The sequence below is a fragment of the Alnus glutinosa genome, chromosome 10 (genome assembly GCF_958979055.1).
Source record: "Alnus glutinosa chromosome 10, dhAlnGlut1.1, whole genome shotgun sequence".
Taxonomy (NCBI): Eukaryota; Viridiplantae; Streptophyta; class Magnoliopsida; order Fagales; family Betulaceae; genus Alnus; species Alnus glutinosa.
In genome coordinates, this window is record NC_084895.1 from 26,615,338 (window position 1) to 26,724,635 (window position 109,298).

Here is a 109,298-nt window from a genome sequence, read left to right on the forward strand (position 1 = left end):
TGTAAGGGGTTGTTGTGTGGTTGTTGTGTTGGTGTTGTAAATTTAACATTTTCCTATCATATATGTCTATGTGTGATTGTATTAATAGGGGCTGTACCTAATACCGCACTGTCTCGAACGGTGGATCTTCTATTTATGACATGTGATGCAATGAAGGCTATGATAAAGCCGAAAAACAGTATTGGATATTAAGAAAAAAGCTTATCATGGTAGGCCACTGGTGCATGACAGGAGCTTGGACTCTTCTATGAGCTAAGAGGATAATTTATGATTTTTTTTGGCCAATTTAAATGATTTTTTAAGAACATTATTTTGTTTCTTTCATTTTATTATAATATGAGTAATGGGTCTATTCTTCACTCCTATTATCATATTGTTTTAATAAATTTTTCTTTTACTTTTTTAAAACATGGGCAATATTTACCATACTGTGTGCATTGCACGGGTGTGTTTTAAGTTAAAAAATAAAAAAGGGGACAGTTTACCCCTTTGGCCGTAAGTCCTAACAAAAAAACATGCAACTTTGTTTAAAAAAATTCATTCAAAAAAACTAGTCAACATTATGACGTGAAGGATCGAAAAAAAAAAAAAAAAAACAGTTTGACAATTATTATGTAAACAGACGCGGAGGATGTGACTGTACACACTTAAGCAAAAATCACCTCAACGGAAATGATTTGGTGAACAAAAAATCAAGCTGGAATACTACTGGTATGAGATATTTTTTGGCTAAAAAATAGGATGTCCATTACAAAAATAATAGATCAGTTTTAATGCCAGACCATTATTGGAAAAAATAATTTTACGTAAAAGAAAAAAACCAAAAAAACACAGATCTACCAAATTATGCAGGAACTCGACTTGTATAAATGATCTAAAAAATCCAAACCAACAAATGGGAACAACATTGTAACAATAACAACAGAATATACAAAAAATAATAAAATCATAATAAATCTCTTTAACAGTCCATGAAATACAAAGTTCTTGTGCAAATTACATATAAAAAATGAAACAATAATCAACAACAACAAAGTATGAAATTGAAACTAACCCTCCAAGACCGTGTTCTTGGACCGACCACGTGGACTGTCTTCACTGGAGGAGCTGAGTATCGTTGGGTGTTGGAAGCTGTTGAGGAAGAATACTCATCCGAAGAAGAAGGCTTCTCTGAAGACATTGAGGTTCTACCTTCCAATGCACGAACTTATAGCCAGTTTCTGTCCACTGTGCGAGGCCAACACTCACAACACAAAGCCCAAAAATTTTAGGTTCAAGTCTAATAAATAGATTTAAAGCAAATAACACAAAAATCACCTACCTCTCTGATGGGTGAAAGACCCCAATCTATACAAATGCCAGCGAATATTGCTACAACGGGCAGAAGGAGGTGATGGAAGCCTGAAAAGCTCCCTGACACGCTTCTTTTCAGGCAATAGTAACACGATGGTCTCACGGGTTTCTTGCTCGGCAGAGGAAGAAAATGAGAGAAAATGAGAGAAAGGTGAGGTTTTGGGGAACACATATGGCCGTTGAACAGAAATTGAAGATAAAAAAATTACAGATAATATTGAGAGACACGCGTTGACAATGCAAGGTACATGTCATATAATCCGGTGCAAGCAGTTTATGATAGAATCGGTCTTAAAATTGTTGTTGTCCTTTTTTTAACCGTTGGATGGGAAGACCCTTTCATCGTGTGATAATTAACGGTTGATATTAATTAAAACCATCTAAGCAAATGCATTATTCGAAAATAAACCCCAGCTGCCCCCATTATGGTGCATCGGTTAGATAAAAAGGCAAAGACACGCCTCTCATAACGGGCAGTTATTGGGTGTGGTCACTCGCACCTTATAGAACTGAATGGAAGGTCAAAATAATAGGAACTCTACTGGTCTTATAATCTAACGGCTGTTATCACATAAATTCTGGAAAACAGTGTAAACGTTTTACACCCAGCCGAATTCCAATGAACTGACTCCGTCTGACTGCGTATGAGCAGATCTCCTAACAAGACAAAAGCTTGATATTTTGTTTAAACAAAAAAAACAGAAACAAGGTCGAATTACGTTACAATGTGGGAGTAGTTGGCTGCACTCGGATACGTACAAAAAATCTGACGGACAAGATTTAATATAGTGACTTCATGTTTTAGTCAATGGTCCTTACAAGCTCACATTAATGCTGAATGTTAAAGTGAAATACACCCAATTGTCTCCTGTATTATGAGTCTGAAGACGCGGGTCCCACAACATTAAACAAATGCAGCTGGATTGGATTGTAGCAATAAATGCTTTCACACCAAAATATTCACGCTTCTGATATCTCATACCTCGAAATACAAACCGATTTCAATAAAGCATTCGGGTTTTATTCAACATGATGCGGGTGTCGGGTTTTTGAATAAAAACCCGATTCGAATACATCAAAATATTCGAACCAAACACACCAGTAGAGAGGAATGCTCTTGAGACAATAGCAGTAAAACAGAATTACCGAACCTACTGCAAAGTGTAGTTGCAAACAAAATGATCTCAACACTTTGAATTGTTCCGCTAGTGATGGAAACAAAGAGTAGTTTTATTGAAATCATGGAATGATATATATATATATATATGACCGAAGTTTGGGCCCAATCATCTCAACCAACTCGAGGAGGCTTGGTCGGTCATCAGGGTCTCGAATATTTATTACAGAAACTTATAAACATTTTCGGTTACCAGAATCGGGAAAATATTCCGGCTCGAAAAGTTCTGTGCTTGGGGAATATGAAAAGAACGTGCGGAATTCCCATATCCAGTTGGTCTAGTGAATGGATTTCTCGGGACTAAAATTAGGTGATATGGACAGAGCATGCTGGAATCTTTCTCCCGATATTTAAGCGAGATTCATAGTTTGATTGATAACTCCGTCAGAAAAATCCAGTATACTTAATCATCCTGAGAAAATCATGGATTCCGGAAGACCCAGGATACACAGAGCACTCTCTCCCTGAGGAAATCATGGATCCCGAAAGATCAACACTCTCTCCCTGAAGATATCGTGGATCTCGAAAGATTTGGGATCCTAAGAACACTCCAACCATATCTATATGCTTATAAATAGACTGCTACCCCATATATCAAAGGACTACAAATTCTCTGATATTACGTACTCTCAATACTCTTTAAAATTGTATATTACTAACTTAGGCATCGGAGTGAGACTTTGTTGGCACACCCAACAAGCCTTTATTATTTTGCAGATCTCAAAGGAAGCGAATCAAAAGTTAGCACGTCACCAAAACGGAAATTGTACCAACCATAACAATTTTTTGGTTGTATCCATCATCCTCTTTTTTTCTCGGCTCTACTTATTTTTGGTGTTGTGTTATATTTTCAAAACAAGTCCAAAAGACTAAAAAATGGTCAAAATTATTTTTAAAACCATTTAAAATAGGCTCATTACCTATTTACGGATAACAGATAATAACCGCACTTAACAAACGTAATAACCGTGCAGATGTGGGTGCAGATATCGCAAATAACCGTACTGATATCCACATATACTCCCCTAGCCACTCCTAAGGGGGTGACTGACCACTTTTGGCAGGGAACCCTTTAGAAATTTTTGCTTTTCTTTTTTCTTTTATTTTTTTTGAAAAAAGGCTTATGTAGTTAAATCTAAGACCGTTCAATCTTAAAGGTTACAGGTAATGTTAGAAGTTCCTCTTGTATCCCTAAAAAAATAAGGTGACTTTTAAAATCACCATTGGACTTGTGATTGATTACTATTAAATTTTGATTAAATTGTAATTTTAAAAATCATCTCATTTTTGGAGAGACACAAGAGTAACACATGAGAAACTTCTAGAATTACTCAACCCTACTAGGTATAAGTTCCAAAGTCAGAGGCGGCAAAACAGAAAAAGGAAACAAAAGAACTAATTAAATTTCAATTTCCTTGTAGACAAGGATAACCTACAAATATATATTGGCATTAGTAGGAGGCAAAGAAAACGATGGACCATTTTGTTTACGAGAGAAGCCCCATTGACATTTCTTTGAATTTGTAAATTTGGTGAGAAAATTCTATGGGAAATTGATGATAATGAATGTTATAAGAAGTGATGAGGTAATTGTTGAAGTATGGATTAAATGATTAAATTTATCTCTTTATATCATCTTAAGCTTTTAGAAAAATTGGTGATTCAACTTAGTATCATAGCAAAGGTTTTGAGTTTAAATTTAACTCCATTATTTACTTTTCATTTTAATTAAATATTTCAGATATTGAGCCTCACTTATTAAATATCCTCCCTTTTATGAGTGATAAATGAACATTCTATCAATCTTAACGCAAGAGATGTGGACTACCTTGAACCACTCTTCTCCTCGATCTTTCATGCAGTGTTTTTGTACAAATATAATGAATTCAAACGATACATGATGACATTCAACAGAATAAAAATCCAAACTCATCGAAGGGATGTTTTTATGTTACATCTCAAAGAGTTCTTGCATCCAATTTTATCTACATGCAACTATGAAAGCTTAATTGGTTTGAAAAATGCTGTCCTTAATTTAGATGGTTAAACAAAATTAATCATGCAATCAATCTACAGTTGTAACATGGACTAATACAAATTGTACAGTAATCAAAGTGAACAAGTTCGATTGCCTTATGAAGTATGAACATGTCTTATCTGACCAATTCAATAAATAATGTGAAACAAAATCCAACCCTTGACTACTATACAGAACATTACTTGGGTTTTGTTTGTTTGGATGCAAAAATTTTTTTTTTGATGTTTGGTGCGATAAAAGTAATTAAACTGAAAAATATTTTTGATTAGGTTTTTTAGTTTCAAAAAATGGTTTCATTTTTTAGTTTCGTAAACCATTTTTAATGCTTCATTTGTTTCAATGTAAAATGTTTTTCGTCGTAAAATATTTTTAACGAAAATATATTTCAGAAAAAATAATTTTTCTGAAAATATTTTTTGACGTTTAACTCGTAAAATAAAAAATGGTGTAAAACGGAATTCGGCAACCGCTGTCGAAATCGAGCAACGTCCGGTTGCTGACGTCGGATTCTGACCAATACAGCTGAAATCCGTCAGAAATTTCCAGATTCTGACCAAACTATCTGGAATCCGGACAATGCAACCGGAATCTAGTTTGCCGAAATCTGGTGACGTTGCCGGATTCCGGCCGATCAAATTCTGGCACTGACTAGATTCCGACAATCAGATACTAAAATTCGAAAATTTTCTATGGTAGAGTCAGGTTACCAACAAACTCCAATGTCTGGCGATGGCGGATTCTCACAAACGCGCGTACAAGAATAAGAGCTTTAAATCCAGAAAATGATTTACGGTTTTAATCGTAAATCGTTTTTCAAAATTAAAGAGATTTTTACGGTTAAACTGAAAAATAATCGTCGTTAACTATTATTTTTGTCCCTACAAAATATTAAAAAATGTCAAAAATATTTTTTAAAATATATTTTACGTCAAAACAAACCGAGGACAGCGTATATTGATAATGTTGCCTCGGGCTAATTCAGCTCACATCTTACCTTTTTGATCTACAGAAGTTTTTATACTCCACTAGAATCGATTGAAATTGAAAAATACAAACCAAACTTTAACTACTAGAAGGGAAGATTTAAATAATGTACGGACTTTACAAAAATAAAACAGTGTACCCAAGATGGCGAGGCCGCTGTCCAGGACATTCCCATCTCTTAAAAGTCCAAACCCCACCCCAAAAAAGGCATCATCATCACCGCCGAAACCAAGAATTTCACTACCTAAATTGAGCCCCAGATCATGGTGCGTGTACCTCATTCTCTCCACTAATGTCCCCATCAAAACCTACGTTGGGGTCACCACCGATTTCCCTCGTCGGTACGTTTGATATGTTTTTGGCACGATTTGTTCTTTGTGAAGGGATATTTGATAAATTTGTTGAAAATTGTCATCTGGGTCAATCTTAATTTGGTTTAGTTTATTGCACAAATGGTTTGATTTTTTTTTTTCTTTTTTGTATGTAATTGGTTCGAAGAGTTTGCATATTTTTTCAAGCTTTGTAATTTGATTAAGAGCCTATGTCTAAGCTAATATTTACTTCACTCATTAGACACGGTGCATACATATGCCATCTAATTAATGCTATCTGTAATTGATCCTCAATAGTTCAAAAACCTGAAGTAATTTATATTTTGTGTTAGCATGTTGATTAGGCCTAAGAAATAGTCAAATCTGAGTTTGGATTAAAAAAAAAAAAATGCTGCTTCCTAAGCTGGAATTTTGTCTCTCTATATATATTTTCTTTTATTTCTTATTTCTACTTTGAAAGTGTTAATATTGTTTGAGATGTTCTACCCAAAAGTATTATCTAAGGCTTATCTCACTGTTTTTATGCTTCCCTGTTGGGTTCTGTTTCCGTTCCCACAGTAGAAAGAACTGGTATTCTTCATAATTGGACAAGTCCCATTAATATTCACTTTAACAAAGTGGAACTTTCTGTGTAGTCTGAAACAACATAATGGTGAACTTAAAGGTGGTGCAAAAGCCTCTCGTGCAGGAAGGCCATGGGTATGTGCATGTATTATCCGAGGTTTTAAGGACCAAAGTGAAGGTATTTTTCTAATCTGTGAGATTTAAAGACTTATCTTTTCTTACTTTGCAGACACCAAGTAGCTAACATCCTGCGAGCTTATGCTGTCTCATAGTTATAGAATTTGACAAGAATGTCGCAAAACATTCAATGTTTTTGGGGGACAATATCTTAGTTCTCTCTCACGCCTGTTCTCACATCGGACATGTGACAATGAGCCTTATTCTGATATGGAAGTGGTTCTATCGATAGCTCAAAATACCCTGCTTCTATCGATAGCTCAATTTTTTTTGTCATCTGATATGGAAGTGGTGCCTTATTCTGTAGAGGATTTGAAGGAAAGTGAGCCTTTGATGGTCCATCCCCTTGCTGTAATTAAAGAATATGGGTTGCCGGAATTGATGTCTTCAGATTAGGTGTCATGTGAGGGGTTTGAGGATAAGATGTTGGCCCTATTTATTACCATTGAAGCTAGTCAAAACCGAATGATTCAGGTTGTTCTTCAAGCTTAGTTCCTAAACAGAGGAAACCATGAATTAAAGAGATTGGCCTGTTCCATTAACTATGATTTGAAGGGAGGTCACTCTAGTAGAGGTTAAGGGGGAGCAGAGGAGTAATATTTGTTATTTATGAAGCCTAAGATTCTTTTCTGGATTGTGAAAAAGATGATAGATATAGGGATAAAAGGTTGAGGATTAAAGGTCTCTAGGGTTGTGGTGCTAGTTTATGGGGATATCATCATGTGAACCGGTGTTATTTGGGATCGATAGGGGCTTTCAGAGGGATTTTGTTATTGTGGGATAGGAGGGTGGTGGAAAAGATTGAGAAGTTTGTGGGGACCAATACAGTTGCCTTTTTTTTTGAAGTGTCGGTGATAATTTTAAGTGGGTTTTTGTTGGTGTTTATGGTCCAAATGATGATAATGATAGGAAACAGCTATGGGATGAATTGGTTGAACTAATTAGTTGGTGGGAGATGCCATGGTGTATTGGTGGTGATTTTAATGTTACCTGATATCCGTGTTAAGAGATTAGGCGACAATCAATAGTCCCTAGCTATGCTGGATTTTTCTGAATTCATTTTTTATTAGGGTCTAGTGGATATCCCTCTTGTTGGTGAGAATTTCACATGGTCCAATAATTGAGATTTGCCGTCTTAGTCCATAATTGATAGGTTTCTCCTACTGCCTAGTTGAGAAGCTTAGTTTCCTAATGTTACTTGGAGGAGATTCCTAGAATCTTTTTGGACCGCCTCCTTGTGGTGCTTGATTGTGGCGTTGCAGTTAGGAGTAGATGATATTTTAAGTTTGAGAACATTTGGTTGAAGTCAGAGGGATTTGTGGAACATGTGAAAAAGGGGTGGATGTCATACAATTTTCAGGGTTACCCTAGTTTTATTCTGGTGTTCATGTTGGGAGCCATGAAAATGGATCTGAAAAAATGGAATGAAGAGGTTTTTGGTAACATTGGAAAGCAAAAAAAAGGATCTTTTGGTTGGAATCCGTGACCTTAATATTATTGCAGAGGAAGACCCTTATTTGATGCTAAAATGTGGAGAAAAAAATTCTAGGGATTTAGAGGTTTATTCTGCTCAAAGGAAATATGTTGGAGGAAAAAGTTAAGGGCTTTGTGGTTGAGAGAGGGAGATAAGAACACTAAAATTTTCCATCTTGTGGCAAATTCCAATAGAAGAAACAATACCGTGGATTCTTTAGTTGTTAATGGATCATTGTCCTCAGATTTTACAGAAATAAGGGAGCATATTGTCCAATTTTACAATCAGCTTTATTTAGAACAATTCAGTTGGAGGCCAAACTTGGATGGTCTCGCTTTTACATCAATCGGAGATGATGAGGGTTGTTGGTTGCAAAGAGATTTTGAGAAGAGTGAGGTTCTTGGTTTAAGGTAGGGAGTGATTTGTTATTTTTGCTTAGCACAAGGAGTTTTAAGTCGCTTTTTAAATCCTATGGAGCTAATTGAAATTGGTGCAACCATGGACTAATTTTGCACTTCTACCTAAAATTAATCCGCTCTTATTTGTCGGACAACATTGTTTCCATAACATTTGCTACACAAAATAACATTTGAGGCCCTTTATGAATTTCATATTGGTTGAATATCGTCATTTAGTTAGTAGGATATCTTTGATTTTCTATTTTCTAATTATCTTCATGTACTCATACTTGAGTGTTGTTTAAATATGATCCTCTTTGTGTGTTACTATTGTACGTTAACATATATTCCCTGCTGGTAAACGATTGGAAGTATCATATTTGTCTATAAGAGCCTGTGAATAAACTTTTGTACTTTTGCTATCTTATCATGTTTCTACTTGAGATTTTGCTAAAAAAAATTTATCGATAATACATATTGGTTGGAGGTTGTTGAGATTGATTATTATTTTTTTAATTGTATTTGTAGCTTGTAAGTTTGAATCAAAATGGAAAAGTTTTTCAAGAAAATCGCCCCGAAAAAGAGAAAATGAAGACGTGCCAAAGCATTTAGATGAGACCTCACTTCTGTTATTGCAACATAGGGAAGCAGCACTAAAGAGAGTTAAAGGTTTGTTTGGTTGCTGCCACCTAGAAATTGACTGGCCATTGAACCCTTACTGATCAGTAAATGCCATTCTTATTAATTTATAAATTTAGATAATTTGAGCTAATTAAATATGTTGTATACATTGGAAAAGGCATACTTGGACATATGAATGACAGTCAGTAGCCCAAAATTATTGTATATTTATTTGATGTCATTGGTATCAAAACAGAGAAATGGCCATGTTTAAATGAGGACCATTGAAATGTACCAATTCCTTTATACATAATGAGAATGAAGGAAAAAATAACTTTTGTATGCAGAAACAACACAATGTTTAATGGTTATCTGTTATGTGTACCTCACATTAACTTTAAACTTGTATGTGTAACCTGAATAATTTTATGGACTTCTGTGCACCTCAGATTTCTGCTTGACACTTTTTTTTTTTCTTTTTTTTTTTTTATAATAATAATAAAAAATTAATAATTAAGTTTTTGTGCCCTAAGAAGAGGAGGAATAAGAGATTTGAACTAGTAACTTCCATTTTATGAGGCTTCCCCTTTATGAGGCATGGTCTCCAACTAATTTAGCAATATCCCTTGGCATGGCATGTTTTAATGGGTACGTCATATTGACTGTATCTTATTTGATTCACTTTAGTCCAACATTAGATGCAAGGTTTAAGCTGCAAGTATGATTTAACATTTTCACTATGAGATATTGCGAGATCAACATCCAATGACAAAGTGCCAATTGAAATGTGCTCTCTACCCCCACCCCTCACTAAAAAAAAAAACAGCATTACATTTTCCTTGGGAACTAAGGAAATGGTAATAAGTGGATTCAACTGCAATTAGCCGATTTCAAACCTTTATTAAGTTGAGATCATGAAGATTAATATTTTTGGCTGTTACTTTTAGATCTCATTTTGTCAATTTTGTCTCATTTTTCTCTATAGATTATCAGGTTACTTTTGAATATAGTTACGTACTAGGATTATTTGTTCTATATAATGCATACATGAGATCTTCCCATGAGTTAGAAATCGACTGTAAAATGCTTTTTGATTGAGATTCTATAAACCAATTGAGTTGGTGCTACAGTTACTACAAATTTCCTTCCTGACATTGTAGTTTGATGTAGCCTCTGTTCCATTTTAATAAAACAATCAAATTTAGTCATCACAATGAGAGATCATAATCCCCTAAAATTAGGTTGTCCGAATTTCTCAAAAATTCAGAAAGCCTAAGAGAAAGAGACTGCGCGGCGCAGCCCACCTGCCCCAACATGTGGCTTCCGCATTTTGAGCTGTCCGGAACAGGTGAATCTTGCAGTTACCCTCTCTTTGACTGCCCAAATATTTGTGTTTACCACATATTCTACTATGATCCCAAATTTTTTTAGATCGTGAAATGTCCACATTAATCAAGTTCTTCTAAAGTTTTTTTTTTTTTTTTAAATAGTTTATTTTCAGGTCAAGTTTATCTCCTTAGTGTCACAAACTTAATAGTATTACCATATTAGTCCTAGATATTAAGCCATTTTAGTTTGTGTTCCATTAATGTTCAATAAAATTCCAGTTGGTCCTCCTATTGTTTTCCCCAATAAGAAATGCCTCACATATCAAAAGATCCATTGGATTGGTTGTTGGCTGAAAGGATCAAGGGTTGGATTATCGGTTCAAAAACAAGCTTAGGCTGCATGCATGCTTTTATGATAATAGCATTAGAGCACTCACAACGAGCCGTTTATGTTTAGTTTTTCTCTAAATTTTTAACAATATTCACAAAAACTATCATTTAACAACTCTTTATCAAATGTTGAGTTTAACATTTGTCAGTACATTAATTAGTAACTATAAATTCAAAGAGTCAAAAAAATGAATGTTATAATTTTTTTAATACTATTTTTCACAAGGCCGCGCCAAACACATTTTCTTCGCGTTGGCTTCCAAATTGCGTTGTCGATTGAATTGGATTCATTAGAATTTATTGCATTGAATGCTTTTGATCATCAATTCAATTCATCACACATAAAGATAGCGTGAATTGGCTTCATTAGAATTTAATGCATTGATTAATTGAATGTTGGGCTTCATTTAAAAGTTCACCACTAAAATTAAAGTGTGATTTTTAAGAGAATTAATTAAAATGCAATTAGTAAGGATAAAGTAGCAAATGTGATTCTTTAGTGACGATTGAGATATACATCCACTAAATTGATCTCCTCTGTAGGCAAAGTAGATAGAACTAAAAACAAGATCAAGTGGATGATTTACAACTAGAAGACTACAAATTAAGACGAAGCTATAATTAAGAGGAGCAGGATGAGGACAAAAGCACCCATTTATTCTCACGACGCTACTACATCTTGTAGATGAAAAGTGAAAACCACTGCTCCATCAACCTCACTGTATGCTGCAAACAAGGTACGTTCCAAGCAAAAGAAAACAGAAAAAGAGTTATAAATATTTCGTAAACACTAACGCTAGCCATAAATAGTAAAAAAAAAATGTGCACACACCCTCCCAGGTGGCTCTACCCCCAATCAGCACTCGGGATGGATGGATCGGGACTCCTAGATTTGGTGGTCACAATACCACCATATTTGATGGATCGGGAATGTCAAATTTTGTATTCATAATACCACCATATTAAAGAAATCTGGTGGTCATGACCACTAAATCAGACATTGGGAGTGGTCACGACCACCCTTATAGGTCCGGTTGGGGTAGCCTACCACTCTCAATGGAGCGGTCAGCCACCCATGGGAGAAGCTGGCCAACTTTTTTGAGCTGACATGGTAGCGGCACGGCACATTGCCACGTCAATAAACTTTTTTAAGAGGCTGACATGGCCATGCCATGTCGCACTACCACGTCAACACATAAGTAATCCATGTGTAAAAGTGTAGATATGGCTGGCATATTCCTCCCATAAAATATAAGATTTAGTACAGTTGTCGTATGATAATCGTCATGCATAAGAAAACGCTGCTAGAGAGAGAGAAAGCCAGTCATACTTGTTGCAATCTGCAGAGGGGTTGATCTTGAAAGGGAGGTTAACCCCGCACTTGTTAGGAAGTCCAGCTGCTAGACCAATATTATAATCAGTGTACGGAATCCCGCTAATAGCTTGCTTCACACACTTACAAACGCTCTGGCGGTCCGCCGTGGTCTTAGTCACATCTTTGAGGGACTTGATCCCGCTGCAGCAAGCGGCCGGCACAGACCCACCACTGACTACATAAGAAACACATGGGATCAGGTCACTCAGCACCTTGTTGCATGCAATATCTGCTTTGGTGGCCATGGGTGCGCTTGCCGCCATGCACGCCAGCACCAAGCAAGTCAGCTTGAGGACAACAGAGCCAGCCATGAAGACAATAATGAAGAATATATTCCTAGTTTTAAGGTTTTAGTCACTGACGTACTGAGTCTAAGAGGTCTTGCTGTTTATATAATGCAGATCGATGGTGGTATGGTGCAAGTCCAAAGATTTTGTTTGGTTGTTGGGCTTAATTACTGTGTTTTGGTGGAATTTGGTTGAGCGCGTTAAATGCTACTCTACAAATGCAAGAGAAAAAGTGAAATCTGATGAGTCTTTTGTAAAGGAAGCAAGAGTAAAAATTTAAGATTTAGCTCAAGTGCTGTAAAAATAAATTACAATAAATTTTTCATAATTTTTTATCAGTTCAAATTTAATTTTACTTTTTTTCTTCCTTTTTTTTCTTTTTTTTTTTCTTCTTTTTTGTGCTGGTAGATGGACTCCAATTAATTAATCCCACCCTACTTAGGAGAAAAAATAAAAGAAATAAGGGCTATTTTTGGTAGCTAGGGTGGGATAATTATTAATTGGAGTCCATCTACCTGTAAAAAGTGGAAATTTTACATAATTTTTATGTTTTCGTACCAGTTGAATTCAATGTCTTCCTTTCTAATTTTATTAACCAATTTATTAGAAAATTTTTAGATCGAGCATTTCATTGGCTTTCCGTCCAAAAAATAAATGATGCTTATGCCACATTGCAGGCTTCAACATCGAAGGTGGTAGAGGACATCATGGAGTGGCTTTTACAATAATTTTGACCTTTTTTTATTAATAATGATTGATGTAAAAGTTTGTTGAGATTGACAAGTTAATATTGTAAGATAATTACAAAATAAAAATATAATTTCTAACATTACTCATTTAGTTATATTAACACATCAGTGAGCTTTTATTTGTTTGGTTATCTCTATTTACATGGGCTGGACTTGATTCGATTTAGAAAAGCAGAGCTTTCATTCAAAGTAGATTAGTAAAAGTTCTTTTGAAGGAATTTCTTTAATCTAATTTAAAAGAAAACTTTGTGGCTTAGCAATTTCAATAACGTGTTAAAGTAAAAAGAAAATTACTGGATGTGGCTCATAATGTTTATTATCATTAGAAAGTTCCAATTTCATATGCCTATTCCATGGAAGTTAAAGGTGCTTTTTTCATGCATTTCTGCCATGCTGCCAATAAAATATAAGCCTTTTCAGTTCAACGTGATGTGTGGGAAATAATTCTGTTTAATAGTTTATATATATAAGTAGGGATTTAATTAGAAAAAGAAAAAGGAAAAAAAAGGAATAGGGATTCAATAGCAAAATATTGTAAGCATATACGCAAACATAGACACGAGAAAGAATATTTGTAGAAGAGAAATTATTATTGTTGAACAACTAATGACACAATTTTTGTTCAACTTTGTCTATGTGGCAGTTTTTTTTTTTTTCAAGAAAATGACCTAACGTTTTCCCCCACAATGGTTTCATTGTTTTTGGAAAGAAGAAAAAAAAAATTATCACGCAAAATTAGACAAAAATTATGTCAATGTAAGGAATATAATATAGTGGGCCTTTAATGGGTTAATTAGGTTAGTGGGCCTTTTAAGTTTTATCTAATAGGCTTTTGTTTGTAAATAAGTTAGTTTGACTGAAGTTTTTACCTTATAATTTTATTAAGGTATTGGGCTTATTGTAAGTAAGATAAAGAGTGAAGTAGAAAGTAGATAAGAATAAATAAGTAATGAGGTGGCAAAAGACTAATAAATAAGTAATGAGGTGGCAAAAGACTGTAGAAGATTAGCTGGCAACATTTTGTTATAAGAACCCAACGGGTAGAGAATGAAGGCAAGAAGAACTAGATATTGAAGATAATCGTTTCTTGGAGAGTTTTAGCCTCTCGAAGTGCCTTTATCCGGTAAAACCATTACAGTTAAGAATTGTACATCATTTCTCATTTGTAAAAAGAGGCCGAGCCATAAAGTCATTCTAAAATGTTTAAGAAAAGATACGAAGCCCCAAGTGTTTTTTAATAAACAAATGGTTTTAATTTGCACGACTCTTGAATATGACTCCTTAATTTATTTTATATTAAAATGGGTTAATTTGATAATTAGGTGTGATATTAACAATATATGTATCTATAGGCGTGATTTGATAGCATATATATATATATATATATATATATATATATATATATATATATATATATATATATATATATATATATATATATATAATAGGACTTGCACGCATGCACTATTCATAAGGGGACTAAACTATACCACAAAATAAAATAAGAACCTAAAAGAAAATATTCAATTTGCTCAATTGCAATGTTACCAATCTGAATATCTAATATAAAATAGTTAATATGTGGCTCACCTATCCAAGCAAATATTGGGTTATCCACCCATCTACTCGGGTATATAAGCCCTATAAAGACTGATTGCTACCAATTTAAACATTAAATTAATGTCGATTTGGGTCCTTGGGTGAACGCTAACTAAATAGAACAAACAAATCTTGGTGCTTGTTTTTGACAATATTTTGTGTGAGATGCCACAAATATAAAGATTTACTTGCTAGAAACTTTCTTAATACAACGGACCAATCTAGGTACTTGATTTTGACTAACTCCTAGGTTAGATGATGGTTAAAGAAATTTCTCTCCTTTTGTAACATTTTTATTATTATTATTTGTAATAATTCATTTACTATTACTTTTTAATTGCCTATTGTGCTAGCTCCTCACATCTCGATTGGAGTAATATAATTTGATGGTGCAATTATCGCATGGTTAATCCCAGGCCATGAATATCTGCGAAAGTGATGGAGAGTAAGATCAAAGACTTGTTAGGGACGGCGATGATACATTTGATGCTTAAGTTGAAAAGGAGTTTTTGTAAATCTCTTTGAGAGAGTGATTGCGGCAATAACAGATAATTAACATGATAGTGCCTTAACATTGGTCATCATAGAGCAATTATCCCAAAAAATGTAGAGAATTGATATGTTAATGTACGAGTCACATTCTTCACAAACTTGCCTAGAGCAGCATACTCCTCAAACGCCCTCTCATCAACCTTACACCGGAGGAACTGGGGAAAGAACAGCCAAAAGCAGGTGACCATCACGAATCCAAGGGTCAAGGGCCCCGAGATCAGCCGCGGCAACCGCCACCTGCCAGCTGCGAAAACCGCCTTCTTCAACACAATCTCGCCGGCCAAACACAAACCTTGGAGGAGGAAGAACCATGTGACCTCCCAAGTGGGCTTCATGCACCCCAAGTAGTAGAACATGAGCTCATGCATGAACCCCGACACCACGAAGGTGGCGAGGATGGCGGCAATTGACGCCCACTTGCGGCCGATGAAGCGTGTCGCGGCGTGGCGGGTGGGATTGTATACTGTGGGGCGTAGGATGCTGGTGACCATGAGGTTCCACCTCCTGCCCCAGAAGTCTTGGAGCGAGGTGGTGAGGTATGGCTCATTGAACTGCGGCTCTAGCTCCACTCCTAGCAGGGCTCGAGCCAGGGTTGCCACCATTGCTAGAATGATTTCAAGAAGAAAGTATATGTGAAAGCAATATAGAAGCAATATAATCTTTGGGTGGATATCCTCACTATAGTCATAGACACGTATCAAAATTGCCAGAAGGACACCAATTACTGCGTGCTTTAGAGGGAATAATAATTGACGTTCCTTAGACTTTTTGGGAGCAGGGTTTTCTTTGTTTTTCCCATTTAGATGTGATATTGGTGGAGATCGGTGGAAACTATTTGGTTTCTCTAGTGGGTTTTCTTTGTTTTGTCCATACGGGGCCTCGTCCTGAATAGGTTTTCGAGACACGGCACAAAGCGTCTCCTCCAAACGGGTCGAGATCTTGATGGGAGTGCAAGCAACGGCCACAAAGCGTCTGAGAGAGATTGAAGAGTCAGAACACAAAGGGCCTTTACCAAAAGCAAAAAGTAAGAGCTTGAAATTGCCGAGCCAAGCAATGAAAAATGCAGTAGTGCCTCGAAGATGAACGGAATTTAAATTGAGAGGGAGGAAGAGGAAAATGAAGACGACTGGGAGTACACAAAGGAGTCTTGTAAGACCTCTGGAGACTATCTTACTGATTGCATAGCAATAAGAGAGACATACAAAGACTGGGAGCCATACCTTTATTAAGCTGACTATCTCCCCCTCCATCTTTAACGTTTCAAAGCTTTCTTTGTGCTTGCTTAATGTTCTTGATCTTTTTGCAAGGTTGGAGGCTAAGATCTGATTGTGAGATCCATGTTCAAAAGTTACACAAGAAAACTGCCATGTACAGTGATGAAGAAGACGACAGTCAACAGGAAGGAGGATATCTTTAATGATAGAGAAATGTGGTGTACAGAAAGATCGACGTTGACCTTTCAAAACGCGTTTTTTCTTTTTGCTGTAGGATCAACTCAGCTGATTAGATTGGGAGAATGCAAATTAATATTTTTTTTGTTTTTTTTTAAGAAGAACTTCGTTTACTGGCGAAATGTCAATGGTTTTACAATTGCGTTCTCGAATTATCAAAATTTGTCAGGTTGAAATATCGGCATTACAAATTTTAAAATTAAGAATTTTAATAATTCGAAACTACGAATGCAAAACCCCTTGACATTTGTAAGTGAAGTTCTTCTTTTATATGTATATATATCACGTGAGAATGAAGGTGCAACTTTACAACAAAAATGGAATTTTCAAAGTATGACATAACGTAGATATCAAGAAGTATCTGGAGCCTACCGGTGCAAAATCCAGTCAAGATATTTTTTTGGAGTGCTTGTAATAATTTACTCCCTACCAGGTGCAATCTAGCTTTGAGAAAAATTGTGGAAGATAACATTTGTCCTTTCTGTAGAAGAGAGGTAGAAACTACTTTACATGCTATTTGGAACTGTCCGGCAGCCCAAGATGTTTGGGGAGGAGGTTCTATTCTGTTTCAAAAATCTTCTTTTATGGGGGACAATTTCTTGCAATTTATGGCATTTTGTATGGACAGGTTTTCTAAGGAGGATGTGGGGTTATTGGCCACTATTGCAAGACGTATTTGGCTGCGAATAAATAAATATTTTATTTTTGAAAATCTCTTTACCCATCTGCAAGTTGTTTATAAGGAAGCATCTGAAGCTTATAGTGATTATTGTAGTGTACACCTTCAAGAGGAACATGGGGGACATTTTCGAGAAGTTTCAGAGCCTCATGTTGTTTTAACCGATTGGAAACCACCTCCGAATGGTATCATAAAAGTTAACTGGGATGCTTCATTGAATATGAAAGATAGACTTGTTGGTATTGGGATTGTGGCCCGAGATCATAGTGAAAGTTTTTTGGGTGCAAGGGCAATCACCAAAAAGGTTGTAGGCTCTCCGAAACTAGCTGAAACTATGGCTACCCTTGCAGCGGTGTTGTTTTGTAAAGAAGCTGGTTTTTTTGAAGTAATTCTAGAAGGGGATGCCAAACAAGTGGTCAATGATGTTAATGCTAAGAAGACAGATTTATCGGTTGCCGATTTGTTTGTGGATGACATTCTTTTAGAGCTTAAAGGTCTAAGGTTTGTTAAGGTAACTCATGTAGGGAGGAATTCTAATAATGTAGCGCATGTTTTAGCAAAAGAGGCTTCGGCCAAATTTTTAGACATGGCGTGGCTAGAAGATCTTCCAGAATTTCTTGTATATGCTCTAAATAGGGATTGTTTGTATCCCTAGATTCCAATTTTGGGATCATTTTTATTATCAATGAAGGCACATCTACTTGGTTCAAAAAAAAAAGAAGAAGAAGAAGAAGAAGAAGAAGAAGAAGAAGAAGATGATGATTAGTGTGATGAACACATGAAAAATTATTTAAAAAACTAAAAAATTTGTATCAACGTGCTTCACGTGATGAACGCATGAAATATGTGCATTTGAGGGCACGTTTGGGTGTTCAATTTTTTGTTTTATACTCTATCATTTTTTACTATATTCAAAATTGTGAATACCCAAAAAAAAATTATTTTTTGAAAATATGTTTAGATGGTTTAAGAAACTAAAGACAAAATTGAAAAAATTTATAGAAAACTTGAGTAGAATTCAAATTTAACAAAATAACTCAAACATTTATTTCAAAAAAAAAAAATTGTATTACCTAAACATACCCTTAAATATGAAACTTCATCACAATTCCTGAAGACAAGGGCGATCATAAAAAGATATGCTAGGAGGATTCCTCATTGAAAGTAGTGTGAGCAAGCAACCCCTGTTTAAGACTAAAAAGTAAAAACATATCTTCTGGTAGATTTAGACTTGGTTTGGTTTGTCCTTCCAATTTTTCAAGCTAAAAGTGAGCTTTTAAATAAAATGGTAGAAAGTTTCTTGTTTGAAAGTACGGTTGAAAAAAATAACAATCTGTTTAAGTTAAAAATAAAATCATGTTTTCAAAATGCAAGCAAGTTAGAGCGTATTAAAGGATATACTCTTTTAAAAGTTAAAATGTGATTTTAAATGTTTGAATTGTAATTTTACTAAATGCTTAACTATATTTTTAAGAATTACACTTTCATTTTTGCATTTTAAAATCGATATTTTTTCAAGAGAGCGGTTACACATCATTCCCTTATCAATCTACTCACTTTTGCAAATTCACTATTAAATTTGTCCACCCAGGTTACGGATATGTACAGGAGAGGGGCAACCGGGCAAGTGAATAATTTCTATCATTTTTTTTTTTTTAAATAACATGTTTTGAAATCGAATAATGTTATTCATTATTATCCAATTCCTTTAAAGCTTACGTGGTGTGGCCCCTCATAGAATTTAGTGCATAGAAATTAATTTTTTATTTGAGATGATCACGACACCTTGGCTTTGGGAATGAAAAGCGATGAATATGATTACTTTTTGAAACAACTAAACCAAACACACGATTCCAAAATAAATGGTGATAGAATTGGAAGAAAATGTGGCTGAAAATGATTTGGCAACTTGTGTATTCCTCCAGGCCCATGAGCTATTGGGTAATATGTCTTGCTTTGTTACATTGGCCATAAGCCAGATGAAGGCATGAAGGCCTCCCCCAAACCAAACCCAAAACTCAAAAAAAAAAAAAAAAAAAAAATCAATGAAATTTATATTGGTTTGGTTGACCATTAAAGAAAGTTGTAAATCTGACTTGTTTTCCAATTTTAACAAGAGTGAAACATAATTCAAATTTTCTTCAAAAGCCCACGAATCAAAAATTGGTCAGATTTGGAGAGAAAATGACAAAAGAAGGTATAAGCTAACATGCAGACAACCATAAAAGAAACGAAAATATGTGGAGCAAAAGCAAGATGCCTTTCCTTGATGACTAATCAAACAAAAGGGGGTAGATATTGGAACAGAAGTCCACCTCCCAGAGAACACAGACCAACCAAGAAACAAAATGCTAATCAATTTTAAAAAAAATACACAGGCCTCTACCAGACCGATTCGGGTTTTCAGTAATTTGTTATCTGCCATTTTACTCGGACAGCAAAATTGTTAAAAATCACTATTTTTTGAGACAGTGTTAAAAATACCCAGAAAACTATGATTCATCTCAATCTATCTTATAAAGGTTACTCTGGCTAATTCCCACAAGATATGTCACTAATGCTGCAGAGAAAAGCACAAAATTGATTGTAAATTCCTTCATTGACTGTTTTTATGGCTAAATCAGTGTGGAAGTTAAGATGCATGTTTCAGTGATGGTGTGGTGCCCAGTAGAAAGGCACATTTAGCCCAATTTGGTTGGTGTGTGGCCAATTGGTAGACGTATGGTAATATGATAGTGACCATGTTGTTGGCAAAGGTACACGCAAGTAGAGAGTATTCATTAATTATTAACTGTTTTGGTCTATACTCTTGGTGCTTTTTGAGGGTGACCCAAAAAGGCTCACTTATAAACTTTTTCAAAAACCGTCATTTTTAACGACTCTCTTTTTGTGGTTAGATCAAAAGAAAATATTGGACCGAATCAATTTTTTGACGTATTTTCAATTTATGTTATAATTTTTTTGGCACCGTATTAATTATTTCGGGGCAATATAAATTGATTTCAAACGCAATCGTCTTTCATTTCAATTGAAGGTGAACCATTACATTATCCAAATTAAATTTTATAGCAATTTCGTAGCGTATATGTTGTGTATGTTGCAACGTCATTTAAAATTTTTAAATGACATGGCACTATGTATACTGGTAGAAGCTGTAAAATCTAATTTTCACCCTAAAGTAATGTTGGGACTCCCACCCCTTCTCTTTGTAATTAATATTTTTGCATTAGTGAAATTTTGTCTTACCAAAACAAAACAAAAATAAATAAATAAATAATAATAATAAATAGAGGATTCGTTATTGGAATTTTAAAGTAACAAAACCAACTATTTGTCTTGGGTCGTGTAACATTTGAGCTTTTCCTTTTGGCTTTTGTAAAAGATAGCACAAATTGAAAGTCTTCATCACATTGATTCACTCAATTCTAATATAATATAAATGTCTCCTTTTTCTAGAAGAAAAAAAAAAAAAAACTATTGTTTTGGTTTAAAAATAATGTTTTCAGATCATGCAGGTGGCATAAATGATGATTGTCATTTATGTACTCTACATTCTAGAGGAAAAAAAATAATAATAATAATAAGAGATGTAAGATCAAAGATAAAGACATCCCTTTATAGGTTTTATAAAGTATATTGAAAATTTCACCGAGTTCAATTTTTAATCCAAACTACCATTTGCATAATGTATAAGGTGTATCCAAGAATAATATTTTAATTTAGGTAATGGCTTAGGTGTGAGGTAGACCTAATAAGATCCATTTCACAAGCAATATTACAAACAAATCAGGCTCAATCAGGTCTTAGACAACGGGCGTACCAGTCCCGATAATACATCTGCATAAGGTAATTACTAGGCCAAGTGTACCCCCCAATTGCCATGCATACCTTAACGTCGCGATATTTTCATAGCATGAGAGAGCAAATGCCTAATGGCCGGAATAGAATCCAGAAAATCAAATTGGTTATTCTTGGACCCCTCCTCCTCCCAAACAACCATCGCACATGAAACACTACGCAAAAGGAAGGGAGAGGGTTCATTCATAGTGTACACATCATTCTTTCTCAAACACCCTCTAAGTTTCCTTTTCTTTTTTATTAAATAATACTGATTTAAGCATAAAAGTGTTTCTCACCGACACACCCGACAAAGTCATATAAGCTTGTTTTCCTCTCCGTTGCAAGTTTCGTTGGCCTGAAATACAGTGTCCGACCAATTGATTTTTCAGTTTGAAAAGTTTGGTTAAATTTAATTCCTGAGTCATCCATTTCTAATCGATTTTCTGCTCATTTGATTTATTAAAATGAGACAAATAGAAAACGTCAACCTTCATAACTAGCTGTCTAGCTTGATTGTTGTTCATCTTATAATTTTATAATTAAAAGAAAAATGATTTCCAACAATAAATAACATTTATACCTCCAAAAGATTTGACTTTGTGATTCACTAAGATCAGCAGCTGGCGTTGCAGACGATATAATAATGCACGTAAGCCTTCGTATGCGTGCATGATGCATGTCTTACGAATTGAAGGACCAAGTTTTCTTTTCAATTTCTTCTAATTCCATCAATTAAATTAATATGCATTTTAGATTATTTAATTTTTACGTCCCACTTTTAATAAAATTAATAGAGTAGGTGATATTTGCATATATTTTTTTAAAATATATGTAAGAATTACATGCTTTAAAAATAAATAACAATTTAATAAACTGAACTGAAAATTAAAATATGTTAAATTAATTTAAATTTTACCACCTCAATTTAATTAAAATAATAATTAATACTTTTATGACTTTTTATCTTAGATCGAAATCTATTAAGAATTATCTTAAAAAATCTAAAGAATTCTAATCCTAGTTTCTCAATTACAACGAAAAAAAAAAAATGATATCTTAATATACCTTTACGATGTAGGATGGCATTTATCCATATTTTTGATTAAATCAAAAAAAAAGAAAAATGTCAAAAATAATATTGGAACAATGCCGTTTGATTGTCAACCATATTTAGTTGACGCAAACAAAATCAATTTTATTAATTTTCTATTTTAGATTAGGGTTTTAACCGTTTATTTAAATTTTCTATTTTAGTTTTATTGCCTTTAAAAATTTTAGATTTTGAAATAGTTTCCTTTTAGGTAATTTAGTTGCTTATTAGTAGAATTGAAGACACCCGTTCTTCTTTTCTTTTATCCACGCTTCCCATGCCGCATCTCTCTTTTTGCAAAAAAAATAAAAAAAATAAAAATAAAAATTATCTTCTTAGTTAGGATGATTTTTTTTTTAATCCAGCCTATAAAATTGATATTTATTCAAACTACATGTCACATTTATACAGAATACATGTCACGTGTATTTTTGAATAAATATCAATTTAATAGATTAAATTGAAGAATTCTTCAATTTAATTTTTTTTTTTAAAAAAGACTAATATGAAAATTATATTCTAATCTTATAATTATTTCATAATATTAAGGTCACGGTTTGAATAATACAATAATATTATTCAACTTTAATAATATGGCAGTAAAAAGTTGACCTGTGGTAGAGTTTATCAGTATATTCTCCTCTCTCACATATCCATTATAAACATCCATAAATTCATAGCACATTCTATATAGGTAAGTCTATTTACAGAGATTGATTGCTTCACCATTGGGATTCCTGTCTGTGGGCTCCCAAGCCATTAACCCTTACAATCCGCCACTCATCTCTCTCTCTCAATCGAATCCAGAGAAAAACGCATAAACAGTTGTCCATTTCCCTAATCCCAACGACATGATCTGCAGAACCCAAAAACCTCTTCCTTCTTCCCTTTTCCTCATGTGTTAGAATATATCTTATTCAACATCATCACCTCCACCACCGCCTCCAAAAGAGTTACTGAAGAACCAAAAAAAAAATGGTTAATTCATATATATATCTTATCCAATATCACCACCTCTAAGTCCCAAACAAACCAAAAGAGTCGAGAAAAGAAAAAAAATAGGAGATTTTTTGATGGGATACCTCTCTTGCAAAGCTGAGTCGGCCATTTCCATCTCCAACTCGCAAACCCCATCATCAAATCCCAAATCCAAGCACAACCCACAACACAAAAAACCCATCAAGATCCAGCATTTCCACTACAGTGACCTTGAGGCCGCCACCAACAACTTCTCGGACCAAAAGCTCTTGGGCAAAGGCAGCCATGGCTACGTCTACAAGGCCATCCTCCATGGGCGCCACGTTGCCGTCAAGAAGCCGTCTCGAGCTCCCTCGGTCAAAGCCGATGTCTTAACCAGCGAGGTCGATAATGAGATCGAAATCCTGTCCAAAATCCAGAGCCCAAGACTGGTAAATTTAGTGGGTTTTACCAATGATTCTGATAATAGGCTTTTGGTGGTTGAGTTCATGAGCAATGGTACTTTGTATGACATTCTTCACTCCACTACTCGACCGCCCAATTGGGGTCGAAGAATTCGATTGGCTTTGCAGACTGCAAAAGCCATTGACACTTTGCATTCATCAAGCCCACCTGTAATTCATAGGGATATAAAGTCTGCTAATGTGCTAATAGATAGAAACTATAATGCCCGGTTGGGTGATTTTGGGTTAGCACTTAGGTGCCATGTTGATGATTATAGGCTGAGGTCAACACCTCCTGCTGGGACTATGGGATATTTAGACCCTTGCTATGTGACCCCAGATAACTTGAGCACAAAGACTGATGTGTTTAGTTTTGGGATTTTGTTGTTTGAGATTATTAGTGGGAGGAAGGCTATTGATATCGGGCATTCGCCGCCTTCGATAGTGGATTGGGCGATTCCACTTATAAAGAAAGGGAAGCTTGCTGCTGTTTATGATCCAAGGATTGCGCCTCCCAAGGATTTGGTTGTGTGGAAGCAATTGGCAGTGATTGCCTCCAAGTGTGTGAGGTCTTGTAGGGAGAGGAGGCCGGCGATGAAGGAGGTTGTCGAGTGGCTTAGTGGGTTGAGTAAATTGGTTCCGCTTCATTCATGGAATGGTTTTAACAATCCGTGTATGATGGTAGAGACTGTTGGAGGTCCAGTGGGATTGAGAAATGTGAATAATTCGAGAGTGGAGGGTGTGGAAGGAGGGGATTTAGATGCAATGGATGAGAAATTTGGTAGGCTGTCAATGAGGATATCACGGAGAGTGTACTCGGACTTGGGTTTCAAGAGCAACTTGATGGAGCTTATGGCTGGCAATGATGAGGAGGTTGATGGGGTTGAGCCTGGTTCTAAATCAGCGAATCGGAGTTCTAAATTTGGCAGTGGGAGATATTTCCACAGAGGGAGAAATCAATCACAGACTCGTGGTTATGATGACAATGGTTTCCATTGGAGGCGAAATCAATCAGCTGGGCAAATTTCAGAAATATTTTCGAGAGAAGATGTGGTTTCTCATTCGAACTTTAGTTCTCAGGCAGTGGAGAATATATCTAATTGATTTCCGAAAATTCAATTGGAGTGATTCAGTAGTGGAGGGAAGCACAGTCTTGTAAGGCTTTTCCTGGTTTGCAAATTTCATTGATGTAGATTTTTCGGTGGCTCATTGTTTGTTGATTTTGTAAAATTAAATTCCATGTTCATTCAAATTTTGATGTGTTGCAATTTTCACATTTGTGGATAAAGGGTACATTGCTGATGTCCCCCTTACAGGTTGTTAGCCCTTTGTTTAGAAAAGTTGATGTATGAAAAACAAATGCTGCTGAATACATGTCAGAATCCATCTTTTGGGTGGTAATCAGATTTTTGCACTGAAAATATGCTGTAATCTGATTCTTTTTTCATTTTTGTTTCATTTTATCCTTCTTTTGATGTAAACAAAAATGTTGAATAAAATGAATGTTGTTGACATTTTCTGTGTCAAAAGATCTCTGAATTTTAGCGGATAATCTTTTACTTTGTTCCAAACTCTAGAACCTGCAGATATTCTGTAACTTTTTAGACTTACTGATTATTGACGAGAAAAAACAATGGCAACTCTTATACTTCCAAATAAGTTGTCACGGTTCTAGCATAGACATAAATGCTTATATAGACCTGAGGCTTGACACAGTTAATGCAAACAACAGAGAGTATGATGTTGGAGTCCAAGCCTGAAAGAAAATTGTGTTGGCCATGGTGTGATCTTCAGAAAGTTTTGAAGGTGATTTTTATCAATCTGCTCAAATGATAAATATACAATAGATAACCAGAAGAAGATTAAGAGCAATATACTATAATTGATCTCTAATGACCATGTAGAGTCAGTGCCATTTTATGGTCAGTCTAGACATTCCTTCTTGTTGATATAGCTGTAAATCATTCACACTATTCACCTATTGCACCAATTTGGATTTGATCAGAAATGAAGACCTTTATTTGCTAGGAAAACCTATCCAAAGATTTATGCTTACTTCCATGTAGGCTTCTGTTTGTTTAACATGTAAATTTGAAGCAAAGTGAAGTTTTGATTCTCCCACAAGATTTCAAGTTCTTGTAAGATATGGGGTATAGACTTGGAGCCAGAGCAACAAGTTGAGACCAAATATCATTTTCATGTAAAATGAAAGTTTCCTACATGCCATCCATACACATACTCCTGTAATAAACCAGTGTGGTGGAGTTGTCATTTTCCTTTTACTCTCCAGCATTGTCCTTCTATCCTACCAGAACATGAATTTGTTCCTCAAATATATGTTAGCACCTTAGAACTATTGTTTTCTTATGGAGAACATCGAATCAGATGCTTATAAAATTTAGTAAATGACTAAATCAACCATTTTTAATACGCTTAAGCTTTTGGGATTAATGTTTAACGTGGTATCAGAGTAAAGGTTTTAAGTTCGAACTTTGTTTTTTGTTATTCACCTAAAAATATTTCACGTATTGAGCCTCACTTATTAAATTTTTGGGACAAGTAAAACTTTAATAATTATTATTTTCATTTTAATGGCCGAGTCAAAATCCATTAGAAGATCAAGTGAACCGGGGAAACCCTGATATGCAACCATATGGCATCATGAAAAGTCAATAGTGAGGTTGGTAACCATTGTTTGACCAAAAGAGTTCACCTTATTTGAAAGGATCCTCATTGGATGCTTAAAGCTCCGAATTTTCTAATTGGTGTGCTTTGTTGGCAAAACCATTGCACTCTCAAACTAAATTTAATTATAAAAATTTGCAATTACACAAATTGTGATGTGATCATTGATTTTCAATTTTCCAATTAGAACTCCACATATTGATAATAAGCTTGGAATAATGAGATCTCTTTCATGTCTATGTGTGCCCCTTTAATCGTGAATATTAGGATCTGGCTTGGATTCGGTTCCGGTTGGAATTAAAATCGTTGGGATTAGAACACGTGTCCCGTAACAGGAAAAGAGTGTGTTAAGAGTATATAAACTGGTTTTGCAATCTATGTTAATAATGTCATATTAGGTTTTGGTGATTAAGTAGTTGAGGTGGCACCACCATTAATCTTTGTTTAACATGAACACCTAACTGAGATCATTGCTGAGAGATTGGTGTTTCATCATTTCTTTATAGAACCATCATCTTATACAGATCAAATTCCTTGTCACCCCTACAAACCGATTTAATGTTGGTTTCTATTTGTTACCCCTTCATCTTTTTCTTTTATTGTATGTTTTTAGTCATTGGTTATGGAATCCCCCTCCCCACCACATTGGTCCCATTTTAACCAAAGTGAATTTGATTATTTTACTTCTTATTTTTTTTCCTAATAAGTAATTCAATCTTATAGAAGCGCAAATGGGAGCAACCCAAATACACATGGAAGTAAATTTGATAGTGTTTGTGTGCATTTAATTAAATAATGTAAAATTGAAGACCGTCTTTGTTTGTTTTGTTTTATTTTTGTTTTACGTTCTCAACAAAAAACATTGACAAACAATCTAAAACACAAATCACTCATCAAAATACAAAATTAGATTTTACTTTTATGTCACATTATTTTTAAAATAAAAAACAAAAAAAAGGCCCTCCAAAACGCATTAACTAACAAATCCTTCAAATTTTTTGAAGTCTTATGACCTCCATTTTTATTTAATTTTTCTAAGTCTTCTGACCTCTCCATTTCTCAGCAAACAAACATTCTTCAAGATTGGATGTTTAGGGCAACAGATAAGAACCTGTGAAGATATATAATATTGTTCCATGTAGTTTTTCAATCACAATTACCCTCTTTACACCAATCCACAATTTTGAAATGGGAACTCTCTTGGGATTCTCAAGTGATAAATAAACATGCCTTTTAGTTTCTACATTGAAATTAATTTATTTTTCCATACATTTTGAAGGCCCTAATCCATGTTTTAGTATATAGTCACCACTCACAAGTCAATATCAAAGAATAATCATAAAAAATAAAAAAGTCTCCAGTGATTTTGAGTCTCTCAAACGCCAAAACAATTAGAATAGACAAATTGGAATTCATTCGGTGGCCCAAAGATTGCTTCAAAGTCAAAAAAAACCTAGAAGAGATGCTTCTAGCTGTTAGCAGGTGGGAAGACCAATATCCCCTCACACATGTCAAGACTTTACAGCTCCCAAATTTTCCAACCTCTCCATTGGAAATTCTCGAAACTTCATGCCTTTATAATAAAGAAAAACTTATTTCTATACAAATTATATATATATATATATATATGGATATTTGACTTGAAGACCATTACTTAGAAACTTGTCAATCAACCTTTACTGGTTACCGTTATAGATCAAGATTCCCTTAAGAAATTGCAGGAGCATATAATTATTAAAATAATGGTTATTCATTTAAAATAAACGGCTATGATTTTGACTCTTAGGCCAATTATACAAATAGTGGCGACCACTACGGAAAAGTCTTAGAGGTGGTTTGGCCACCCTTTTAAGTCTTGAGAAGCAGGTTCATCTCCAAAAAGGCTTAGGGAGTGGTCTGAAAACTCCCAAAAGCCTTAGGAAGTGGTCGGTTACCGCTGTAAGGCTTAAGGTGTCGGGTATAGTAACTCGTAAGGCTTGATCTAAGAACATTTTAGGAAGCAAAAAAAAAGGATTTTGATACTTGACCTGGGCCCATCAATTATTCTTTTTTTCCCCTTTTTCGGGTCCAAATAATAGTGAGAAATGCCACTTTTTTCAGGGAAAGGGGCATCACCATGTAGAAGTGAAATGAATAGGTTTTGCAACACAGTGAAAAGTGTCAAAAGCACTCATTCCCCCAAGTGCTTGTTATATTATGTCACCAACTCTTTTTGGTTAATTGGTTCTCCTTTTAAGGCTCCTCCAGCAAAATCAAGTACTACTAGTTTAGCTATCTAGAAATTCACCTAGAAGGTGAGATCAATTAGACAACCCTTATCATGTAAAAATAGTAGCTAAGCTCATTATTTATGATTTTCCATGAATCAAAAGGATGTAATAAATATGAATTTAGAGGATGCTTCTAGGTATATGTAATGGTTCAATGCCTTTCAAATACCTCACCTTAAAAGAGCCAAAAAGAAGAGGGGGGCAAGAGAGGCTTTACTTGATGATCCACAGTAACTATGAAAGAACTGATCTCAACAAATCATATTATATTAATTCAAATTATAGCATTAATACTAATAATAAAGTCATTAGGGTGGTTAAACTTCATGGCCAAAATTAAGAAACATGATGACAGAAAACAGCTTGTAGGCTTGTAGCAGACAAAAAAAATAAGACACTGGTTCTCAATACCATAAAGTGTTGAATAAAAAAAAAAAATACAATCAACAACATTCCATTAATGCCATGAGAAGTATCCCACTAACAGCTTCCAAAAATAGCATTAATTGAAAGCCAGTGAAGCTATTATGCAGAACCGAATTCCTGCAGTTGCAATTTAGAGAAGCCATTCATGTGTACATTGAAGGGAACATCATTGCTCCAAAAGACGACCACTCATGTAAGAAGTTCTTGTTTGGGATTGTCGACACAATGAGATTTAGTGAATAGTAAAGAGAGAAGGGAGAGAAAATAATACAAGGAGAATTTACGTGGTTCGGCAATGTGCTTACGTCCACAAAAGCAACTAATTTTTCACTATGTCCCAAGAACAGGGTTACAACTTATATATACCGCCCACAGTTTAAACCGTAATCTGCTGCATTGATCCCTAATTTTAGGGATCACCAAAGAAGCAAAAAATTATAGAATAGAACATAACAACACAATCTCATGAGACACCAAGATTTAAGTGGTTCGGCTTAACAAGCCTACATCCACTAGCGGAAACGATCCACGAGAAATTCACTATCAAAAGGAGAGAGTACAAAGAGTAGTACAAATAAAACCACTCAAACCTAAAAGCCCCAATACACCCAAGCTCACAAACACACAAAAGAGAATTAAATACAAAAGAGAAATATTCTCTAAATTCTCTTAAAGCTTGTTGCACTCTTATTTTTTCCTCTAACAAACGCTGCAGCGTTTCTCACACAAGGGCTGCTGCTGTCTCTCACATATTTTTCCCTTAACGCGAGCTGCTGCTGCCTTTCTACTCTCTCTCACTTTTCTCACATTGCTTCATGAAGCAATGTCAAAATCCTTCTTCTTGAAGAAAGCTGCTTCCCTCTCATAAATTAATGCTACTCGGCCAAAGTTCTTCACAATTGAGGAAGCAAAATCCTTCCTCATGAAGAAAGCTGCATGTGAGACAAAAGAAGTGAGAAATTGATAACAATAATAAAAGGCTATAAGACTTGCAAAATACAAGTCATTTTCCTACATATACCAAGGGTACTTCATCCCCCCGCACCCCCAACCTATTATTCAATCCCAGCATAACAAATTTAAATTAAGCTGCAGTAGGCCTCATGGGCTCCGCTCCGTTCGCTTAGACTCCGCCATGAGGACTTTGTTCTAGAAATCAGTGTTACTTCCTCACTCAGAATATGACACCATGTAGTTTCCATTATGGGAATCATATAGTAAAAAAAATCGCTGTGTTCTTTAATTTAATCTCACATTCTGTCTTGTCTCTTGATCATTTGCTTTACTGTAACTAGCCAGAACTTGTACTTATCCCACTTACTTGTCATAAGTAGTACCTGAACTAGACAAAAACAAGAGAAAACAACTGAAACTTACTAGCTTGAGTTTTGCAACCTAAATCAAGTTTATGAATTGTGAAGAACTGCACCTGGATTTAAAGAGCAGTACGTACTGAAAATGCCATTGTCCAAAGTTGGTAAAGCTGAACAAGCTTATCAGCAGGCATTTTTTTATATGGCCCCAGGTTAAGTTTCGCAAACGAGGCACCTAATTCCAAAGAATTGTCTTCTATTTCATGCTTCTTAGCCAAATTTTATGTGAACTACCAAGTGCTTCTGATGCCTCATTGTCTTGTCAATGCTCTGATGACAAGTTTTTGATGAACTGGGGGAAACTAAGCACAAACAAGCACAACATTAGACAGCAAAGTGAATAATAATAACACAGGGTGAAAACCAAACAGTATCAAATTAAAATATTGAATGCCAGAAATCTCTCAAATGATAGGCTAGACCAACCTTACAGATTTAATACACAGATGACAGAGAAATCAAGTTTGATTCAGAAGAGTTATAAGTGAACTGCTTCTAGCTTTGAGGGTGTTAGTACAATTATTTCATATAACAGCATGGGCAGCAGATAGATACAGTACAAAACAAATACATATTTTCGCAGGTCTATAGTTACTAGGAAAGTCTATATACAAAACACCAAATAAAATTACAAGTACTAGATGAACCCTATAAAACGAAGTACCTGGGAAGGTGTCTGGGACTGAAGGAATATATTGGGTGCTGGAGCATCATATTTGCCTCCATTAGGAGAATTAGAAGAATGTTGATAACTTTCACTAGGCAGAGCGCTAGGAACAGTTGGCTGCAAATGTGGTGGCGCTGTTTCTAAACAGTAAACATCATTTGGAAGAACACATAAGTAGGAATCTGTTGGATCGGGCATTTGACCATCTTATCTGAAAACCAATTGATGTTCAGTGAAAGAAGTCAAAGCCTTTTATGACATTCAAAATCGCACTCTGCAAGACATGTTTTAAGAGCCATCCACGTCAGCAGAGCAACATTGTTGCACCCCAATAGAATCCATCAGAGTGGCGCACCAAAGTTGGCAATTAAACAGCAGCTGAAACCACTATATTATATAGAAAAGAGAAGGACAAATAAAGAACCTGATATTCTGATAATATGATTGAGAGGCATCAACCAAACCAAAATTGGATTGATCAGCACCATATACTGCTCCACCGTGTGTCTGAGAATTTTCAAAAGCCATAGCCTTGCTTCTTTCTCTGCAACAAACGGAAGCAAATATTGAGGCCGAAAAAAAAAAGGTAAAATACTCAGGCTTAACGATTTTGTATCACATAACACCCTCAATGAACACCTTTACCTTTTCTTTTCTTTTTTATTATTGTTATTGCAGCTTCATATTTAGATGACTGACTGACCAAACTGTCTTCAGGAAGTTAGTTGTGCACAAAAAGCTGGACAAAGGGGGGGAAATGAACAAACACATTGATCATAAGAGCACAAATGAAGTCAGTGACCAATAAAGGTACCTCTGGAACACCTACAGCAGAGGCCTAAGGTGAAGCTACACAAGCTTGCATCCAAAGCCAAAAGATGTCTCAACAGAACCTTTATACCATCTCGGAGATATCAGACTAGCTGCATAGAAGAGATAGTTATAAAAATAGTTACTAGAATATTGAATTTCACAGGCAACAGAATCAATCAACTACAGAAAAATAACAAGTGCTTTTTGCATGTGTCAGAAAAATACCTGATCGTAAAAGCTGATAAATTGAGACTTTTACTCATTCAAATCAAATTCATCATCAATCCATTTGCTGGGGACGTGAGCAATCTTGCACCATTCTTTTCCTTTTTTCGTTTTCCATTGTTTCTTCAACAAGGGACATCCTTCAATCTGTAGAAGTGAAAGGGAGGCAAGCAGCTTCTCTTCTGGCATGTACTTGAGATTCAGGCAGCGGTAGATGCACAGTTTTTCAAGAGAAGTGAGGTGTTGAAGCCCCTTGCCCAAAGATTCCAACTTTGGAAAATCAGAGATGCAAAGACGGGCCAAACTGTTGGGCAGCAACCCTTCTTCTGGAAAGGACTCTACATCTTCAGATTTGCTACCGACAAACAAATAATCAAGATAGGAGAGGTTTTGCAAATCCCATTCCATCCGACTGGCAATGAGTTTGTCACAACCTTCGATGCAAATTTCATTGAGATTGGAAGGCAAGCCCCCTTGGTGAAACGACTCAATTTCTGGACAATTTTCTATATTCAAAGTCTTAAGAGATGAAAGTTGGCTCCTTTTCTTAGGCAGTGAATATAGTTTCCCACAGTTTAGGACTGAAAACGATGTAAGGTTGGGGGCATGCAGTCCCTCTTCTGGAAAAGATTCGAACTTTGAGCAATTTTGGATAATTATCTTCAAGGCCACTAAATGATGTTGAGGTTGTTCTGTTGTAAGAGATTCTAGATTGCTACACCCGACTATTCTGATCTCATAAAGGTTTTGGAATAAGTCTAATGGAAAGGACTTGAGAGAACCACCACAATTTTCCAACCACAACATTTCAAGGGATGAAATGTCCCCCAGGTGTATTGGGAGTTCCCTACAGTTTTTAATGGCAAGCCTTTTTAATGTAGAGGGTAGGGACTCTAGTGCATCGAATTCTGCAAGTTTGAGCTTCTCCATTCCAGTTGGCAATTCCTTTAACAGGGCCTCATTACAATGTGTCAGCTTCATTTCACATATAGCAGGAGTACTTGGGAGTGAAGCTACCAGCTGAGGACATCTATAGATCACAAGTTTGGCCAAAGAAGGAAGATTGATGGGCAACCCTCCTGTTAACTTGGGGCAATTTTTAATATAAAGTTCTTGAAGATGAGGAAAAGCTCCACCTTCATTTTCAGAAACATAAGAAACCCATTCCTCCCAGTTCAACATGTGCTCGAACCTCAGAACTTTCAAGGCTTTAAATGGTTTCATTGAAGAAGAACCATTGCCATAAATCTCAGCACCCACTGTAACAACTCCATCGAACCCAACAACAGAGAGATCTTGCAGAGAGGGAAGTTGCCCAAGCGGTGGCATACTGCAGCAATGTCTACAATTTTTTAGATGAAGAGATGCTATTTTAGAGAACGAGGGATGCCCTACCCAGTTTGGAAAACTTTTACCATTGTAGCAGTTAATGGTGAGACTTTTCAAGTTTGTATGGGGCTGAAGACTGTCAAGTATGGTTTCTTGATTTTCTGAAATATTAGCATCTAAAGCATTCCATTCTAACTCCAACTCCTCAATGTACTTTTTATTCAAGCCTGCATCCAAAGCATCCTTAGGAAGTACAATATTTTGGAGCTCCAAAATAGAAAGCTTTCCTCGAAGATTTTTGAGTTTTCCCAATTCCCCGATGCAAGATGGATTCTCTTTGCTGATGACAAATTTATTCAACGCCTGCAAAAAAATTAGTCTACCAAGTTGCATAGGCATCTCCTTTATGCCAGTTCCAGCAATATCAAGATGTCGCAAGTTTATGAGTTTGTTCATATCTCTTGGCAATACAACAAGATCTTTACAACCTAATAGTTTCAGTGTTTGCAAATTGCATAACATACATATGGAATCAGGCAATCTTTTAACTGCTGTAAAAGAAATGTCTAAATATCGTAGAGGTTTAATTTCTCCAATTGATTCAGGCAACTCAGTAACATTGTCATAGTGAGATAAAGAGAGCACCCGTAAACATCTGTACATTGCCAATAAATCATGTGGTACTTTTTTGGTTAAGTACTGGTGCCCCAATAACAGTTCTAATGGCAGGAAAGTACGCAACTTCTTAACCTCAGATAGAGCCTCAAACATCTTGATGGTTTCAAATTCTGTTCGGAAATACGACAAATGACGAGTTTTGTTGACACTTTCGTGAGAATGGTCAACCTCTAGCCTGAAGCTAAACTGCCCTGATACAAATTTTGCCAAATCATTGACAAGATCATGCATTACAAAACGTGAATTATCACCACCTGTTTGTTGGAATAATGATCTTGAAACAAGAGAAAGGAAATAATCCTCACCAACTTCTTCCATTGTTTTAATTCTAGATGGTGGCAAGAAACCTTCTGCCATCCATAATAAGATCACTTGATCTTTTTCGAAAGCGTAATTTTTTGGAAAAACTGAACAATAAGCAAAGCATCGCTTTAGATCTATGGGGAGATATTTGTAGCTTAATCTTAGAGCAGGAGGAATCGTTGTCTCGCCAATTGACGAATTTCATAATTCACTCTCCAATACTTCCTTCCACTCATCAACGTCCAATCTAGACCTTAAGAGAGCCCCAATTACCTTGATTGCCAAAGGATTGCCATCACACTTTTCCACAATTTGTCTACCTAAGTCCTCTAGCTTTTCCACAATTTGTCTACCTAATTCCTCTAGCTGTGGATGTGCATTAGAGTTACCACCATAGAATGCATGGCTTACAAACAATGGCCATCCATCTTCTACTGGTATCTTCTTCAGATGACGAGTTGTACTAGGACGCATAGCTGATGCAACATCATCATCTCGTGTTATTACAATTATCCTACTTCCTGGTGCCCCGACTTTAAAGGAATTGCCTAAGACCTCCCAACCAGCATAATTCTTATTGCAAACATCATCTAAAACAAGTAGAAATTTCCTACCCACCAACTTCTTTTTTAGTGTAATTTGAAGATTTATATCCTCAGCATCACAAATTGATGAGGTTATTGCCTCAACAATTGTTTTTGTTAACTTGAACGAATCCAATTCTTCTGAAAGACAAACCCATGCTTGAAGGTTAAAATGCTCCTTCACCATGTTGTCATTGTATAATTGCTGAGCAAAGAAGGTCTTGCCAATTCCTCCAGTGACGACTATGGCAACAATATTGGCAAGCACATCTATCTCATTTCCATTTGCATGATCACCTGAGAGCAACAAGTTAATTATGGCTTCCTTATCATCATGCCTACCGGAAATAAGAGATTGATCTTCAACCAAAGAAGCCCTAGGCAATATCCCTTTAAATGGATTCTCTCCAACATCTCCTCTTAGACCCATAGGATTCGCTCTTTGTGCAAAAGAGTCTAGTATTTCTACTGCAAGTATTATCTGTTGTTTTATATTATTGGAAAAACGATCAGCGATGGAGCTTTTTACCTTAGATTTAGTATCAATCTCATCCAAGAGGTCGTCCACATCATAGACAGCATCTTTCAGCTCATGAAGCCAGCCTCTTACAGCTGCATCTGTAAATTGCTTTTCCTCCGCGTCTGTGAGCACATGATCCACAGACAGCAATGCTCTCTTCAGCTTCATTGAGTGCTCACCGGCGAGGTCCTGTCCCCGAAGAAAGTCGGCGACCCTCCTAGATGCGAGTCTATCAAATGACACTTGAAGAAAGGCAGAGAGAAATGCTCCTCCCACCAAGGCCATAGCCATGTTTTCTTGTTTGCGAAGGAATAAATCAGAAGGAAATGAAGGAAGGTGATTCCAAAGAGCTATATTTTGCTTTCACGCCAAAGAAGTGGGTTATATAGATCATGCAGGAAACAACCTCGTAGAGTAGAGATGGAAATAAAAAGACAAACTATTATAATTTATAACGTCATATGCAATGCTCCAAACCTAGCTAGTGATAAGGCATCTTCATGCTTTACAATATGATTCCTGGGACTCTAAGCTTTGTTTAGTCTCTTCTTGTGGTTGAAACCAAGGAATCAAAGAGAAAAGAAAGGGAAGGAATAATCAGCACAAACGCTTTGAGATACCGATTGAAGCAGCTTACTGGGGAGTAAAAATTGAGAAAATAAAAAAACTACCACCCCAAGGAGAACATGATTGGGAGATGATCACAATGCTCCCTAGTAAAAATTAGGAAAAGAAAAAACTAGCTCCCCAAGGAGATAATTGGGAGATGATCACAATGCACCTCCTCTTTTTGCATGAAATTTTTGAAAGCAAATACCTCTGCCCGGGGTGCAAACCTTTGAAATTATTCGCATTAAAAAAGTTTGACAAAAAAAAGGAGGTGCATTGTGTTGTAAAACTCAATGTTGACTTGTTAAAACTAATGCGTAGGTTAAGCATTCATTTATACAATCTCCTGAAGAGTTTTGGTCATCTAATGAATATAGATGAAAATGTAAAATTAGTTTTTACGGTTATGCCGATTTACCATAAGCTCCTGTAGTATAAAAGTGTTTTTCGGAGCTTCTTGTAGTATGCAAAAACAACAAATATGTCATTGCACCCAACTTCCGTTTAATTTTTGGACGTAAACTGTTCAATGTCACATCAGTACCAATTATATTATAAAAAAGTTTATAAATATATAAAAATTAAAAAACTAGAAAAATGAGTAGTTCCCCTCCGAGCATATCTTAGAGTGATCAAACCACTCACATAGCCATCGAGAGTGGTTTGAACGCCCCCTCAATTTAGCCACTCCAAATGGCCATAGGTGTGATTCAGTTCGAGAATTTTTAAGACTGGTTTCAGCCACCCTTTTTCTAAATTTTTTTTAAAAATAAAAAATAAAAAAAAATAAAAAAATAAAAAAATAAAAAAAAAGGAAAGAAAAGGGAAGAGGGGGATGGGTATATGGCCCAGGTATGCTCGAAAGGGGTGGTTCGACCACCCCATGTTCCAATTTTTTTATTTTTTATTTTTCATCAAATATATCAATGCAACCACAAAGACTAATTTCGCACTTTTCCAATGAATATAATAACCACCACCTTAGTTCTCATTTTAACAGATCTCTCCAGTATTAAAGTAGCAAAATCTCAAAATTTGAACCTCGATCATTTAATTATTTGATTCAAAATAAATTCGAATACAAAGATTGTAGTCAAAGTGATCTGAAAGAGATTTTAGGTTCAACCCATAAGGGCGAATGCTACCTATCAAAAACACATACCATGAAAGTGCAAAGAGTAACAATGAAATTAAAAATCTCAATGAATCTTTGTTATATTATTCAAATTTTTGCATTCATATTAATGATAAAATCACAAGGGTTGTACGTACAGATCAATTGCCAAAAAGAAAAAAATGACCCTGGGCAACAGAGAACTTTTAAGCAGCTCACTAGAAAACTTTGAACAGGCAAAAAGGAAAGGTAAAATATCTATAAAATTAAAACTCAAAAAAAAAAAAAAAAAAAAAAAAACTCCACTAATCAGCAAAAGTCCGTCAATGTCCTGAGAAGTAACTCCACTAAATGCTTCCAAAAATATCACCCAAAGAAGCCATTCTTGTGTACATTGAAGAAAGGATAGATCACTGGCCAAGGTAGTTTCACCTTCTTTAGCTCAATCTCACATTCTGCCTTGTCTTGATCATTCGCTTTAGTGTAGCTAGCCAGAAGTTGCACTCATCCCATTCACTAGTGGTAAGTAGTACCTGAACCACGCAGAACGAAAGAAAAAACAATAGAACTTACGATCACGAGTTTTGCAACCTAAATCAAGTCTTTGAATTTTCAAGAACCATACCTGGATTTGAAGGGCAGTACTGAAATCACCATTGTCCAAAGCCTGGCAGAGCTGAACAAGCTTTTCGGCAGCATTCTTTGATATGTCCCCACTATTGAGTTTTGCAAACAAGGCACCTAACTTCCTAGAATTGTCTTCTATTTCACGCTTTTTAGCTGGATTTGCACGTAAACCTCCCAGCGCTTCTGCCGTCTCATTGAAAAGCCTTGTCAATGTTGCGATGACAGGTTTTTGATGGACTGGGAAAATTAAGCAAAAACAAACACCAAATTGAATCATAATAGCACATAAGGGTAAAAACCCAATCTGAAACTAACACCAGCATGTTAAATGAAGCCAGAAAACAAAGATATACCAAACGAATGTCAGGAGGCATGAAAACACTTCAAAACAACATGCAAGATGCTTGTCGAACTTCCATTTATTTTTTTATTACTTTTTTCCTTTTGGCTTGATATAACAAAACTAATAACATGTATTATTCGCCACATTGTCTGGATTCATAAACAGAGAATGAACATCGTGGACAAGAAAAATTTGCAAAACCAAACTTTGTGATGGACAGAAGATCGCCAGCCCTACCAAACCATTCTTTACCTCAGACTTCCAATTGCTGACATCTAATGTCACCAGAATCTCCTTGATACAGTGTATAATGACTTCATTGCAGCCACAGCTATTCTTTTATATTTTCATTAGATAAGATTTGAGTAAGAAATGTCAAAGTAAACCTTAAATTGAGATTCAAAGAATCAATGGAATCATTGAAAGCCTAGGGACGTTAGATCTTGAGAACCCTTATTAGAAATAAATATAAATACATAAATATATAAATCTAGATATATGTGCGTGTCTAAGAATTTACCTGGTACATTTGAAGTATCAACTGTCTGTACTGTAGGTGGTGGAGCTGCAGGTGAGACAGCGGGTTGTGCTGATGCTGCCTGCGTAGGACTTGGCGGTTGCATTGGACCCGTCCCAGGTCTTTGAACCCCTGAATTAACTGCCATAAATCCCTTTTGGGGTGGGGTGGGAGCTACAACCTGTGGCATTGTATGACCAGGAACTGAGCCTGGTTGTGATGTAAGAGGGACAGCTGAACCAGTCCCAGTTGGCATAGGTTGATATGTAGGGTTAGTGGTTCCCTGAAATACATGCAAGGAATTTTTCAGATCACAAGTTGTTTATAATATAGGTTTGAAATCAAACTACCCATATATATCATGCAAACATGTGTGTGTGCGTGTGTAGAGAGAGAGAGAGAGAGAGAGAGAGAGATCAAAAGCAAATCTACATACAGGATACAACTGAGAGCCCAATGTTGGCTGCTGATATTGCACTGCATTTTTCAGTGCAGGAGGAGTTGCAGGAATAAAGGACCTTGCAATGGGTTGAGCGGTGACGGGAGGTGCGGGAAAATTCGCCTAGTAGAGAGGAAAAAATTACAAGACTCATATATAACAGTATTATTTATAGTCAATGATATGCAAAATCTTACAAAGAAAATCTATGCCAAAGTATGGTTAGAGTTTAATGACCCAACAGCATTAACATGTCAAATGCCAGAAAATTTCTTAAATGACAAACAAAGCTTTACAGATTATAATACACAGATGATAGAGAAGTCAAGTTTGATTCAGAAGATTTATAAGTAAACTACTTCTAGCTATAAGGGTGTGAAAATAATTGATTCATGTAAAACTCAGGCAGTGGATAAATACAGTACAAAATAAACAAATTCTAGCAGGGCTATAGAGTTACTAAGAAAATCTATATATCAAACACCAAAAAAACAAAAAAATAGTACTGGATGAACCCTATAAAACAAAATACCTGAATAGGTGCCTGGGATGGAAGGAATATATTTGGTGCCTGATACGGGGCCGGGGCACCATGTGCTCCGGCATAAGAACTAGATGGATATTGATAATTTCCACCATATGGACTGCTAGGAACACTTGGCTGCATATGTGATGGTGCTGTTTCCTGAGCCGCAAACATCATATGAAAAACCACACATAAGATGATAAGAATACCTTGAGAGTAATGCAACAAAGTCAGCAATTAAACAGCAGCTGAAACCACTATATCACATAGAAAAAGAGATGCACAAATAAAACACCTGATAATATGGTTGAGAGGCATCAACCAAGCCAAAATTGGATTGATCAACACCATATACTGCTCCAGTTTGTGTTTGAGAGTTATCAAAAGCCATTGCGCTAGCTTCTTTCTCTGAAACAAGCATAAAACAAATTCATCAACTGAAACAAATATTAAAGCAAACAGAGAAAAAGACCATCACAAAAATAGCATAATCAAGAGAAGCTTACCATCTGAATCTATGTTATTATTAAAATAACTAGAAAAATTATACATCCTTGAAAGATTTAATGGAAAATGAATTGTTCTAATTATCAAGCGAATCAGATTTCCTAGTTTAATAAATGAACCACATCAGATCTCTTAGATGACGTTTGCTCCCATGTCAATATCAATACAATGACATTCTACTGATTTCCAGATATCATTACACATGCTGATTGCAGACAGCAATACAAAATAAGAGCCCCAAACGGCTTAAAACAGTCTTATATGAGCAGAAACTAAATCACCTAAGGAGCCCAAGTTGATCATTGACATTAGAGCTGTTTACATAAAGAGAAAGGGGGCAACTTACACTATGCTGGGCAGTCATTTGATAAGTAAAAACGAAAGAAAAAAGAAAAGACACACTGAGCATTATGTTTCACTGTCACGCACCAATGACAGTACTGCCACCTACAGTCAAATTACTTAAAAGAATATTTCAAGCACACAATAAGTAGAATGCAATTTAAAACTCAAGGATAAACCCATGTTAAGTAATCTTGAGAAGAAATCAAAATCCTAGGTTCGCTTTAAAACATATCATGAAATATTGATTCAACAGAAGAAGATGGAAATGACAAATACCCTCGCAAGATACAACCGAACTCAGGTACAAATACCATTTGATTCTACCTTGTTAATTAATTCGACTAGAGGCGGTTATGGTTATATTGAAAAACTCCAAATGTATACCTATAACTTCACGTGGAACATCAGTAAAACAAGACAAAGAATAGGAGTGTGCTTAACAAATTAAAATGAAAAATAACACATGCCATATATATAACTGAAATGAAACAACAAAGAATTCATCCAGCAATCACCAGGCATCCAATAGTACATCAAAGATATTACCAAAAGCACATACCAGGTTCTGCAGAGAATGCAATATGATCCCTTAAGATCACAAGTTCAGGTGACAAATCATCAGAACCCAAAAGTTTAAGGTACTCCAATGCTGCTGTTAAAAGCCCTTGACTTGCTAAAATTTCAGCATATTTCTCAACAAGCTTACACAAAGATGCACTGAATCGTTTTTGCCCAGTTGCCAAGGCAAGCACAATAGTCTTTTCCATCAAATCCTAATAAAATAATTGAAAAAAGCATAAGCTGGCCAGACTTTACATTTCTAAATACACCTCTCAAAGTACAAAATTAACCTGAAGAAGATCAACATAGGATTTCCCATCATGCTCAGTTTGAAGACTCCTTGACCAAATTTCCACAGTTTTATCAATATTTCCAGCACAGATATAACAAAGAGTAGCAGCCAAAGTGTTACCCGCAGCCATGAGTTTAGCAGCAAGTATGTCACATAGTGTGGTCCATTCCTCTCTCTGTGCAAACTGTACATTGAAGATAATTAAAAAAAATCATAAATCAACCGTAGCAGTTGCAACAACTTCACGATCAATAAATATTAGCTCCACATGAAACTGTTTCATATAATAACTACTAGTGTCAGTCATCATTCCAGAGTAAAGAAACAAATGCGTTAAGTTTGGCTTGTCTGACTTTTGGGCCATGGCACAGAAGCCAGTATCAGGTCAAAAGGTTATATCATCCACAATAAATCTAGAACCAGAACTCATTATTTCATGGTTTCACAATCATGACTGTTGGTTTCTCATAATAATATCATCCGAAATTTAAGGATAATTTAGTCAAAAGATGCTGAAAGAAATACACCAGCAATTCTTGCAACTAAATACAGCCACAGGGTAGTGAGGTCGTTCATGCAGGGATATTTATACTATCAAATGCACATAACAACTCCAATGTAAATTGTAAACTACCTAGTAATATCACAAAAACAACACTTTTTTCATCAGGAGTTATAAAACTTACACTACAGAGAAGAGCAAGTGTTTCTTTCCAGGATTTCAGGGGTCTGGTATTTACAATGCTCAAGAGATCATTGTTCACCATAGCAGAAACAACCTGACAATGAAAACAACCAATGTTATAAGAGAGCCCTTCACAACACATTAGAAAGAATAAATTCAAAAGATAGAATAGCATATTTATCTCTGATCTGTTTACATGGATTCATATGTTCATTAAAGTTCAAGTTGAAGCTCTTCAAGAAGAATATTTGAACTACCTTGAGGTAAGGTGAACGGCTCATCCTAAAGTATTGATCACGTGTGCTCTCCCACAAGGATGCACCACCAACGTGAGCAATAACTAAAGCATCGGCCACTTTATTCGCAGATATGCACTGTGCAACTGCCCCCTTGTAATCTCCAACAATTAAAGCATGTTGGACACCATCATCAAATGCTGGGTCAGCACTCTGGTCAATTTCATCCGGTTCTTGCTGCAATGGTTCTGAACCATGCACAGCATCCCCAATAGCAAACTTATCATGAGAGGTTGACAAAGGTGTATCAGCCTTGGGGCTGGGAAGATTGTTAAAGAAATCTTCCCCATTATCTGTAGGGAAAATGGTGGCTTCTTTATCACCCCCATATCCAACTGTCTCAGCTACAGTATCCTCAAGCCCAAGTGCATTTACTTCCTGAGAAAGAGTATCTTCAACAATATCTTTTTCTTTCGTAGGTATACTGAAACCTAGGTGGGCAAGCAGCTTTGTCCTTGCTGTCCCATCATCCTCAAACATAACCTTCAAGAAGCTCCATGTTTCAGAGTCATCCTCAGATCTGTTAAAAGAAGTCAAAAGGAATCAAGAGATGCAGAGGTGATTGCGCAATTTCATATGGCAGAAGAACAAAATTGATGAAAATAATGGCCAGCAAAGAAAACATACTCAGACTCTTGTGATTTTTTATCACAAAGTACCCTCAACAAAGACCTTTCCCCATTTTGTATCGCAGCTTCAAATTCAGATGATCGACTAAACAAACTGTCTTCAGTAACTAAGTTATGCGCATAAACCTGGACAAGGAGGGAAAAATGAACAAACAAAACCATCTTAAAAGAACAAAGAGACTGACCGATAAAGATACCTCCGAACCACCAGCTGGGACACCTGCAGCAGAGGGCCTAGGGCGAAAACACATTAGCTTGCCACCAAAGCCAAAAGACGCCCCAACAGGACGTTTATACCATTTTGGAGCCCTCAGAGGAGCTGCATAGAAGAGATGGATATAAAATCAAAAATAATTTTTTTTTAAAAAAAGCTACTAGGATACTGAATTTCACAGGCAATAGAAATAAGTTACTGAAAAATAACAAAGGGCTTTTATTTCGGGTTTGAGGGGAGGGGGGTTACTGGCGGTATAAGTGTTTGTTTGCATATGTCAATTCTAAATTACTTTTTCGGAGGTATAATTTCTTTTCTTCCCTATACAAACTCACTACTCATTAACTCATAATACTTTTGTTGCAATTACCCAATGAAATTCAAAACTTGATTCCACAAACCGCTAGGCAAAACAAAAATAAAAGCAGAAAATTAAAACTAAAATACGAAGTTGTTAAAAAATTTAAAAATTCACATAAAATAAACATATTAGATTGAACTGAAGAAATGTTCTTCCAAGGAACTCTTGAAACAAAATAAAGACAACAAGTATCCTTGTGTAAGTGTCTGTTAGCTCAGAGCATTCCAACAATGCAAGTTCAAGATTTTTTTGATATTTTTCTTATCAAAAAAAAAAAAAAAAAGATTTTTTGGATTGGTAAATAGCTCTCTCCATGGGACTTAAACCACATAGCACAATCAACCACCCCAATCTTATGGAGCCTAAGAGTGTGCCATTTAATGGCATGTTTGGATGCAAATAGAATTTGAATTCTATTTGCAACAGTGTTTGGGTTTTTCAAAAACAAATCAGATTTTATCCAAACTTTTTCTAATTTATCTTAGAAAGTCAGACTATCCAAACATATTTTTCAACTTTATTTGCCTCGGAATTCGCGCACTAGATTTCAAAAAATCAAATACCCAAACGTGCCATAAGTCTGGATAAGATTTTGACATGATGGGTGGTATGTAGATCAGAATCTAAAGGTAGCTTTTTTAGAGTCATTTAGCATTATTCACTTTAAGGATGCTTCTGTGGCAAACCATTTAAAGTTTTCTAATGACTCTTCAATGGAACATTAATTTTATCAGAACAATGCATGACCGGGAGGTGGATTTCTTTATTTTGTTCTTCAACCTTTTGTATTGCATCAAACTAAGACGGGGTGGTCAATACAAGCTTTATTGGGCCCCTTCCAAGATAGGGATGTTTGAAGTCATATCATTCTGTAATGCCTTACTTCCTCATGATAGGAAAAGTACTTGGCGGAATAAAACTCTGATGAATGTGGATTTCTTTGCTAGGACGGCCACTTTAGAGGAGATTCTAACTATGGACAATTTAAGGAAGTTGTATATCATAGTGGTAGACTGGTGTGGAATGTGTAAAAAGAGCAGGAAAGCTGTTGATCATCCATTTCTTCATTGCAAGACAACTAGTGCCTTATGGAACTCTATTTTCGGTCTCTTGGTTTGTTGGAGAGGGAAATTCAGTAGACATCATAGTTAGGTAGGGTGGAAGATGATTACATCTTTCTTAATATAGTGTATTTGGAGAAACGCAATGATCAAAATTTTAAAGATTATTTTTTTTTGATAAGTAATAAACTGACTTTATTAAAAGCGTCAGGCGCCCCTTAGTACACCGGCAGTATACAAGACAACGCAATGCTTGAAAATAAAAAGAACCCTAAAAAAGGCCTTTTTTTTCAAAACCCTTTACCACTGGATGACTGCCTATAGTTGTCTTCATATTTCTAGTGTTCATGAATTTTTTTATCTTTTAACTTTTTCTTGATAGGTGTCTCTCTTCTAGTGTAATTAGGTTGCGCTCCTTTGCTTTTAATGAAATTTGGTTACTCATCAAAGGAAAAAAAACAAACACAGCCACACCCCCAACAAATATTAGTACTTCAATCCTTTGTTATCCATGTCAAGCCATTCATGTCTATCATATCCAATGGACTAACCTGCAAATCAAAACTAACCTCTATGTCCTAAAATATTAAGACTCCATTGCCTTCAACCTTTACCAACATAAACCATTCACAATAGGAAATAGAATAGACCATTTCAGCCTCCATTATCCAGTGCTCCATACAACCAACTCCTTTTAGATGTTTCTTACTGTATGTCTGTGTATAAAACTACTTTATCTATATCCTTCAAAATACACCAAAAATGGCTTCAGGATCCCAAATATGTCATATTCTTTTCTTGTCAACTTAAACCAACCATTATGAGAAGCAATCAATAATTGAGTTCAAGACAAAAATAAAAATCAAAGACAAAATCCACATCCTCTGATCTGACTTATTTCATAAACTTATCTAACATATATAAGGAAAAATTCCACTTCTTGTCCTCCACATTTTTTAAGAAACAAGCTGACAGGACCAAGACAGTTAGTGCATGTAATATATAGATAACAGTACACTTATCAACCACTGCAGACAATTTGATGATATAATTCACGACACCAAATAAATAAGAAATAGAATACCTGAACCAAACTCATTCTCTCCAACACTGTAGCGACTGCAACCCTGTAACAGAATACGTAAAATACATTATAAAAGATGGAAACAAAAGAAAATTCCAAGCTAGACCATTTCGCAAATATGTCAACCAGTTGTACCAGGGTAGGAAAACCAAAATGAGAACATGCATGGAAATAAAAAAGATATAAGCACAGAACCATTTTTTGTCATCTTCTCATAATGCCAAGATCAGGTTTTCAAAGAAACTTTGTTCCACATGCCCAAAGCAGCTTATACAAATTCCCTTGATCTTAACTCATTTAGCACCACCTCCACATTCATACCACTGCAGTCATTTCTCATTCTATTCTGGCTCATTTTGTCACTATCAATCTTTAGAATCCCAATATACCACAAAATTTGTACTCCCTGTGTTGCTCTACTCATCCAAATAGCGTCCCTTTTGTCCCATTCATCTAATTTAGCATTCATTTCACAGATAAATATGGCATATAACATGGATAAAAAAAAAATATTCATCACTTTCTCCACTCAATTGTTGCCAATTTACCATTACTTGTTATGACGCTCAAATAAAGCAAAACAGCCTGCACAACCATGAAAATAAAATAGGTAGATACCTCAATGTTATAAAAGCCAACTTTTCCATCAAATGAAGATGCTGATATGACCCCAGGTATCTTCGGATACCAGTGTACATCAAAATTCCAGTTGTTGCCAGCAGGCAATTCACAGACAATCTAAGTCAAAATCAAAACAAAGAAGCATCAACATAGCACCAAGTATTCTACACTTAAACCATAACCCAGCAGAAAAGTCATAAAAGGAAAAAGTTCATTAAAAAAAATTTGCAGAGGTACAGTAAGTTCATACCTCTCCAGAAACAGTGTCCCAGCAAATGGTTCGACTATCTTTGGCACAAGTAATCAAATAGGAACTGTCAATGGGACACCACGCCATCGCAATTACACCTGGTGTAATACATGCAGGCAAAAAGATGCAAAAAAAATGAACAGCAAGCACAACAAAACTAAAGAGATTATGATAGGAAACTAGAACAACTATTACAGCATTAAAAGTAAATCTAATGTTCCACTCAGTGGCAACCAGAAAATCATATAAGAGTACAAATCTTTACACACATAAGGAGTTACAAAACAAAATAAAAGCCTCTACAATCTAGTAATATGGTATCCATTACATAAATAATCAAGTAACATAAAGATTTAAACTTTGAACATTATTAAATCTTGGGTGTCATTTAAAGCTGAATTAGTGTGTAATCATAATTATCAAATTACACTAATCATAAGGATCACACTTCGGTTTAAGTTCACCTAAAGTAATTCTTTTCACGATATTACACCGCTTAAATAACTCTTTCAAATGTTACACCACTTAATAAATTCTCAAAATATCAATACCACCAAATCCATGGTTAGAAATATGACCTCTCACACTTGCTAAGTATCACGATAATCGAGGAATAAGAACCACCTCATCTAAAAATTGTTCAGAGTTATGGTCTTTTTATATTTTAAGAATTAACTAAGCCAATAATTTTGAATTTGTCAGTAAATGACAACAGATTGACATAAATTTTAACATGCACGATATGGATATGGAAGATATGGCATCCAACAGGAGACTTGACAAATGATTAATATAATAGAAAGTCATCTATGTATATATCAATGATCTACTACAAAACATGCCTAAAAGGAAAGGTAAAATAATTCCCAACAACTCCAAATAAATAAAAAGCAAATAGTTCCTATGACAACAATATTAACCAACAACTGATACACCTCATCGAGCAACTTCTGTAAATAGGGGTCTAATCAAATTGGATTATTTTAGACAATACCATTTTGACAAGTCCTGCGTGACTAATGGCAGCCCAAAACTGCACTAATCTAAAAGGAAACTGGTAAGACTGACGCATTCAAAATGGTATACCATGTTAACAAGCATGATTACCTTTAGTATGCCCAGTGAACTCCCTAACTGGTGACATTGTATTCCGCATATCCCATAACTGCTTGCATAAACATCACTATAAATTAATGAACAGAAAATTTTCATTTTCTAATAACATAACCTCAGACACATTTTAACCCCTAGTGAAGCAACATCAGTCGCATAGTCAATACCCTCACAGAAGGTGAACTATCTTCGTCCGACGCAACCACAAGCTGAGTTGCAACATCAGGATTCCACTGCAAAACAGAGCACCGCCTTCTAACTGAATCTGAAAAGCTGTAAGTTGACAGAGGCCAAGTGAGGTATTTAAAAATAAAATACAAGGAAATCATATCAGGCTGCAGCACAAGAAAAACATTAAAACGCAAAACCACCAAAAGACTTCGCATTAATATCAAAAGGTTTACCTAATTACTGGTTTTTGCTTCTTTAGGTCCCAAACCACTGGAAAAAAATATACATATAGAATACATTACAGACAAAAGTAAATAGAAAGTAAATGATGTAAAAACTCTATTTTCCTTCCTCACCAGTTGTCCCATTGTATGACGTAGACGCCAATATATGTTGAACCTTGCTATTCCAAGATAAGAACGAAATTTCTCCCTGAGAAGCAGAACCGCTACCCTGCATAAAGAACTCACAAAATGATTACATGTCCAGGAAAATATATAACTGTATGGCTAAAATATAATATGCAGGAGAAAAGAGACAAGGAGAGAGAGAGGAGGATAGTTGGGTTGAATTTGAGTTTTTCATCACCCAAATATGTCCAGAGCATGGTCCCAAAATAGATAACCAGGGCTAAGCAAGTCCCTGTACTTATAAATATATTTAGGGTAAAGTAACCCTTCCAATTTTTGTACCCAAGCTCCCCAAGATTAACTTTATTCACAATGCCGCAACCCCACCCTATGCAAGTGCCCGTATTTCCATACACATTTAAGTCTTTGTTCTTCAATACTCTCTATCTTTGGACAGCTGTGTTTGTCTTTCCTAATGTGCTTAGTTTTCATAATTTTCTTGTCCTTTTTTATCCTTCTAGTGCGGTGTTTCTCTTGTATACTTCATGTGTACCTGGATAGTGCTTTTCACTTTTTAATGATATTTTGAATACTTATAAAATAAAATTAACAAATAAATAAATCATACCTACCCCCCCCCCCCCCACCCAAAACCAACTTAATTGACAGGATGCATACAGGAGAACCCATAATCCATAGAGAAAGAACAGAAATCCAAAAATTCAAAAAAAGTAGAAACAAACAAAAAAAATTTCATGCCACTCTCCAACAAGGTTTGTAGCACCAACTTCTTTAAATTGAGCAAACCATTCTCACAATCGTCAAAGCTAGGTATATTCTGCTCCGACCATAGACACCACAACAAAGACTTTATCACAGCTAACTGCTTTATTTAGATGTCAGAACAAAAAAATACATGTTCATCTTATTAAAATCATTAAATGCTTCTTCAGAGCCTGCTTGCAATTGCATTAAGTAGTTTAAAAAGTGCTTTTAGTACTTAAAAAGTTGTGTGAAGCAAAAATTGGTCTGTTTGATAAAAAACTTAAAAGGCACTTCTTTGACTTAAAAAAGGGCCTACAACTACGTTTTGGAGGAAGCTTAAAAATGAGGCTTTTTTCTTCTTCTTTTTTTTATAAGTAAAAATGAGGCTTTTTTCTAAAAAACTTTTTCTATAGACAAAAGCTCTATTTCGCAACACAATCCCAAACAAGCTCTATGTCTTGGAAAATTTAGCACTTCCTTTATGCTCATTTCTTTTGAATGCATACTCAATCAAATAAGAAGCTACTTTTCCAGTTCTTTATTAATTTCTACTTGCAGTAAATTTTCTCATGCCCTGTAATGTTTTATGTTAACTATTAGTTATGCTGCCATTTGACAGAGATAATATACACAATCTTTCAAGATAAAGCACATTAAAAATTTAAAACAAAAAAAAAAAAAAAAAAATGGCAGCAGTGATTCCAGTGGTGATTAATGGTTGATGGTAAAGTACAAGCAGTCGAGCAAAATCTACTAACTTAGGAAAATACAAAAATCTAATTAGTAACAGAAATATTGCAGTTGTTAAACAACTCAAAAAAAAAAAAAATTGATGAATAAGTGAATGATATTATTACTAACAAACCATCACGTTACAAGCAAAGGTTGTCCAACCAAAACCAGAGAACACAAAACATAGCAAAACAGAGCTCACAACCACCAAAACAACCAAACAACAAGCAAATTTAAACCAGAACAGAAAGAGCAATGTTCCAGCTTAAACAAAGAGCAACATTCTCCCTAGTCTTTGTGAATTAAAACAACTCAAAAAAAAATTGATAATTAATCGAGGTATCATTAAAAACATAAAGTGCCCCCACGTACACAAGAAGATCAAGAACAAGAAATATTTAAATTGACACAATTAATTAGTTATCAAGAAAAACAAATACTGCAAGCATTAAAAAAATCATCTTGAGAGGTGTGTCCCCAGGTCAGTATGTAACACAATATAGCCTCTCCAATCGTGTATACCTTCACTTACCAAGCGCAAGAACAAGTGCGTAATTCACAAAGCACTATAAATATCGTATTTGTCGGTTGATAAATTTTGGCTCCTAGAAGATTTCTTTTTAATGAAATCCAGCGATCCGCTTATTCTCACCCTAAAAATTTCACGACCACCTTTTTTTTTTTACAAGTAATTAAAATATCATTAAAAACATAAAGTGCCCCCAGGTATATAGGAAGTATACAAGAGAAGCTACCTAACTAGTAACTAATCGCCAAAGGAAAAACAAAAGCAGCTGACCAAATATACAATGTGTTGAAAAACAAAGACTTAATCTCCTCCAAAGTCCTCTCAGTCCTCAAAATACAACCACTTATATAATTCAAGGGTCCAAAAGCAAATGACAAAATGAAAGATATGCTATTATAAGGAATAATGATGTTAAAAAGTTACATCATGGTAATGAATTTCTGAGTATAGCAAAATAGGAGCCGAGCTATATTATTCCTGGGGGTGCCATGCCCCCCCCCCCCCCCCCCTCCCCCCCAAAAAAAAAGACCTAGCTCCACCCCTTGTAGCATATAAAATCATGTGCATGCTCGCCACAAAGCATTTCGTAATGAAATTAAAGCATCTATTGGGGAAGGATAAGGCTTCAGATATTCGAGTGACAAGTAACGATACCTACCCTGAGGGGTGGAAAATGAGAAGGTTCAGCAGGATTTGCCATGTCCCATATGCAAATTTCACCATCATCAGCCCCAGATCCAAGCAGGTTTGGTGCAATGGCATTAAATTCAAGACCACGAACCTGAAATTTAAAAGACGTTTAACAAAGCATGACTTGCAATCATCAAAACTGTCCGAGTGATGAAAGAACGTCAACAAAGAGATGGCTAACATAATGGAGAAGTGGGAAACTTACCGGCCCTCTATGCCTTGAGAGATGGCTAACAAGAGCGTTTTCATTTGCTTCGGGACTGAAAAAAAGAAAGGGTAATAACCAAAATAAGGAAGTCATGAATAGAAAGAAGCCAAAAACTATCCAAAACAGCATAATTTTGTTATAGTTTATTCACACAATATATCATATAGATTAGCAGATACATAACAAAAGCCCCTAAGAAAGAAAAAAGTGCAAAATAAGACAACAACAAACGAATAATATCAACTACTCAGAGAACAAAACCAAAGAATGCCTGCAAATGAAAATTTTCTGTTTCAATTTTAAAATAATAAGAAAGTCCAGGAAACACGTCCCGATTCACTCAAAACCGAAATCCCCCCAACCAATTAAAGTCAAATCAAATTTCCACCGCAAATTCAATTCAATTCAATAATAAATCCTCTATCAATTGACTGTGTGCAATCAATTACAAATTTCACTGAAACAATGCATGCAAATCACAAATCTCTACTTCACTTTCAAACACAAACTCCCCCAACCCAATTCAATTCAATTCAAACTTCCGCCAAATCAAATCAAAGAGTACCAAACCAATTACCGGATCAGAGCGAGGGGGTTCCAGATATCGATGGTCCCGTCAACAAGTCCTCCGGCGACGAGGCCGAGCGAGAACTGCTCGGAGGCGGATCCTCCCGCGGCCCTCCCCCATGAAAGGCGGTTGAAGCGCTCGGAGCTCGGTGCCTCGCCAGCGAGCGGCAATTCCCGATCTTCGGACTGGAAATCGAGCTTGAAGATCTCGAGGCTCGCTGACGAGCTGAAAGACAGATCCACCGCCCCCGCCATCGTCCCCGCCGCCACGTACGGCGCATCCGGCGCAAGCGCCACGGACGCCGATCTACTTACCCCCTTTATACACGCCATTTGCCCGTACCCTCAAATCCAAATCCAAATACGCGTATTTATATCTCTATATATATATATGATTTGTATCAACACAGAGAGTGGATCTGAAGGAAACTGCAAATTCGAGCCAGAATTACGTAGTTAGGGTTTGGAGCTTCGGTCTTTCGCGATCTGATCTGAGGGAGATTAGTGTGTGCGTTTGTGTATTTTTTGTACGAGAGAGTGAGACACTCGCTTTCTCTCTCGCTCTACTTTCTCTATTTTTGGTTGTTTTTTTTTTTTTTTGTGCTTTTCTATAGTGTAAGCGTATGTTTAATTTTAGCGTTAAGGGTTTTTGACAGCGTGTTTGCGGGTTAATTGTTCTCGTATGTGGTGGTGCACACGCTTCCCATGCTCTCCGTGTGCATTCATTTGGATTTTAGGTAATTTTGTGGTAGTTTTGTAAATATTTTAAATAAAATTCTTAATTGCATTATTCACACTCAAATTTTATAGGATATTCCATGATATAGTTTTTCCAAGTAGAATCGGGTGCAAATTTTATTAAAATAAAAATTTAAGCACAATAATTATATTTATTGTGGAAGCCCCGTCAACTCAATGATTAGTAACCGTTTTTTCTCTCTAGAGCGAAGGAGTTTGAGTTTCACTTTTGAGGGGAAGGGAAGCACAATGCTCCCCTTCTCCCACGGTGTTTTCGGGTATTTGCATTAGCAATTGGTAGGATGTTTTCTCTTTAGGGCATTTGTCGTACCTTATAGGAGAATGTAGTTTTTTTTTTTTTGTCCTGTTCTTTAATGGAGTGACATGAAAAAGTAGATATATGTCCATCGCCTTCGGGCGACTATCCTGTTCAACACCTTTTTGGCCTCCTCCTTCCACAGTAGCTCTAATTTTCAGACTCTACAAGGCACTCCTAACCCGGATCCGAGATCTATTAAAGTTTTTGGATGTTGAATTTTTCAAACTTAGATCTGTTCACTTCAAGAAGTCTTTCCACCACACGCGTGGTTCAGCCACCCCATACCGGCTAAGCCACCCCTCTTCTTTCTTTATTTTTTTCAATTTTTTTTATAACAAAAATTTATTATTTTTAAATTTTTTTTTTTCATATAGTGTCACGCGGTTGACACTTAACAGGCCATTAATATTTGGACGGAAAATATAACAGATGTACCAAACGGGTTTTTACCCCTAACTCAAGTACCACCTATGAAACAAATGAAAATTCAAGTACTAAATTTAAAAAAGCCTAAAACTCAAGTACCAAACAGGGTATTTAACCCTAAGATTTATTTGCTCATAGTTTATTAGTTTTAACTTTTAAGTGATGTTTACTTTTTTTAATTAATTGCATCTCATATTGATAATATTAAATTAAAAAAAATGTGAAGTTGATGAATATATTGAATTAACAAAATGTGGAGCTTAATAATTTTATTACCAATATTACTCTAAATATTTAGGAAGTACTCATTTATAATGAGATAAATAAATTTAAAAAACATATTAAGGAATGCTTTAATAATTAATAAATTTCAGGATGACAACATTTAATTATTTAATTCAAAATAATAATTAAATTTTAAGAACTCAACAAACCAACATCATTTGAGCTGGGTAATTTTTGTGATTGTATTTTTTATTACTCTAAACATTTAGAGCATACTAGTTTTTTAATGAGATAAATAATTTTAAAAAATAAATTAGGAATTCTTTACTAGTTAATAAAATTTAAGATGACAAATTTTGATTTAAATGATGATTAGATTTTAAGAACTCCAACAGACTAAAAGGTCAAACGGGGTAGAATTGAGGGGTAAATTTGGTTGTTTGAGACGAGTGAAAGAAGCGGGAGTGTAGGGGATGTAGGGAAGGAGATTGTAGAGGAGCGTGGCTCTGGAAGGAGATCCTTGTGAACCAATCGTCAGAGAAACTAATCAGAGCGTGACATGTGTCATGATGGTTTGGTTTGTTCTTAAAATCCTTGTAATAAAACAATTCAGAGTTTATCTTTTTCCATTTAAAGATTTTATTCTTTTAGGGTGTCCTGAGATTCGTCGGATCATAACAATATATATTCACATTTTTTAAGATATTTTATACACATTTCGGATTCTCCTTGAAGATTGTTCTCAATAATAAAAAAAATTAAAACTATTTTTATTCTATTTTATATACATAAAAAAAAATCAATAATTGCACCGTTGGTCCTTGTGGTATACCATAATTATTTTTCACTCCCTATGGTTTAAAAAGTGCATGGGAAGTAATTGTGGTATGCAATGATTACAAATCGATCACTGGCGTCAAATTCTGTTAAAATTTTTAACAGATTCCGTCAAATGCCACGTGTCGCCATCTTATTGGTGACACGTGGCGCTGACGTGTCCATCTTAATAAAATAATATAAATTTGTTAAAAAATAAATAAATATACTTACTTTTTTAAAAAAAAAACAAAAAAAAAAAAGAACAAAAAGAAAAAATGGGGCAATGGGGTGGCCGCGCGCCACCCCCGGCGACCACTGGGGGTGGCTGGGCCACCCCCTTGCACCCTTTTTTCTTTTTTCTTTATGTTTTTTGAATTTGAATTTGATTTTTTTAAAAAAAAAATAATAAGTATTTTTATTTATTTTTTAATAAATTTTTATTTATTTATTAAGATGGACACGTGTTGCTGACGTGGCATTTGACGGAATCTGTTAAAAAATTTAACAGAATTTGACGTCAGGGATCAATTTGTAATTATTGTATACCATAAGAACTTCTTATGAACTTTTTAAACCATAGGGAGTAAAAAATAATTATGGCATACTACATGAATCAATTGTGTAATTAACAAAAAAAAAATGCGTTGAATAGATATATAATTAACTCAAATGATATTTTCGATGATTTTTTTTTTGTCAAAAAATAATTCATAAATGAATTTTTTTATAAATTGCATTAAATCAACTCATTTAATTGTTGTTCTTAATTAAAATTAATGTGTTTGATACAACAGTTTCCTTTTTTGTTTTAATTTCAATCAAAAATTCACAATACTTGCTTGCTAGAATCATGCCCATCAAATATTAATAATAAAAGTAAGATCAAGGAGTAACATCAAGTTAAGGCTACGTACCCTTGGTAGAATAAGATCCTTTTTATTTGAAAATCGTTGAGAATGATCTTGGTTTGTTGCATATGACACCATAGGATATAACGTGCCGCTTTATTTAAAAATATGGATAATTATACTATTTGTCTTTGTGGTTGGCATAAATTACAAATCACTCATTGTGATATCAACATGAATTCAGAGATCCATATAGTTGACTTAATTTATAAATCGATCATTTAAGTGAAATTCCATTTAAATTTTTTACAAATTCCGTTAAACGCCATGCAAGTGTCGCGTTAACTCCAATAAGATAACGACATATGTCAATCTATATATATATATATATTAAAAATAAACAAAAAAAAAACTTATTTAAAAAAAAAAAGAAAAAAAAAAAGAGGAAATGGGTGGCCTGGCCATCCCCAGCCAGTGGGGTGGCTGCATGCCACCCCCGACCACTGGGGGTGGCCCGTTGGCCACAATACTTATGGAGTGGTGCGCAGCCACCCCCATTGGCTAGGGTTGGCTGCTGGTTGGCAGCCACCCCTTTGCTTTTCTTTTTTTAAAAAAAAAAAAAAAATTAATTAATTGTTTTTTCAAAAACTAAGTTTTATTTATTTATTTATATTTTTTATTAAGATGGACACGTATCACCATCTTACTGGCTAGCACGACGCTTACTTAGCGTTTAACATAATCTATAAAAAATTTAACGGTATTTGACTCTAGAAATCTATTTATAAATTAAGTCAACCACATAAACTCTCTGAATTAATGTTGGTATTATAAAGAATAATTTGTAATTTATGCCAACCACAAGAATCAATTGTGCAATTATCCTTTAAAAATAAGTTATAACATATTCTTTATACGTAGGGCAATATATCTGTAAATTTAATTTTGATCCATATCTTACTTGAAATTGAGACAATCATAATCCATCAGGCCAGCCATCTCAATCAAAATTGAAATTATTAGCCCAAATAAAAATAAGAACGGAACACAATTTGAAAAGGGTACATTGCTCATAGTCACTACAACAATTTGACAAACATTGTCAATCGGAACATGCATATATATATATATTTGAGACACCAATTTCAAGCCATGCACCTTTAAAGAGGATTAATTACCTAAGAAGAAAGGAAATTAATATTATATTTTAAGCCTAAGCCACCTTCAAAGAGAATTAATTTGGTTCATCGATCGATCGATCCCCATTTTCCAAAATTTGTAGAGGCGGATTGTGTGTATCAAAAGGAAGCTTTATTTTGCCGAGAGAAGCAGCCGCCGGAACGAGCTTGAGATTTTCACAATTACAAATCTCGATCATGAACCCATCTGGGTCGTTGAAGAAGAGTTGGTCAATCCTCGTCCCATTTTCTTCATCCTCCAGTACTGCCCTCTTCATGTATTTTATGTTTACCACCTTCAGTTTTTCCTCCATTTCCTCCATGTTTTCACACTATATATCATGCATGCATGCATATATGATTCGTCACCAAAACAATATATATAGAAATAATTAACAAAAATGGAAATAAGGGTATAGACTAGTACTAGACTAATTAATTATAACAACAAAAAAAAAAAGATATAATCTCCAATGAAAAAAGAGTATAATGAGGAATGAGAACAATTAATGTCAATATTGAACCTTTTGTATATGCACATTAAAGAATAAGAGTAATGTTTATTGGATAACTTTTGCACAATTTTAATTATTTTTGTTTATGATCAACTATTGGATTTGTTTTCCTACATGTGGACCTTAAATATTTAACTGTTGATCTTAAAAATAAAAAAATAAAAATTGTTAGAATTGTGTAATAAACATTACTCAAAGAATAAACTGTCAATTTCTAAGTAAATAACTCTAAAGAAGAAAAACCCAAAAAAATATTTGAAGGCTTACCCCTATAGTTAACATTCTTTAATTAAGGCCATAATTATAGTAATAAGTAATTAAAAAGACATTAATATCATTTAATTCTCCAACATTCTATTTTTGAAATAGGTCTTAAAAAAGATGAATGCTAGAGTATTTCCTAGTGTTCTCCTGATGTACATCTGGAATTGTATAGATGTAATTTTTTTGATTAAAAAATTGCATCTATGCCATCTAAAATGACATAAATATAATTAAAACATGTCATTCTAGATGTGCACCAGAAGATGTTATAGCATTCATTCTTCAAAATTGATAGTATTAAATAAGAGAATAAAATATTAAAGACATTTTTAAATAAAATCCATTTTTCAACTTTAAACATTCTATTCTTGAAAATAATGAATATTGTTATCCCTCTTATTAGTGAGATAGCATGTCTCTACAATATTTAATTGACTTGATGAATATTGTTATCCCTCTTATTAGTGAGATAGCATGTCTCTACAATATTTAATTGACTTGATGAATATTGTTATCCCTCTTATTAGGGAGATAATGAATTTTCTAGAGCTAATTAACACAAGTTAATTAATTAGTTCGAAACAAAAATAAAATGGTAAAGTTCGATCGAAAGAGAAGCTAAAGGGAATTAAGTACTACTGAAAATTTAAACCTGAAATGAGATATGGTTGTCCATGGGATCCAAGTGATGATCAGTCTCAGATCGCCTATCCTGATCATCCTTGGACTGCAGCAAGTGAATCCCGACTCCATAGTTGAACAGCCACGCACCATCAAAGTCAAAAGCTTGTGGCCGCTCCATCAAAACAAACCCCAGAACTTTGGTGTAGAAATCTATGGACTCTTTCACGTTTCTGCAAAGTCTTGATACGTGATTTAAGGCCATTAGAGGAAGTGGGTGGTGGTTCTCCTCCTTCCCTTTTCCTTCTTCTTTCTCTCTGCTAATTTTCTCATTGCTTCTCACTGGTACTACTCCGTTAGCCTCATCTTTCTTTTCCATTATTTGTTGCAATATTCTCAGTAGTACTATTCTTTTCTTTTGAAATGAAGAGAGTCTGCTTTGTTTGTTTGAAACCCTAGTAATGGTGACAAGGAGAGGCAGAGAGGACACGTGGTGGCTGGGAAGACTGCATGTATGGATGTTTGTACGTGTGAGGATGCACATGAGACATCTATGTTTTGCCTTGTGACGAGGTTTATTAGCTTCTGCCTGCTGCATGAAATTGTTGTTTACTGGTGAGGGTATGTGTCATTGTAGCGGTGGCTGCTGCTTTTTAATAAGTGTTTGGAACCCAAACAAGTAATGAGATCGAGACATGCAATTATATATCTTTAGATTAATCACCATTTTTCACGTCTACCAAGCTTCAACACCCCCTGCATGGGCCCCTGTTCCATCCGTTGTTCCATTCCCAAGCAGCACAAGCCGAACCAACAGCGCGCGCAGTAGAGAGATCGACACCAAAACCCGCAGCTTTTAGCTTTCCAAAGCCAAAGCAAAAGAAACAACTATGTACAGGGACGCGTCTAGCTGCAAGTGCCTGCAACACGTACAATTACGGTACCAGGGTACCAGCGCTACGCTGCTCCACGTCCTCATGGTCGGCTGTGGCAATGCCGGTAAATTTCCCTTCTTCTTCCTGGCCGTTATAGGATTTTAGCTGTTTGGTTGCTGGGTTTGTGAGAAAAGATAAAGAAATGGAAAGAAACAAATTTTGGGTTTTTGGGGATTTGGGTTGTTTTCATTATCTGGGTGATCACCGAATATTCTCCTCTGTTTGCCTGCTGGGGAATGTGTGAAGAGAGAGGGAATTGGGGTTTTCTTTCAGTCTTGACTCTTCTAGTTAAAGGTAACGATTGTTCTCTGCTTGGTTGCTGGGAAATTGTGAGAAAAAAAAAACAAATTTGGGTTGTTCAAGTCTCTTTTTTTTTTTCTGCTCTGTTTCTTGATGTGTATAATGTGAGAAAAGAATTGGCCTTTACTTAGAAATAAAATAAAAAAACAATTCAGTTCATCTTCTAGGTTCAAAATATCTTCCTTCAGACGATTTCTAGAAATTTTTGACGTGCAGACTGCAGTGAGTAATCATGCCATTATAGAAAGATGCGCAGCTTATGTTTTCCTGATGCGACTCTTCTAAATATCCTCCGCCCAAAAAGTCAGCAGAAAAACGTGCTCCCAATGTGTGGTGATCCCATTGTCCCTCCCTCTCCCTTTGTATTATTCATCCAAATCTCCCACGCGCCGTGCCCCCGCGTTTATGAACCCCCCTTCCAAATTACCCGCCATCCGGCGGTAAAGTAAAACTTGCATAGTCTCGCAAGTCCCAACCACCCGTCTCTCTCTCTCGCTCTCTCTGTCACTGCTCTACAATGGCTCTCTTCACTTCCATCTCCACCACACCACTCACCATCTCCGCCCCGATTCACCGCCGCCCGTTATATGATCGGCTGAGCTTTTCGTGTCCGTGTGCTGCTTTGAGCTCCTCCTCACCATCGTCCCACGAGTCAAGACCACCACTCCCAGCATCACCAACCGACACCAAAATTCCATCCACTACTACTTCTTCATCAAACTCCTTTGTGGCTGAGCCCTCTAGAGCGCCCGACTCGGGCCTCAACTACGCTTTCGCGAACTCGAACGGCCATCCATTGGCCCGGTTCTTTCGATCCACCGAGTCGTCTATTGAGAGGGTAAGTAGACTCACTGTACTTGCTTGCTTTCCTTTCTTTTTTGTTTTCATTTGAGTTGAAATTTAATTGAAGTTGAACTCGAAAAGGAAGTACATGTTAACTTTTGGCCAAATAGTAAATCTTTTAGAGAATCGAATCAAGAAAAGCTGGTCAATTCTTGGTACTTTGATGATTAGGATAATATTTTCAATGAGTGGTACAAATAATTTTGGTGAGTTTGAGGGAATTTGGATGATAAACAAAAGAAAGAAAAGAGAAAAAAAAAAAAAAAAAAAACTGTCTAGCTCCCAATCTGAGAGTTAAAAGCCGTAAACGGTAAACCCAGTATAAGTTATAGAAAGCTAATTGTAGATGATTGGAAGTGACTAATTTGCATCAATTGTGTCGGAAAGAAATGTTTATGAAGTTGGGTTTGGAGCTTAGTTGTTTGAAAGATTGCTGCTGATAAATAGTTTAAAGAACGTAGTTTTATTGTCTGAAAAGAAGCCAGAGTATTGGGAAAGCCTGGGGATGGGCACTGAACCATGCTTTGGGAATTCATAGCGCAGCATGCAAAACTACCTAATTAACAACAACATTCGTGAAAAGAAAACAAGTATAGATGGATTTGTGTAAGAATATCAAGTCGGTGCAGTAGTTTAGACCCTCTCCTTGCTTGACAGCTTCCACGTAAAATCAGTTGTGTTTATCTTCTATGTCTGTTCAGATGTGTTTTGTATATTCTACGTTGTAAAGCATTTCTTGCTTGTCCATCATTGAGCAGGCAATTTTTGACTTCCGCTTCTTGGCACTTCTGGCTGTTGGAGGCTCGTTGGCTGGTTCTCTATTGTGCTTTCTCAATGTAATTCCTCTTATTCCTTACTTCTTCCAAATTATTAAGAGACAAGCATTATATCTTATCTGATTATAATATTTATGTCTTATCAGCTTTTTGTGTAATTATATATGCTGTTGAGTTTATGTTATATGATTTTGGCGATGACAACGAGGATGGTGGTGGTAGAGGTTTAGATGTTTTTCATTTTTATTATTGTCAATGAATCAAATTTAATTGGAAATTTTCCTATAGATTCTACACCCTGTATAATGTATATCTCTTTAAAGGAAACCTCATAGCCTCACTTGGAAGTTCTTGAGGACCAAACACACTGGCATAACTTATGTCCTCTAACAAGCCAGCAGGACAATAATCAACTATTGATTTTCCTAATGTATATGACTCACAGAACAATAATCGGAACATATGAGTAATTCCCCACTCTGCCCATTAGCCATGAGCATTTCCTCTTTTCTCATTTCAATCTCATGATCAAAACCAGTGGCAGCAGCAAAGGCACACATCAGATTTTGCCTTATTGCCTTCTTAAACCTCCACTAAACCCTCCTCCCTCCTCTTTTATTTATCAAGGACCTCAGCTGTATTTAAGGACTCAAATACCCTGGGGGGGAGCACCAGCCATAGAGTTTCTTTTCTTTCTTTAAAATCTGGGTCTGCATTTTTTTTTGTCTATAAAAAATCCTTGTAATTAGGATTGTCTTTCACCTCAATATCCTAGTGAATCGCAAATGAGAGCTCAATTATTTTCCTCATTATTTTTTTTCCTGGCAGCAAAAATCTTACTAAACACCATGTGGTTCCTTTCTAGCCAAACATGATAAAAAGTAGCAGCAGAATAAATTTCCTAATGCAACCGCCAATAGTTTTTTCTTTTGCCACACTTTTCCAAACTAGATCCCAAAACCTGAGTGGAATACTGAAATACTGAATGCAATTGCTGGGTATTCTCGTGCTGCCACCACATGATGTACTGAACTTAGAATGCCAATGCCTATCCACAGGTCTTGAGTTTTTAAGTTGTCCCTTAAAGCAACTCGTAGAATGTTCTGTCTCGGGATTGAATTTTCTTTAATCCAGTTTATACCACTGAACTTGTCTGGATTCGTTCTTTATAGCTTGCCAAGAACTCTTAGCGAGAACTAATGAGGTGGTGTTCAACCTAAAGTGCATAAGGCATGTTGGTGAACAAGATCTAGTATTTTCTATTGATTTTTCGATTAAGATCTTTCTTGTCTCAGGTCCTCAGGATGTATGGTGATAAGGAATGTTCAGAAAACACCTTGTTCCTCACATGATAGGGCACTATTACATCATAACATTTTACATAAACTTAATTATGTATTGTTTGTTTATATATCTTACTACCAATTTACTTGGGATCTTTGTAGGGATGTGTTTATATTGGAGAGGCATATAAAATTTACTGGTCAAGCTGTGTCAAAGGGATTCACACGGGACAGATGGTTCTGCGACTAGTTGAAGCTATTGGTTAGATTTCAGGAATTATCTTCAGCAGAAGTTTTCCTTCATATTGTTAGAAGTATACTCTCGAGTTATTCAGTATTTTCCCCCTTAAAGGAGCATGTTGCAACATCATTGCCAACATGCAAGTACTCACAGTTTCACATACAAATGAACTTTCATGGCTTCTAAAGTTGGAAAATTATGTTCTTTCTTCTTATGGAAAAACCCTTTTCCACCCACTTCACCTTTTGCACACAAATGCTTATTCTTCTTTTCCTAAAATTGAAGCCTTTCTGTTGATGATGAAATGATCTGAGAAAATCTGTCTGATGCAGATGTTTATCTTGCTGGGACTGTCATGTTAATATTCGGTATGGGCTTATATGGATTGTTTATCAGTAATGTGCCCCCTGATGTGCCTTCCAGTGTTGATCGTGCCCTCAAGGGATCTTCTTTGTTCGGAATGTTTGCTCTCAAGGTGATCTTATTTCCTGTTGAACAAAACTGCTCTCTTTGCAATTCTCTTGCCAGCCAGGATCATTATAGCCCATTCTCTTGTTTATTGACCTATTCTAGCACCAGTGCTTCACTCCTTCGGCTGTATGCTTTTTTCGATTAAGTTAGCCTAACATGGGAATATTAGACTGAATAAGAATGGTAACCATGTGATGAAAAGTGCTCTCTCCTTCCAATTGATTTCCTTATATCAAATCTGCAGAGACTCAAGTGTGTTGTGTCTCGTCACTTGAGGCACACCAAATGGAGTAATGGACAACACATTATTATTAGAAACCATGGAGGACAATAGACTTAATTCTGTTAACTTAATCACTTCCCCCAGCATTTACAGCGGAATGCATAACTTGTGTTCATTTACTTGCATGCTTTTATCTGCTGTTCCCCCTAAATCAGCACAAGTTGCTGACTTGCTGATAAGCCCATTCTCCTCCCATTTCTATACTTCTTCTCTTTTTCTTATTTGAGTTCACCAAGATAATCAAATGATTCTTATTGATTTGTAGGAGAGGCCTCAATGGATGAAAATTAGCTCACTTGACGAATTAAAGACAAAAGTGGGACATGTTATCGTCATGATTCTTTTAGTTAAGATGTTTGAGAGAAGCAAGATGGTAAAAATTTCCACTGGTGTGGATCTACTGAGTTATTCTGTATGTATCTTCTTATCATCTGCCTCTTTGTACATCCTTCATAATCTGCACAAATCAGATTAGAGATGTCAGATGTATTATAGCAAATCGTGTAAAAATTTCCACTGGTGTGGATCTACTGAGTTATTCTGTATGCATCTTCTTATCATCTGCCTCTTTGTACATCCTTCATAATCTCCACAAATCAGATTCGAGATGTCAGATGTATTATAGCAAATTGTGTAATATTGGTTTTCACATTGATGTGAATGTATATGTTCAAAAGGATCTCTTGTGCAGTGTTTGGAAAATCTTTACGATAACTATAAATAACTTTGCAGGGCATGCTTGAGATTCTTGCAACAGTTGTTTGACTCCATTGGGTTTTATATAGCACTTGGAGGTCGAATCACATTGTGAATGATTCTGTTAATAGCTGCCATCTTGTGAATTATGGTATGTGAATTGATTAATTGGTCATAGTGTTGGTATGGTATTATGGCTTTTACGGTAAGTCCCTTATAAAGGGACGTAGAAGTTAATGTGATATTTATCACAATAGCCACTACAATATGGGTGAGCTTCATGACACTTACCATATTTCACAAATTCATGTGGTAGTTCACACGACATTTACCACATTTACAAGTTGACGTAACAGTTCATGTAACATTTTTCACATCAGCCACTAAAATGTCAACTGTCATGTTACAATTCACATGACACTTTGAAACAGTAATTGAAATAAAATTTTGCTCAATACATCTTTCTCAGACATTGTATAGAGATTGCTAATGCACTTCATCGTGAACGTGACCAATTTCTTTTCTTTTACGGTTTCCCAAGCCACAAAAAAATCAAGCTATGGAAATTTCTGGTTACAAATACTTTGTTACTTGAAATACAAAGAAAATTTGAAGAGGAGAAAAAAAAAATACACAAAACATTTGAAGTGCGTCTGCCGGGAGTCGAACCCGGGTCTATTGCTTGGAAGGCAATTATCCTAACCGTTGGACTACAAACGCCTGGTTGGAATTCATTCTCTTGAATATAAATAACTATAAAACTTAAGTATTTATTGTGTTACAGTCATACCTTCGGCTCGGCTGATGACTCTTAAGGCTTAACCATTTCAAAATTATTATTGCTTTCGCTATTTTCTTATATTTTATATTTTCTTACAAATTTCAACACCCAAAAAGACTCAACACACCATGGAGAGAGAAAGTACATACATTCATTTCATACTTAGCACAAGACATGTCTCAATCACTTCATCTCTAATGGAAATAACCAAATCATTGGCCACACATGAACATGAAAATTCACATTTCTTGGTTTATGACAACTTAAAAAAAATTTGATGCAGTAAAATTTACAGTTCTTAGTTGTCATATTCTTTTGTTTTCCTATCTCCTAAGTCTGTCAATCAATTCAAGAACATCTATACATATATAATTCTAGATTGTCTAAAATATTTGTCTGTTGTAACTTTGATAGTGCACTGCGATTGATCTGTCGAATCCTCTCCCTTGAAAGGTTTAACAGCATTCCTATCTCCTCACACGACCGAGGTGGCTCTCCATTGAGTCCAAAGCGTAATCTCAATATATGTTCTTCTCGTTTATTAAGTGTCTTGAGAAGTTTCTCCACCTCTTGCTTCATTACTTGTTTCTTCACCATTGTTTCTGGCATTGTTTCATCTGATCCTGCAATGATCTCCTGCAACAGATTGTGAACTCGTATTAGAATTAGAGTTTGTTTGAGTATGTGATTTTGTTTACAAACACATTGCACCCTAAAAATGTGTTTGTAAACAAAATCACGGAAAGTGTTTCGTTTGGGAGTGTGTTTTTAATAAATAGCATTTTGAAAACGTTTTCAAATTGCTGGTAAGGGAGTAAGTTCTAAAAAACGCAAGACTTTAAAGATCAAACTGAGATTTTAAAGTTCAAATAGCACGTTTATTTTTTAAATCGTACATTTTGAAACCACAAATCTAAACGGGCCCACAGTCAATAACGCATATGTCATAACTGATTCATATTTTAAACTAAGTTTATGTTCTGAGGCAACATGATAACAAAGGAAAGGCTAATGCATGACTAGACCCTAATGATACCTTTAATCCACAAGGACTGAGATCTGGCAAACCAGATGAGAGAAACAAAGAGTCTGGAACTTTTATGGAGGCGGTTAAATTTCAATCCTTTCTTTGAAAACAAATTTCAAATGTGAGACCCAAGAACACTTGAGAATTATCAAAAATAGGAAATGTAGGAACACATAACCTTCACTAACATGAAAAGGCATGGCTTGACTTTCATCATGAATACATGATCTCTAATTGTTTGAGCCGCCAATAGCTTGCGAGCCAAAAGACACATGAATAACAAGCAGAAAGAAACATGACAAAGAAGCTTCCTTTTTGATAAAAGGAGAAGTTCATCATTTGTTAAAGTTCAAAATAGAGTTCAAGACAAGAACCTGGAGAGTCATGCGACCTCGATCGGTTACTGCTTGATTCAATGAAATTGGGGGTCTGCTCCTCTCGGAAACAAGCCTCACAGTCGAAATATGCACACTGAGAACTTCAGCAATTTCATTATCCGTAGGAAGCCGCCCTAATGTTTTACTCAAGAGGTTTCTAGCTTCTGCAATTCTTGCCACCATCCTGCATATGTGTCCCTACACATAACAAGCTAACCATACATTCACTAGTTACCAGTTCACCAAATATGTAAGGGGAAGGAAATCACTATTTTGAACTGAAAATTATCCTTCATTCTTAATTTTGACAAACTTTAAGATAATCTATCAGTATAGAATCTCAATCTGAACATCAGTTTTAGTCATGAATATGGCATCACATCTGATAGGATAACTCTAGCAAAATACAATTTACAATAACCACAAAAAGAAAGAACAGAAAAAGAATAAATGTAACGACCTAAAAAAAGCGCTAGCCACATTTGCAATATCACTCTAAGCGCTTTTCCTGGGCCGATACAATAAATCGGGTTGGGTTCAGTAGGAACATTGTGTTAGTGTTTGTAGCATCACCGTTAAAGAAAAAAGAATGAAACAATACAAGGGAAACATCAGAAAGAAGGAACTAACTCAGTTCATCAGGCATTTATAAAAACATGCAAAGAAATGTCTTGAAATATTAATACTTTAGCTGGCCGACATGGAGACATACTATGAAGATTCAGAACAACAGCATATATACGTTAGGCCATACAAAACCTGGTTTATTTCTGGTCAAGTATGAATTATTGCATTTATATGCCACAACTTCTCTCAGCCAGACCTTTCTTTTCTTTTTTACATGACTATGTACTCCTATTTAACCGACAATCATAGAGACTCTTCCAGAGCATAAAATCCCTCATGCAGGAACTAAAAATACTCAAAGAAATCTTATATGATTAAGTCATCTCCAACAGAAGGGAATGCTCAGCAGTTATGCAGGCAGCAGGCTTAACTAGAAAGTAGCAATGATTAAAGAAACTGTTAATTTATGCGGTGTTTTACCGGTAATCTCACTATTCTAGATTCATTCGCCACGGCTCTAATAATAGCTTGCTTAATCCACCAGTAAACATATGTTGACAGTTTATGCCCTCTTTCTGGCTCAAATTTCTCCGCCCCTCTAAGAAGGCCAATGCTCCCTTCCTGCTCAAACAAAAAATATCATTCATCAGCACACTATAGGAAGCAATGTTTGAGAGTAAAATGTATAGCAACCTGAATGAGGTCTTGGAAGCTTAATCCTTTGCCTTGATAACCTTTGGCAATGGAGACAACCAGTCTCCGGTAGCTCCGAGCAATCCTTTCTCTTGACTCTCTTCCATCACACAACATCTTATCTACACCCCTTTTCATCCCTATGGCTTCGGCCAGTTGTTTGGAGGATGGCTCGCGGCCTTGAGCTTCGGTGATTCTTATTCTTGCTGCCTCTAGTCTTGCTCCCTCCTATCAAATTGCAAACGCTTTAATGAGCAATTAACAATTACTATTGGAAAAATTTCAGCATCACAAAAACTTAAGCTAATAAAAAATGATGAATTTAATCATCTAATCACGAAGACCTTTGCTCATCATCACTTATCCAAATGCTTAACCAAATGCTTAAACTAGTAAAAAATGATGGATCTAATCATTTAATTTATATTCTAATAGAATATAAATTAAATGATTAAATTCGTCTCTTTCTATAAGCTTAGGCTTTTAGGATAAATTGTGGTTTAATGTATTATAATACTTTTATTTGCAAATTCTTCTAACTAACTAATTGGGAAATTCAGATGAGGCATTCACAAACAGTTAACCAGTGCAATATGCTAGTAAGACAAATGGAGTTAAAAAGTTCTTGAGATTCAGGAGAACTACTTAGAGAAAAAACTTTGCTTGTAAACAAACTACATAAAGGGAGGTCAGCAAAATCTGGAATTCAAGCCCCACAACACATAGGAGATTTCAAAAACTATACATCACTTCAATAATACTTAAACTAAATAGCAGCCACTGTAGAACTTTTACAAGTAGACTAACATACCTTGAGGCACAAACAAAGCTCTGCCTCCTCTCTTGGGCTCAATTTCCTGGACTTCACTGACCCACTTGAACTTCTCGAACTTACACCATTTTTTTCCTCCAACCATTTTCTCCTTCTCCTCCTCCTCACTCCCTTCACCAACCCATTATCACTCTCTCTGCCACTCCAAACCTCACCAGACTCGGCTGCAGCCAACACAGCGTCTCTGGCAGCCTGAGAGGCGGCACGGGCAAGCGCCACCGCCTGGGCCGCCGCAGCAATAACTAATGCATCGTTGGAGACTAAATTTGAGCCAAACTTGGTGGAGGAAGAGGAAACTGGTACGTGGAGTTGGAGAGGGTGGTGGGTTTTGAGCGCTGAAATGGTTGGGAGAGTTGGGGAGGAGTGAGTTGGGGATGAGCATATGCTGGTGATGGCCATAAAGAGTGTAGTGAGTGAGAAAGAGTGAGTGAAGGGATGGAAGCTTGAGGTTGGAACAATGGTAGATATTTCTGTTCTGACACGTGGGACAAATTCCTTGTCTGTTTCGATTTTGCAGCAGAGAAGATAAAGGGTGTTGGGGCTCTTCTCTGCATGTGTGGTTGACATTTATCCATTTTTTTCCTAATAAGGCCTCTTTCTTTAGCAAATGATGTGATCTTAGTAGATCTTATGTTTTTAAAAGATCTAAAGCAATAATAGCTAAAGTACTATTAAAGAAAAGTATAATTTTTTATTTTAATTATTATTTGTTTTATATTATAGAAAAAGGAAAGGGAGAGAGAAAATAATAAAAAACTCTCTGTAATACTAGACGGAAAAAATCTATTTTGCTGAAAACAAAAAATGACTCATAATAGTTAAATTTAACTATTATAAATCATTTTCATATTTTATTGGCTTAGCCATTATCATAGAAGCTTGGTACAAGGAAACCTTACTTTAGAGCATCTTTAGTGAGCTCTTCATTTCAAAAAATTTTACCAAATTTCGATGAAAAATTCAAAAAGGTCAACTTCAACAAGCTTTCTCTAATTTATCTATTTTGGCTCTTGGCAAAATTTCATTCCAAATTTAGCTCACAAATTTTTCGAGCCATTAAATATTTTATCATTTATCTCTTATTTCACTTTTCCTCTCTCATTATTTGTTATGAATGATTGCTTAAAACTAATAAAAAATTAATGTTTAGTTGAAATACAAAAATGTTTGAAAAATGTGTTAAAAGTGATAGTTAAAATAACAAAAATAAACTATTTAGCTGATTTTTTAAAAAAATTTAAAAAGCTTTCTAGAGATACTCTTATTTAAAGCAATCCGGCTCATCAAATTGATCCCATGCTAGCCAAAATGGCTGAGAGTGGGCTGAGCAGCTACTGTATTCAGCAACTGTAGCTCAACTATCTATAATTTTATTAATAAAATAAAAAAAAAAAAAAACAAATTCTCTTCTCTTAAAAAAAAAAAGCATTCTATCCTCCCTCATGCTAGTCAAGGTAACATTTTTGACATATTTTGATAATTTGATAGCTTATATTAGTGTACTTACAAATTTAAAAAAATATTTTAAAATTGACTATTAGTTAAAGGAGGTTTTTTTATATTTTTCTCATAATTAAATTTATGGCGATTTAAAAACATAAATATATTGATGACCAAATTGTTTATTTGTTGTGTATATTTTTTATACATTTTGTATATGTGGAGATGGAGTCACGGACATTTGACAATTTAAGGACTCCATCAATTTTTTTTTTTTTTTATAAGTACGAAATAAGGAAACTAAACAGACTTAAGGAATTAAAAAGGGAAAAGTATACATAACCCCCTCAAACTACCACTCAATTGTCAATGTACCCTATAAATTACCAATTGTGTCAATATCCCTCATAAACTACCAAAAAATGTCAATGTCTCTCTTAAGACTAACAAAAAGACAAAAATTGCCCTAATTTTTTTTGAATAAGACAAAAATGTCCTCATAAATTCAAAAAATTAAAACTAACACTAAAAAAAATAATAAAAAAAAAAAAATTTAAAAAAAATTAAATAAAAAACGAAAAAAATAATAATTAAAAAAAGAACAATTTTTTTAAGAAAAAATAAAAAATAACTGAAATTTATTTTTTTATTTTTTTAAAAATAAAACAAATGAAAAAAAACTGAAAATTATTTTTTAAAAATAAAATAAAATAAAAAACAGTTTTAATTTTTTATTATTTTTTTGGAATAAATTTTTGTTATTTTATACTTTTTTAATAATTTTTTTTAGTTTTTATTTTATTTTAATAATTTTATGAAGGGCATTTTTGTCATTAGGGGGACATTGACATTTTTTGGTAGTTTAAGGGGGGACATTGACACAATTGGTAGTTTGTGGGGTATATTGACAATAATGTGGTAATTTGAGGGGGTTATGTGTACTTTTCCTAATTAAAAAAGAAGAAAGATAAGCATTTCCAAAACAGGGAGGAAAAGGCCCAACAACAAGAGGGGAAGAGATGGGAATGCAGCCAGAATGAAGTCTGGTTACGGCCCAAGATGCCACATAATGAGTACAGAAATTTGCACTTCGGTTGATGTGACTAGCTGACCAGCTAGTAGAAGATGGGATAATAGATCGGATGTGGGAGATCATAAAAGTAATGCGTCAATCTTGGGTAATAGTAGGATTCTGAAGTGCCCTGGAAACAGTTAGAGAGTCTCCTTCCAAAATAAATGAAGTAATATTCAGAGAAGTGGCTAATTGAGTAGCCAAAAGAGCCGCACGTGCCTCTCCATAAAGAGCAGAGCACAGGGGGGCTAATAATAGAGCTGCAATCGATGACTGATCCAGATAAGCTTCTGATAACAGCAGCTTGGGCAAAAAAAGTAGGTCTTATAGCTGTATCGTAGTTCACCTTGTAGAAAGGAGGGCAAGGTTTCTGCCAAATCACAGGTGAGCGAATCATAGACGAAGACCATGCAGAGTGATGCTCCAAGACAAGCCTATTAATAGTAGCTGAGATTGTAATAGCATTTGGAATAATTTTATCATGACGAGCCTTGTTCCTAGAAAATCAGAGTTGATCACAAGCTACCGCAGCAAAAATTTGAAACATATGAGTTGCTGTTTGGGGAATACCAATTGTAGTTGGGTTCAAGATAATGAGAAGCTAATCTGTCATATTATAAACAAGCAAAGCAAGACTATTCAAAGGCCAAAAAGATTGGCGCCAAACCACACGAGCTATCGAACAAGAGAAAAAAAGATGGAGAGTAGAATCAAGAGGAAAAGAGCAAACCAATTAGTTAAAACAAACCAAGTTATATATTTTTTGCTATCCAATTTAATTAAACGGGAGGGTGTTCAATTTTTGAAAAAATAAAGATATAATTGTTCTTTTCACATTTTATTAGACAATTATACCCTTTTTTTTTTTTTTTTTTTTTTTTTTTTTTTCCATACTCTCTAGTTCAGTTCAATCCAAATACATTTTTTTTTTCTTCAATAAATTGCTCCATAATAAAATTGTTTGGCGCCAATTATCGGTTCTAGGTTCTCTCTGTCTCTGTCTCTCTCTACTCTCTGAAACCCTAACTCTCGCTCCCATGTCCCAGATCATAGCACATAGGGGTTCACAGAGACACTAATCCAATCCCCCAATTCACAGGCGCCACTGGACACGGACAATCTTCCTCAATGGCTGAGCCTCGAGCTAAGCGCCCCAAGATCACCAGGTCCGTACACTTCCCCTACTCGACCACGTACAAATAAATTTGCTTAATTTCTTAGGTACTTCGTGAAATCATTTCTGTATGGTGTTTTTGATGTTCTGTACTGGGACACGGTGACATTGACTGTATCGCATTCGTGTTTTTTTTTTTTTTGGGCTGGTTTATTGCGGAAAGCTCTGTTTGGTTACCGATAAAATTTAGGGGAAATGCGAAAAGAAATGGGAATCGGTGAAATTGGAAATGTAAGTTCAAGGGCTTTTGTTTTCTGCGATTTTGCGAGAGAAAGCCTGTTTCAGTTCTTTTTCCTGGTTTAAGTTCCTCAGCAAGCAAGAAAAGTCGCGCTTTTCTCATTTAGTCTTTATGTGTCAAATTTCTGGTTTCACTCCCCTTTTTTTTCTTGAAAATCAAGGAAGCTTCTTTCTCCACTTACGCTTGGTTTTACTCTTAAAAAAATGTAGGAGTAAAGATATTTATATTTTCAAGTACTAGACTTTTCATTGTACGGGACCTGCAGAAACAAACAAAAGAGTACCGTCTGCCGAGATTAATAAAACTATTCAGCTGAAATGAACTGGGAACCCGTGTTAAGATTCAAATAATGTATGTTGGGATTTAAGATTTTATATCCTACAATTCATTCTTTTTAGCAATGGAAAATTAATGCTTTCCAACTTGTTCTTTCAGAGGGGAAGATGATTACATGCGTGGAAATATAATTGAGATCGAGCTCCACAATTTCATGACCTTTAATCACCTGAAATGCAAACCGGGGTCACGTCTGAACCTTGTAATTGGACCAAATGGATCTGGGAAGAGCTCTCTCGTATGTGCCATTGCACTTGGTCTAGGTGGTGAGCCTCAGGTTAGTTAAAGGCTGGCACAATTTTTTGATTACACTGCTGGCACTTTTTGTAATGATTGGAAGTTTATTCTGCGCAGCTGCTTGGGAGGGCTACAAGTGTTGGAGCATATGTGAAGCGTGGAGAGGAATCTGGTTATATTAAAATTTCCCTAAGAGGGGACGCCAAAGAAGAGCAGATTACCATTATGCGTAAAATTGATACGCATAACAAGTCTGAGTGGTTATTCAACGGTAAGATATTTAATACTTGACACGAGTCTCTCATTTCACTGAAATTTTCTGTATTTTGACCACTAATCTAACATTTTCTTGGTTGAGATTAACTTAGATGGGAGAGAATAGAGAAAACAATTGTGATGATCTTAACATGTGAACCAAGGTGGTTTCTAGCTGCAACTACGAGTGCCTGTGGGTTGGGTTGGGCTGGGCCAGCACATAGGGTAAAAAAATTTCGGTTCAAGGCCAAAATTTGGGCATGGGCTACCAGGCCGAGCTGCAACACAAGGAACCATGTTGGTTTTATGTTACCAGGACCTTAATTTATCCATAATTTTACCTAATGTTGCATGAAGAAGGAACTTCTGAATTACTAGTTGAACCTCAGTCCAAATTAGCTTCTGGTGGCTGGTTTGTCAAGCAATTTTTAAATTTCAGTTCCTTTATATATGTAATGTCTGTTTTTCCTCTATCAATTTCAATAGTTTGCTGTAATTCTATAAATTTATTTGAATTGAAAAATTAATAGAAACTTGTTTTTCCTAAATGACATCCACACGTCCTGGTGTGAATGTGTGTGTTTAAGTTTGCATCTTGTGTTATTGTGTGGATATATATTGTGATATCATGAGGGTTATCTAGTAATGTGAAAGCATACTTTTTTTTATTTTTTATTTTTTTTATAAGTAAATTTAGTCTAATTGAAAGTGTAAGGTGCCCCTAAGTACACCGGAAGTATACAAATGGAAATACTTAACTAGGAATAGAAAAATGGATAAGGAAATCGGCAATACTAATCGACAGTGAGGACAAAAAAGTCACCGTCCAAAGATACAGAGAATGAAAAAACGAAGCTAAAATATTCTCCTTGGAACTCTCCAAATTCTCGAAACATCTAAGACTTATTTTCTTCCATACACACAAAATAATGCAGATTGGCACCATCTTCCAAATTGCTGCACTCCTCGGCCTTCCAGACTGCCACCAACAGACAAACAAGTCGATAACTCTTTTAGACATAACCCAAGACATACCAAAACAAGTAAAAAAGGTATTTCACAGAGCGGAAGTCACATCATAGTGAAGAAGAAGGTGGTCTACTAATTCCCTATTTCTCTTGCACAAGCAACATCTGTTCATAATGATGATATGCATCTTCCTTTGAAGCCTTTATTAGATAGAGAGGATGGGAAAACCTTGCTTTGGGTGCTAAATCAAGCAAAAAGTTCTCGAACGAACTATAAACCAAAGGGAAATTTTTTTAATAATTAAAGTCAAGGGTCTATTGCAATGCTTTCATGATTTTCTATATATAATGAAACAAAACCTTATAAAACTTACTAATAACCAACATTAGCAATTAACCTAATCTAATCCTACCATTCATAGCATAAGCAAAAAGAATAAGAAGTGCTTAAGATCTCTGTTTTAAATAGCCTTGCACAGCACTGCTCCTGCTAAATAAACAGGAAAACAGAAAACATTTACTCTAGCTAGCGATTTCTTATCCTTCATTTGTTGGTTTCAGGAAAAGTGGTCCCTAAAAAAGATGTAGCTGAAATCATTCAAAGGTTCAACATCCAAGTCAACAATTTGACTCAAGTGAGTAAATTTGAAGACCTAGATTAGGATATTTGATGCATCAACTGTGAAATGTTATTGAATAGATGCAACTTTGCTTCCTTTTACATGCATTATATATATATATATATATATATATATATATATATTTTATATTTATGTTCCATTCCTTATCATGGAAGAATGGGTTTGTTATTGAAACTGAGCTCATTGGCTGAAAGCACGTGTGCATGTCTGTCTGTCTGCATTTGGTTTGGAACACTTCAGAAATATCTATCTAATACAATATCCACTGCCCTTAATCTCAAGTACCAGTTAGTTGGCATCAAGTACCATAATGGCCCTTGTGATATGCTAGTATTTTTCTGTGCTTCAATTTGCGATCCTGCTGAGGTTCCTTCATCTCATCTGGCAGGTGCTGTCTCTTTTGCGGCACGGGAGTATAACTGTGTAACCTTCTAAAAGAGATAAACTATAAATTGTGATATTTTATGTGTATATATATATATATATCTCTTAGTGTTTTTTTCTCCCAAATTCCTATCTCAACTTCCATTTAAGAATCTCCTTTTCAGTAAGATGTATGGCCAACTGAGAGAGTAAACTTTTCGATTGCTATCATTCCTTATTTTTTACCTTGATGATGTAATGGGGAGTTCCAATTGTTAAAGGTTATATTTTCTTCAGACCATTTCCCTTGTGATGTATTAAACATGCTTCTTGGATTTGGATCATCTGGACATGTGGGCCTTACTTGGGCCACACATGAGACCTGCGTAATGGACAATCTAAATGTGTGCATTTCAGGATATTTGAAGACTTATTTTGCAGGGTATATAGCCCCCTTCTTTTATTAGGCTTTGTTGCTTATATATATATATTAATAGACACATCCTTAATCATGTCTCTAGTTTTTTGATAACATTCTATTGAAAAAAACATAAGGGTGTAGCCAAGCACATGGGAAGTATACAAGAGAGATGCAAAAATAAAGAAAAACCAAAGATTTAAATTTACAAAGATCTAAAAACTCCAAACGGTGGAAGAAGCAAAATCCCCTATTGCTCTCATCCAATCAAAAACTGATCTCAGACATGATGATTTTAGTTTAAGCAGTAAGACTCAACTCCTTCAAAGTCCTAGCATTTCTCCCCCTCCAAATACTTCACAAGAAGCATAATTAATAGGACATGGTAAGATTGTCAATTCCCTAATACCTCTAACTTTATTTTGCATCCCTTTGATTTGTATCTACTCTCTGTTGTGTAACTTTTTTTAATTTTTCATCCATTGGTTCTTCTCTCTTCTTTTTCTGTAACTCCCCCATCCCACCTCCTTTACGTATCGCATGGATGGTAATTGATATTCATGATATTACAGTTTTGCTATTTGTGTAGCTGATTATGGGTTTACATCGGGTTCTATTTCTAAATTTCTTGTTTTTTTTCTTCCCCTTGGGGGGTGGGGGTCGGGTTTTGGGTTGTAGTTTTTACCACAAGACAGGGTCTGTGAGTTTGCCAGATTAACTCCCGTGCAACTTCTAGAAGAGACTGAAAAGGCTGTTGATCCTCAACTTCCAATCCAACATCGTGCCCTTGTTGAAAAAAGCCGTGAACTGAAGAATATTGAGCTAGTGAGTTTCTAAAGATTCACCTTCTTCATGGATATAGTGTTTATGATTTGAAATTATTAAAACTGTGCAGTTATGATTATTGTGGTTATTGTTATATCTATAACAACTATGGCTATTAATAAGAATTTTCCCTGATTTAGTCAGTTGAGAGGAATGGAGAAACTTTGAATCAATGGAAGGCGCTTAATGCTGAATTAGAAAAAGATGTTGAGCGTGTCCGTCAAAGAGAAGACTTTCTAGCGAAGGTTTGTTTTTCTAGGTTTTGCTAATCAATATTTTTATGCTTGATAGCATTTCAAATGCCTTTTTTTTTTTTTTTTTTTTTTTTTTTTTTCAATTTAGTTATAGTGATTTCCTTGTCATTTTTGCTCTTTCTAGCTAGGTGCATCATCTTGTATACTTTCTGTGTACTTAGGGGCGCCTTTACGCTTTTAATGGTAATTATCAGTTACTTATTAAAACCTTTTTTTTTTTCTGTCATTTACAGGTAGAGTCCATGAAAAAGAAATTACCCTGGCTGAAGTATGACATGAAGAAGGCTGAATATATGGAGGCTAAGGAGCAGGAAAAAGATGCCAAGAAGAAGTTGGATGAAGCTGCAAAAACTTTAAATGACCTTAGAGAACCAATTGAGTATGATGATTTGGTTTTACCCAATGTGCAATTCTTACTGTATATGCAATTATCTTCTATTTTAGTAAACTATCGACTGTGTCATATATGCTAATGACATGTTTTATCATATGTGGTCATTGACATGCTGACCATATATGGAACTAAATTTTTTCTTTTTCAGAACTCTTTTCCACTGGGCAACTGCTTTAGATCTTAATGGGCTTAGCTTTCATGATTTTCTTGCCTCTTTTTCTTCTTATAGCTAGGTGTTTCTATTGTAGACTTCTTGTGTACCTGGGTTGGGCCTTTTGCGCTTTTTAATGAAATTTCAATTTCTTATAAAAAAAAAAAAAAAAAGACATTCAGAGGTAGTTGCATGTCAAATGTCTGTGATGGTTACTTTGCATCTGAAGTTCGTTAAGTGTTGATTAGATATCTTAGCTTTGTGACAGAGACATTTACTCATGGAGGATTCTGTGTTATGTAGATTGAGACCAATTACTGTTGCAATATGTCCTTGTTCTTCTTCTAAGGTGTTGGGTGTACTCATAATCAATCAATTATTTGCAGGAAACAAAAGCAGGAGAAAGCAGCATTGGATACTAAATGTAAAAAAGTTACCAGTCTCATAAATGAAAATTCGAAAAAACGAATAGAACTTGTGGCGAGTGAAAGCCATTTGGTACTTGGATATTGCTATTTTTTGCTTTTCTCTCTCTTATATTTTTCAGTTTCTCTAATATTTTGTTATACAGTTGAGTATATTCTATTTGCTTCAATATTATTATTCATAGGGGGTGCAAGCACGAGGAAAATACAATGAAATGGAAGACCTCAGGAGGCAAGAAGAATCTCGTCAACAAAGAATCTTAAAAGCTAAAGAGGATCTTGCTGCTGCTGAACTGGATTTTGAAAATCTGCCACTTTATGAACCTCCAAAAGATGAGCTTGTAAGTTACTCTTTCTAGCTTCAACCAACGATTTCTTCTGGCAGTGTGGGCTATGATGCAAGTTCAGTTGGTAATTTTGTTCTTGCCTATAGTGACAAGAAACTTTATAATTAGGTTAAACTTCACTTGACCCCTCTGAAATTCCATCACTTTTACAATCTTCTCCTCAAAGTTCAAGAACTCTCAATTTAGTGTACCGAACTTTAAAAAATTTGCAATCTCACCTCTTTGTTAGGATTTTCCGTTAAATCCTAACGGAGGGGGTGGTAAATTCCCAAAATACCCTCATTTAAAAAAATATTGTAATTTAAGGGTAATTTTATAAAGTTTACAGGGGTATAAGGGTTATTTTACTCTTTAATCATCTGATTTAACCCCAAACCCTAATGGGAGGGGTGAGATTGCAAAAAATTGAGAGTTCGATACACTAAATTGAGAGTTTTTGAACTTTGAGGGGGAGATTGCAAAAGATGGAAGTCAGGGAGGTTAAGTGAAGTTTCCCCTTATAATTATTACCACTTCAAATGTATGAAACTGAATTTTAACCTTATCTATTTTGAAGAGGTTATGATTTCTCTTATCTGCTTTTCATATATCTTATTGGTGCAAGTAAAATCTACTAAGTTTTGTGGTGTTGGTTTGCACGTAAATAATGTAAATTTTTTATATGACTAATAATCATCAGTTACTATTTGATAGAATTATAAGTACAAATTGTAAAACAACATTCGGTTGGAAGTCGTGTGTTCTCTATGGAGGACAACTTGACCTGATCACTTTTATGAAAATCATTAATTACTATTTGGTTGCTGGTCTTTTTGACTTGGATGCTGCCTCTACTCTAATTACTGAATTAATTTTCAAGGAAAATTTAAGTGCTCGCATTCTGGAGCTAGAAGTTTCTGCTAACCAGAAGAGATATCAAAAGTCAGAGAAGGAAAAACTTTTAGCTCAAAAAAAATTGAGCCTCAGGAACTGCATAGACAGGTAAAATTTGACTGAGAGTAAAATGTTTTCTATATGCCTTTTTCCCCTACTCTGGCTTTTTAATGATATTTTTTTTTTGCAGGCTGAGGGATATGGAAAATACACATAACAAATGCCTACAGGCATTAAGAAAATCTGGAGCTGAGAAGATATTTGAGGCTTATCACTGGTTGCAAGAACATCGCGAAGAGTTCAATAAGGAGGTGTATGGTCCTGTTTTGGTTGAGGTACATATTCTAAAGTTCAGATTGTTGTGTTTATGAATAAAATTTTCCTTTCCACTTGCATTTTCATATTTTTCTGTTCAGGTTAATGTCTCGGATCGGGTTCATGCAGACTATTTAGAAGGTCATGTCCCATATTACATCTGGAAGGTATTCTCACCAGTTATCACTTTATTTAGAATTTTGTCTTAATCTGTATTAAACAGAAAAATAAGGTTCTCGACTCCTATTTTTTCTCATTTGAGTTCAGCATTTGCCCAGCCTTGGATGAGGATTATGCCAGGTTCCTGGATTACTTGTTGGTTTTATTACTTATAGATATTAGTTACTCCAAAAAGCTACACTGGGACAAGGGTATTGGAAGGAATTTGTTAGGTTAATGATTTGAAAAGGGTCCCATAAATTTGGATAAATCACAATAAGGCATCGGAATGAGGGACTAATAAACAAGGAATTGCAGGAAAATGTTAATTTGTCTCGGGCATATGGACTATAGAACATTTATGAATCAGTTTCTCTCATTTAGTGACATATATACTTAATTAAGGACATCATGGCAATCTCTCATACCAAGAGATCACAAATTCCCCCGTGCATCCCAAGTACTTAACTCTTTCTATAGGGATTTTGGATGTATGCACGCTGTAGCCAAAACTTAAAGACTTTTCCATATTGTTAGAGATTGAGACCTTAACTGCACAAAACAAAATTTTTTTAGGGATCGGGTTAGTTTGGGTTATGCCTATAAGTGCAGTAGACCTTTTTGCCTGTTGGAGAGTGTGTGCGGCAGTTATCAAAATGCAGCACTGTCGGAGATGGTCCTATCATGCCTTTTGTGGTGTATTTGAAGGGAAAGAAATGATAGAAGTTTTGAGGACCACTAGAAGACGGTGGTGGAACTAATTTTTTTTTTTTTTTTTTTCTTTCTTTCTTTTCCACTAGACAACTGCTTTAGATCTTAATGGGCTTAGCTTTCACGATTTCTTTGCCTCTTTTTCTTCTCCTAGCTAGGTGTTTCCCTTGTATACTTAGGTTGCGCCTTTTAGGCTTTTAAATGAAATTTCGTTTACTTATTAAAAAAAAAGTTGCTATATAAATAACTCCCTGCTAATTAGGCAATCAAGGTGTGAAAATTGAGCTAGATCTTATTGTTATTCAATTTTTGTTGATGCTGCATTGTTTCTACCTGTTTTCTCATACTTTTATGGGTTGGCGTTAATCAGAAATTGTACTTGACTCCCCAAAATTGAAAGACACTTCCCAATTAATATTGTAATTCTTAGCCCCTTCAAACTACCAGTTCGTTGCAATTTGCACCTTCCATTAGATTTGGCGTTAAAATGGACGAAAAGTTGTGCACCTATGTTAGCTTGGGAGGATTAAGTGTAATTTCTCCTTATCTTTTACTATATAATTTTCTTTCAGTAAAATGCTATATTGCGTATTGAGAAAAGAAAAAAACCCCATCATTTTATATGAATGTAAGTTTTTATTGGGGCGGCGGGGAAAGTTCTTTTTTTCAGTAAACTTCTAATCACCCTTGTTTCTTATTTCATTTTTGCTTGATTTTCAGTCTTTCATAACTCAGGATCCTGGTGATCGGGACTTTTTGGTAAAAAATCTAAGGTCATTTGATGTTCCAGTCTTAAATTATATGGGGAATGAAGGCCGTGCTACATTGCCCTTTCAACTTTCTGAGGAGGTATGTGGGGTTGGAGCTTCAGCTATGTACCACATTTGAACAGTCTTGAGAATCTTATTGTCATTTTTTTATATCAAGCAGATGCATTCACTTGGCCTCTATTCCCGGATTGACCAAGTTTTTGATGCTCCTAATGCTGTAAAGGACGTTTTGACTGGCCAATTTGGTTTGGATCATTCAGTATGCTTCCTAAGCTTTTTATTATTATTATTTTTTGTGATTGATTTGAGTATGTGAGCGGTCCGTGGGGCCGAGCCTCACGATGTTGGGAAGTTAGGAAATGTGGTTTCTGATTATATCTGTCATATGAAGCTTATCTCTGTTCCTAACTTACATGTTCTTGACTCAGTACATAGGGTCCAAGGAAACTGATCAAAAGGCTGATAATCTTCAAAAGTTGGGTATTTTAGATTGTTGGACTCCGGAAAATCACTATCGGTGGTCTAAATCTAGATATGGTGATCATTTTTCAGCCAGTGTAGAACCAGTGCATCGCTCAAGTCTTCTTTTGTGTAGTATGTTTCTATAAACCTTTTGTCTTAATCAGCATATGATCTAAGACCTTAATGATTGTGTAAGCTGCCAATTCTTATTTTCTGCTTTTCAGGTTTGGATGCGGGGGAAATTGAAGGGATGCGGTCCAGGAAAAAGGAGCTGGAAGAGTCTATTACTTCTTTTGAGGAAAGTCTTAAATCACTTCAGACTGAGCTAAGATACTTAGAGGAGGAAGCAGCTAAACTTCACAAACAGCGGGTATGCTAAAAAACATACACAAGTTTTCCTATGTGTTAACTGATACCTGACTTCTCTTCTTTGAGTTTGATCGTATTTTTGTTACTACATTTAACTTTGAAAAGTAACTTGTTGGGAGTTGATCTGACATGCAAATTTGCATTTGTACTGCATTCATGATATATATTTTGTAGGTGGAGATTTCTTTTTCATTCATTTTACTTATCAAAAAAAATATTTTGTAGGAGGAGATTATCAAGATATCACAGCATGAGAAGAGAAAACGGCGTGAATTGGAAAACCTTATCAGTAAGCATAGAAGTTGCTATTTAGAAAACTGTTGCATCCATTCTTTGCATTATTTTAAAAAATGAATATACTCTGGTGATCTTAGTTCAGAGGAGAAGAAAATTAGAATCTTTAGAGAAGGGGGATGACCTGGATACTGTTATGGCAAAGCTTATTGATCAAGCTGCAAAATGTAACATTCAGCGGTTCCATTGTGCAATTGAACTTAAGGTGAAGTTGCTTTCAGGTTCTGGTTTTGTGCTCCTTTTTCGTTATTATGTTGTGCAATTACTTTGTCTGTAGATTTATGTCAGAATTACACAATAAACTATTCTCTAGCATAGAGGTATATGTGTTGAATAAATCAGTTGCTTCATTCTTCTAACCATAATTATTTTTGACAGAACCTACTCGTTGAGGCTGTTTCTTACAAACAGAGGTTTGCAGAAACACATATGGCATCCATTGAATTTGATGCAAAGGTATTTTCAGGGATTAATTGTCAAGCTGATCTGGGATGCTGTACAAGCATTATTAAAATCCATTTATTGATTCCCAGATTCTATTGATTAAATTTGTCTCTCTCTCTCCCCCCCCCCCCCCCCCCGTCTTATTCCTGTAACAACTGAATTGGCAATGTTAGAAAATACATTGTTCTTGAGAAGCCAGAGGTGGCATGATTGAGCGCGAAACTAGGGCTTGAACATGTCAATAGACCTATAGTTTTTGTTGGTGCGGATCTGTCTGTGTGCCAGTGAAGAATAGTGGCTGCAGAGGATGCTAATAAAAGTTTGTTTAAACTAATGCATACACTGACTATAATACCCGTAGAACTTATATATAGAGATATCGATAATGGTGATAATGAACTATTTTTTTACCAACAAATTCATCTGTAGGAAATGCATGTATTTGTCCATTATGTGCTTTAGTTTGTAGTACATGTAGTGCTGAATGATTTACATTGAAATGTTAAATGATTTTGAAATATGTTAGAAACAGTTGAATACCTGATTTTTCTGGTAAAAGCCAAATACATTGTCGATGGTCTGTGATATAGCATACATGTTGATTTAAAATTTGCTTTAAATTTTACTTATCAAAAAAAAAAAATTGCTTTAAATTTTAAATTACAATGAAAACGTTGTCAAAATTCCAAAAGTGCAGACTATCTTTATTATAGCAGGTATAGTGCATGTTAATTATTCAATTCAGAGTTAATCTATTGGATGTTAGACTTACCAGGTCTTTTTCCCTTGTGGTGGGGAAGGAACTTTTTAGCTATGTTTTAATCTTTTAATTATCTTGTATGCTATTTTGTGGTGCATAAATGTGCATAAATTTACTTGCATAAAAAAAGTGCATAAATTTAGCTTTATGTTATACTTTATGAAGTCGACATACCAATGTTATTATTTGGAAAAAAAGATTGCAATGGATTGGTTTTTGGAGATATTTCTAGATGTAAACGGCTCAAAACTTCCGATGTTTTGTGATCAATTCACATAGCATCCTCTCAGTGTTTTAGTGAAGTTTTCTTTCAACTTAAATGAATTTCTCCATTGGATCTGTCTGTTTGTCATATGTATATCTTTTCTGTTCTTGTTGAAATAATATGGCATGCCTGACTGAAGAATGTATATCCTTAGTATCTGATCAACGTTCTTGATCTTATTGGTTTTACAAATTTTCAGATTAGAGATCTGGAAGTCAGTCTCAAGCAGCATGAAAAGTTTGCTATGCAAGCATCACTAAACTATGAATATTGTAAGTAGTTATTTAAATATAATTTTGACCTTTTCTTTCTCCAGAAATTTGTCGAAAATATTTTTAATCTGTTCATGGACTTACGCTCAAAATTTTGGTTGAATCAAAATTATGGTTTTTATTTGCCATTTTGTTTTGCTTAAAAAGTCAAATGTTAAATTGGCCTTGTTGCTTACATAAACACAGTGAGCATATGACATCACAGTGAGGAATACTCAGGTCCCCAATTTAATCATGCTTCTTAGACCTTTTTTGTTGGGAACTTATTCTCCTTTCAAGAAAGTTATATATTAGTTATTTAGATTCAAGGTCAATATTATGATTTGACGAGTGCTAGAAGGATATCACCACATCATAGTTGCTTCCATCTTCAATATGTTAAATAATTTGGTTAGAGGTTTCTTGCATGATTCCAGTTTGGAAATCTTTGTGAAGATTTGTCACTGGAGCTAGTGAGTCGTTGAAGTGACACAAGGTACATAGGCACAAGGAACCTAAAATGTTGTGGGAGAGTTTTTATATATAATGTGTATTAAAGATGTTAGGGGAAACGCATTTATCTTGGGTGTATATAATCCTGTTTGCGAGATCAGGCCAATCTTAGAGGTAATTAAAGGTCAAATTGTTTCAAGGGGCTTCTTAGTATCAGGTAAGTTCGTATAAGAAGCTTGGCATTATTTGAGGTTCCCTTGGCTGATGGCTTAGAAGTTAGGATCAGAGAGGGATGAGGCCCATGTAATTATGTTCTTAGTTACACCACCCATGTAATTATGTTCTTAGTTGCTAAGGTATTTATATAATGGATTGTGTTTATGCTTATGGTTGTCTTAAGAGACCTTTTTTTTAAGGTATACTACTAGTAGCATACTGCTTAGAAGTACTATTCCATTCTTTTTACTAGTCACACTATTACTTTATGATGGATGTTCTTTTTTGTAACACTCGCTTTACAGGAATGACTCTAGATGCGTCTTGCTGTTTTACTGAAGCTGCATTGCTTTAATTCTAGAAATCTTTATCTTGAACCTTTTATTTGTAAACTCTAACAATAAACCATGAGAGCAAAATAACATAGTTCAATAAAAGGGATTCGAATTAAAAGAATAAGTGTGTTATCTTGAACCCGATTTCCTTTTATTGGAATCCTTATTTTTGTTTGATTCTAACAATAAGCCATGTGAGGAAACTAACATATTACAATTAAATACCATTAATGAGGTTATCAAGGTTTTTTTTGTTCTTCTGAAAGATGGAAAATTTGATGTCTTAGTGAGGTATTGGTGAGCTCTATCATTTAGCATCTCAGCAATAGCTAGCGAGATGATAAGAAAATGGTTGAGAGACACAATATCTTGGCCAAGATGTCCTCCCTATAAGGATTCCCGCATTTTATGTTGTCCTCAAAGAATAGGGAGATGTATGTTCGGAGATACAGGCCATGCTTTAAATTATGTGAAATATTTTTTATGTGGAATTGACCATTTACCATTTTGCTTCCTGTTAAGGTAAGAAGGAAGTGGATGATCGTAGGCAGCAGCTGTCAGTTGCCAAGAGGCATGCAGAATCAATTGCTATGATCACCCCAGAACTTGAAAAGGAATTTCTTGAGGTTTGTATTATGGCTTAAAGTTGAAACAAGGAAAAATTCATTTTCAGATATGTCTAATGCAATGGCAATATCAAGGTCACTAGATTAATATTTCATGCTTATGGACAAGGTTTTGTGGCATAAACCAAATTTTCTCATTTAAGATTCTTACTGCAGTAGATTTTTAGTGGCATCAAACCTGTAAAGTTTCAAGATTATCCTGGCAAGATTTCGTGGATGCTCCAAAGTAGTGAGGAATCATTTTGGATCTCATATAAATTTCATCGATTTTGACATTAATTTTATAGGCAACTGTGGTTATCTATTTAGGACTCTTACAAGTACAAGCTGGTACAATTATTTCATTTTCGTCTCTTGTTTGGAATATCTTCACCTCAATAATTTACTGTTTGCCATGAAACATTTATAGAGTAAGTATTAGAAATTTGATTAAGATAATTTGTTTGTCTCACACTACCAATATTAGTATTTAGTCAAGAAATCTAACATGACAGTTTTGGTTTCATGTGATTAGATTCACTTTTAGCAAAGAATATTCTAATGTCCTTCAGGTTCAAATGTAGATGCCTACTACCATTGAGGAATTGGAGGCTGCTATTCAAGATAATGTTTCTCAAGCCAATTCTATTCTTTTTCTAAACAACAATATTTTGGAAGAATATGAACACCGTAAGCGTCAGGTAGTCTTCTCCCATCTTTTGTATCTTTTGTACTAGATGTTTCTTTGATGTTTTAACCTAATTGCAATCACATGACAGATAGAAGCTCTTGCAACGAAACTTGCAGCAGATAACGAGGAACTGAGAAGATGTTTAGCTGAAGTTGATAACCTGAAGGTGAGTGAAGTTTAGTTGCCTGCCATCATCTTGTGATTGAAGTTGACGTAAATGAAAAAGGCAATACAATATATGCTTCTCATAATTCAATACTGAAGCTAAAAGGCCGAGTTTGAGCATGTGAGGCCTTGGAAGGCAATATGCATGGGTTGTCTCATGTTGCTCAAAGAAAACTCTACCTATTGCAAAGCTCACCCCCTATTTCCTGTTCTCTTTACTCTTTCCAACTCAGAAAGCACCATTGATTCTCATACCGTAAAAATGGATCTCTTCTTCTTTTGTTCCTCCTTTTAAAACTATTTCCTTTAATTCATCTTGAATTGCTATGTAACAGTAATCAATTGAGTGTTATCTAGATTATCTGCCCTCTTATTAGGATATGATTCTACATTCCCTCATGCCTAAATTGTCTCTTTCTTTTCCATTAGTTATCCGTATTTTTTGAATAAAAAAAATCCTTAGAGAGCATATATTTTAGAAAAAATTCCTTTGGTTCCAGTAATTTTATCTTTGATTTAAGTGGATGAAAAATGGCCCACAAAGGTGCATACAACTTTTTTTACACAATTTTCTTCTTTATTTACTTCTTTTGCTCTACTGAAGAGTAAGTTCGTTTTCGTGTGCTTCTTTCCAAATGTTAATGTTATTCATCATTGCATTTGGCTGCCTAAATATTTGGCAGTTTGGTCAGATTGTCCAGACAGCTTTAAAAAGAAAATGTGATCTAGAATGTCAGGTTGAGTAGCTTTTTGTTTCAATCAAACCTTAAATTGGTTCCAATCAAAATGTAAACTGGTCCAAGCGTATTTTTTGGGTAAAAAATTGTCCAGGTGTTTGATTTCCTTTAAGTTGTTTAATATGGTCATATGCTCATGATATTGTCTTCATTATGGCCACGAATCTCATGAATGGCCAAAATTTTTGAATGGGAAGAGACTAACATGTTCCCAAAATCAGGGTAATAGTGATCCCCTCCAGCCCAATCAAAAGTTACATTGAATGATGAATTGATGTCTATCATATCATATTAATATTATCTTGTAGCTTTTTAAGCTTTTTTATTTTCTCTTGTTAGTTCCTCCATGTATTTCATGGATTTGCTCAGCCCGTCAGTGTAGTTGTTTTGATATTGATATGTATGCTGATGTAGTCTATGTTCTCTTAAGAAACGTGCTAATTTTGAATTGCACAGGAAAATTGGCTTCCAACATTGAGAAAGCTTGTTGCTCAGATAAATGAGACTTTCAGTCGTAACTTCCAAGAGATGGCTGTTGCAGGAGAAGTTTCATTGGGTATGTGGTTGCAGGTGCTCAAAGAGAATTTACTTTTATGAGAAGTCTTTCTCACATTTTTTTTTTTGTTCATGATGTTTCTTCTTCTCAGATGAGCATGACAAGGACTTCGATCAATTTGGAATTCTTATAAAAGTCAAGTTCAGGTAATTGCAGCTTTGAATCTATTCTATGTTTTCCTATGGATACTAGGCTTTTAATTGTTTGAATGGGTGATTTTTTGGCTGTTTAATTTGGGTGTTATTGGTAAACTTCAATTTAAAGAGAAACCTGCCTTCTGAACAAGGGGAACTGAATTTTTTTTTGTAAGTAAACGAAATATTATTAAAAGAGCAAAGACGCAACTCAAGTACATAAGGAGAATACGGGAGAAACACTTAGTTAGAAAGAGAGAACAAGTCAAGAAAATAATAAAAGCTAAGCAAATTAAATCTAGAGCAGCTGTCCAATGATAAAGAGTTTTGAAAAAGAAAGGCTTAAGTTCCCCCACCGTTCTCTCAATGTCTTCACAACATCTATCATTTCTTTCCTCCAAATACACCACAAAAGGTTGGATGACACCATCTTCCACACAAGTGTGCTCTAAGGATGGCCTCCCTACCCTCTCCAGCATGCAAAAATGTCTGCTACTCTCTTAGGCATGACCTAAGCTTAACCCAACACGGCTCAAAATAGCATGACAAGGCACTGGTGATTTCACAATAGAGAAGGAGATGATCCACAAACTCCTCACTCCTCTTACATGTATAACACCAGTCAACCACAATAATATGCTATTTCCTAAGGTTATCGATGGTGAGGGTCTTCCCTTAAGGTGGCTGTCCAAGCAAAAAACGACACTTTCAAGGGGACCTTATTTTGCCAAGTACTCTTCCACGGTAAGAAAGTGTTATCATGAGGTACAAGGACATTATAGAATGATCTAATGTCAAACTTTCCCGTCTTGGAGGGAACCCAACGGCGCTTGTCTTCATCTTCGTTTCTTAATCTGAAAGCTGCCATATTTAGCATCCACTACAACTCTTCACAAGACCTCTCTCTCATGCACATAGCACCAACGTCACTTCCCCAAAAGAGCATGATTAAAAATACTCAAGTTACGGACTCCTAATACTCCCTCGCACAAATCAAAGAGCAAACCTTGGACCAGCTTACCAGGTAAAATTTGAACTCATCATCCATCCCACCCTATAAGAAATCCTGTTGAAGCTTCTTTATGCGATCGGCAAAAGAGACAAGAAATACGTGGGCAAATTGGACAATGTGCTCTTTAGGTAATGTTTCCACCCTTAAACAAAACTAGTACATCCTCTTCTACTCGTCTAAACGATGCTCAGCCTTTTCAATAACACAATCCCAAATAGCCCTGGCCTTAAAAGGAGCTCTCAAAATAAGATCAAGATACTTCATGGACAAAGAAGACATCGTGCATCCCAGAATATTGGCCAGGCAATCAACATTGTTAACATTACCCACATGAACCAATTTTGACATGGTGAGATTAATTTTCAGATTGGAGACAGCTGCAAAGCATAAGAATAAGGTACACAGAAAGTGTAGATGTTCTGGGTTTGCCTCACAAAAAAGTAAGGCATCATCCGTAGATAGAAGATGGGAAATATGAATCACATCATAGTTTCTTGTCCCCATAGAAAAGCCTGAGAGAAAGCCCCCATCTACAGTTGTGGATAGCTTTTACTTAGAGCCTCTATAACAATGACAAATAGCAAAGGAGATAATGGATCACCTTCGGAGGTACTTTCTGGGGAGGGCCAAGCAAGGGGTTCAAATGTAACCTAGTTGATTAGAATAAGGTTTGCTCATCTGTGTGAAATGTTGGTTAGGAAGTAAGACAGTGACTGTTTAATCAGGCCACATCAGGAGGGTCATTATGGAGATGGCTAGTGCGTGTGAAGTATGAACTTAAAGAGGTTGTTGGTGCATTAATTTAGGTGGCAGTTTGCATTTGGTAAGTTCAGGGCAAGGTGTAAGGTTGAGTGATAGTTTTGCTAGACCCTATAATTCTGTTACTTGGTAATGAAGAAGAGTTCTATTTGGCAGAATGTTTGGTGTGGGAGGCGCCTCTGAGGTGTTCCTTGATAAAGATGCAACATCACAGAAGACGAGGAGTTTGGAGTGAATTGCTTTGGCTGCTTCATTTTCTCGTATTCCTCAGAAAAAAGAAGAGGGGGGGGGGGGGGGGGGGTTAATTTGTCTCAAGTTTGCATTTTCAAAGAGAGGGAGTTGGAGAGGTGGAGTAGGACACTATTTAGCTGTGACACTAGAAGTAAGAACTTCGAAGTGGAGTTCTTCTATAAGCTTAGCATGGGAGCGAAACTATGAAGTTCCCTGCAAGGTTCTTGTGCACCCATGAAGTTGGCTTCTTCTTCCCCCCTTTTTTTTGTTGAAGAAAAGAAATTAAGACAGACATGACTTCAGAAGAGCACCACCCACTAACCTTTGAATAAATGGCGATGTTCCAACTCATCCTTATTGTTGTAAGCTGATGGAGAGGTATATTCATTTCAATGGCTGCTAAATGTGCCAGGGAGCTAGGGAATCCATTGATAACCTTTCTGCATAGTTTGTCAGCAGGGGAGTTAGGGTGCTTTATCATCTTTTTGCTTGGAGAAATATGTGATTGACTTGGAAAACCATGCCATTATCCTTGAAGTGGTCTGGTAGGATCAAAATAGGGGCGCTTTTGATGGGAAAGAAGTGCTAATTTTCAAGAGATCAAATGATTCAAATCTGATGATTTTAGGAGCCTCTTCTCTTCTCCAAAGACTCTCCATTGCACTTGGAAGGGTAGAGCTACTTTTGACATCTCATGTAATTGACCGGCGTAAATGACCAATATGTACTTTGAATGTTATGCTTCAGTTTAACATGCACACAACTAAGTTTAGGGCGCTTTGTAAGTCCACCAATCATATCATCTGTTTATTTATGTTGCATGACATTTTGCCATTTCTTTAAAGGCTATATGATAGAGATTTTTGCCATTTTATTAAAGATATATAATACCGTAAATAAGTATATTGCACTTGGTTAATGGTTAACCCATTCTTTTGAAATTTGATGTAATCTCATGCCTCTTGCTTGTTTATTTACTTCTTGGAAATTATGAGGCCATATTTGGTATGTAATTTTATAGTCCATTGTGATATAGATTTAAATATTTTAATGAATATGTCGATCTTCTTTTTTCCCATTTATAACTTCTTCAGGCAAGCAGGACAGCTTCAAGTTCTCAGCGCCCACCATCAATCTGGAGGGGTATCTCATTTTTTTAAATCTGTGTTCTTGGTGGCTAGTATGACAGTTCTATCTTACGGTTTCCTGAAATTTTCATTATCTAGGAGCGCTCGGTTTCAACCATTCTTTATCTTGTTTCTCTTCAAGATCTTACAGACTGCCCATTTAGGGTGGTTGATGAGATAAATCAAGGTTAGTTACCATATGAAGTGTTTTCCAACTTCTTGTTAGATTAATACAGCTTGTAAGAAATACTTATGGGTTCCGAATATTCCTCAGGGATGGACCCTATAAATGAAAGAAAGATGTTCCAGCAATTAGTGAGAGCTGCCAGCCAACCAAACACACCTCAGTAAGAACTCTAATTTACCGTGATAATTTCTATCTTCATTTAGTTTGGCAAGTTTGTGGACTTCTGTTGCGTGTCTGACTTATCAAGTTCAAAGACAATCCAAGTTGAAACCGGGGTTATATTAGAGGCTTTTATTATAGTGTGACTACAAATGATTAAAGAATTTGGTTTAGATGTTTGGTGGTGCTAGTAGTACTATTGAAATACTTTTGTTGAAGAGAAGCATATATCGGCCTAGGCAATATTAATGTTCTTTATGTCAAGTTTTTCGGCCAATGGGTCCAGTTATGTCCCAAATGGAGTCTCCAATTGGTGCCGGCATCCGAATATATGCTATAGAATGGAGTCGGGCCCATTGTTTTGGCTTGAAAAGGAAACAATTACGCTAGAATTTGGGTGAAATCGCAATTTTTTTCAAACAGATTATAAGATTGAGTACCTTATAAAAAGGATACTTTTGTTACAAAATTACTGTTTCATTTCTTGAAGTTAATGAGAAAACAATTTATGCTTCTTATAAACTCTCTTTCCAACCCATCACAGTGCAGCCTAGTGGTCAAAGGGCAGGCCCAGAGACTCGAACATCTTGGGTTTGAATCCGTACTTGGCAGTTTTTCTAGATTACCTGATACATAGTACTGACGGGTGGAGTCAATAGTTTACTCCCATTGGTGGGTCCGAAAGGCCCTGCCTTGGTGTTATGTAAAAAAAAAAAAAAAAAAGCCTCTTTCTAAAATGTAGAGGTGGCTTAAGTTTTGGTTTCCATCGAAATGCAGGTGTTTCTTACTTACACCAAAGTTACTACCCGATTTGGAGTACAGTGAGGCATGTAGCGTTCTGAATATAATGAATGGGCCTTGGATTGAGCAGCCCTCAAAAGGTAACGGTAACGGTAACTACCAGATCAATCTCTATCTATTTATTGTACTAAAAGGTCACTTACTGGCAAGGTTTTGTTTTCTGTTAATTCAGTGTGGAGCAGTGGAGATTGCTGGGCAACTGTCACAGGTTTAGTAGGAGAAAGTCGATGCTGAAAGAGTGAAAGACCAATCTCAATCTCAAGTTCAATATTTGTTTACAAAGACTTGTCCCGCCGTAGGGCAGCTAAGGTAGTCCATCTGAAGTGAGCCGTGTTTTGTTTCCCCGTAGGGCAGCTAAGGTAGTCCGTCTGAAGTAAGCCGTGTTTTGACCCCCGTTTCAGATGGTTTTGTACAAATAGATTCTGATATATTGTTTATCCATGTCTACTTGAATTCCTTTTTTCCTTTGTAAAGAGAATCCCCTATTCAATGTCATGATTATTACGAGTGGTATATTTCCTTAATGAAGATGTACCTATGACAGTATAAGTGAAATAGTTAAAGCCTGCTATGTCACGATCGATCCGAGTATCTCCTTTTTTCAAACATAAAATTTGATCATTTGAGATTTGTAATCCCATATAAAAGATTCACGAAGAAATTATTGTATTAATAAAAAAATGGCGTAAATTAAGCAAGCAGAAAGAAGCAGGACCCCAATCCAGGAGGTGATTTTGATATTTGTAATCGTTATTTTATGTAATTTAATGAAATTATAAAATGAATGTATTTAATGAGGAAAACATAAGATGAAGAAGCGGAGATATTGGAGGATAAAAAACGTTAAATAAACAACACAAAAATGCCGCAGTCCAGCATTATTACCCCATGCACATTATGATTAGGGTTAGATTAGGGTTCCTTAGGGTTTTATACAAGTTCTCTCTTGTTTTTTCCAAGTTGTATTTATAAGTTTTGTACGTATTATTACCCCATGCACATTTTGATTGTTCGGACCAATTGTCCAAACCGTTATGACAACTTTCCGAAAACTTCATTATCTACTTTACAGCATCATTCGAACATTTGATGTGACACCGTTGGGACAATCCATGGATTGTTCGGATGATATTTGTAAATTTTGAAATTCAAGTGTTTTGAAAAACCTAAATTTTCTCTATTTTAATTTGGATGTTCTTAACTCATTAAGACTTCTTTGGGTGTTTTTATAAAATTGACAATATTAGCCTATTGGTTTTGTATGCGTGCATGTGGTTTTACGTGTGTGTATATATATATATATATATATATATATATATATATATATATATATATATATATATGTAAAATGTTAGATTTACAACACCAACACAATAACCCACTGGGGCCTACCCTCATGTGAGGGGTTGTTGTGCACTTGTTGTGATGGTGTAGTGTAGGAATCAAATCTATATATATATATATATATATATATATGTATGCGCGCATATTTTATAAAAAACATATGCCAAGTCTTAAGGGGAGCTTGCATCTTTTCACTCCTTAAAAAAATTTTGTTCTCAAAATTTCGGTGTCAGTTGAACACAAGGTTTTTTCTTTGAAACACATAATCACAATTTTGAACTCACTACAAAGCTTAGTCAAAACAAAGTATACATACTTTAAAATGTGTCCAGCAATAACCAACCACATATTTTAACCAAATTAATCAAAACAACTAAATTCCCAAAAAAAAATCATACATCAAAGGCATCGAAAATAGCCATAAATGTGTTAGGCCAAACCAATGTATTAGTAAACATCCCAAAATACCGTCAAATAAAAAATTAAAAAAAAAAGGAATAAAAATTCAGGTCACATCAAAATTGCCCAAACAACAACGGCACGGGATGTCAAACATATGAGCAAAAGAAAAATATAAGACAACCGGTAGGGGTGTACAAACGAATCGGTTATAACTACTTTAAAATCTCTAACATCTTTTAAATGGCTATGTTAAATGTGTATAATGAGTTTAATAAACGGGTGTGAATAATAATATTATTAATATAGTACCAAAGAAAAAGAGTAAAACTATTATTTACATCCATTTTACATCGGTTGACGTGATATGTTTTAAATGTTTTTTTTTAAAGAGAAGTGGTAGATAATATAATTCTATCAAACAATATTGGCATGACACTCCTAATTGACCATTGAATTTTATTTTTTAACAAGAATTAATCAAATGTTTAGTAAGGAGTGTCACGTCAGTATTGTTGGATAAATATTTAATAAAACTATAGAATCTATTTTTTTAAATAATTATTATACAAAATTACTTAAAATATGTCACGTAAATCGGTACGAAATGGATTCAAAAGAACAGAATTATTTAAAGAAAAAAAAGAAAGAAAAATGAAAAAAGAAATAAATAAAGTTGCTGAACTCACTCGAAACGGGGCGCTTCTCACGGAAAGAGCACGCGTGCTTCTCAGAATTCAGCTCAGAACACACGGGACATGTCCACCAACTTTCAACTCCAAGCCATCTCGACCGTTAATCTCAACCACTCTCCACCGTCGGATCACTTCGCCACCTTCTTTTCTCCCCCGGCGCAGATTCCCGAAACCCCAATTTAAAATCCCACACAAATCCTCCATTTCTCTCTTTTCCCCCCAAACACTCCCTGAATGTTGAGGAAGAAGAAAGGCACCTCACATTCGTTCTGAGGAGTCGAACGTCCAACCTGATGCATTTTAGGAGTACTGTGCACTTAAAAAGAAATCGATTTCACTTGTTTTCTCCGTGTGTTTTGATCACTGTACATAAAAACATGAAATCTATTTTCGAAAACAGGTTGAAGTTGTTCTTTGATTTCGTGTTTTAGCTGTTTTTGTTTTCATCCCTTCTGTCTTCTGTGTTTCAAAACAGCTAGCCAAACGCAATGCTACAGTGACAACCGGTTTTGCTTGTTTTGGAAACCAGTCATTCTCCAAAATAGGGAGGAGCTCACTCATACTAGCATACTACCCCATCTTCACCTCCACCTCCGCCACTGCATACCACTCGTCCACCATTACTGCATCGTCAGTGCCCTGGGACGGAGCCGACAGATCTCTCTCTCAGCTCAAATCACCCACAACAAGGTACTTTCGTTTGTCTTTTCCATCTTCATTTCGTGATCTACATAATCTGCTTTTATAATATTGGTGCTTTGAATCATGCTGCCTATGCTCGTTCTTGCTCTGCTCTCTACTCGGTTTGCGTCTCTGTGTTGTATGGCTTTCTGGGTTTTGTTTTGTTTTGGTTTTTGGTGGGAGTGTTTCATGTTTTTGGCTGTTTTGGGGGATTTTCTTTGGTGGGTATTCGAGAGAGCGTGTGAATCTGTTTAATCTTTTTGTTTTCCTTGGACTATTTGATTATTTTTGCACTATGTGTTATTTGGTGTGTCTCAAATGGGTCTCTCTTTTTACACCAATTTGATCACAAGTGGGTGTTATTTCCATGAAAAGAGTAGAGGGAATTGGGTGCACGGGACACGCTGAGTATCACTCGTAAATATAATGTTTCTAGCACGAATTTCTGTTTCTCAAGGGAATTGGGTGTAAGGGAATCAGGTGTTGTTTGAATGACTCCAGAAGTTGATAAGATCATCTGTGCTCTAGCACGAATTTCTGTTTCTCAAGTTTTACTCGTCTTGGAGATGAGTCATAAATTAATAGCACGGCGATTGTAAGGACAAATTGGTTTTATTTCTTGGGTAAAAATTTTAAACCATTTCAGAATTTCATATGATTGAAAAGATTGATTACCTTCTAGTTCAGACTGGATATTTCTGATCAGATTGCTATGACAACCAGTTTTATAATTGGGGAATCCTCATCTGGGTCAGCGTTGAAATTTCTCCAGCAGAAGTTGGATTGCTTTGATCCAAGACAACTGCTTTGATTCAAGCTTGGTCAAGGTTCAATTGTCCTTTTGGATAATCTTTTACTTATAAACTTGTTATAAAAAATTAATTCTGTACATAAACGGGAAGGAAGGAGAAAATGATTGATCAAAGATGAGTCCTTCAGAAATGTTTGAATCTTACCAAAGTTCCACAGCAAAGCCTTTGTTCCTGTTAATCCCTCTCCTCTTCTTTGCTGATGTTGATTTTTCATGTGATCTAACTTGTTTGAATCTATGTTACTTGATCTGTATTTAGATATATTACATCATTTCAACTCTACAAACTTTTTCCTACCCAATTTTTTATAAACAAAATTGGATGGCATTGTCTGCATCCCATTATGAAGGAAATCGTTTGATAAGAGTGACAACTCAGTTGATGATTCTTTGGTTTTGTGTTTCGACTCTGGGCTTGTTTATAATCTTCGTGAGCTCCAGTTTTTCTCCTGCAAAACATTGTTTATAATCTTGGTCAAGATTTTAACATTGTTCACTACATATATAAAAAACAAAGCCCATCAAAACTAGTGTGTTTCTAAATGCAGTTATTTGCATTTGAGTTACTGCTGTAGAAGGTGCGGATATAGTTGTCCAAATTGGCAGTCTATACAACATAAAATACAACATATATCTCTCTGGCTGATCTTTGTTCAAATTGTTCCTTATTTTGCTGATATTTAGAAATGTATATTGCAGGATTTTTTTGGACTGGTTGAGAAGTTTTTCTACCTCTGGCAGATATGACAGTGTACCAAATTCCATGTACCATTTCGGAACCGGTTATCTATCCCCTTCTAAACCCATCAGTTTCCATGTACCATTTTTTCTTTCTTTCTTCTTCTAAGTGATCTTGGTGACAGATGTTTAGTTATGATTTTTGGTTATGATTGTCCTATAGTCTCCAATGAACTATCCCTTTAATTATTTAAGGTTACAAAATTCTCGTTTTGATTACCATATTTTTTTTTTAGAAAAAAAAAAAGTAACAAGACCCAACAACACCAAGACATTGTTTTAACTCCTCTTATGATATGAGAAATTCTTCTTTGCATCAATTTACCTTTCGGATCCAGCTAAATCAACAAGATTAAGCCGAGCAAATTGATGATGAGTTGCACCTTGGGATTCCCACTGATAATAAACAATGAACTCTCAAACCAAGATAACATTTGGAAAACAGATGATGAAGTAAACAAGAAAATGAAGGAAAAAATTATTTACATTTACTCACCTTACTTTCAATTATGCAAGTGAATACACTATGGGAACGACTGCTAGCAAGATTCATTTTAGTATTAGCTACCTTTTTGTTTGTTGCCCTCTGGAAATATAAGAGAAAAAGGGGAAAACTACAAAAAAGTCCCACAAACTACCAGCTGTTTTTAAAGTAGTTCCCCTAAACTACCAACCCTCACACTATGACCCTCCAAACTACCAAAGTGTGCCAAAAAGACCCATTTTGTTGAAATATTCCTATAATACCCTTGCCACGTGTCATATTTTCAATTAAAAATTAAAACAATTTAAAAATCAAAGAAAAATTTAAAATATTATTATTTTTTAATATTTTAAATTTTTCTTTGATTTTTAAATTGTTTTAATTTTTATTATTTTTTAATTGAAAATATGACACATGACAAGGGTATTATATGAATATTTCGACAAAATGGGTCTTTTTGGCATTCTTTGATAGTTTGGGGGGTCATATTGCGAGGGTTGGTAGTACAGGGGGCTACTTTAAAAACGACTGGTAATTTGGGGGTTTTTTTTGTTTGTTTGTAGTTTTCCCCTTTTCTCTTATATTTCCAGGGGCAGCAAGAATAAAGGTAGCTACTACTAATATGACTCGTGCTAGTAGTCGTTCCCATAGTGTATTTACTTGCATAATTGAAAGTAAGGTGAGTAAATGTAAATAATTTTTTCCTTTATTTTCTTGTTTACTTCATCATTTGTTTTTGAAATGTTATCTTGGTTTGAGAGTTTGTTGTTTATTATCAGTGGGAATCTCAAGGTGTAACTCATCATCGATTGGCTCGGCTTAATCTTGTTGATTTAGTTGGATCTGAAAGGTAAATTGATGCAAAGAAGAATATCTCATATAATAATATGTTTCTCTCACAAGCAGAAGAGTTCTGGTGCTGAGGGTGAACGTCTCAAGGAAGCTACTAATATCAACAAATCTCTTTCAGCATTGGGGTGTGTTGTTGCCACTTTCATCTATAGTTGTGATTGGTTAATAGATTTTTTCAGCCATTTTTATTTTTATTCTTCTTTTTTTATTGATATTGTATCTAGCAGTGTTATGTTACAATTTGTTTATGAAGTTGGTTTTAATATGTACAAACTTGTGATCATGAACCTAGTGAATATGTTCAATGGGAAGTCGCTCCATGTTCCTTTCCGGGATTCTAAGCTAACATTTTTGCTTCAGGTAGGTGGTGATCCTTTTTAGATGCTATATACTAAGCACACCTCTCCAAGTGGGCAGCAAATCAATCTATTTGAATATGAGATAATTATCTGTTGCATTAAATTTATATTTGAAAAACTCATGTATTGGATTAATACCAGTTGAGAGTTTCTAAGAGCTGGTTTTAAGCAATACAAAGCCAAAGGATTCATATATATATATATATATATATATAGTTGCCAGAAATTTTTCATGTTCCTCAGGCATAAGTACTAGGTGTTGAGCGGCCAATTGGGAAGTAGGTGCATTTTAGAAGCACCAACCCCGGAACCGGGATGAACGGGATCGAAACTTTCCTCCAGCGATCTCATCGGTGATATCTGCCTTTGTTCTATCTTTCCCTCTACCAACTCCGTTGTCGACCCATCTTGGACCTTCTGCCTTAGTAGAACCCGACGCTTGTAAGTTATCTGTGGACTTCCACATAATTCCTGTGTACTTTGGGTTGCGCCCCTTTGCGCCTTTTCTATAAATTTTACTTATCAAAAATATATATATATATATATATATATATATTTTAGGGATGCTATTATAGTTTCTGGAGTAACTATTGCGTCCTTCAGAAAGCGTAAGTATGAAGTTAGTTCTTGCTTTTGGGCAATGTGGGCTTATTTTTAAGTTGAACCACCTTATTCTTTTTCCTTTCTCTTTTAGTGAAGTTGTTTCAGTCTTGCCAAGAGAGTTTTTTTTTTGATAAGTAAGAAAACTTTATATATAAGCGTAAGGCGCCCCTAAGTACACCGAAAGTATACACTGGAACAGCCAAAGCTAACCCATAAAAAGAAAAACCCAAACAAACCCATAAGGACCAACCCTAAAACCTGCATGCAGCACCCACAACACCCAAAATATAGTTGTCCAGATTGTTGGAAGTTTTGGCATCAAATTATAGTAAAGTAGCTGCCAGAATATAGTTATGCTTTATATGAGAAAATAATAACTTAATCTGAATTCCTTTTATAATCCAAAGACTTACTGGCAATGATTTAATTGTCTAATCAATTTTTTGTTCTCTTCTTTTCAGGATTCTCTAGGAGGAAATTCAAAAACAACTATATTTGCAAATATTACTCCTTCTAGTTGGTCAGTGAATCTCTCTCTAAGTTCTGCCTTTTATATTCTAGCTTTACTATCTATATAGAGTATGTTATGCTCTTGGATTGACCATGTTTTTTAGTTCAAAATTTATCTCCTAAGTTTAATGTTTGGGAAAAATATATATTAGCCCCCTAAACTACCACCCTTTCTCTGGATGGCACCCCGAACTACCAATACTTGCACTCTGACCCCCCAAACTACCACTTTCTGATTTTTTGGCCCTATCCGTCTATTTATACCGTTAAAAAAAATTTTACTTATCAAAAAAAAAAATTCTAACAGAAATTGGCCAAAAACCCGAAAATACCAATCCCTTAACCGTGAGAATTTCAAAGTGTAGGAGGGGTATTTTCGGAATTCTGTTTAAAATTAACGGCATAAATGGACGTATGAGGCCAAAAAATCAGAAAGTGGTAGTTTGGGGGGCCAGAATCTAAGCATTGGTAGTTTGGGAGGCCATCCGGAGAAAGGGTGGTAGTTTGGGGGGCTAATATATATTTTTCCCTTAATGTTTCATTCTCTATTTTCCAATTTTTTTCGAAGGACTGTTGTCTTACCTGAACCAATAGTTCTTTCAATTGCATTTATTTCTTGTTCTCTATATTTTAATCAGCCTGAATTATTTTGTTAACCTTGTTTATATTATGACATTTTTTGGGGTCCTTTCCAGCTGTTCATTGGAGACACTAAGCACATTGAAGTTTGCACAACGTGCAAAATTTATTACGAACAATGTATGTGACTTTTCTTGCTACAATTTTTTTTTTCTTGGTATATATGCTGTTGTTATTCTTCCAGTAGAAGATGCTGGAACTCATGTGCTAGTGCCTCTTATATACTTTTTATTTTTCTGTCCATTTTGTCTATTAAGATCATGGGAAACACTGAATTGACTTAAGTTGTGAAACTATAGTTGTGCTGGTTCTAACATTTGAACACTCTCCTTGTGGAAGCTTATCTAATTTTGCGAAGGCATATGCTTTTACGTCTCATCAGTTATTTGCTTATTAAAAACATTCTGTTATATTTCTTCAGGCAATTGTCAATGAGGATATCTGGAGATGTCATTGCCATGCGGATGCAAATTCAGCAACTCAAGGTACTGTGTTTAATTGCAGAGTCTTTTGTTCTCCTTTATTTTAAGGTGCTAAACTTCCAATTGTTTCTGTTACGTACATCACATGTATAAATCTTTTTGCTTAGAGATCTGTCTGTCAAATTTTATGAACTAAACCGGTTATTAATGCCTTGTACAGAAAGTAGGACGCCATGTAAAAGAGTAAATTTTGACTATTGCAATTACTGTTTAGTAATTTGTTTGTTTTGGGCGTTAGGGCGGGGGGGGGGGGGGGGGGGGGGGGGGGGTGGTTGGTTTCTACTAAATGTTTTATTTTGTATTTATAAATTGTTGGTGTTGAACTCCTTAAGGCTGTTACCCCTGTTTATTTACTCTGCTTTCAATGTGTTTCTTTTCTTGACTGTTTTTTGCTGGCAAATATATAGATTATCTTTGGGTTAGTTGAAAAGTAGCAATCACCTCTATAGCGGGGTTGCCCTCTCACTACCTCAAGACCCCATAGAGACTATACTAGTAGGCTAGTTGGCAACTTCATAAAATAGGTTCCCTTTTTTTTTTTTGGAAATAATATCATTTGCATGTCTAGAACAAGTAATAAAACTCACTCCTTTTCACTGCTCATAACACTAATTGATATTCATCTTATTAGATATTGTTTTCTTGTTCAGTGTTGCTAGATGAGCGATTCATAAGACTAACTAGATTTATATCTTATAGATTTTCTGGTGATTTGTAATCATTCTTATGTGTATCATTTGTATATTTTCAGAAAGAAGTATCTCGCCTACAAGGGTTAGTAAGTGGAGCTGAAAATCAGGAGAATGATACTTTGCTGGCAAGCTTTCCTGGATCTCCAGGATCCTTTAAGTGGGAAGGATTACATATATCATCTAGTACACTTACCTCTAGTAAAAGGATGTCTCAGGTATGCACTGTTCTTTCTTAAGCTTGAGAAATCCTTTAATGTATAATTGTTGATTAGGAACTAGTTATATTCTATTCTCAGAAAGAAGATTATGAAGTTGCCCTCGTTGGGGCTTTCAGGAGGGAAAAGGATAAAGACATTGCATCACAGGCTCTGACTGCTAAAACTCAGGCAGCTGTGCAGCTGGTATGTCTGAAGAATTATCTTACTCTTTTAACTTTTTAATGAATTTTTAGTTGCTAACTATTGAAAATATTTAGGGTTAAATACAATTCACCACCCCAAAGTTGTCACTCATTTTCAATTTGGCTAGTAAAGTTTAAAAATTTTCAATGTGCCCTCACAAAGTTTCCAAAATTTTCAATGTCGCCATTATGTCTGCCTTATCCGTCAAACCAGACGAAATTTGCAACTCGTGCATGTCACGCGACCTGCTCAGTAATAACGTCTTGTTTATACCCTTATTTTAGCTTGTTAAATTACCGTTTTGCCCTTGAAAAAAACACACGCTTGTTTAGACAATATTGTTCTGCTAATCTTATTATTCAGCTGCTTCTTAAAATGTTTGCAATACCCCATCTACCAAATTAATTAATTAACTAAAGCAAATTCTTAAAGAATGATAGTCAAAACAAGCATGAGAAAACTATCAAAGTAGAACTCAATCACCATATGTTTATATAAATAGAAAAGAAAAAAAAAAAGATAACTAAATAAATTCATAATCTACACTGTCACTCCAAAGAAGTGATCATCTCCACAAACACACTTAAAATAATGCAATTAGCTATGCTGGGCAAGTGTAATTTAACATTGGACAATGAAAATCTGAAACCTTATGATATTCTCAAAGGCAGCTAAGAAGAATATTCCCACACCCACAAAAACTATTTTTATGTTCTTCATCTTTACAACAAAGCCATATCATGAACATAAAACAAAACCATTACAAGTTATCACTTGTATGAATTTTTATCACATAACTAGGTTACGGGTTATGGTGATTAATCTTTGTTATTGGTTTTACAGATTAACTGTGATTGTGTGTTCTTTGAATGGCTTAATCCTAGTCTGTGTCAACATGGTATGAGGGTGGCAAGAAAGTTGTGGCTAATGCACGGAATTTTTGGTGGCAGAAGCAAAGCGCTGTGAAACCATGGTTGAAGATGAAGTTGGGAAGGTTAAAGCTGAAATGGAGAAAGAGGTTGGGCAGCTCAAGGCATTAATTGAGACACAGGCTGAGCAACTGAAGTCAGAAGTGGAGATTGGGGAAATCAATGTCCACACAGTGAAGAAGAATTACCATAAACTCTTTATCTGTTCATGGATCTTTTGTGCATTTTCCTTGTTTTTGTTTGGATACACTTACAAAGGGACGCACAATGGCAAAGTTTGTTGTATCAAGGGTTGTAAGCGAGTCGAGTTCGGGCGAGTAGTGCATGTCCAAGCTCGGCTCATTTAAATTAATCAAGAGCTCGTCCTCTCTTCCATAGGTAGATTGTGGTTTCTCAGGTGAGCGTTGTTCTAGTCGAGCTAATCTAAATTCTGCTGGTGGTTTCCAAGCTACGCAACTCAAGTACACAAGGAGGATTAAGGAGAAACACTTAGAAAGAGAGAACAAAAGCTAAGCAAATTAAATCTAGAGCAACTGTCCAATGATAAAGAGTTTTGAAAAAGAAAAACTTAAGTTCTGCTACCGTTCTCTCACTGTCTTCAAAACGTCTATCATTTCTTTCCTTCAAATACACCACAAAAGGCAGGATGACACGATCTTCCACATAGGTGCGCTCTGAGGATGGCCTCCCTACCCTCTCCGGCATGCAAAAATGTCAACTACTCTCATAGGCATGACCTAAGCTTAACCCAACACGGCTGAAAATAGCATGACAAGGTACTAGCGATTTCACAATAGAGAAGGAGATGGTCCACAGACTCCTCACTCCTTTTACATGTATAATACCAATCAACCACAATAATATGCTATTTCCTAAGGTTATCGATGGTGAGGGTCTTCCCTAGGGTGGCTGTCCAAGCAAAAAAGGACACTTTCAAGGGGATCTTATTCTGCCAAATATTCTTCCACGTTAAGAGAGTGTTATCATGAGGTACAAGGACATTATAAAACGATCTAATGTCAAACTTTCCCCTCTTGGAGGGAACCCAACGGTGTTTGTTTTCATCTCTGTGTCTTAATCTGAAAGCTGCCATATTTAGCATCCACTACAACTCTCCACAAGACCTCTCTCTTATGCATATAGCACCAACGTCACTTTTCCAAAAGAGCACGATTAAAAATACTCTCAAGTTACGGACCCCTAACACTCCCTCTCATTGATTAGAGAGCAAACCTTAAACCAGCTTACCAGGTAAAAATTTGAACTCATCATCCATCCCACCTTATAAAAAATCCCATTGAAGCTTCTCTATGCAATCGGCAACACCAACATGAATATGGAAAAGAGACGAGAAATACGTGGGCAAATTGGACAATGTGCTCTTTATTTATGTAATCTTTCCACCCTTAAACAAAACAAGTACATCCTCTTCTACCTGGCTAAACGGTGCTCAATCTTTTCAATAACACAATCCTAAATAGCCCTGGCCTTAAAAGGAGCTCTCAAAATAAGATCAAGATATCTCATAGACAAAAAAGACATCGTGCATCCCAAAATTGGCCAGGCCATCAACATTTTTAACATTACCCACATGAGCCAATTATGACTTGGTGAGACTAATTTTCAGATTGGTGACAGCTGTAAAGCATAAGAATAAGGCACACAGAAAGCGTAGATGTTCTGGGTTTGCCTCACAAAAAAGTAAGGCATCATCCGTAGATTGAAGATGGGAAATATGGATCACAGCATAGTATCTTGACCCCATAGAAAATCCTGAGAGAAATCCCCCATCTACAGTAGCAGATAGCTTACTTAGAGCCTCTATAATGATGACAACTAGCGAAGGAGATAATGGATCACCTTTGGAGGTACTTTCTGGGGAGGGCCAAGCAAGGAGTTCAAATGTGACCTAGTTTTTTTTTTTTTTTTTTTTTTTTAAATTTTTGTTAATTAAATGTAACCTAGTTGATTGGAATAAGGTTTGCTCATCTGTGTGAAATGTTGGTTAGGAAGTAAGGCAGTGACTGTTTAATCAGGCCACATCAGGAGGGTCATTATGGAGATGGCTAGTGCGTGTGAAGTATGAACTTAAAGAGGTTGTTGGTGCATTAATTTAGTTGACAGTTTGCATGTGGTAAGTTCAGGGCAAGGTGTAAGGTTGAGTGATAGTTTTGCTTGACCCTATAATTCTGTTACTTGGTAATGAAAAAGAGTTCTATTTGGCAGAATGTTTGGTGTGGCAGGCACCTCTGAGGTGTTCCTTGATAAAGATGCAACATCACAGAAGACAAGGAGGTTAGAGTGAATTGCTTGGGCTGCGAAAGGGGGGGGTGGGGTGGGGGGGGGGGGGGGGGGGGGGGGGGGGGGTGTTAATTTGTCTAAGGTTTGCAAATTCAAAAAGAGGGAGTTGGAGAGGTGGAGTAGGACGCTATTTAGCTGTGACACTAGATGTAAGAACTTCGAAGTGGAGTTCTGCTATAAGCTTAGCATGGGAGGGAAACTATGAAGTTCCCTGCAAGGTTCTTGTGCACTCATGAAGTTGGCTTCTTTTTCTTCCTTTTTTTTTTTTTTTTGGAGAAAAGAAATTAAGACAGATATGACTTCATAACCGCACCACCCATTAACCTTTGAATAAATGGCTATGTTCCAACTCATCCTTATTGTTGTAAGCTGATGGAGAGGTAAATTCATTTCAATGGCTGCTAAATGTGCCAGGGAGCTAGGGAATCCATTGATAACCTTTCAGCATAGTTTTTCAGCGGGGGAGTTAGAGTGCTTTATCATCTTTTTGCTTGGAGAAATATGTGATTGACTTGGAAAGCCATGCCATTATCCTTGAAGTGGTCTGGTAGGATCAAAATAGGGGCGCTTTTGATGGGAAAGAAGTGCTAATTTTCATGAGATCAAATCTGATGATTTTTGGAGCCTCTTCTCTTCTCCAAAAGACTCTCTAATGCACTTGTAAGGGTAGAGCTACTTTTGACATCTCATGTAATTGAATGGCGTAAATGACCAATATGTACTTTGAAAGTAATGCTTCAGTTTAACATGCACACAACTAAGTTTAGGGCGCTTTGTAAGTCCATCAATCATATCATCTGTTTATTTATGTTGCGTGACATTTTGCCATTTCTTTTAAGGCTATATGATAGAGATTTTTGCCATTTTATTAAAGATATATAATACCATAAATAAGTATATTGCACTTGGTTAATGGTACACCCATTCTTTTGAAATTTGATGTAATCTCATACCTCGTGCTTGTTTATTTGCTTCTTGGAAATTATGAGGCCATATTTGGTATGTAATTTTATAGTCCATTGTGATATAGATTTAAATATTTTAATGAATATGTCGATCTTCTTTTTTCCCATTTATAACTTCTTCAGGCAAGCAGGACAGCTTCAAGTTCTCAGTGCCCACCATCAATCTGGAGGGGTATCACATTTTATTAAATCTGTGTTCTTGGTGGCTAGTATGACAGTTCTATCTTACTTATCAAAAAGTATGACAGTTCTATCTTATGATTTCCTGAAATTTTCATTATCTATGAGCGCTCGGTTTCAACCATTCTTTATCTTGTTTCTCTTCAAGATCTTACAGACTGCCCATTTAGGGTGGTTGATGAGATAAATCAAGGTTAGTTACCATATGAAGTGTTTTCCAACTTCTTGTTAGATTAATACAGCTTGTAAGAAATAATTATGGGCTCCGAATATTCCTCAGGGATGGACCCTATAAATGAAAGAAAGATGTTCCAGCAATTAGTGAGAGCTGCCAGCCAACCAAACACACCTCAGTAAGAACTCTAATTTAACGTGATAATTTCTGTCTTCATTTAGTTTGGCAAGTTTGTGGACTTCTGTTGCGTGTCTGACTTATCAAGTTCAAAGACAATCCAATTTGAAACCGGGGTTATATTAGTGGCTTTTATTATAGTGTAACTACAAATGATTAAAGAATTTGGTTTAGATGTTTGGTGGTGCTAGTAGTAGTATTGAAATACTTTTGTTGAAGAGAAGCATGTAACAGCCTAGGCGATATTAATGTTCTTTATGTCAAGTTTTCGGCCAATGGGTCCAGTTATGTACCACATGCAGTCTCCAATTGGTACCAGCATCCGAATATATGCTATAGAATGGAGTCGGGCCCATTGTTTTTTTTTTATAAGTAAGAAAAACTTTATTAAAAAAAGCAGAAAGCGCTCCTAAGTACACAAGAAGTATACATAGGAACAACCCAGCTAGTCCACAAAAGAAAACTTACAAGGACTTATGCACTCACAACACCCAAAGCCCCCATAAAACCCAAAATCCAGACGAAACCCCCATAAAACCCAAACTACAGAAGAAGCCCCCACCCAAAAAACATGAAAAAACCCCCAAAACCCCAAACCCAAAATACAGAGGGAAAAACCCACGAACAACCACCCTCAAAAGATCCCAAGCAAAAACCAAAAGTCCGAGGAACGACTCACAAACCAACCCAAGCATACAACTCTACAACATAAGGTCATTTCCTTTCCTTTCTTGCGCCTAGCGGAAGGTTTAGCGTCGCCATAGTTGATAGAGCTATGCAGATTCAGAAGCTCCCTCTTGCCTTTGGACTTTTGGCTCGATATCATCTTGTCACGCTGAAATTCTTCTTCTATGGTATCTCCAATTGCCAACGCCTCCTCCTCAAAAGCACCCTCTGACGCCCAATCCAAAGGCAAAACATCCCAAAGATCAACGTCCTCCTCCCAAACCACAATCTCCCCGTTATGATCAAAACCGATCGGCCAATTCCAAGATTGGGAGAATCCATTACCCTCGACGGGTGAAGAAATGGAGCAACCTCTAGGAGGGGAGGAAGGCCCGACTATCCCTCCATCGAAGACCTTCCGAGGCGAAGTGGGAGTAGCTGGAATATCCGGGCGAGGGTTGAGAAACCCCTTCTTGAGAATGCCCTTCTTCACTGGAGGCTCAACAACCTTTTACGCTAGAGGCTCTGCAATTGAAACCTTATTAACAGCTAAGTCGACAACTATCTTTGTGGCTTTCAGGGAATCTGAAAGTAGCACATTGTTCCACTTCAACGAAACCCTTTCCCTGAGTACCCTAGTGGTCAAAGGGCAGGACCATAGACTCGAACATCTTGGGTTTGATTCCGCACTTGCAGTTTTTCTAGATTACCTGATACACAGTACTGACAGGTGGAGTCGTGTATCCATAGTTTACTACCATGGGTGGGTCCGAAAGGCCCTACCTTGGTGTCATGTCATAAAAAAAAACAAACAAAAAAAACTCTCTTTCCAAAATGTAGAGGTGGCTTAAGTATTGGTTTCCATCGAAATGCAGGTGTTTCTTACTTACACCAAAGTTACTACCCGATTTGGAGTACAGTGAGGCATGTAGCGTTCTGAATATAATGAATGGGCGCCCTTGGATTGAGCAGCCCTCAAAAGGTAACGATAACGGTAACTTCCAGATTAATCTCTATCTATTTACTGTACTAACAGGTCAGTTACTGGCAAGGTTTTGTTGTCTGTTAATTCAGTGTGGAGCAGTGGAGATTGCTGGGCAACTGTCACAGGTTTAGTAGGAGAAAGTCGATGCTGAAAGACCATTCTCAATCTCAAGTTCAATTTTTGTTTAAAAGACTTGTCCCGCCGTAGGGCAGCTAAGGCAGTCCATCTGAAGTGAGCCGTGTTTTGTCCCCCGTTTCAGATGGTTTTGTACAAATAGATTCTGATATATTGTTTCTCCATGTATACTTGAATTCCTTTTCCCTTTGTAAAGAGAATCCCCTATCTAATGTCATAATTATTGCGTGTGGTATATAGAGTGCTGCTAGAGGTATTACAACTTGAGTAATGATTCTTCTATCACCCAAAGATACTACTTTTCACTACCTTGTCTATGTGGCAAGGTGGTTATCCACTTGAAAATAAATAAATAAAATTTAGCTTGTCAATCTAATTAATTAGTGGCCGACTTGTCAATCATACACTTAATTATTTTACTAATTATGAACTTTCAAATAATTTTCTATGACAATTGTTAGTAAAAGCAAGCATTGAGGAAGAGGAAGAAGCTTTATTAGGGAATTTTCAGTTGCAATTTTTAGTAGGTTGACCTTTAGTTATTGAAGTTGTCTTAGCAATATAATGAAATCTTGAATGGCGAGATTTATGGCTTTGTATTTGGGGGATTTTGTGTTTTGTAATTGAGGCATGGACTATTTTATTTTTGGCCTAGCCTTAATTAGGGACGGAATTTTTTATTTTATTTTTTTTAAATTGGATTGAAGTAAATTCTTTTAAATAGTTTATTAAACTGACATTTGTCTTTAAAACACATGATTCTCATGCATTTTACGTGCTTTAAGGGCATATATCAATTTATTAGATTGAATTGGAGGAATTTTCTCCAACCCAGTTTGAAAAAAAAAAAAAACTTTATTCCTTAATTAGAATCCAAGATAAATTAGGGACCAAGTTGGCTAATGGTTATAAATAGCTTGTAATTGGCATTATGGTTTTTATTGCTGGTGTATGACTTATTTGGAGCTTTTTTTTTTGACATGTCCACACAAAAAGGGGAGAGGGGATTCGAACTAGAGACCTCTGCTTCATGAGGCGTGGCTTCCAGCGGATTGAACTACTTCTTGGAGACACTTATTTGAAGTTTGGTGCACTTTGTTGGCCGCTTATTTGCTAAAATTCCACCTCGTAACTTTCTTTTTGGTCATATTAATAAGAAAAATGCAACATGCACTTAAACTTTTACAAATGGAGTCTTACTAACTGATATAGAACTTATTCATTGGAGATAATCAAAACAATTAATAAAAATAAATGTTATGAATACCAATGAATAAACTCCACATCATCTTAGTAAGACTCTCTGTGTAAAAGTTTAAGTATATATAACATTTCCCTATTAATAATAATTGTTTGATGAACACTAGCCCACTCTCTTGTGTCTATTGGTGTTGATATTTCATGACTCAGTCTTATATGCTTAAACCTCTCTTTTAGACCATCGATTTAATTTGCATCTCTGAACTTGTTGAAATAGAGTAATTTTTTTTCTTAATAATAATTAGGAAAAATTATATTTATCTTTCTCAAGCTTACACTCCATTTGCAATCACTGTCAAACTTTAGAAAGCAATTTTTTTAAAGAAAGTTTTTATTTGAAAGCATTCTTAAAGATTCTCCCGTTCTCTCTTCCATCCGGATCAAGAGCGGAAAACATCCACCCATGTAGCCCTTTCTACCTACTCAATTAGAAAAATAAA

The 109,298-nt window shown here is 35.7% G+C and overlaps 11 protein-coding genes and 1 non-coding gene across 14 annotated transcripts; 4 read left to right on the plus strand and 8 right to left on the minus strand.

The window, feature by feature from the left end:
* The first annotated feature begins 5,657 nt into the window (after window positions 1-5,657).
* LOC133880175 (structure-specific endonuclease subunit slx1-like) lies at window positions 5,658-9,343 on the plus strand. The gene is made up of 3 exons (XM_062319071.1): window positions 5,658-5,893; window positions 6,520-6,626; window positions 9,026-9,343. Exons 1-3 carry the CDS (start codon window positions 5,697-5,699, stop codon window positions 9,217-9,219), a joined length of 498 nt encoding a protein of 165 aa, XP_062175055.1. The 5' UTR covers window positions 5,658-5,696; the 3' UTR covers window positions 9,220-9,343.
* A 2,777-nt stretch (window positions 9,344-12,120) lies between these two features.
* On the minus strand, window positions 12,121-12,559 carry LOC133879277 (non-specific lipid-transfer protein 3-like). Its single transcript, XM_062317804.1, has one exon. The coding sequence runs from the start codon at window positions 12,520-12,522 to the stop codon at window positions 12,121-12,123; it is 402 nt and encodes a 133-aa protein (XP_062173788.1). The 5' UTR covers window positions 12,523-12,559.
* A 2,820-nt stretch (window positions 12,560-15,379) lies between these two features.
* On the minus strand, window positions 15,380-16,648 carry LOC133879278 (acyl-CoA--sterol O-acyltransferase 1-like). Its single transcript, XM_062317806.1, has one exon. The coding sequence runs from the start codon at window positions 16,646-16,648 to the stop codon at window positions 15,428-15,430; it is 1,221 nt and encodes a 406-aa protein (XP_062173790.1). The 3' UTR covers window positions 15,380-15,427.
* A 6,493-nt stretch (window positions 16,649-23,141) lies between these two features.
* Window positions 23,142-25,408, plus strand: LOC133880349 (serine/threonine-protein kinase-like protein At3g51990). The gene has a single exon (XM_062319305.1). The coding sequence runs from the start codon at window positions 23,532-23,534 to the stop codon at window positions 24,981-24,983; it is 1,452 nt and encodes a 483-aa protein (XP_062175289.1). The 5' UTR covers window positions 23,142-23,531; the 3' UTR covers window positions 24,984-25,408.
* Window positions 25,409-29,640: 4,232 nt separating this feature from the next.
* Window positions 29,641-34,663, minus strand: LOC133879279 (putative disease resistance protein At3g14460). The gene is made up of 7 exons (XM_062317807.1): window positions 32,339-34,663; window positions 32,115-32,223; window positions 31,946-32,039; window positions 31,725-31,844; window positions 31,298-31,574; window positions 30,690-30,935; window positions 29,641-30,602 (listed from the first exon to the last, which is right to left on the minus strand). Exon 1 carries the CDS (start codon window positions 34,661-34,663, stop codon window positions 32,369-32,371), a length of 2,295 nt encoding a protein of 764 aa, XP_062173791.1. The 3' UTR covers window positions 29,641-30,602; window positions 30,690-30,935; window positions 31,298-31,574; window positions 31,725-31,844; window positions 31,946-32,039; window positions 32,115-32,223; window positions 32,339-32,368.
* Window positions 34,664-34,849: 186 nt separating this feature from the next.
* On the minus strand, window positions 34,850-36,043 carry LOC133879280 (putative disease resistance RPP13-like protein 1). The gene has a single exon (XM_062317808.1). The coding sequence runs from the start codon at window positions 36,041-36,043 to the stop codon at window positions 34,850-34,852; it is 1,194 nt and encodes a 397-aa protein (XP_062173792.1).
* Window positions 36,044-37,540: 1,497 nt separating this feature from the next.
* On the minus strand, window positions 37,541-52,551 carry LOC133879340 (protein transport protein SEC31 homolog B). The gene is made up of 22 exons (XM_062317863.1): window positions 51,969-52,551; window positions 51,389-51,443; window positions 51,152-51,274; window positions 48,474-48,570; window positions 48,351-48,387; window positions 48,114-48,219; window positions 47,941-47,998; window positions 46,834-46,931; window positions 46,581-46,700; window positions 45,963-46,005; window positions 43,440-43,561; window positions 43,241-43,368; window positions 42,575-43,133; window positions 42,319-42,411; window positions 41,631-41,816; window positions 41,339-41,552; window positions 40,223-40,335; window positions 39,934-40,086; window positions 39,399-39,524; window positions 38,966-39,245; window positions 38,101-38,339; window positions 37,541-38,008 (listed from the first exon to the last, which is right to left on the minus strand). Exons 1-22 carry the CDS (start codon window positions 52,289-52,291, stop codon window positions 37,913-37,915), a joined length of 3,369 nt encoding a protein of 1,122 aa, XP_062173847.1. The 5' UTR covers window positions 52,292-52,551; the 3' UTR covers window positions 37,541-37,912.
* Window positions 52,552-56,567: 4,016 nt separating this feature from the next.
* Window positions 56,568-58,290, minus strand: LOC133879281 (glyoxylase I 4). The gene is made up of 2 exons (XM_062317809.1): window positions 57,943-58,290; window positions 56,568-56,843 (listed from the first exon to the last, which is right to left on the minus strand). Exons 1-2 carry the CDS (start codon window positions 58,288-58,290, stop codon window positions 56,568-56,570), a joined length of 624 nt encoding a protein of 207 aa, XP_062173793.1.
* Window positions 58,291-59,591: 1,301 nt separating this feature from the next.
* On the plus strand, window positions 59,592-63,719 carry LOC133878869 (uncharacterized). The gene is made up of 5 exons (XM_062317423.1): window positions 59,592-59,984; window positions 60,748-60,825; window positions 62,211-62,310; window positions 62,622-62,764; window positions 63,309-63,719. The coding sequence occupies exons 1-5, from the start codon at window positions 59,664-59,666 to the stop codon at window positions 63,516-63,518; spliced, it is 852 nt and encodes a 283-aa protein (XP_062173407.1). The 5' UTR covers window positions 59,592-59,663; the 3' UTR covers window positions 63,519-63,719.
* Window positions 63,720-64,387: 668 nt separating this feature from the next.
* Window positions 64,388-64,459, minus strand: TRNAG-UCC (transfer RNA glycine (anticodon UCC)). Its single transcript has one exon. It is a non-coding gene; the product is annotated as a tRNA-Gly (tRNA).
* A 240-nt stretch (window positions 64,460-64,699) lies between these two features.
* Window positions 64,700-68,528, minus strand: LOC133880097 (RNA polymerase sigma factor sigD, chloroplastic). The gene is made up of 5 exons (XM_062318979.1): window positions 67,996-68,528; window positions 67,185-67,412; window positions 66,972-67,112; window positions 65,922-66,122; window positions 64,700-65,156 (listed from the first exon to the last, which is right to left on the minus strand). The coding sequence occupies exons 1-5, from the start codon at window positions 68,413-68,415 to the stop codon at window positions 64,869-64,871; spliced, it is 1,278 nt and encodes a 425-aa protein (XP_062174963.1). The 5' UTR covers window positions 68,416-68,528; the 3' UTR covers window positions 64,700-64,868.
* A 2,929-nt stretch (window positions 68,529-71,457) lies between these two features.
* On the plus strand, window positions 71,458-107,865 carry LOC133879571 (structural maintenance of chromosomes protein 5). 3 transcript variants are annotated; one of them, XR_009902118.1, is made up of 31 exons: window positions 71,458-71,694; window positions 72,376-72,553; window positions 72,631-72,784; window positions 74,298-74,371; window positions 75,837-75,983; window positions 76,124-76,228; window positions 76,471-76,616; window positions 77,169-77,280; window positions 77,393-77,548; window positions 78,414-78,535; window positions 78,618-78,762; window positions 78,844-78,909; window positions 80,333-80,461; window positions 80,543-80,641; window positions 80,811-80,976; window positions 81,069-81,214; window positions 81,439-81,502; window positions 81,588-81,712; window positions 81,886-81,963; window positions 83,176-83,248; window positions 84,754-84,857; window positions 85,421-85,537; window positions 85,616-85,693; window positions 86,886-86,985; window positions 87,077-87,131; window positions 90,216-90,264; window positions 90,348-90,435; window positions 90,523-90,595; window positions 91,372-91,475; window positions 91,568-91,704; window positions 91,755-91,919. XR_009902118.1 is itself a non-coding variant. In XM_062318187.1 (30 exons), the coding sequence occupies exons 1-30, from the start codon at window positions 71,657-71,659 to the stop codon at window positions 107,612-107,614; spliced, it is 3,153 nt and encodes a 1,050-aa protein (XP_062174171.1). In that variant the 5' UTR covers window positions 71,458-71,656; the 3' UTR covers window positions 107,615-107,865. The 3 variants fall into 3 exon arrangements, 2 of the variants coding, with proteins under 2 accessions (XP_062174171.1, XP_062174170.1); XM_062318187.1 differs by lacking the exons at window positions 91,568-91,704; window positions 91,755-91,919 and adding an exon at window positions 107,553-107,865; XM_062318186.1 differs by having other exon boundaries at window positions 91,568-91,919.
* Window positions 107,866-109,298: the final 1,433 nt, after the last annotated feature.

Bases quoted from the DNA above. Each gene is read 5' to 3' on its own strand.
- LOC133880175 (XM_062319071.1), top strand. From the start codon at position 5,697: ATGGCGAGGCCGCTGTCCAGGACATTCCCATCTCTTAAAAGTCCAAAC. The intron at 5,894-6,519 runs GTACGTTTGATA...CTTTCTGTGTAG, and splicing joins ACCACCGATTTCCCTCGTCG to TCTGAAACAACATAATGGTG. The intron at 6,627-9,025 runs GTATTTTTCTAA...TTGTATTTGTAG, and splicing joins TTTTAAGGACCAAAGTGAAG to CTTGTAAGTTTGAATCAAAA.
- LOC133879277 (XM_062317804.1), bottom strand. From the start codon at position 12,522: ATGGCTGGCTCTGTTGTCCTCAAGCTGACTTGCTTGGTGCTGGCGTGC.
- LOC133879278 (XM_062317806.1), bottom strand. From the start codon at position 16,648: ATGGAGGGGGAGATAGTCAGCTTAATAAAGGTATGGCTCCCAGTCTTT.
- LOC133880349 (XM_062319305.1), top strand. From the start codon at position 23,532: ATGGGATACCTCTCTTGCAAAGCTGAGTCGGCCATTTCCATCTCCAAC.
- LOC133879279 (XM_062317807.1), bottom strand. From the start codon at position 34,663: ATGGAAGAAGTTGGTGAGGATTATTTCCTTTCTCTTGTTTCAAGATCA.
- LOC133879280 (XM_062317808.1), bottom strand. From the start codon at position 36,043: ATGGCTATGGCCTTGGTGGGAGGAGCATTTCTCTCTGCCTTTCTTCAA.
- LOC133879340 (XM_062317863.1), bottom strand. From the start codon at position 52,291: ATGGCGTGTATAAAGGGGGTAAGTAGATCGGCGTCCGTGGCGCTTGCG. The intron at 48,571-51,151 runs GTAGGTATCGTT...TTCTTTATGCAG, and splicing joins CTCATTTTCCACCCCTCAGG to GGTAGCGGTTCTGCTTCTCA. The intron at 46,932-47,940 runs GTAATCATGCTT...GTATTACACCAG, and splicing joins GTTCACTGGGCATACTAAAG to GTGTAATTGCGATGGCGTGG.
- LOC133879281 (XM_062317809.1), bottom strand. From the start codon at position 58,290: ATGGAAAAGAAAGATGAGGCTAACGGAGTAGTACCAGTGAGAAGCAAT. The intron at 56,844-57,942 runs GTTTAAATTTTC...CATGATATATAG, and splicing joins ACAACCATATCTCATTTCAG to TGTGAAAACATGGAGGAAAT.
- LOC133878869 (XM_062317423.1), top strand. From the start codon at position 59,664: ATGGCTCTCTTCACTTCCATCTCCACCACACCACTCACCATCTCCGCC. The intron at 59,985-60,747 runs GTAAGTAGACTC...ATCATTGAGCAG, and splicing joins CCGAGTCGTCTATTGAGAGG to GCAATTTTTGACTTCCGCTT. The intron at 62,765-63,308 runs GTGATCTTATTT...ATTGATTTGTAG, and splicing joins TCGGAATGTTTGCTCTCAAG to GAGAGGCCTCAATGGATGAA.
- LOC133880097 (XM_062318979.1), bottom strand. From the start codon at position 68,415: ATGGCCATCACCAGCATATGCTCATCCCCAACTCACTCCTCCCCAACT. The intron at 67,413-67,995 runs GTATGTTAGTCT...GCAATTTGATAG, and splicing joins AGCTTTGTTTGTGCCTCAAG to GAGGGAGCAAGACTAGAGGC. The intron at 66,123-66,971 runs GTAAAACACCGC...TGTTATGTGTAG, and splicing joins CTAGAATAGTGAGATTACCG to GGACACATATGCAGGATGGT.
- LOC133879571 (XM_062318187.1), top strand. From the start codon at position 71,657: ATGGCTGAGCCTCGAGCTAAGCGCCCCAAGATCACCAG. The intron at 80,642-80,810 runs GTATGCTTCCTA...TTCTTGACTCAG, and splicing joins AATTTGGTTTGGATCATTCA to TACATAGGGTCCAAGGAAAC. The intron at 84,858-85,420 runs GTTTGTATTATG...GTTCAAATGTAG, and splicing joins TTGAAAAGGAATTTCTTGAG to ATGCCTACTACCATTGAGGA.